Source organism: Podarcis tiliguerta (assembly GCF_965153285.1).
Source record: "Podarcis tiliguerta genome assembly, chromosome: 6".
Taxonomy (NCBI): domain Eukaryota; kingdom Metazoa; phylum Chordata; class Lepidosauria; order Squamata; family Lacertidae; genus Podarcis; species Podarcis tiliguerta.
Genome location: NC_139539.1, coordinates 5605485 through 5732667, shown reverse-complemented (window position 1 = coordinate 5732667; position 127183 = coordinate 5605485). Strand labels below are relative to the sequence as shown.

The window sequence follows — 127183 nt, the reverse complement described above, 5'->3', positions numbered from 1 at the left end:
CTCCTCCCGCCCCCTCGGAGCTCGTGCAAGCGGAGGGAGCCGGGTTAAAAAAAAACACACACGCGCGCACTCACACACACACACATTTCTCTCCGCCGCACGCCATTGGTCCGCTCGCTGTATCAACATTCCGAAATGGAACGGTGCCCGGAGCCGGCTCGAGCGCTGATTGGCCAGCCCGGCGTTGCCAGTTGCAAACCGGGAGGCGGAGACGGGGGAGGCGGCGTTCTAAGCCGGCACGCCTCCTCCGCCTCTTGCAAGCGACTATAAAAAAAGGAAAGGAGGGCTAGTTGGTTGGTTGTTGGTCTATCTGTGCATTTTTTTCCCAACGTGTGTGTGCGTGCAATTTATTTATTTTATTTTTCTGAGCCAGAAAGGGGAGGTCTCGCCTCCGGGAGGGGAAAGCCGGCCTTTCCGCCGCTCGCTCCAGCGGCCATCTTCGACGAGAGGGGGGCGGAGGCGGCCGGGAGACCGAGCGAGAGCCGCCTCTGCTTATTAAGATGACGGTTGCTGCTGCTTGACGTTGCAAAAAAAGAAAGCGCGGAGAGCACGCTTTTAAAATACGGATTTTGTGGGGAGCGGGGTGTTCACCCGCCGCTTCCTCGCGATCCAGCTTCGGCTCGGTTTCTACCGAGGCTGTCAACATGTGTGATAGCTGCACGCAGGTGGCGGTGGTGGGCTGCCACAACTGGAATCCCCGCCGCCCAAATCCCTGCACGCAGAAAAGCAGCAAGTCAGGCCCGGACCCCTCCCCACTGGCGTGCTCTCGTCCTGCGTTCCTAGCTGATTGTTTCGTATTGAGGAGCAACCAAACTGCACTCTGAAGCGAAGGAAACTCAAGCAGAGGAACACAAACTGTTGCTGTAGACCTGAAAGCCACCTTGCATTTAAAGCACTCGGATACAACTTTAAAGAGTCACGGCTTCCCCCCAAAGAATCATGGGAAGTGTAGTTTGTTCAGGGTGCTAAGAGTTGTTAGGAGAACTCCTACTCCAGATGTTTTCAACCTTTTTGGGTCCACGGCTCCCTTGACCAACTACATTCTTTCTGCGACACTTCTGTGGGGCTCAGGAGCCCAGTTATATTCCCCCCCCCCCTTGCCTGCAGAGCTGGAAGCCCCTCACCCTTTTTCGGACACCCTCCCTTGTGGAGGGTTCCCTCAGCCTCCTCCCCTCGACTTGGGGCACCCCTGGCCATCATTCAAGGCACCCCAGGGGCCAGGGCACACAGGTTGAAAGCAATGGCCCTAGTCCCTTCACAGAGTGGATTAACCCTTAATCCCTCTTGAGAGTTGTAGCTCTCCAGAGGAAAAGGGATTGTGACTATATTAAGTGACAACAGGGTCGTCTACTGAAGATCTGGCAGCTGAGGGCCACATTCCCTCGTGGGAAGCTTTCTAGGGCCACATGCCAAGGGCAGGCAGGGCCAGGGGTAAAAGTAAGCTGAGCAAGGGATGTGACTCTTACAAGTTAGATATAGAGATATAGATATTATATATCTCAAGTGGTTTGCATAAAAAAACCCAATGAAAATGCAACAAAATTCAACAACTATTTTTTAATAAAATAAATGGAATGCAGCCCCCTTCCACTGTGGTTCTGCAAAGCCCCACAAATGATTGGTGGTAGATTTTGCTTTTACTTTTAATTCATTAAAGCCAAACATCTAATCAGCTGATACTTTTGTCAATAATTTGAAAATATTTCCTTGTTGTGCATAAGCCACTTAGAAGTTTTTTATGATTAAGCAGTATACAAAGCATTATTATTATTATTATTATTATTATTTTACAAAAATCAAATCCCAAAAGCGTTAAGGAAAGCAAAAGACTCAGACAAATTTGGAGAAATGTGGTATCGTTTTATTAAATTCACTACTAACAAAGAAAGCAAGTTTATTCCACCTCAAAGTTGTGGTGATTTGTGGATAACTGATCTTGGCTTATTCTCTTCATTTCTTATTTGAGTCCGAATGTCTTGTTTCTTTGATTTTCCCTTCTTTGTCACTGATACCCAGATGACATCTTCACCCCATGCTCTTGACCTCGCATTAATTGCATGTAATCTGTTACTGTGCCATTGTTATTGTTTGTTTGTGAAACTTGTTAAAAACTTTTTTAAAAAAGATCGCTGTAAAAAAATAAATAAATCAGATTTCCACCTCTCACCAGAGTCACCACAGACATATCTGAACATGTGCAAGGACCTGTTGCCAAAATATCCCATAATTGCTGGCGAGTGACGGGGGGAGAGGGCGAGAGACAGCTCTTAGGTGCCTTCTCCTCTGGCCTCTGACCACATTCTCATACCTGCACGCTCTTAAATGCAAAAGATCAGGATCTGGCCCTGGTAGCTGTGATAGGAGTTTTATGGTCTTAGATATATGGTAATGTTCATAAGTGTGCCAACCAAACACATACATAGATCAGCACAGGAAGACCGACCTGAAACCATTTTGATTCCTAAACTGAGCAAGTGTTTTCTCTGCAGGTTCGAAGTGGGAGACCTCCCATTGTCTCTTTCCTCCTCTGGGTCCTGTCTTGGGGGCACATTTGGGATGTGAATAGGGTGTGAGCCTGTGACCTGGCCCTGGAACTAAGTATTTATCATTACAAAAGACTGGCCAGGCTACCCAGGCAATCCAATCAAGTAACCTGCCAAACAGGAGATAAACAACCTGTTTTAAGACCACCTTTTCTGTGATGTAGGTATGATGTATCTGAGGGGTGGTCTTCGGTTACACCCCTTCTGTGATGTATGTATGATGTTTCTGGGGGTGGTATTGATCTACAGGGTGGCAATTTCAAAAGTCTTTATAAGGCCTTGCTTGCCATTGTTCTGGGCTCCTCCTCCCTCCTGCGTGTGGTGAGGGGAGCACCCTGTTGCAACAGATCAATAAAGATCAGGCTCACTAGCTGCTTTGCTTCTCAATATTCTCTGGTTGGCCTCTGTTATTCTCTCCTACCAATAGGGAACCTACATAAGGATTCTATATGGGCTCTTGGATACCCCATAAGGGAAAAGGGCAATTTTTGTTTACAACATAGCCCAACATGGGACAAATTGCTGACCTACTTCCCAAGACTGTCGCAATGAAAAAGATCAGGAAACGCTTGGCATGGGTTGCTGCTGTTGTTTTCAACACACACACACACTGCTACACACATGATTCCTAGCAGCACATTCCAGCTAAGAGGCTGGAGGCCACAGTTCCTTCATGATCAAGTGGGTTAATAATTAAGAATCGTTATCTAGGTACTGCCGGTAGTTCCTTGGTGTGGAGACCAAAGTTGGCGGCTTGTCTTGTTTGAGCAACTTGTGCCTTCCCCCTTCGCCCCCAGTGGCATTCGGATTCAAGGCGGGAAACGCTGCTTTCATGTAGATGAAGAGCCCCCATCAATACCTTACCTGGGAGCCATCCAGAATCAACCCACTGGCAGCAACGCAGGTAAACTGAGTGCATCTCGGTTGCCTTCATCTCTGCAGTGGAGTGCCAGAAACCCAGTTTCGGGACTCCAAGCCAAAAGAGTAACACTTGCCAAGGGAACAGCATCTCACTGGCCACTGTAATAACATGATCCCTCACCCAGCAGGTTCTCCTTATGTTCTTAATGGTTTGCTTCATACACAGGGGAGAACTGAGGCTGTAGTCGCCGGACTACAGTTCCGATCACCCACCAACAGTCATCGCCTGGAGGACTTGGCTGCATCCACCAACGCTGCAAACCTATAACCATTATTTACCTTCAGGATACATCCCGCGGCGACCTGGAAGTACCGGAAAGGGTTACTTCTAGGTTTTGCAGCTCGCGCATGCGCAGACGTGCAAAATGATGTCACGTGCATGCGCAGAAGCGGCGAATCGCGACCCGCACACATGCAGACACTAGTTGCGTTCTGCTCATGTTGCGAACGGGGCTCCGGAACGGATCCCGTTCGCAGCCAGAGGTACCACTGTACAACACATGTTGGCTAGGGCTTATGGGAGTTGTAGTCCCAAAATCTGGAGGACGCCCGGTTGGCAAAGGCTGATCTAAGTGAATGCTTAGCCACACTTCCATTTGCCACGTTGCTTTCCCCTGGGGAAACACACCTGTTTTAACACTGAATGGGAACAAACGGCAACTGAGTTTTACGCAGTTTGCCATTTGTTTTGATTTACCGTATTTTTCGCCCCATAGGACGCACTTTTCCCCCTCCAAAAATGAAGGGGAAATGTGTGTGCATCCTATGGGGCGAATGCAGGCTTTTGCTGAAGCCTGGAGAGCGAGAGGCATGGGTGCGCACTGACCCCTCTCGCTCTCCAGGCTTCAGGAAGCTATCCGCAAGCCTTGCAAGCCCGGCGGGAGTTCCCACAGGCTCACAAGGCTTGCAGGCAGCAGCCTGCAGCCCAAAGCACGGGGAGCCCTCCGGAGGGCGCCCTGTGCTTCGGGCGGGTGTCCGCAAGCCTCGCACACCCGGCGGGAGGTCCCGCCGGGCGCGCGAGGCTTGGGGCGGCAGCCCAAAGCACGGGGCGCCCCGTGCTTCGGGCAGGTGTGCGCAAGGCTTGGGGCGGCAGCCGCGGCTGGGGGGGGAATAAATTTTTTTTATTCATTCCCCCCCCCCCAAAATGAGGTGCGTCCTATGGGCTGGTGCGCCCTATAGGACGAAAAATACGGTACCTCTAAGGAGCGGGTTTTCCGGGGGAAAGAGGCGGTACAAAGGTAAAACGGCTTGGGCTCATACCTAGAAAGCCCTGGGCAAGCGGGAGACTGCTTGGGCCCTTGCTTTCTAAGTACAGGACAAGCAGGAATGTGGACGAACCCGTAGATAATCCCTCTACCCTAGGAAGCAAGCATGCTAGAGAAAACAATCTCCCTGACACCCTAGCTTTCTACATGCAGGGAATGTTTAGTACACGGAGGAGCATTCCATCATGTGAAGTCCCATTGGCAATTTAAAGTGGTCCATTCTAGGTAGTTAGTGGTGCATCCCATATTTGGTCATCAAATATGGAATTAAATCCGGGGGGACGGGAATCAGTGGCCATGCTGGTTTAGAATTGGAGTCCAACGATACCTGGAAAACCATAGGCAAGATCTAGCCCAAACTCACCCTTCAGATCAAAAACTGACACTTAAAAAACACACTAAAAAAACTACGTAAATGTACCCGTTTGTTGAACAGCATCACTGCAGGGCACGTGCCCCAACATCTAAATACTGTATGTTCTTTTTGGTCTCTCTGACTTCCTATTATACAAATTCTGCTGAGACCGGAGCTAAAAATGATTGTGTTTAAAGGCAGTACCGGCTTCCTGTTAAAACGCCAGTGAACTGCGTTGGTTCGTGATTCTGCTTCTGGTAAAAAAAGAAAAAGGAAAGGAAATTCTTTTAAAATCAAGAGACTTAGTAGAATATATGTACAAGAACTACAGGTTGCAGCCAGGGGATTTATTGGAATATTTTGTGTTTATTGCTTTAGGCGGAATGCTGCAACCTTCGACAACACTGCCTCCCATAGGATGGATCCTCAGGGATCACGCCAAAAAAGCGGCTCCAACAAGCCACCCAGCACCCTGGTTCCATTTGTGGCAAGCCAAATGATTAACTTCAGAAGAGTCTGGATGCTGGATTAAGCCAGTTGTGCATCCCGCCCAACATCCTGGAAGCGGGTTGGACTAGATTGCCTTTAGGGTTCCCTTCCAACTTTACGATTCTATGATTCTATGATCCAGCTCTCATGGTGGCAAACCAGGTTCCCCAGGTCAAAAGAGCAACAGCAGTGCTCTCCGCAGGCAGGGCACAAAAACCCGTTGCCCTCCCACAAGGCTTGTCTGTCAGCAGCTGGCCTTCAAAGGTAGACTGCCTTTAAACCTGGAGGCTCCATTTTGCTTAGGTGGAAACCCAAGCCCAGGGGACAAATGCAACCTTTCTTTCAGCCCTCCAGTCTTTCCCAAGCCACACCATAATAATAATAATAATAATAATAATAATAATAATAATAATAAAATTTATTATTTGTTCCCCAGCCAGTCTGGGCGGCTTCCACAAAGACCAAAAATACATTAAAATGTCAGACATTAAAAGCTTCCCTTAACAGGGCTGCCTTCAGTTGTCTTCTAAAAGTCTAGTAGTTGTTTGTCTCTTTGACATCTGATGGGAGGGTGTTTCACAGGGCAGGGGCCACTACCAAGAAGGCCCTCTGCCTGGTTCCCTGTAACCTCACTTCTCACAATGAGGGAACCGCCAGAAGGCCCTCGGAGCTGGACCTCAGTGTACGGGCAGAACGATGGGGGTGGAGACGCTCCTTCAGGTATACTGGACTGAGGCCGTTTAGGGCTTTCAAGGTCAGCACCAACACTTTTAATTGTGCTTGGAAACGTACTGGGAGCCAATGTAGGTCTTTCAAGACCGGTGTTATGTGGTCTCGGCGGCCGCTCCCAGTCACCAGTCTAGCTGCCGCATTCCGGATTAGTTGTAGTTTCCGGGTCACCTTCAAAGGTAGCCCCACATAGAGCGCATTGCAGTAGTCCAAGTGAGAGATAACTAGAGCATGCAGCACTCTGGCGAGACAGTCTGTGGGCAGGTAGGGTCTAATCCTGTGTACCAGATGGAGCTGTATGTAGGTTTTATTTTATTTGTTTTTTATCTTCTATTTTGGAAATGCACATCCAGTTTTCCCCCCCTTTAATTTTCTGGGGGGTCCCCAAGAGAGTGGGGCCCTAAGCTATAGTTTGTTTAGCTTATACGTAAATCCGGCACTGTGCAACACATTGCGCCAATCCAACCTAGAGGTTAACAGAGCATGTTGTTTAGTTGTTTAGTTGTGTCCGACTCTTTGTGACCCCCTGGACCAGAGCACACCAGGCACTCCTGTCTTCCACTGCCTCCCGCAGTTTGGTCAAACTCATGTTCATAGCTTCGAGAACACTGTCACACCATCTCGTCCTCTGTCGTCTCCTTCTCCTTGTGCCCTCCATCTTTGCCAACATCAGGGTCTTTTCCAGGGAGTCTTCTCTTCTCATGAGGTGGCCAAAGTATTGGAGCCTCAGCTTCAGGATCTGTCCTTCCAGTGAGCACTCAGGGCTGATTTCCTTCAGAATGGAGAGGTTTGATCTTCTTGCAGTCCATGTGACTCTCAAGAGTCTCCTCCAGCACCAGAATTCAAAAGCATCAATTCTTCGGCGATCAGCCTTCTTCATGGTCCAGCTCTCACTTCCATACATCACTACTGGGAAAACCATAGCTTTAACTATGCGGACCTTTGTTGGCAAGGTGATGTCTCTGCTTTTTAAGATGCTGTCTAGGGTTTGTCATTGCTTTTCTCCCAAGAAGCAGGTGTCTTTTAATTTCGTGACTGCTGTCCCCATCTGCAGTGATCATGGAGCCCAAGAAAGTAAAATCTCTTATGTTGTAATTATGTTGCATAGACAACATAATTTAGCCACCAGTCAAAGCTGATGGAAGGCACTTTGAGAGAGCCAGTGTGGTGTAGTGGTTAAGAGCGGTAGTCTCGTAATCTGGGGAACCGGGTTCGCGTCTCCGCTCCTCCACATGCAGCTGCTGGGTGACCTTGGGCCAGTCATACTTCTTTGAAGTCTCTCAGCCCCACTCACCTCACAGAGTGTTTGTTGTGGGGGAGGAAGGGAAAGGAGAATGTTAGCCGCTTTGAGACTCCTTAAAGGGAGTGAAAGGCGGGATATCAAATCCAAACTCTTCTTCTTCTTCTTCAAGTGACACTAAGGAACCCAGAAGTACAACTCCAGAACGAATTAAGTTCTTAACCTGAGGTACCAGTGTACCCCCAAGCTACGTACCTGCTCCTTCCTAGAAAGTGTAACCTTACCCAGAGCAAGGCACAACCCATTCATCAGGTTGAGGGAACCACCCACTAATCGGGTCTCAGTCTTGCCCAGTCTTGCCTAGATTAAGTTTCAGTTTGTTGGCATTCATCCAATTACCGAGGCAAGACATTGATCTGGCATATCTACCGCCATACCTGCAGATTTAAAGGAGAAGCAGAGTTGCGTGTCATCAGCACATTGCTGACAATGACAACGTAAGAATTAAACAGACTGTCTCACCAGAGTGGTGCATGCTCTAGTTATCTCACGCTTGGACTACTGCAATGCGCTCTACGTGGGGCTACCTTTGAAGGTGACCCGGAAACTGCAATTAATCCAGAATGCGGCAGCTAGACTGGGGACTGGGGGCAGCCGCCGGGACCACATAACACTGGTCTTGAAAGACCTACATTGGCTCCCAGTACGTTTCCAAGCACAATTCAGAGTGTCGGTGCTGACCTTTAAAGCCCTAAACAGCCTCCGTCCAGTATACCTGAAGGAGTGTCTCCACCCCCATCGTTCTGCCCGGACGCTGAGGTCCAGCGCCGAGGGCCTTCTGGCGGTTCCCTCATTGCGAGAAGCAAAGCTACAGGGAACCAGGCAGAGGGCCTTCTTGGTAGTGGCGCCCGCCCTGTGGAATGCCCTCCCACCAGATGTCAAAGAGATAAACAACTACCTGACATTCAGAAGACATCTTAAGGCAGCCCTGTTCAGGGAATTTTTTAATGTGTGACATCTTAGTGTATTTTTGGTTTTTGTGGAAGCCGCCCAGGGTGGCTGGGGAAACCCAGCCAGATGGGCGGGGTACAAATAATAGATGATGATGATGATGACGATGATGATTAACAGAGTCTCTCCTGCCTTTTGCAGCAACCTTGCTGCAAGAGTAGGGATGGGGGACAAACACGATTCAGTTTGCATTTAAAGGCAAACACGTATATTATGCACTTCGTGAAACCATGTGCAATCCAAAGCACAGATATATTTCAAAATTTACACTTATATGGCTTTTGCACAGCGTTTCTCCAGCCAAGTAACGTGCACGAAAAGCACATGCCGAGGTAAAGTGTGCATAAAAGCACATATAATAGCAGGCACAGCATACAAAAACGCATCACATTAGGGGGGATGGGTTTGCGGAAATGTGCTTGCTGCGCACAATTGCATACAAAAATGTGCCTAAGGATAAGTTTGCATGAAGATGGATTTCATAAGGACTGTTTTAAGATTTGCAAATGAGTGTGGAAATGTAGAGAACTGAAGACTGGGGAAATGAGAAACTGAAATGAACAGATTTGCCCATTCCTGTTAAGAGCGCCAGGAGCAGAAAAGGTGGTAAAAACAGTGCCAACTGCAACAAAAAAAATCCCTGTTTTCTGACAACTTTTAAAGGTCCCACAGCGGCAGAACTCCTCCTGTTGCATCTTCTTATCCCCTGTGGCTGCTGGTTCTGGTTTTTGTGCAGTCCAAGTCCCCCCCCCCCCCAACCTCCCGCAGCCTGTACAACTCTTCGTAAAGTTTTGCTCCATTCATTCCCTTTTGCCAGCTGGCTCTGATCAAAAAGCTTTTAATATTACGAAACAAAGACTTGTGGGTGGGAGGGAGAAGAAGAGAAGGGTGAATAGGCTGCAAGGAATCACTAACTGGCTCATCCTGGAAAGAGTTAACAGGACAGTGGTATGTTATTGGCCAGCAAAGCAACCGCCTCTTTGGGATCCTGGCTTATTCCCCCCCATCTCCTTCCACCTCCTCTTCCCCTTTCCCTTAAATTATTATCAGGCTAACAAGTCTGGGCTGTTCTTGAGCCAGCTCAGAGTGTCAACTTGCAGGCTCCCCGCTCTTCCTTTCCTTCCTTTTCCTCCTCCTCTTTCTTTCTTCCAAACCGTGTTTAATCTTTAACTCCAAAAATGCTGATCTGGCCTTTTTTTAAAAAAAAATTAAATAAATAAATTCTTATTTAAAGATCAATTTACATATTATGCAATCACAGCAAATACAGGCATTTTGCAAGAGAGTGCAAAAAATACCAAACCCCTGCATTGGACGTTGCTGGCCGTTGTTCTCCCCCACATTCTGGCCCAGGAGATTTCTACACTCCCCACTCTCGCCCCACCTTTCACCCCAAACCCCAGCCTGAGAAAACCGAGTATGGAAGAGAGAGAGTGTGTGTGTGTGTGTGTGATTGTCCCCTTTCTGCAGGCTTTCCCCCTTTTTTTTCTTTCTATTTTTAAAGTTTTTTTTTAATAAACAGTTTCAACATAACAAATTATCAATCCAAACAATCAAATACATTATCCCCCCCCCCCATTTCCCTCCCTCTCCCTGCCACCAACCAGGACTCTCTCTGATTTCTCTGCACAAAATTGTTCTCTGCATGTTATAAAATTGTACATATCCTTGCCTTATCTATCATGTATTCAACCAATAAATTTGTGGATGTTTATTCAAAACCTGCCAAGGAGTCCCGTTCATTTTGTTGTATTTTTAGGAACTTTGTAAAAAGTTCCCATTCTTCCTTAAAGTCGCAGTTGTCCTTATCAGGCAGTTTGTATGTCAATTTAGCCAATTCCGCATAACTCATCAGTTTTTCTTGCCACTGTTCTTTCGTTGGGATTTCCTCTTTCTTCCATCCTTGTGCTATCAAGACTCTTGCCGCTGTTGTAGCATACATAAATAAGTTCTTTGTTTTCTTTGTCAGGTTTTGTCCTACAATCCCTAACAAAAATGCTTCTGGTTTGTTTTTTTACAAATGTCATTTTAAACATTTTTTTTCAATTCATTATATATCATTTCCCAAAAATTTTTAACTTCTCTACATTCCCACCACATATGATAAAAAGTCCCTTCTTTTTCTTTACATTTCCAACATATGTTTGTCCTGGTTTTGTACACTTTTGCTCTTTGTACTGGTGTGATATACCATCTATACATCATTTTCATATAGTTTTCTTTCAAAAGAGAACAATCTGTAAATTTCAGATCTACTTTCCACAATTTTTCCCAGTCCTCAAATTGTATATTATGTCCTATATTTTGTGCCCATTACTGATTTGACATCCTCGTCTTTTGTTTCCCATTCTAACAGAATACTATATGCTTTCTTCAGCAGCTTCGCTTCTTCTTCTAAAACTTCCTTTTGAAATCTTTCAGCAGGCATTTTAATGGAAACTATTCGATTGGAAGTTCCTGGAGCAAAAACACAGCTACCCTTCAAAATTCACGCTTATCCAACAGAATAACAGGGCTGAAAATGCACACGTAAATGAAAATAAATGTGTTTGGTGGGTGAAATTGCCTGCAGAAATGTCTCCATCAGAATTCTGACAAATTTCCGTGGAAAAATTGCAAGCCGATGGAGAACTGAAATGAAGACTGGGAAAGCAAGAAACAAAGAGAAAATGAAATTGGCAGATTCCCACCCCGCCTCCGTCATTCTGTGTGTCTGGCAGGTCCTGTATTTTTCTCCATTGCAAATCCTTCACAAGCTTCAAAGGCTGGAGCCACACAGCGGCCCTTCATGGCCTCATCTGCGCTCGTCCCACAGTGCTGTCAAGCCACAGTTGTTGGTGTCATCATCATCATCATCATCATTTATTATTTTTACTCCGCCCGTCTGGCTGGGCTTCCCCAGCCACTCTGGGCAGCTTCCAACAAAATATAAAAATACCGTAATACATCAAACATTAAAGGCTTCCCTAAACAGGGCTGCCTTCAGATGTCTTCTAAAAATCTGGTAGTTGTTGTTCTCTTTGACATCTGGTGGGAGGGTGTTCCACAGGGCGGGCGCCACCACCGAGAAGGCCCTCTGCTTGGTTCCCTGTAGCTTTGCTTCTCGCAGTGAGGGAAACGCCAGAAGGCCCTCAGAGCTGGACCTCAGTGTCTGGGCTCAACGATGGGGGTGGAGACGCTCCTTCCGGTATACAGGACTGAAGCTGTTTAGGGCTCTCAAGGTCAGCACCAACACTTTGAATTGTGCTCGGAAACGTACTGGGAGCCAATGTAGGTCTTTCATGCAGGGCCGGCCCTGCTGTTGGGCAGAGGGAGATGGCCAACTCAGGTGGCAGGTACTGGGAGGCAGGCACAGAGTGGCAGGGACGGATCGGAGGACAGAATTTGGCAGGCCGTCCAGCTTGCCTTGCTAGCTGGCCAGACTCCCATCACTTCTGCAGACAGAAGATCCAGTTGCTGCACTGATCCGCTTCTGTACATGGGATTATGGGCCTCTTGTCCCTTGCCTCAGGCAGCAGAATGAATTGGGCAGCCCTGATCTGAATCAAACAGTTATGGTCCACCTAATGGGGAACAATGTGAATCTTGCCTGCAGATTTCCCATGGGTACCTGGTTAGCCCCTGTGAGACAAGATGGGCCACTGGCCTGATCCTGCAGGCTCTTCTTATGTCCTAGGCTCAATACCCAGCTATGGCGTTTGCCCCCCTAGGTGTGTGACATCATACTGGGTTCATAAGGAAAGGGTTAACTAATTGTAAAATGACTAACCAATGGGAACCCAAGGGGCAGAGTTAACTGTGTATAAGGTTTAAGCACAGAGTTTTGAGGGGAGTTAAGAGTTAGAGTAGGGAGGCAGGTGGTGCTGTGGGTTAAACCACAGGGCCTAGGACTTGCTGATCAGAAGGTCGGCGGTTCGAATCCCCGCTACGGGGTGAGCTCCCGGTGCTCGGTCCCTGCTCCTGCCAACCTAGCAGTTCGAAAGCACGTCAAAGTGCAAGTAGATAAATAGGTACAGCTCTGGCGGGAAGGTAAACGGCGTTTCCATGCGCTGGTCTGGTTCGCCAGAAGCGGCTTAGTCATGCTGGCCACATGACCCTGAAGCTGTACGCCAGCTCCCTCGGCCAGTAAAGCGAGATGAGCGTCACAACCCCAGTCGGCCATGACTGGACCTAATAGTCAGGGGTCCCTTTACCTTTACATTAAGAGTTAGGGTGGTTGAGAAGACAGTGTGGAGTTAGACTAGAGAGGGAAGATAAGTCTGTGGGTTGGGCTAGTCTGGTGTGAGAGAGGGAGAGAATTTGTTAAGAGGAGTCAGTCAAACAGTTGAGACAGTCAGAAGGTATTAGGAAGGGATAGACCAGTAAAGAAACTAAAGTTAACATACTGACAGGACTATTATCTGAGAAACCATAAATTTGTCAATGTTTGTAAAACAAACTTGTTTTTTGGGTTCACTTTTAACAACTGACTGGACTCAGTGTTTTACCAGAGAGTAACTGGTTGGTGGCAGCGGGGAAGCAATCACAGCGGTGGCACAGGGATCAATAGACCGTTAAACGTCCAGGGACCCTGTTTGATCGACACACCGTTATCTCCAGGTGGAGGCGTAGACTAATGGTCTGGCTTAGATTAAGGCAGCTGCAGATGTTCCTAAAGCCGCTTCATGTGTCCATCCCATCCTTTAAGCTATTGCATGTTGGCGGTTGGCGATGGCACCCATTCCCCACTATTTCCCAGAAGTATCTGAAATCTCCTTGCCCATGTTCTTGGCTGCCCTGCCCTCCCCACTCCTTGTCTCAGTGCCTCCTGGTCCTCCTCATCCTGGCTCGAGTGATGGGCCGAGATGCCCTCCTCGTTGACCTTTTGTGGTTCACGATGTCAGATGTTATTCAGAGTCACAAGACGAGGGGTTGACTCAAACTCCGTTCCAGCAGCTCTCCGGGACACACAAGCGCGGTTGTTGTTCGGCACAAGACCAATTTGTTCCAGTCACCCGGCTAGCACTTCTCCCGCTCAACTTCCATCCATGCGGTGACTCGGTGGATTACAATGAGGGCATGGAAGAGAAATGTCTTGCTTGGTTCTCCTTGCTGGGTGTCCAGCCAACCTGGTCTCTGCAAGAAGAGCCTAGCTGCTCAGTCGGGCCGATGGACCATCCGCTCCAATGCCCTGTTTTCAAAATGGCCAGCTAGATGCCATCCTGGCCGTTTTTGAACTACAATTCCCATCATCCCTAGCTAGCAGAACCAGTGGTCAGGGATGATGAGAGCTGCGATGCAAAAAGAGCCAAAGACCCACGTTTTGCAAACCAGCAGTGGAGCTAGATCAGGCCACTTGCCCATCTTCAACACCTCCCTTTCCATGGAGGCGCAGATTGCAGCTATAACAAAGGCAGCATTTTTTCATCTCTGCCAAGCTAAGCAGTTGACTCCTTACCTCTCTCGCCCTGACCTAGCCACTGTGATCCACACAACCGTCACCTCCAGACTTGATTATTGTAACTCGCTCTATGTGGGGCTGCCCTTGAGACTGACCCAGAAACGCCAGTGGGTGCAGAATACCACGGCGAGACTCCTTATGGGGTCCTTGCCACAGGATCACATTCACCCAATGCTATACCAGCTGCACTGGCTCCCAGTGGAGTACAGGGTCAGGTTTAAGGTGCTGGTTTTAACCTTTAAAGCCCTATACGGCCTAGGACCCTCGTACCTATGGGACCGCCTCTCCTGGTATGTCCCACGGAGGACCTTACGGTCTTCAAACAAAAACATCTTGGAGGTCCCGGGCCACAGGGAGGTTAGGCTGGCCTCAACCAGAACCAGGGCTTTTTCTGCTGTGGCCCCGATCTGGTGGAACGCTCTGTCACAAGAGACTAGGGCCCTGAGGGACTTGACATCTTTCTGCAGGGCCTGCAAGACGGAGCTGTTCCACCAAGCCTTTGGCCAGGGCACAGCCTGACCTCCTCCTTTGGTAATCCTCACAGAACTCTAGCCCAATGGTTGCCATTAATTTGATTCTGAACTGATTTTAGAATGAATTGATTTTAGAGTGCTGTGTTACTTTTATTGTTGTGAGCCGCTCTGAGCCCGGCTTCAGCTGGGGAGGGTGGGATATAAATAAAATATTATTATTATTATTATTATTATTATTATTATTATTATTATTATCTAGTTCAGCCAGTGGCGGAGCTTCATGCTCTGGCATGGGGGGGGAGGTGTGGAGAGCAGGTGGGGGCAGGGCTGGCACGCGTCCTGGGGGGTGGGGCATGTGTCCTGGGGGTGGGGCGCACCACCTGCGGGGGCGGGGCGCCCAGCACGAGCGGGGGGGCAGCCACGATGGCACCCTGCTGGGATTGCGCTGCCGGGGGCGGTGCGCTCCCCCCGCACTCTTCTTCCTCCGCCAGTGAGTCCGGCGTCCTGTTCTCACAGTGGTTGACCGGGTGCCTGTGGGATACCTGCAAACAGGACCCAAGGACAAGAGAAATTCTCCCTTCCTGTGATTTCCAGATTTCTTGTCCTTCAATTTGCCCAGTCCTCTTTTTTAAACCCGTAGCTGGGTGGCCATTAATGCCTTCATGCAGCTTGCCAGCCTGCAGGAGCTGGCTGCAGGTAAAGACTCTGATGGGGATCTGTCCTCCTCCAAGCCCCTCTCCCAATTAACCTCTGTCTCCAGGACCTGCCCCTGTGGCATCACTAGGTCTCAGATTTGGGCTCTAAAACAGCAGCGAGAATATTGATAGCTCAGAAATGGAAGCAAGAAGAGTTACCTACACTGGAAGAATGGAGAATGAAGATGATGGACTTTGCAGAACTTGATAGACTGACAGGAAGAATTCGAAATCGACGAGACCAGAGATTTATTGAAGAATGGGAAAAGTTTTCAGAATATATGCATAATTTAAGTGAAAAACAAATAACGCTTGTAACCATTAATGAAGCTTTGTAAAAAAGAAAGGTTAGAATTTGAGTGAAACAAGACTTAATTTATAAATAATTAGGTGAGATTTCAGAAATGTGTAAGAAAGTAAGAAGGGAGGAGTACCAGCCAAGTTGAGGGAAGTCAAAAAAAGAGAACGGATGTAAAAAAAACTACGAATTGTATTAATTTGTTTTATCTGTAAATGGAATAAAAATTATATTTTAAAAAAAAATAAAACCTCAGGGTCTAGGATGATCCTCTAATCCAGCCTTTCTCAACCTGTGGGTCCCCAGATGTTGTTGAACTACAACTCCCATCACCCCTAGCTAGCAAGGCCAGAGCTCATGAATGATGGGAGTTGTAGTCCAACAACATCTGGGGACCCACAGGTTGAGAACCGCTGGCCCTGCGGATGTTTCAAAATAGCTTTTCCATGGGAACCAGGAAATGACCTCTCCAGGCAACAAGAGTTTTTTCTCTAACCTTTCTACATCCTCCATCCTCTGCTTCTTGGCTCACCTCTCCTGCCTGGCTGTTGGCTGCCTGCAGACCCTCCTCCCCTCCGCGTGTCAATCACAGGTGACCTGGCTGCATCCTCCAACACGCCCAAGGGCAAGGCAGGCCAGCGCAGATGGCACATGCATTATTTGCTGCCTTCCAGCAGCGGCCGGTGGAACTCAGGAGGACTGGACAAGGCAGCTGCCACCACTATTGCTGTCGCCGCACTTCCAGCATCTGCCACCCAGTGCGCTTTCCTCACTCTGTCTAAAGACAGGGCTGGCTTGGTGGCATTTTGAAGCCCTCCAGGACCCTTCCGTCCATCCATCCATCCATCCATCTCCATCCCACTGGTTTTCATTCCCAAAAAATCCTGCAGCTGTTGAGCCTGCTCATTTCTTAACAGGCTGTTTTGCAAGGGAGGAAAGCCTTTCATTTTGATTTTTTTTAAAAATATTATTTCTGCATATCTCTTGGTTTCCCCCCAGGTGTGCTGGGACTTCCGCTCTTGTTGACCAGTGGCCCTGTTTCAGCTACAAAGGTGTCATCGCTCTAGGGCTGCATTCAGCATTCAAAGAAAAGGTGTGAATCCAGTCTATCGTACCAGGACTGTTATTTTCCCCATATACCTATGTGAAAATATGAAGACCAGAAATATTGCTATTTCTACTGGCAGGCCATGGTTGCCAACTCTTTCCCTGGCAGTGTCACTGTTATGTACTGAAGTTCTCACCCTGGACCAGCAGGGGGATACTGTAGATAGTTTTCACTCAGGTCCACATATGCAAATAAGGAATTGAAAGTGACATTCAGTGATTGGATAGGTACAGAATATTGTTACTGTTGCATTGTACTGGAGCTCTATATAAGCAGGTTGGCTGAACCCTTCAGCTCAGTTCTTTTCTGGGCCTGTGAATAAACAAGAGCTGTTTGAAGAATCGCTGTGTCGTCTGATATGTTCACCCACAACTTAACAGTCACAATGCCTTTAACAGTTGCACAACCAGCAGAAATTCATTCAGTGAAGTTTTTTCCTGGTTCTGGGACAGTTGCATGTGATGAATTGCTGTCTATCAGGTAGTTGTTAAAGACACAGGAGCCCTGCTTACTAAAAAGGTGGCAGCCACCAGGATGTTAGAATATTAGAATAGAATGACATTCTCCATTTCCTTTGGAACAGAGTGAATGGAGACAAAAGCAACACTGTTTTTTCTACCTTCTTTCTTTATTTACTATTTTGCAACTTCACAGGTGCGCCATCATAACCAAAGAGTTCGATGCGAGATAATCGATGCAACTGTTCACGGACCTGCAGGTTAAGTGCAGCTGCCTGAGCAACAGGCCCTTGTAGGACTGTATTTATTGAGTAATCACACCCGTGTTGCTAAATATGAGTCAGCAATATCAAAAGCAACACGATGGCCAGAAACAATTACAATGTGAAAAACTTTATGGAATAATTCAAAACCCCAAAACTAACAAAACTAACACGAAAACTAACAAACTGAGAGCCAGTGTGGTGTAGTGGTTAAGAGCGGTAGACTTGTAATCTGGGGAACTGGGTTCGATTCCCTGCTCCTCCACATGCAGCTGCTGGGTGACCTTGGGCCAGTCACACTTCTCTGAAGTCTCTCAGCCCCACTCGCCTCACAGAGTGTTTGTTGTGGGGGAGGAAGGGAAAGGAGAATGTTAGCCACTTTGAGACTCCTGATGGGGAGTGAAAGGCGGGATATCAAATCCAAACTCTTCTCTTCTTCTTCTTCTTCTGAAGTCTCTGAAAGTTGTTAAATGAATGACGGTGCCAGACTTTACCTGGTGGAGAGCAAGCTGTGAAGCTGTGTATAATCATCAGGGGGTTTGGGCTGGGTGTCCATCAGTATGCAGATGACACCCAGCTCTACCTCTCTTTTAAATCAGAACCAGTGAAGGCAGTGAAGGTCCTGTGCGAGTGTCTGGAGGCGGTTGGAGGATGGATGGCGGCTAACAGATTGAGGTTGAATCCTGAAAAGACAGAAGTACTGTTTTGGGGGGCAGGGAGCAGGCAGGTGTGGGAGATTCCCTGGTCCTGAATGGGGTAACTGTGCCCCTGAAGGATCAGGTGCGCAGCCTGGGGGTCATTCTGGACTCACAGCTGTCCATGGAGGCACAGGTCAATTCTGTGTCCAGGGCAGCTGTCTACCAGCTCCATCTGGTACTCAGGCTGAGACCCTACCTGCCTCACCAGAGTGGCTGTCTCACCAGAGTGGTGCATGCTCTGGTTATCTCCCGCTTGGACTTTTGCAGTGCACTCTATGTGGGGCTACCTTTGAAGGTGATCAGGCAACTGCAATTAATCCAGAATGAGGCAGCTACACTGGTGACTGGGAGTAATTTCTTCACTAACCAATCTTTTTTTTGAATAGATATAATATACATGAGAATGAAAAATACTCTGGAACAGTGCTCATGCGGTTATGTAGTCGTTTATTGACTGAGCATCTTTGACACAGAAGCGCTAGAAACACAGAATGTATATATTTTAACAAACACCCAGAATTTTAAACACTGCTTATTAAAAACAAACATGGCGGCTGAAGGCATCACACTCCTAACCCCACCCCAATAAATCACAGCCGCCAATGAAACGCTGGAAGGATAGGCATAGAGTTTGAGGGTCACAGAACTGAGATTCTGGACCATTCTGCTATAACTCAGTAGGAGGTGATGCTAAGCAAGTTCTCGTTGTCAGCATTGCTCCCCCACCAGCAAAACCCATACACTTTACGGCAGGTGTGGGGAGCCTTGGGCCCACCTAAATGTTACTGAACTACAGTTCCCATCAGCCCCGGCTGTAGTTCAGCAATACATGGAGTGCCAAGTGTTCCACGAACACACTTTTCAGCACCCTGGCACCCCCCAGGTGTTGCTGAACTACAACTCCCATCAGGAGGGTGCCAAGGTAGCACCAGCTTCCTTACAGGATTTCTGTTTGAGGAACACAATATACAGACATGAAGTTCAATGGCCACTTTTTCCTATTTATGGGTTTATTCTAGGCACAACCAATGTTTTCTTGTTGAACCTTGTCTCATTAAAGGTAAAGGTAAAGGTAAAGGTAAAGGTACCCCTACCCATACGGGCCAGTCTTGACAGACTCCAGGGTTGTGCGCTCATCTCACTCTATAGGCTGGGAGCCAGCGCTGTCCGAAGACACTTCCGGGTCACGTGGCCAGCGTGACAAGCTGCATCTGGCGAGCCAGCGCAGCACACGGAAACGCCGTTTACCTTCCCGCTGGTAAGTGGTCCCTATTTATCTACTTGCACCCGGGGGTGCTTTCGAACTGCTAGGTTGGCAGGCGCTGGGACCGAACGACGGGAGCGCACCCCGCCGCGGGGATTCGAACCGCTGACCATGCTATCGGCAAGTCCTAGGCGCTGAGGTTTTACCCACAGCACCACCCGCGTCCCATTAGATAAGTGTTAAAGCATTCCCACGCCTTTTGGACTACATCGATTGGTTTATTCCTTATAGATTGGGTCATTTTTGTGAGTTCCAAGTACTCCCTTAGCTTTAATTCCCATTCTTCTCTAATAGGGATCTGTTCACTTTTGCTTATAACAAAATGGGGACATGAATTGAAATATAGGAGGAAACTGCATTAGATAGATAGAATGAATCGTGGTGAGATAGATGGAAGTCGAAAATAAATAGGATAACAAAAGAGATCTATTCCAAAAGGGAAAGTACTTTGTTTGAGAACTGATGTTTTGGGATAGCATTGTATAGTTAATTTCACTTCATTTTTGTTCCTGATTTTTTCCCTCTTTTTTCCCTTATTGTTTCTGTTCTTTGCTTTGTTTCTTTGTTTTCTGTAGATTTGTTTGTATTTGCACAAAAACTCAATTAAAAAGAAGAAGTTCAATGGCCACTTATATAAATGCTAATTAATAATTGCATTATCATTGCTATTATTAGAGTTAGTATTACGTACAGGAACAGCTCAAGGATAGCAAAAGGTGTTCTCAGGATTCCGATGCCACAGCACCCTCTGGTGGTGGCTAGCCTGAAGTGCTACAGAAGCTTTGTTTCCCAAAGTTTGGACCAGGGCGCAGTCCCCCCTTGCCGCTCATTAAAACGATAGCAGCCGTCTCCAAGCTGATGCCCAGCTGTGCTGGCTGGGGCTGGTGGGAGTCATAGCTCAAAACATCTGGAGGGCGTCAGGCTAGGGAAGATAGAATCAGAGGCTCCCTCCACCTAACATATATGTACAGTGGTACCTCGGGTTAAGTACTTAATTCGTTCCGGAGATCTGTTCTTAACCTGAAACTGTTCTTAACCTGAAGCACCACTTTAGCTAATGGGGCCTCCTGCTGCTGCCGCGCCGCAGGAACACAATTTCTGTTCTCATCCTGAAGCAAAGTTCTAAACCTGAGGTACTATTTCTGGGTTAGCAGAGTCTGTAACCTGAAGTGTATGTCACCTGAAGCGTCTGTAACCCAAGCTACCACTGTACTTCCTTCCCTCGCCCCAGATAATGAGCAGATACAGTGGTGCCTCGCAAGACGAAATTAATTCGTTCCGCGAGTTTTTTCGTTGCGCGAGTTTTTTCGTCTTGCGAAGCACTACTGCATTTAAACACTGACAACGGTGGGGAGGGGCGGGGAGAAGCAGGATAGCTGCCGCAGCCAGTACCTCAGACTCACCTGCGCGTTGTGGCCACCGTGCGACGCGGCTGCTGGAGGGCGGCGGGGCTCAGGAGCGCGACTCCAGGGAGAGAGAGGCCCTGGCGGCAACGGCTCTCTGAGGGGGGTGGGCAGTGGCGCGAGGCACTAACCGTCAGCCGGAAGGTGGGAGGGAGCCGGAGGAGCGGGGAAGCGAGCGTCCGTGCGTGCAGTGACCATCGCCATGACACGAGAGGCAGGGCCGTTTCGTCTAGCGAAGCAAGCCCTTAGGAAAATCCGTCTTGCGAAGCACCTCAGAAAACGAAAAACCCTTTCGTCTTGCGAGTTTTTCGTCTTCCGAGGCATTCGTCTTGCGGGGTACCACTGTACACCCATTGCAATTATGGAATTGCCCACTTAATATTGACATGATCTGGCACCTCGCCTCTCCCATTGCCTGGCTAGTGAGAATCCTGGTATGTCTTCGTTTCCTACTTTAGGATATGTAAGGGGAGGGGATTTTGATTTACAGTGGTACCTCAGGTTACAGATGCTTCAGGTTACAGACGCTTCAGGTTACAGACTCCGCGAACCCAGAAATAGTACCTCGGGTTAAAAACTTTGCTTCAGGATGAGAACAGAAATTGTGCTCCGGCAGTGCGGCAGCAGCAGGAGGCCCCATTAGCTGAAGTGGTGCTTCAGGTTAAGAACAGTTTCAGGTTAAGAATGGACCTCCAGAACGAATTAAGTCCTTAACCCGAGGTACCACTGTAGTTCACATTTAAAGGAGAACCTGCTTAACTTTCTCTCTCCAAGACTCTGTGCGAACTGAAGCACACCCATCCTGAGAAATTCACACTCCTCCGAATTTTGCAATGCCGTTCTACAGCCCAAGAAATGGATGTAAAATTGCAAATACGTAGGTAAAGTGTTGCTGAAAATGTATGGATCAATAAGAAAATAACATACAGAAATGCATTCTATTAGGGGAGATTGCTTTGCAGAAATGAGAGTATTAGGCAAAATTGCACACACATATATTAGAAGAAGTTGGCACTGAAATGCTGATTGATTTGCACAGAGACTTTTTCTTCTTTGTTAAAAAAAAAGCTAACTGATGTTGAACTGTGGAGAACTGAATTTAAGATTTGAATTAAAAATTAAAAACAAAAATTGACAGATCTGCCCACCTCTGCTCAGGAAGGAAGTCTTCCTGGGGCTGGGAGACGACGATGACGAAAACACAGGAGGGAGGTTGGGGGGGGGGGCAGAATGGCAAGAAAACTGAAGACAGCGCCTCAAACGGCAACATTTTGTTGCAGACCACACCTGCTTTTCCAAAATGCATTTGGAAATACAGGTATTGAGCTATCCGGTATTTGCTGCTGCAGCATATGTAATTAATCTGCTGCTGCCCATTTTTTCTTTTAATTATGCCACTTTCTTCATAATTTGGGGGGGGGGTGTTATGGCTTATTGCTAAAATGTTATGACGTAGCTGATGTCAGATTGTTCTCTTTAATTTGCAACTTTTAATGGATAAAATGGTAAGTGGAAGCGCTAATTATTTTCGCTGCCTGGGAATCTCCACTGCGGAACGGAAGCGGATCTAACAGAGCGACTTAATTTGGTTCTCGAAATCCTCTCCTGGAACCCAAACTATTCCCAGTTTGGGAATCATTGCTCTGAACCCACAACAGGACAATAATACACACATGCAAGGACGAGCGGCTGGAAAAAAATGTTTAGGGGGGATTGAAGTAATAGTACACTTAGCAGACACAAGAGATTTAAAGGCGGAATCGGGGGAGGAAAAGCAAGGACCAAAACGCAGGGACCGACAAAAATATACACATAATAAAAAGGGCTCTGGTAGTTTAACAGTTAAAGTACCATTCAAGGTGGCTCTGCTGGAGGACACAGTCAAACACCAGTTCAAGAGTCTATTTCATTCCCATTCATGCCCCTTAAGCTGCCTTTTCATTCATTCAAAACTTCCCTGAATGCTACATGATCTTAAAGCAACACAGCTGTTCCCCAGTGACCTATTCTCCTGGGTGTCCCTGTTGCTTTTAGCCAAGGAGAAAAGGCCTGGAAGGCAGAACGCGGTGGGAAAGTCCTTTGTTGCAACAATGAGTACCTGGATTTGCAAGGGATGGGGAAAGGAGGGGGGATATCCCCCCCCCGCAGAAAACTTAGCAGTGCTTAAAAGAGGGGGGGGGAGGGTGAGGGCTCTGTTCTCTCTTCAAAATTTTACGAACCTCTATTATTCATTTCAGCAATGACAGACAGCATCTTAAAAAGCAGAGACATCACCTTGCCAACAAAGGTCCATATAGTTAAAGCTATGGTTTTCCCAGTAGTGATGTATGGAAGTGAGAGCTGGACCATAAAGAAGGCTGATCGCCGAAGAATGGATGCTTTTGAATTCTGGTGCTGGAGGAGACTCTTGAGAGTCCCATGGACTGCAAGAAGATCAAACCTCTCCATTCTGAAGGAAATCAGCCCTGAGTGCTCACTGGAAGGACAGATCCTGAAGCTGAGGCTCCAATACTTTGGCCACCTCATGAGAAGCAAAGACTCTCTGGAAAAGACCCTGATGTTGGGAAAGATGGAGGGCACAAGGAGAAGGGGACAACAGAGGACGAGATGGTGGGACAGTGTTCTTGAAGGTACCAGCATGAGTCTGACCAAACTGTGGGAGGCAGTGGAAAACAGGAGTGCCTGGCATGCTCTGGTCCAGGGGGTCACGAAGAGTCGGACACAACTTAACAACAACAACAAATTATTCATTTCCCACCCCCCATCCCTTCTGAAAAACAACAACTTTAAATGCTTTGCAGCAATAAGTAGGGAAATGGCAGCTCTCTGGATGTTGGACTCAGCTCTCAGCTCTCATCAATCCATCAGCCCTTTCAATCCATGACAACTCAGATCAGAAGGGGAAGTTCCATTGAGGCTCTCAGAGCTTACTCGTGAGTAAGCAGATGCAGGGTTGCAGCCAGACACGTTGATGCTCTTCATAAAGTTCCTAGTGGAGCGAAGTGATTATCTGCAAAGATTCTCCGAGTGTGAAATGTCACCCAGCACTTGATGTTCAGCTCTGGCAGTCCTTAAGGCTAACGGCTCACCTTCTTCTCCTCCCCTCACCATGATATTTTAAAACTTTTTTAATTGGTCTTTGTCATTCTGCCAGATTAATTGATGCCGGTTGTCATATAAGCCCCCCGCAAACAAATGAGAAGAAATGTTCAACAAATAGTCTAACCTCTGTGCAAGCTTTGTGCAAGCAGATAAAGAGAAATGGTCGATAAAACATGTTGTCTGGATGTGCCCTTTGTCAGTGTCTGGCATGCAGCAACCAGCGTTTTGGGGGCACCTGCCAGTTAACATGCAACAGCAGTTAACATGCAACATGTTAGAACGTGTACAGAACATGTTAGAACGTGTATAGAACGTGTACAGAGGAGGGCAACCAAAATGGTCAAAGGCCTGGAAACAATGCCTTATGAGGATCGGCTAAGGGAGCTGGGCATGTTTAGCCTGGAGAAAAGGAGGTTAAGGGGTGATATGATAGCCATGTTCAAATATATAAAAGGATGTCACATAGAGGAGGGAGAAAGGTTGTTTTCTGCTGCTCCAGAGAAGCGGACACGGAGCAATGGATACAAACTACAAGAAAGAAGATTCCACCTAAACATTAGGAAGAACTTCCTGACAGTAAGAGCTGTTCGACAGTGGAATTTGCTGCCAAGGAGTGTGGTGGAGTCTCCTTCTTTGGAGGTCTTTAAGCAGAGGCTTGACAACCATATGTCAGGAGTGCTCTGATGGTGTTTCCTGCTTGGCAGGGGGTTGGACTCGATGACCCTTGTGGTCTCTTCCAACTCTATGATTCTATGATTCTATGATTCTATGATTCTATGATTCTATGCAATGGAATTTAGTAACGTTTGAACTATGTCCACTTAATTCATTTACATCCGCTTGAATAGATAAACCAAATCAAAGAGTCAGATTTCAAAATGGGCTAACATGTTTTGATTCTGAAACTGAAATGCCAAGTTTTCGATGCTTTCATAGAGGTTTTCTGCTGGGGCGTTCCTGTCCGGCTTTCTTTTCCTCCTCGAATTCTTCCAGTAAGTATCTACAGCCTCGTAAGCTGGCTCTGTGCTTGGCTTCCTGCCGTTGCCCACCCACGATTGACAGCCGACAGACTCATAGCAGGGTTCAATAGCGGGAGGCTGGAACAAGGAGGGCTGGTGCCCTGGCCTGCCATCTGATTCCTGGTGGACAGATGCCAGCAGGGCATTTCCTAGGCTCATCTCCCCTTGGGATGGTCTCTCTCCACTGTGCCCGCCAGAGCCCTCGGTTTTCTTCTTCTTCTTCTTCTCCTTCTCCCTCTCCTTGCGCACCACTGAATACATTTCTTCTACCTACGAGAGAAGCAGACATTAGGGGAGTGTTAATGAAATGGTTTTGGGGGTCGGTTTCGCGCACCTTTGATCCTATGAAAGCCCTCGAGGCAGAACAGCTTTTCTCTTGCCATTCTGCACAAGGGATACCCCAGTGCACTGGCGAATTCAATAGCAGTAGTAGTAATAATAATAATACTACAAAAATGCTGACAGATTTTCACAAGGAATTTCATTAAAAACACACAAATAAATTGCAAACTGGAAAAAGAGACATGGGGCGAATCTACACTGGCCGGTTCTAACGTTAAAAATGTGTTATAAAGATGTGACACTGGAGGGCGCTGCAGAGCAGCGATACGTTGAGAAAGGGAAATTGCATTGGGAGCTTTATTATGTTTTTTTGTAGCCTTTAACAGCGATTTTACAGATCAGTGTAGATCCAGCCATTAACTGACAGATTCACACTTCCCTCTTCCAACCCCAGTACAGTGGTACCTCGGGTTACATACACTTCAGGTTACAGACTCCACTAACCCAGAAATAGTACCTCAGCTTAAGTACTTTGCTTCAGGATGAGAACAGAAATCGTGCTCCGGCGGCACGGCAGCAGCAGGAGGCCCCATTAGCTAAAGTGGTGCTTCAGGTTAAGAACAGTTTCAGGTTAAGAACAGACCTCCAGAACGAATTAAATACTTAACCTGAGGTACCACTATATAAGTTTTTTTTAAATGTATTTTTATTAAAGATTTTCTTGATTTACAAAGGTATGTACAATGTCTCTCTCTCATATATTTTCCCCCATGTAACTTTTTTATTTTATTTTTATAAATCAGTTTCATTTGTTGAGACATTAGGAAGAATAGGGGGAAAGAGGTGGAGGGGGGTGGAAGATGGGTGGGGGTGGGGTCAGATCGTGATGTTTCTATTTTACTTAATATATGTGAGGTTTTGTGTCACCGTCGTTGTGCAGGTTCTCTGCTGTTCACTTGTATTCCTTTGGTGGTGAGAGAGGTTGGGGTTGGCCTAGGGTGTGGTTTTTTGTTTGCGATTGGCTGTGGTTGTCTTTGTTTTCATGTGTGAGGGGGGTGGGTGCAACCCCAGTATAATTAAGAGCAATGAACCCCCATGGGGGGGGGTTTACTTCAATTGCAGAGAAATGGGAAGTCTCATACTGGTGACTGGGAGCGGCCACCGGGACCACATAACACCGGTCCTGAGAGATCTGCATTGGCTCCCAGTATGTTTCCGAGCACAATTCCAAGTCTTGGTGCTGACCTTTAAAGCCCTAAACGGCCTCGGTCCAGTATACCTGAAGGAGCGTCTCCACCCCCATCGTTCTGCCCTAAAACTGAGGTCCAGCTGTGAGGGCCTTCTGGCGGTTCCCTCATTGTGAGAAGTGAGGTTACAGGGAACCAGGCAGAGGCCTTCTTGGTAGTGGCCCCTGCCCTGTGAAACGCCCTCCCTTCAGATGTGAAGGAAATAAGCAGCTATCTTATCTTTAAGAGACATCTGAAGGCAGCCCTGTTTTGGGAAGTTTTTAATATTTAATGTTGTATTGTTTTTAACACTCGATTGGGAGCTGCCCAGAGTGGCTGGGGAAACTCAGCCAGATGGGTGGGGTATAAATAATAAATTATTACACTGGTACCTCGGGTTACAGACGCTTCAGGTTACAGACTCCGCTAACCCAGAAATAGTGCATTCAGGTGAAGAACTTTGCTTCAGGATGAGAACAGAAATCGTGCTCCGGCGGCACAGCGGCAGCAGGAGGCCCCATTAGCTAAAGTGGTGCTTCAGGTTAAGAACAGTTTCAGGTTAAGAACAGACCTCCGGAACGAATTAAGTACTTAACCCGAGGTACCACTGTATTATTATTATTATTATTATTATTATTATTATTATTATTTATACCTGTACTGCTTGAGCAGCGTGAAGTGTCTTTGCTAGGGATCCCTGTTGTGATGCTTCAGAGGCACATGCCTCCATCCCCGCGTGCTGGTTGGCCTTCATCTTCTTCCCTTTCAGAACACAGGCGTACTCGGGTCCTGTTGCTCGGTCCTCTTGCCCTGTAGCATCTTCCTGCTCCTCCTTCGTGACAGGGCTCGGTTCCTCTGTCGCTTCCTCCGACGCAGTCATGGATTCGTACAGCACATCCTCGGCTCGGTTTTGGAAGCTCAGGTTTGAGTAAGTCTGGTCTGGAGATAGCAGGTCCTCTGGGGGGATGCGGGGAAGCCCCCTCTGAGGCAGGATGATGAAGCTGCAGCTGGATATCGTCCCATCGTCTTCGCTCAACGCGTAAGGGATGTTGCCACCGGTTGACCTCAGATCTAGAGGAGGAGGATGCAAGAAGCGTAAGAGGAGGAGACTCCAGAATCAGAATTCAAAATGACCTTAACAGATTGGAGAACTGGGAGCAAGTTAACAAAAGTACAGTGGTGCCTCGCAAGACTCTTCGTCTAGCGGTTTTTTCGTCTTGCGAAGCAAGCCCATTAGCGGATTAGCTATTAGCGGTTTAGCGGCTATTAGCGGCTATTAAAGGCTTAAGGGATTAGCGGATTAGCTGCTAAAAGGCTATTAGCAGCTTAGTGCCTTAGAAAAAGGGGGTGGGGAGCGAAAAAAAACTCAAGACTCGCAAGACATTTTCGTCTTGCGAAGCAAGCCCATAGGGAAATTCGTCCTGCGAAGCGCATCGAAAAACGGAAAACCCTTTCGTCTAGCGGGTTTTCCGTCTTGCGAGGCATTCGTCTTGCGGGGCACCACTGTAGTTTCAATAGGGACAAATGTAAGGTTTTGCACTTAGGCAGGAAGAACCAGATGCACAATTATAGGATGGGGGACACCTGGCTTACTAGCAGTACAGTGGTGCCCCGCAAGACGAATGCCTCGCAAGACGAAAAACTCGCTAGACGAAAGAGTTTTCCATTTTTTGAGTCGTTCTGCAAGACGAATTTCCCTATGGACTTTCGTCTTGCGAGTTCTTGCGAGTTTGTTTCCTTTTTCTTAAAGCCGCTAAGCCTTAATAGCCGTGCTTCGAAAGACGAAAAAACCGCAAGACGAAGAGACTCGCGGAACGGATTAATTTCGTCTTGCGAGGCACCACTGTACATGTGAAAAGGATCAAATTGTCTTGAACAGGTGTCAGCAAACTTTTTCAGCAGGGGGCCGGTCCACAGCCCCTGAGACCTTGTGGGGGGCCGGACTATATTTTGGGGAAAAAATGAACAAATTCCTATGCCCCACAAATAACCCAGAGATGCATTTTAAATAAAAGGACACATTCTACTCATGTAAAAACACGCTGATTCCTGGACGGTCTGCGGGCCGGATTGAGAAGGCGATTGAGCCGGATCTGGCCCCCGGGGCTTAGTTTACCTACCCATGCTCTAATTCAGGCGTCAGCAAACTTTTTCAGCAGGGGGCCAGTCCACTGTCCCTCAGACCCTGTGGGGGGCTGGACTATATTTTTTTTGGGGGGGGGGAATTGAACAAATTCCTATGCCCCACAAATAACCCAGAGATGCATGTTAAATAAAAGGACACATTCTACTCATGTAAAAACACGCTGATTCCTGGACCGTCAGTGGGCTGGATTTAGAAGGTGATCAGGCCGGATCCGGCCCCCGGGCCTTCATTTGCCTACCCATGGTCTTGATGGACCACAAACTTAACGTGAGTCAACAGGGTGATGCAGCAGCAAAAAGGATAATGCTATTCTAGGCTGCATCAACAGAGATATAGTGTCCAGGTCAAGGGAAGTCATAGTCCTACTGTATTCTGCCTTGGTCAGACCCCACCTGGAGTCCTGTATCCAGTTCTGGACATCACAATTTAAGAAGGGTGTTGACAAGCTGGAAGGTGTGCACAGGAAGGCAACCAAGATGACCAAGGGCCTGGAAACCAAGCCTGATGAGGAACAGTTGAGGGAGCTGGGTATGTTTAGCCTGGGAAAGAGGAGACTGAGAGAAGATATGATAGAAGGAAGGTAAAGGGGACCCCTGACCATTAGGTCTAGTCATGGCTGACTCTGGGGTTGCGGCGCTCATCTCGCTTTATTGGCCGAGGGAGCCAGCGTACAGCTTCCGGGTCATGTGGCCAGCATGACTAAGCCACTTCTGGCGAACCAGAGCAGTGCACGGAAACGCTGTTTACCTTCCCGCCGGAGTGGTACCTATTTATCTACTTGCACTTTGAGGTGCTTTCGACCTGCTAGGTTGGCAGGAGCAGGGACTGAGCAACGGGAGCTCACCCCGTCGTAGGGATTCAAACCGCCGACCTTCTGATCGGCAAGTCCTAGGCTCTGTGGTTTAACCCACAGCGCCACCCGCGTCCCTGAAGATATGATAGCCATCTTCAAATATCTTAAGGGCTGTCACATTGAGGAGGGAACAAGCTTTGTTTTCTCCTGCTCTGGAGGGTAGGATTCAAACCAAAAAAGGAGATTCCAACTAAACATTTGGAAGAGCTTTCTGATAGTAAGAGCTGTTCAAGCAGTGGAACAGATTCCCATGAGAGGTGGTGGACTCTCCTTCCCTGGAGGTTTTTAAGCAGAGGTTGGGTGGCCATCTGTCCTTGATGCTGAGATTCCTGCATTGCAGGGGGTTGGACTAGATGACCCTCAGGGACCCTTTCTATTATTCTTTCTCCCTGCCCCTGGGGACCTAAGCTGGGTTTCCCTTTCACCAGCCACGCCCTCCTCCTGCAACCACAAAAGTGCTGAGCCCTTGCAAAGGAGACGCTTTAGGATTTGTATATGCACAGTCAAAATTGTATGTGTTCTGCCTGTTGGTATCAGGCGGTTGTCTCTTCTGTACGCTTTCTGGTGCCTGATAAAAACACTCTTGTTTGCTCAAGCCTACCCAGGTGCTTAGAGTTTTAATGTGATGTGAGTTTTAATCTGTTTCTCATCTATTGTTATTGCAGCTTTTCGAAAGTCTGGAATTTTTATTGTTAGTTTTTCTTAGGAATGATTTTTATTTATTTTATTTTTTAACGGCTTGAGGGTTGTTGTAGTTTTATAATAATAATAATAATAATAATAATAATAATATTTATATTTATATCCCGCCCTCCGCAGCCAGAGCCAGGCTTAGGGCGGCTAACACCAATATAATCACAGTAAAAACATAATAGGGGAAAAAGAGAGGGGGAACAAAAAAACCCAATTTAAAATACACGTTAAAATGCAATTTAAAATGCAGCCTCATTTTAAAGTAGCCGATAAATCAAGACCATAAGGGGAGGGAAACCTAAGGGTCAGACCGAGTCCAAACCAAAGGCCAGGCGGAACAGCTCTGTCTTGCAGGCCCTGCGGAAAGATGTCAAATCCTGCAATCAAGCGGTGCATAAATTTTATGAAACAGATCAACAAATAGCCAAAATAAGCTTGGGAAATGACTCGTATATGATTTGCAATTTGCAGCAGCATATGCAAACGCTCCTTTGCCTCCAGCCTTTATTGCTTTTCAACTTGGAATCCTGAGATTTGAACGGGATACCAGAGTCTTTGGGAAACGTGCGGCACTTACTTTTTGCCTTTGAATTTGTCCTGTTCAGCTGGTGCGAGTTGACGATCGTCAAGAGCTCCGCCTGCAAAACAAGAAGTTGTGTCTGGGCGGTGGGCACAGTGGCCTAGGAAGGGGGGTACAGTGGGTACGGGTTGCACCAGGTGTCATCACTGAGGGGGTGACAAAATGCCAAAAATATGTGTTTCTGAAAAAATAACTCCCGCACCCATCGCATGCCCCTTTTTACGCCACTGCAGAAACACTCTTCCCTTGAGTGATTTCCAGAAACCAGAAGCATTGCAGCCACCAACTTTGCAGGCAGAGCACAGCCTTTATGGCTAGTAGCCTTCGACAGCGCTCTCCTCCATGAATCTGCCTAATCCAGACGCGTAACCAAACAATTAAACCCCTGTGTCGCAAACATTTATCAGTAATATCCAAGGCAACACGATGACCAAGTACAACAATGCAATATCAACATGAACTCTTTATATAGTCTATACGGGACATAGAACAATATGAGAAACCAAATAAACAGAAATCTTATAAACCTCTGAAAGTCACTAAATGTGCACTCTTGATGGATTCTCCTGAAAATATAGACGCAAATAAACATAAGTCTTATAGGTCTCTGAAAGTCTTTGTGGGCTATGCAAGTCTCTGAAAGAAGCAATGGGTCGGATTCTTATCTGGTGAAAACAAGCCGTAAAGCTTTGTTTTATGACGTCCAACACTGCCAAAGTGGTCCAAAAACAGACGTAGTGAACAGTGATTCCGGATATACCCACTGTTTCGTGGAATTCTTCTTCAGCACAGAAGGATACAGAAATGCTTCATAAAAAAGCATTAGGACCATTAGGTCCAGTCGCAGACGACTCTGGGGTTGCGGCGCTCATCTTGCTTTACTGGCCGAGGGAGCCGGCATACTGCTTCTGGGTCATGTGGCCAGCATGACTAAGCCGCTTCTGGCGAAAGCAGAGCAGCACACGGAAATACCGTTTACCTTCCCACCAGAGCGGTACCTATTTATCTACTTGCACTGGCGTGCTTTCGAACTGCTAGGTTGGCGGGAGCAGGGACCGAGCAACGGGAGCTTACCCTGTCGCGGGGATTCGAACTGCCAACCTTCTGATCGGCAAGCCCTAGGCTCTCTGGTTTAGACCACAGCGCCATCCACGTCCCTTGTCTCTGTTATTCCCAATTGCAATTCAATGTATTCCTGTTGTGTTTTATGATTTTCCTGATATTATAAGTGAGCCGGAACTGGTCTGTGACCATAATAATAAAATTCATTTATTCAGCCCTCTCCCCCATGAATCTGCCTAATCCAGAGGCGTAGCTAGGTGAGGTGGGGGGCACTGGACGCCACACCATGGGGCCTGCAGCACACCTGAGCCACGTGTCTCTCCTGGGCAGGCTGTCTGCAAGTTCTGCACTGCTTTTTTGAGCAGCGTGGGGCATTCGTCTGCCCACCGCCTCAGCAGCCCTACAGCTGATGGGGAGGCTGCAGAGAGGCTCCACGCAGCGCACCCTGCCTTGGCTTGCCCCGCCCCATAGGCAGTTGGCCCTGTCCCATGGGCGGCTTGCTCCGCCCCCGGCTGCAGGGCGCATGCACTGCCCCGGGCACCGGAGCGACTAGCTACACCACTGGTTGGGCAGCTGTTCGCATCCCTGGAATTGCAGCAAATGGTGCACACACGCCCAATTGAGTAAATAAATGAAAATAACTAAAAGTCGAAGTGATCAGAATGTTTTCATGCTCGCTGAGGTCACTCGGATGATGTTGTGGCGCATTCTAGCGACGCAACTGGCAAACCAACTGTGCAATAGCATGGCTTCTGCAAACCAACCAATCGCATCAGAGGTTGCTCGGTCCTGCCCCGCCCCCAATTCTGGCTACGTCCATGTGCACAAAGAATGTACTTGTTATCGGGAAACTAAATATAGCAAAGAAAGAGGTCTACTCACCGCTTCCTCCAGCATCACTCCATCTTGTGGAATTACCCTGTTCTTCTCTTTCCTGAATGGCAGAAAAAGAGATGGAACGAATCATTCATGGGGCAGTTTAGCAACACCCTGGTCAGCCGGTGGGAGTACAGAAGGTCCATGTATTTTTGCTGGACTAAATAGTCATCTGATCAGGAGGCCCATTCCACACAATGTAGGAACCAGGCCTTTTCTGTGGTGGCACCGATTCTTTCAAACTCTCTCCATTTAAACACCACCCAGATGCTCTCTCTATCCCCTTTTCGTTACCTGCTAAAAAAAACCTCCCTTTTTTGGCTAGCCTTACAAACTTCTGTCATTTTATTTCTTTTCTTTTTTTTTATTGGCTTAAAAAAAATATTACACAGACAGCAAAACAAAGAAGCCTAAATTAACATTGCCTTCTACTGATAAGAAATAATAATAACTATTACAATAATGAAAATACTAAAAGTACATTTACTTCCCCTTTTAAACTTCTATTCTGGTTACAGTATATTACTATTCTATAAGAATCTATTACAGTGGTGCCTCGCAAGACGAAAAGAATCCGTTCCGGGAATCTCTTCGTCTAGCGGTTTTTTCGTCTTGCGAAGCAACCCGATTAGCGGATTAGCGCTATTAGTGGTTTAGCGGCTATTAGCGGCTATTAAAGGCTTAAGGGATTAGCGGATTAGCTGCTAAAAGGCTATTAGCAGCTTAGTGCCTTAGAAAAAGGGGGTGGGGAGCGAAAAAAAATCGCAGGAACTCGCAAGACATTTTCGTCTTGAGAAGCAAGCCCATAGGAATTTCGTTTTGCGAAGCACCTCCAAAACGGAAAACCCTTTCGTCTAGCGGGTTTTCCGTCTTGCGAGGCATTCGTCTTGCGGGGCACCACTGTATATCCTTTGCTGTCCCATATATTATTTTTTCCCCCAAATTCAACCTAACCCTCCCCTCCTCCCCACTCCTTCCCTTCACCTGTGTGAGATCTTCCCATCATAATATATTTTTTTCTAGTTGCTTTGATAAAATAGAGTAACATGAAAACTGTTAAATTATAATTACCGTATTTTTCGCTCTATAGGGTGCACCGGACCATAGGGCGCACCTAGTTTTTTTTGGGGGGGGGATAAAGGGAGAAAAAATTATTCCCCCCCCAGCCCCAAAGAGCAAAGAAGCCAAGACAGCAAGCAGGATGGATCCTGCTCGCTGTCTTAGCTTCCTTTTTAGCTGCAGGGCTGGGGCGGGGGAAGCCCGAGCTTTCCCCGACCCCAGCCCCCAGAACGGGTCCAGGAGCGGGGTTGATGTTGCGCGCAACCTCGCCTTCGCTCCCAGAGCTTGTTGCTATCTGCAAGCCTTCTGAGCCCGGTGGGAACGCCCGCCGGACTCCGAAGGCTTGCGGATAGCTGCACAAAGCCTGGGGTGCGCAGCGCTTAAAATAATTGTTCAGTGGCACCTTGGAGACCAACTAAGTTTGTTACGAAAGCTTATACCAAGAACAAACTTAGTTTGTCTCTAAAGTGCCACTGGACAATTTATATTTTTTTAATATGCTTCGAGGTTTGTTCATTTTTCAATCAAGAGGCGTGTAAATTGTATGAATGAAATGAATGGGATGTGGTAGAACCAGGGGCCCCAGGAGAAGACATGCCAATTAAGGGTGAGAGCAGCTCAGATGCTTACCTCCTGCAAAGTGTGCAGAGGGCCAAGAGACAGGCGGTTAGGCCAACCAGGGAGATGACAAGGAACGAAGGGAAGAAGCCGCCAGCGCCCGCTTCCTCCAGGGATGGAGCCATCAGTGGATTCCCCTGCGAGACGCACTTGGCATAGGATGCTATGGAGGAGAGGATGCAAAAAGGACCATCAGACTCCTGGGTTGCAGTTTGCCTCATTCATTCATTCTGCCTTAATCAGAATCAGACCATTGCTCCACCTGGCTCAGTACTGCAATAATAACAACAATAATAAATTTTAGTTATACCTCGCCCTCCCTGGCCAGAGGCGGGCTCACGGCGGCTAACACCAATAAAATCAAAGGAAAAACATAATAGGGGGGGAAGAGAAGGAGGAGAAACCAATTTAAAATACAGGTTAAAATGCAATTTAAAATGCAGCCTCATTTTAAAGTAGCCAATAAATCAAGACCATAAGGGCAGGGAAACATAAGGGTCAGACCGAGTCCAAACCAAAGGCCAGGTGAAACAGCTCTGTCTTGCAGGCCCTGCGGAAAGATGTCAAGTCCCGCAGGGCCCTAGTGTCTTATGACAGAGCGTTCCACCAAGTCAGGGCCAGTGCTGAAAAGGCCCTGGCTCTAGTTGAAACCAATCTAAACCTCCTTGAGACTTGGGACCTCCAAAGTGTTGTCATTTGTGGACCTTAAGGTCCTCCGCGGGGCTAGATGGGCCATTGGCCCAGTGGCGTAGCGTGGGTTGTCAGCACCCGGGGCAAGGCAAGTAATTTGCGCCCCCTAACCCGTGGATTTTAGCAGGGGGCAGAGAGCTACGAGTGCGAGTGCCCCCCCAGATGTTGCGCCCGGTGCGGCCGGCCCCCCCTGGACCCCCCACGCTACGCCACTGCATTGGCCTGATCCAGCAAAGCTCTTCTTATGTTTCTGTGCTACAGTGGTACCTCGGGTTACAGACGCTTCAGGTTACAGCCTCTGCTAACCCAGAAATAGTACCTCGGGTTAAGAACTTTGCTTCAGGATGAGAACAGAAATTGCGCAGCGGCAGCGGGAGGCCCCATTAGCTAAAGTGGTGTCTCAGGTTAAGAACAGTTTCACGTTAAGAAAGGACCTCCAGAACGAATTAACTTCTTAACCCCAAGGTACTACTGTATTTTGTTCTCGTGCTTTACCGCCCATAAAGATGGCCCTCACAATCGAATCGTGGAATCCACAGGCAAATTGGATTTTAAGCAAGCTGGTTGAGTGTTGGATCCTCAGCACAGCAATGGAAGCTGAAAGGCTCCTGCTTGTTGGGAATGTAAGAAAGTAAAGAACTTCTGGGAAATGATATATAATGAGATGAAAAAGATGTTGAAATATACATTTTAATAGGCAGGATGTTAAATAGTTTTTGTTATGTACTGAAGTTCTCACCCTGGGCCAGCAGGGGGATACTGTAGAGAGTTCAGGTCCACATATGCAAATAAGGGATTGAAAGTGACATTCAGTGATTGGATAGTTACAGAAAATGGTTACTGTTGCGTTCTAGTGGAGCTCCATATAAGCAGGCTGGCTGAACCCTTCAGTTCAGTTCTGTTCTGGGCCTGTGAATAAACAAGAGCTGTTTGAAGAATCGCTGTGTCGTCTGCTATGTTCACCCACAACTTAACAATTTTTATATGCAACAACAGTGGCAAGAGTGTTGTTAGCCCAGGAATGGAAGCAAGAAGAAATTCCGACAAAAGAAGAATGGCAGATAAAATTAATGGGCTTTGCAGAATTGGATAAAATGACAGGAAGGATTCAAAACATGCGGGACTAGAGGTTTACAGAAGATTGGAAGAAGTATGCGAACTATTTGAAGAGCAATTGTAACCAACAAATTACACTAGGAAGTTCTGTAAAGAGAAAAATATGAAATGTTGCAAAGTAGAAAAAGAAAAGAGATATCAGTTATGAGATTTAAAGGTAATAGGAAAAGTAAGAAATGCATATTAAGAGATTAGATTGGGAAAATTTCAGACAGGATTGATGGAAGTCAAAAAATTGTATAAGATGTAAAAGTGTGTTTAATTACGGTTGAAAATGATATGTTAAAAAGCTAATAAAAATTTATATATATGTAAAAAGAAAGGTTCCTTCTTGCAGGCTCTTAACGAAGCATGCAAAATATCACGGGCCCCTTGCAGGTTGCACTCTGGTTGGCAATGGGTTTCCTGTGCCTCTGAGCCACAGGGCCTGCAAACCCGAAGGAGCTGTCGCTGCATCGCCAAACTGTCAACCACCGCTGAGCTGTGGTCTCTGCTGCTCCCCGTTTTGCAAACAAGGACGACCTGCTATGTTCATGCGCTCAAAGGTCAAACGGCACACAGGAAGCTGAGTGCGACATTCACCGTCAGGCTCTCCCTAACGTGACTCTCTTTGTTTCCAGTACCGTAAGAACAGAGGCGGATTTAGGGCATCGTGGGGGCCAAGGACACACCTTGCCGCTTCCGTCCTAAAGCCTAGTCAAGTCCTGGGCTATACAGCTGCAAATTAAAGGTTTTAAGTGTGTTTTAAGTGCAGTATACAATGTGACACTAGATGGCGATAGTGGGCCTTATGGAAAAGTCAATGTATTTTTTTTAAAAAACCGCTAAAACAGAAGCAGCATTTTCAAAATGGTTTTAATGTGAGTGTAGATTCTACATGTGTGTGTTCCATACACATGTGTGTGTATGGAAGTGAGAGCTGGACCATAAAGAAGGCTGAGCGCCAAAGAATTGATGCTTTTGAATTCTGGTGCTGGAGGAGACTTTTGAGAGTCCCATGGACTGCAAGAAGATCAAACCTCTCCATTCTGAAGGGAATCAGCCCTGAGGGCTCACTGGAAGGACAGATCATGAAGCTGAGGCTCCAAGACTTTGGCCACCTCATGAGAAGAGAAGACTCCCTGGAAAAGACCTGCTTTCCCCCACCGCCAGCCTCAAAGAGCAGACTCTCCTGGCTTCAGCAGAAGCAACACAAAACGTCCGGAGCGCAGGCTTCGGAGGCTTCGCATTGCTATCGCTGTAGCCAAGGAGCCTGCATTCGCCCCATAGGACGTACACACATTTCCCCTTCATTTTTGGAGGGGGAAAAGTGTGTCTTATAGGGCGAAAAATACGGTATTTTCATTGGAGAAATGTTGGAGGAGATGGAGTTATCTGACCCCTGAGCTGTCTGAAGCAAGCCCTCTATAGGGAAGTTTTAAAATGTTTAATGTTTTATTATGTTTTTATATATGTTGGAAGCTTCCCAGAGTGTCTGGGTCAACCCAGTAAGATAGGCAGGGTATAAATATAAAATTCACAACAACAAAATTTCAACAGAAGTAGCTCATAAAGTTCTAGCTATGCTAGAAGTTCTACGACTATGCTAGAAGATCCACTGTCCTGTGATATCGTATATGAGTTTATACTACTGATGAAGCCTAGGACCGCGAAACAAGGCTAATATTCTGGAAATCCTTGTCTTAGACTCTGTGAAAGGATTCTGTGGAACTGCAACAACCTTTCGTACGGATTGTTTGACTCTATGAACAGACAGGTCAAGGTCGATTTGGAGAGGACAGGATCACACTTCAAAACGACCTTGACAGATTAGAGAACTGGGCCAAAACAAACAAGATGAATTTTAACAGGGAGAAATGTAAAGTATTGCACTTGGGCAAAAAAAAAATGAGAGGCACAAATACAAGATGGGTGACACCTGGCTTGAGAGCAGTACATGTGAAAAGGATCTAGGAGTCTTGGTTGACCACAAACTTGACATGAGCCAACAGTGTGACGCGGCAGCTAAAAAAGCCAATGCAATTCTGGGCTGCATCAATAGGAGTATAGCATCTAGATCAAGGGAAGTAATAGTGCCACTGTATTCTGCTCTGGTCAGACCTCACCTGGAGTACTGTGTCCAGTTCTGGGCACCACAGTTCAAGAAGGACACTGACAAACTGGAACGTGTCCAGAGGAGGGCAACCAAAATGGTCAAAGGCCTGGAAACGATGCCTTATGAGGAACGGCTAAGGGAGCTGGGCATGTTTAGCCTGGAGAAGAGGAGGTTAAGGGGTGATATGATAGCCATGTTCAAATATATAAAAGGATGTCACATAGAGGAGGGAGAAAGGTTGTTTTCTGCTGCTCCAGAGAAGCGGACACGGAGCAATGGATCCAAACTACAAGAAAGAAGATTCCACCTAAACATTAGGAAGAACTTCCTGACAGTAAGAGCTGTTTGACAGTGGAATTTGCTGCCAAGGAGTGTGATGGAGTCTCCTTCTTTGGAGGTCTTTAAGCAGAGGCTTGACAACCATATGTCAGGAGTGCTCTGATGGTGTTTCCTCCTTGGCAGGGGGTTGGACTCGATGGCCCTTGTGGTCTCTTCCAACTCTATGATTCTATGATTCTAGGTGGAATAGATTTTTTTCCCTTATGCATAAACTGATTAGTGAATGAACTGATCCACTGGGTCTTCTACATTTTTCGTTGAACTTTATGAGCTACTTCCGTTGAAATCTACAATTCAATACAATGAATAGTATGTATTATTTTTTTCAAACGTACAGCAGGTTATGTCTTATGTGTTTATTGAATACATTTCACGTAACCAGAGGTTTGTTGTTGTTTTTTCCATTCCCAAAAGCAAGAGCTGGCTGGCTGGGCTCCCTCACCCGCTTGCTTGCTTATTCCAAGGCTGCCTCGGTTCCTGGCAACCAGCACCCACTGGCCATCCCCAAAGGCACTATTCGCCTGGGGAGCTTGTACCCAGGGCTGCTGCCACAAACAGCTGTGCAAGCCTTGGGGAGGCAGATATGCGAGAGGGCATCAGAGGAGGGAGAGAAGGAAAGAGGGACAGAGGCCAGTGTTGTCCGTGGCACCCTTGGCCATCATTCAAGGCACCCCAGGGTGCCACAGCACACAGGTAGAAAACCGCTGCCATAACTAACCTGGGCCCTGTTACCTAAAATAAACCCACTCAGTCCTGCCACAACCGGATGCTTATCAGCTTGCGGTGACACAGAGGCAGAATTTTTCAGTGTTTGCCCCAGCGTTACAAAATGCAATCCCTGCTCCATTGGTTTGGGCGTTTTGATGGGTTTTGAAGACTTACTTGCTTACGGAAATTCCCTTGCTCTCTCAACCAGTCTCGTGTTTTAATTGCTGAGTTTTAAAGGGATTGACTTACTGTATGTTCTAATTGCAGATGCTTCTATTTAATGTTTGTGTAACTGGTTTTTACACTTTGAAAACCACCGGGAAGCCTTTTTTTAAACTGAACAACACATATTTTTTTATTTTCTTGACCTTGTTTTTTTGTTGCTGTGAGCAGCTCAGAAAATACTTTTGTAAAAGGAAAGGGAGATGAAGTCAAATGAATTTTAAAAATGTAGTTAGAGGGCTAGCATCGCAGGATGTTGATGCCCCCAAACTGGTGCCTGAAGCAGCTCATGGTCCCAACACAAGCCTCCCATTGACTCATCTCCTCCTAACTAAACGAAGTCACAGTCGCTGCCCCTCATGAAGATGTTGGGGTTGGACTAGATAACTCATTGAATCCCTTCTAACTCTACAATTCTGACATTAAAACAGACTGGATAGCCCAACCTCTCGTCCATAGAGACTAAAGATCAAGAAACATTTATTGATGGGAATTGTGTGATAGCTCAGTCGGTAGAGCACGAGGCTCTTAGAATAATATTAATTTATTATTTATACCCCACCCATCTGGCTGGGTTTCCCCAGCCACTCTGGGAGGCTTCCAACAAAATATTAAAATACAATAGTCTATTAAACATTAAAAGCTTCCCTAAACAGGGCTGCCTTCAGATGTCTCCTAAAAGTCTGGTAGCTGTTTTTCTCTTTGATGTCTGATGGGAGGGCGTTCCACAGGGCGGGTGCCACTACTGAGAAGGCCCTCTGCCTGGTTTCCTGTAACTTGGCTTCTTGCAGTGAGGGAACCGCCAGAAGGCCCTCGGAGCTGGACCTCAGTGTCCGGGCAGAAGGATGGGGGTGGAGACGCTCCTTCAGGTATACTGGACCGAGGCTGTTTAGGGCTTAATCGCAAGGCTGTGAGTTTGAGCACAGCATTGGGTGAAAAATTGCTGCATTTCAGGTTGGGCTAGATGAGCCTTGTGGTCCGTTCCAACTATAATTCTATAGATCTAGGATACCCCTCCTCTTATAAAAAAGCTAGTGGGGCATATGTGATTCTTCCCCTCCTTTCAGTCTCACAGCAGGATTTAAAGCTTCAAAGAGCATACCGTATTTTTCGCTCTATAGGACGCACTTTTTCCCCTTCAAAAATGAAGGGGAAATGTATGTGCGTCCTATGGAGCGAAGACGCCATAGCCCCGCGACCCTCTCCCGGCTGGCGAGGTGACGCGCGGCTATGGCAGGAGCCTCTCCACTGTGCCTTTCCGCTGCTCCCCGACCTGCTCTTTGGGGCTGGTGGTGGGCTTCCCCCCGCCAGCCCAAAGAGCAGGTCGAAAGGAACCTGAAGCCTGGAGAGCGAGAGGGGTCAGTGCACACCGACCCCTCTCGCTCTCCAGGCTTCCAAGGTAGCCGCCTGAATGCACCTTAAACGGCACCTTGTTTTAGAGCGGGAAAACAAGAGGGGGAAAGTTCTCCCCCTCTCTGCGCAGCGCCTCCTGCCGCTTCGCTGAAGGGGCGCTGGGCAGAGAGGGGGAGAATTTTTTTTTCTTGTTCTCCCCCCTCTAAAACAAGGTGCGTCCTATTGTCCGGTGCGTCCTGTGGTGCGAAAAATACGGTAAATTTAGGGCGCTTCTCTCACTCTAAAGCAGCTCTCGCCAATCTGGTGCCCTCCAGATGTTTTCGGATTGCAAATCCTGTCACCCTCAATCACGGGGTTGTCATGGCTGGGACTGGGAAGCACTGAAAGCCCCAAACATCTGGGGGATGCTCTAAAGCATTGCCACCGATGTCGTATACATCAATGGCATTTATATCCCAACAAGGAACGTAAGATGGCAGCATAGCTCCTGCCCTCCTCATTTGCTCCCCACAACAACCCTGAGAGGTAGGCTAGGCTGGGAGGAAGGGACCAGCCCCCCCCCCCAAGGTCACCCACTGAGCTTCATGGCCGAGTGGGAATTTGAACCCTGGTTTCCCAGGTCCTAGACCGGCACTCTGATACACCACACTAGCTCTCCTGAAACAGCTGAGCCTTTCACTCCCTCCGCTGCCAAGTCCAGATTACAAAGCAGAGAGCCACCTCTGAAAATGGAACGTGCTCAATGCATTGCCTGGCCCCTAACTGGATGGGTGCTTGGGGCAGCAGCATTTCAGCACGTTTCCTTGGAAATAAATCCCCTGGGATGCTCATCCCAAGCCAAGCGTGCCCAGGATTGCAGCCTTAAGACAACTTTTAGAGGCGCGGAGAACCGCCACAGTCCAGGTTACTTACTTTAGCAGTGGGGGGGACAGAGGCGGGCAAAGGGCATCTCTGCAATCGGCCCCAGCGATCGGAATCCTTTGATCATTCGGCTTGGCCTCCCCGTCTTCTAGAACAAAAGGTCAGGTCCCAGCTTTCTGGGTGGCTGCAAGCAGCTCGGTTGCGCGGCTGACTTTCCCAGGGTGGGTGGCTGCCTCTGAGCGGAGGCCACATGCGCCCTGTGGCACAGCCTGCTTCCTGCCCGCATCACCCAACTGCACGCTGCTTTTCAAAACCCAAAAAATGAAAAGCAAAAGTACCAGCGGCAGGTAGATGCGACCAGAAGTGTGCTCCACTCCCCACCCCCTTGTGGAACATCTCAGCAGGGCCTCAGTCCCGTGGAGGATAGGTTTTTCAAGGGCCGAGGTAGCTGAATGGAACTTCCATGTGCAGCAGCAGTGTATATCTGAATGTCAGCTGCTGTGAGGGGCGGGGTGTTGTTCATTCCCACCTTGCCTATGTGCTTCCCAGAAGCGGCTGGCCAAAATTATAATAATAATTTATTATTTGTACCCCACCCATCTGGCTGGGTTTCCCCAGCCACTCTGGACGGCTTCCCACAAAGATGAAAAATACATTAAAATGTCACACATTAAAAACTTCCCTAAACAGGGCTGCCTTCAGATATCTTCTAAAAGTCTGGTATAGTGGTACCTCTGGTTACGTACTTAATTCGTTCCGGAGGTCCATTCTTAACCTGAAGCACCACTTTAACTAATGGGGTCTCCTGCTGCCGCTGCGGCATGATTTCTGTTCTCATCCTGAAGCAAAGTTATTAACCCGAGGTAATATTTCTGGGTTAGCGGAGTCTGTAACCTGAAGCGTATGTAACCCGAAGTACCACTGTATTGTTTTTCTCTTTGACATCTGGTGGGAGGGTGTTCCACAGGACGGGTGCCACTACCGAGAAGGCCCTCTGCCTGGTTCCCCGTAACTTGGCTTCTCGCAGTGAGGGAACCGCCAGAAGGGCCTCGGCGCTCAACCTCAGTGTCTGGGCAGAATGATGGGGGTGAAGACGCTCCTTCAGGTATACTGGACCGAGGCCATTTAGGGCTTTAAAGGTCAACACCAGCACTTTGAATTGTGCTCAGAAACGTACTGGGAGCCAATGTAGGTCTTTCAAGGTGTTGTGTGGTCTTGGCGGCCACATATAATATAATATATATAAAAAAGATGCTGTGTTATGTTGACACGTGGTTTGACCCAGCAACTGCGAGTTAAATTAAGAGCTCTGTGCTAGTAACCTCATCCTATTTCAGGCCAGAGGAAGAGCAGATTATTTCCCATGCTTTCTGGGGCCAAAGAGGGGCCCAGTATTATTTGGTGGGAAGGAGAAGGCTCCGATATGAAAACCATTCCCAAGTAATATCAGAGAATCACAAACCACCCTTTAAAACATGTTATCTACCACACATCAATGTAGCCTGAATACTTTATTGTGGATGCAAAATATGAGGTTCCTTTCCAGAAATCAGTTCTTCTTTTGTAAGGAACAGATAACTAACAGACGGACAAAGTAACCTTTAGTTCCCACTTACTAAGGGTGGCAAGCAAGGGCGGTCTAAGGAGTGAATTACGACTGGCACAAAACCTGGGGAATCAGGACTCTTGCTTCCATTCCCCAATTGGGAGCTTCGTCGGGCTAGCCTTCCCCATGAGAACTAGAAACCTGCACAGCATTTAAGAGCAGGAGAAGCTGGTGCTTCCGACCTTCTATGACGCTTCAGGCATAGCATGTGCCCTGTGGTTTACATGGACCCGGAAGTAGAACCTGCTGTCATGTGCATATCTGTACTGCCCAATTCTGAGCACATTTACTTAGAATAAGCACCACTGGATTCAGTGGTTCTTCGTCCTAGATTATTATTATTTTTAAAAAAGCAAAACAAGCACTGCAGCCTTAAACAAGAACACCGGCGTGTTGAAGAACCTGACAAGACCCAGTCACCCTAGCAAAGCAGTAGCTTTTTCAGATTAAGTGAGGATAACATCCCACCCTGTTTTAAACAGAGGGCTGAACATATTGCACCCAGTAGGGTGGGATTTGGCACCTAGCTCAAATACAGCACATTTAATGGGCAGAGATTAGGAGAGACTTCCTTACGTTTGTCTCTATGTCACTATTCCTCCTTTACTTTACCAAAGGTGTCATGGGCTTTGAAGGCACTTGAACTCAGGACCCAAGGGAGAAACGCATAAGAGGAAGGCACGCTTGGCAAATCCACACCGTGATCAACTCCCGCCCGGAAACCTATGTCCCCACAGTGGAAGGATGCGTGGATCCAGAATTGGCCTCCACAGTCACTTATGGACTCATTGTTAAAACCATGTTTATGGAAGACAATCTTACTCGGCTACGAGTGATCGCCAAAGATGGCTTCTTTAGAAATGGGAAATGGAAGGAGAACAAGATGCTTTTCTACAAGAATTCAAGTGTGTGGGGGGAGGGATGTAACAGGAATTTAAACGGAGTGGCTGCTCTTCTTCTGGCCCCCAGTGCTTCTTACAGGGTAGGTTTATCTCTGTTAGATGGCTCAGGCACAGCTGAAGAAAACCAGACCACTTCCTTGCTGGGGAATTATATTTTGCAAACCCAACTGCAAACGAAGATGCACCGTCTATCATACATGCAAAAGCGCACACACTAGAACCTGAGCTACGTAAAAAGTCCCAAGACCCAGAAAGGAAACTCCCAAGACCCAGAAACCAAAGGAGTCAGCATGACAATTGTTCTTTTAACTTAAAATAATCTTTACAAACCTGAAAGGAAACGTGCACAGGAAGCGACACAGATGTCTAAGCCTGCCCCGAAACACAGAACCCACCACTGCTCTTCTCCTCAGCAGAGCATTCTTCCTGAGACCAAACAGTTTTACCCACTTTTTTGATGCTATCTCTCCTGTGGGGCTGCAGGAGTGAGCAAGAATGAGAGCGGCTTTTCTCTGCTCCGCTGTCAGTTCTGACGGAAGGCAAATGCTTCAGAAGGGGGTTGTATGAACACAGAAGAACTCACCACCTGATGGTTGTTGTTCGGGGGGGGGGTAGACGTCACCTGAAAGCCTCTTGCACTCCTTCCTCCACCCCTCCCGTAGGATTTCAAGCTAGATTTGGGAGGGCGGCAATGCTGGCTCAGCGTGTGCCTGGAGGCCGCACGTGACCAGCTCTGCACACCGTTTCAGACTGCAAAGCACGTGGCTGTCCCCATGTTGTTGGGACTCCAACTCCCACCGGCCGCAGCCAGTGGTCAAGGATGATGGGAACTAGAGTCCCAACAACATGGGGATGGCCGCAGAGTTCCCCATCTCCGATTTAAGGAGAACCTACGGGAGGCGGTTCTGCCTTCAACCTTCCTGGCAATGTGATGGGAGAAAGCACCGGGACTATAGGCCAAGAATCCTCAAAGAACTGAACTGCTGCTCGTGTGGGCCAGCGAGAACGGCCAGCCTCCCTCCAAGCTTCTTTTCACATGGCTGTTTAACCCTCCCTGCTCAGGAGTTGCACAGGGAGACAACGCTACCACACTTCTAGCACCCGACTATTGGTGCGGATGCCGCGCACGAGGCTGCAGCAGCTCCTTCCGCCAAGTCAGGAGGACCGCACGGGTGCTAGAGAACCACCTTATCTCTTCCTTCTTCTCGTGGTGCTTTTCTCTGTTGCGAGTTGGGTGGGGAGATCACCCACCACCAAGAAGTTGCCAAGGGAGGCAGAGAGGCGGAGACAGACAAGGAAATGGCCAGGAGAAGGGCAGGAATCTGCTAGCGGCTCCCATGCCTGATTAACGTTCTCTGCAGCTCCAATGTAGGTGCATCACCTTGTAGCTTTTCTCTTTAGAAAGCCAATTATGCATAACAAAAGAGAGGCAGTGATGTGGCCAACACTCATCAGGCCCTGTCAGGGACGATAGGAGTTTGAGCCCAGAGACACCTAGAACACCCCACGCTGGCTACCTTTGCATTCAGGTGTCCATGGCTCTGGGCCACCCAACTCATCCTCAGCACCTGCCTTTCAGGCCTGCGCTGCAGCCAGGACGAAGGAAGAGCAGGACTGGCCTGTCTGCCAGCTCAAGAGATAGCAAGGTCTAACTCCTTGCACACTTGTAGAACAGCATGGCTGCTGCTTCCAGACCAGTGAAAGTGGCCCGGCCTGACGAAGGGCGGGAGAGAAGAGGAAAGGCTAGAACTCAGTCATTTTCTTGTGCGTGTTGGCTTTCTTCTGCTCTCGCTGGAGACTGGCCTCCTGAGCCCGCAGCTCGCTCAGTCTCTTGTGGGCTCCGGCAAGCTTCTCCTCCAGCTGAGCTGCGGCAACCGTGTGCCTGAAAGCCCCAAACCCAGAGAATTAGAAGGATGTCCCGAGAAAAGGAAACATGCACAGGGAGGTGCCTACTCTACCCCCCTCCATCAAACCAACTACTGGGCACCACAATTTAAGGATATTGACAAGCTGGAAGGTGTGCAGAAGAGGGCAACCTCATAGCACTCTAGCCCAATGGTTGCCATTAATTTGATTCTGAACTGATTTTAGAATGAATTGATTTTAGAATGTATTTCAATTAATAGATTGTGATTTTATGTACTGTGTTACTTTTACTGTTGTTAGCCGCTCTGAGCCTGGCTTCGGCTGGGGAGGGCGGGATATAAATTTATTATCATCATCATCAAGGGTCTAGAAGCCAAGCCTTATGAGGAACGGTTGAAGGAGCTGGGTATGTTTAGCCTGGAAAAGAGGGGAGCTATAACAGCCATCTTCAAATATTTCAAGGGCTGTCACATGGAAGATGGAGCTAGCTTGTTTTCTCCTATTCTGGGCGAAGGACTCAAACCCATGGCTTCCAGTTACACAAAAGGAGATTCCGACTCAGCATCAGGAAGAACTTTCTGACAGTAAGAGCTGTTTAAGTAAACAAACCAACCCCTGTGTTGCAAAAGTCAGAAATATCAAAAGCAACACAGTGGCCAGAAACAATAACAATGTGAACAACTTTATGGAATAATTCAAAACATCAAAACTAACAGACTGAAGTCTCTGAAAGTCTCTTAAAGTCCTTAAATGAATCACGGTGCCAGACTTTACCTGGCGGAGAGCAAGCTGTGAAGTCACTGTGACTACATAATCGCATGAGCACTGTTCCAGAGTATTATTCATTATATCTATTTGAAAAAAGATTGGTTAATGAAGAAATTATATATTTTTCTACTTATGAGTGTTGAACTAATTGGCTGATGAAAAATTCAACAAAACAGTAGTTGTTATCCGGAAACACTGTTCAGCAGAGTTCATAGTTGGCCATCAGAATTGGACATTTGCTGATTCAACTTCACGCTTGCTCTTTGCCGGGTAAAGTCTGGCACTGTAATTCATTTAAGGACTTTCAGAGACTTCACTTTGTTAGTTTTGATGTTTTGAATTATTCCATAAAGATGTTCACATTGTTATTGTTTCTGGCAATCTTGTTGCTTTTGATATTGCTGACTCATAGTAAGAGCTGTTTGACTGTGGAACGGTCTCCCTCGGGAAATATGGACTCTCCTGCCTTAGGGGGTTTCTAAGCAGAGGTTGGATGGCCATCTGCCCTGGATGCTTTAGCTGAGATTCCTGCATTGCAGGGGGCTGGACTAGATGGCCCTTGTGGGTCCCTTTTAACTATAGTTCTATGATTCTGTGATGCAAGAGCCTGGTGCTCTTCCTAGTGGCGTAGCGTGGGGGGTGCAGGGGGGGCCGGCTGCACTGGGCGCAACATCTGGGGGGGCGCACTCGCAGCTCTCTGCCCCTACCTGGCTCACTCACTCTCTCTCACTGCAGTGCTGGCTGTGCGAATCCGATCTGAGCCGCCGGGTCGCTGCCCACTGTGGAGGGGAGGGTGCCAGGCGTGCGGTGCGGTGTGGAGAGAGAGCGAGGGACTATCTGGGGGAGGGACAGTGCAGCGGGGGGGGGGGGCAAATTACTTGCCTTGCCCCGGATTAGGGGGCGCAAATTACTTGCCTTGCCCCGGGTGCTGACAACCCACGCTACTGGCTCTTCCGGATGTTTTGGACAACAACTCCCATCAGCCCCAGCCAGCACTACTGAAATGTTTCCAGGTAAGCCTGAAATATTCGGAAGCCAAAACCCACGGCCTCCATTCTAGATCAGATGCCACATGCAGAATCGCAAGGTCTCATTACCTCCCGATGTTGCGTGCCAGGGCTTCCTGGATGCCACGGATGTCCTTCTGGGTTTGGTCGATTTTCTCCACCGTCTGGAAGAGGCGGACGCTCAGAGCCTTCTTGGTGCTCTTGCTGGCGTGGTAGATCTCCTTGCTGCTCCTCTCTAGGGGAGCAAGGCCTGCCTCCTGCTCACTGAGGTCCTGGCCCTGAAGCTTCTCATTCAGGAAGTCAAAGACATTTCGGGAGGGCTTTGGGCCCTGCCGGGGAGGCCGGGCGGCTCGGTTGCCCTTCGCCCTCCGTTTTCTGGGCTTGGCTGGATCAATCTTCCCCTCCCTTTTCTTCTGGAGGATCTCAGCACACTCGTCCAAGGACTTGCCTTTGGGCAGCACAACTGCTAAGACCGGCTCCACTCTGCCTTCCGAATTCTTCCCCAAACCTGAAGCAGGAGGAGAGTCATGGATGGAGGACTTGACCTGGCATGTGTAAGAGACACTCGGATGGATGAAGCAGATGGGCCTGTCCTTGCTGCTGCTTGTCCACCAGGTTTCTCTTACGCACAGCAACCCAGGTCATATGGGTTGCAGTGGTTTTTAGCAAGTCATTAGCTTGCATCAGGCATCCTACTCATTAGCTACTCCTGGTCATTAGCTTGCATCAGGGGTCCCTACCGGGAGTCATTTTGGACTCACAGCTGTCCATGGAGGTGCAGGTTAATTCTGTGTCCAGGGCAGCTGCCTACCAGCTCCATCTGGTACGCAGGTTGAGACCCTCCCTGCCCACAGACTGTCTCACCAGAGTGGTGCACGCTCTAGTTATCTCCCGCTTGGACTACTGCAATGTGCTCTACGTGAGGCTACCTTTGAAGGTGACCCGGAAACTGCAACTAATCCAGAATGCGGCAGCTAGACTGGTGACTGGGAGCAGCTGCTGAGACCACATAACACCGGTCCTGAAAGACCTACACTGGCTCCCAGTACGTTTCCAAGCACAATTCAAAGTGTTGGTGCTGATCTTCAAAGCCCTAAATGGCCTCTGCCCAGTATACTTAAAGGATACATCTAAAGGCAGCCCTGTTTAGGGAATTTTTTAGTGTTTGATGTTTTATCATGCTTTTAGTGTTCTGTTGGGAGCTGCCCAGAGTGGCTGGGGAGGCCTGGCCAGATGGGCAGGGTATAAGTAATAAAATTTATTATTATAATTATTACTACTATTAATATTATACCTTGGTTTAAGAACAGCTTAGTTTATGAACAACTTGGATTAAGAACCCTGCCAACCCAGAAGTAGGTGTTTTGGTTTCTGAACTTTGCCTTGGAAGCAGAACATGTTGAGTGTGTTCCATTTGTAAATTGGTTTAAGAACAGACTTCCAGAACGGTTTAAGTTCATAAACCAAGGTAAAAGGTAAAGGTAAAGGTACCCCTGCCCATACGGGCCAGCCGTGTCCGACTCTAGGGTTGTGCGCCCATCTCACTTAAGAGGCCGGGGGCCAGCGCTGTCCGGAGACACTTCCGGGTCACGTGGCCAGCGTGACATCGCTGCTCTGGCGAGCCAGAGCTGCAGACGGAAACGCCGTTTACCTTCCCGCTAGTAAGCGGTCCCTATTTATCTACTTGCACCCGAGAGTGCTTTCGAACTGCTGGGTTGGCAGGCGCTGGGACCGAACGACAGGAGCGCACCCCGCCGCGGGGATTCGAACCGCCGACCTCTTACCACTGTATTATTATTATTATTATTATTATTGGCACAAGCAGAGAAATTACTTGGATAAGCTGCAGACACAACCACCTTTTGCGCACATGCAAATGCTTACCTTTGCCAAACTCATACCCCATCTGAGCAAGGAGTTTGGAGCCAATGCCACGCGTATGCGCCTCCCAGCTGCCGAAGGAGGAACTGCAAGAGGAGGGCCCTTCCCCATTCTCAGGGGTGCTGGAGTCGATAACTGTGAGGGCATAAGAGGAGGTTTAAGTGGGGGAGGGCAGCAGCACTGGCAAAACCAAGCAGGCTGGGATACCTAATGCAGAATCTTGGAAGCAGGAAGAACAACCGGCTTCTCTCTCAACTTCTGGCTGCCCTGAGGACTAGAGTGTGTTAACTGCCCTAATCATTCCAGCCAGGGTGGTGTAGTAAGGAGGATGGCAGATTAGGACCTGGGAGACCAGGGTTCAAATCTCCACTCAGCCATGAACCTCACTGGGTGACCTTGGGCCAGTCACATCCTCTCAGCCCACCCAACAGGGATGTTTGGGAGAATAAAATGGGGAAGAGGAGAACCATGTATTCCACCTTAAGCTCCTTACATAAATTGCATTTATGATTACATGTATATGGTTTGGATTTCTGGCCACCAGAAGCCGCTGCCAGCTTGCAGAGAGCTTTTACATTACTGCCTGTCACTTACTCTTTAATTTACATGCAGGAGATCCCAGGTTCAATGCCTAGTAAGACTGGGAAAACACTTAACTCTGAAATCCTAGAGAGTCGCTGAGCTAGAGGGTTGAAGACAGCTTCCTTTATTCCCCCTTTTAACAATATTTCCTTCCTCTTGCAAACTTATTTCTATGAGTGCTGGCAGAGCATTTTCGGCCTCTTCATAAAACCACAGTTTCCTGGTATCTTTGGGCACATGCATTTTTAAAGTTCCTCTACGTTTACAGCGCAGATACGGCACTACATTCCAATGGTCATTGAACTCCATTTGCCATTTCTTCACAGCCACAACTCCGGAGGAATCAAATTTCCTGGGGTCCGTTTGCTCCCGCGATTGCCTTGGTTCTTTTTTTTAAAGACTTGCTGTGCGCGGAACAAACCTTTACTGTTTTTGAGGGCGAGGTGACCTTGACTAAAGCGAGCCACTTTGCAGATAAAAACAGCATTTCCATCTCCAGCATTTCAACACAGCCACAAGTAGCGGGCTCAAGATGATGGAGACATCATCTCTCCTTTTCCCGAGAGATTAAAGAGTGCAGTTACACTAAGTGAAAGCAGAAGTTCAGAGCAAAAGGGGAATCTCCCCACTCCCCGAGAAGTCCTATGAGGCTTAAATGCCCACACCTTATACCAGGGGTCAGCAAACTTTTTCAGCAGGGGGCCAGTCTACTGTTCCTCATACCTTGTGGGGGGCTGGACTATATTTTTGGGGGGGAAATGAACGAATTCCTATGCCCCACAAATAACTCAGAGATGCATTTTAAATAAAATTGGGCTGGGTCTGGCCCCCAGGCCTAAGTTTGCCTACCCATGCCTTATACCTTTGGCATATCCGGCCTCATCCACTTCATCGCCTTCTGACTCCGATGAGGATGAGCTCTCCTCGCCACGGAGGGGAGGCATAATGCCGTCTCCCTCCACAACCGCTTCTTTCAGGAGCAGCGAATCAAATTTCACTGTGTAGTAACCGCTGTCAATGTCTGAGGAAGGGAAAGCGAAACGATTAGGCTGCAATTCAGTGCGCCAACTGGGGTACCCAAGTGCAATTAGGAGAAGCCCCCCCCCGTAAAGCTCAAATATCAAGACACGCATCCCTCACAACTCCTCAGGAAGAGGTGTGTGCAAGAAACCATTTCAGATCAATACCTTTTGCTGCAATGTTGGTCTGGGAGTAAACTCCACTGAACTCAGTGGACCTTGCTTCTGGATAGACATGCACAAGATTGAACTGTCCATTGATTTATACATCCACTGTATATATGAACTGGTATGGCATTGTGACTTTGTTTCCCCAGATCCTGATGGGCTATTTTAATATCCTTTACTTTTTAAAAGGTATGATATTAAATGCATCCTTAAAGTATCCTTAACCACTCCCCCCCCCTGCCCCATAGCTGTCAACGTTTCCCTTTTTTAAAGGGAAATTCCCTTATTCCAAATAGGATTCCTCGCAAGAAAAGAGAAAAGTACTTTTGTAGAGCAAGTGCACTGCATACGAAATAGTTCAGGTCCCAGTTCTCCAGTTAAAAAGGACTGTGGGTATAAAGCCCAAAGAAACACATGCTTGTGCCCAAAATCCTGGGAAGCTGTTGCCAATCATAGAAAATAAACTAGCTAGATGGACCAATGAACAAGCTTGGAATATTGCAGCTTAGTTACTACACGTGGCGTAGTAACTGAAACGTTTGCAGGCAGCTAATGTTTGGATTTCTTTGCAAGAGTGCATCATGCAAACTCCTGCATCAGAGGGGCCACTGATTGTTCAGGTATGTCTTAGGGTCCCCTCATGCCAGACAGGTATCTTGCCTACCCCTGCCGCACCCATAAGTCAAGTTAGAAATAGGCATAAACCACCCTCCAACCTCACAGCAAACGTGCAGAGCCAAACAAACTCACCTGTGATTTTAGCAGCATACCAGATCCCATCCTGATGCCTTGCCAGGCAAGCTGAGCCCACAGCAAGGCAGCTGAGGTCAGGCTCCTCAAAGGGGCGCAGCTCCTCCACAGATACAACTTGCCCATGGGAGAATCTGCCGGAGGGTGGGGGGCAACACAAGGACAATGAATCACAAACGCTAGCTGCTGGGAATCACAAACGGGGAGAGGACTGCTGCACTCAGGTGCTGTTTTCTAGCATCCCACTGTGGGAACAGAATGCTAGACTAGTTGGTCAGAGCAAGCAGGGCTCTCCTTATATTCTTATTCAGGACCATCTATGAGAAACATTTGGCCCACCAGATGTTGCTGAACTACAGCTGCCTTCTTCCCTGGCCATTGGCCATTTGTGCTGGGGCTGATCAGAGGGCCAAAGGTTCCTTCCACCTGAACTGCAAGCTTCCAAGCTGCACAAAGGATACTGCGAAACTAAACTGCAGAGATGCTCTAAATTGGACCCCAGCGCCTTCCACAGCCCATTTCTCTAACAGCTGGCCATGCTGGCTGGGGCTCATGGGAGCTGTACTACCAGATATCTAGAACAGGGTTTCCATCTGTTTCTGGACTACATTTCCCATCATTCCTGACCACTGGGCCCTGCCAGCTAGGAATGATGGGAGTTGTAGTCCAAAACCGGAGATCCAAGTTTGGGAAATCCTGGTGCAGAGGGCAGCAGGTTGGAGAAAGCTGCCCAAAATGAAAGTGGGTATGGGGAATGCAAGCTTGGCATAGCACCCAGGTCCTTGGTGGAGGGGAGGAGGAATATTATGAAGACTTCCCTGACCCATTGGGAACCCCGTCCCTACCCCTTACCCAACTCAAGAGGAATCCTAATTACCGGCAATTCTCTTTAAACCGGCACTTGTCATCCAGGAAGAAGGGGCAGGGCTTCAAGGATTTGTGGGTGGGGTAGAGATAGAGCACTCTGACCCCTCGGCTTCCGTCTTCCATAGATTCACTCCCCACAATCATGGCATTATGGTACTCAAGGGTGCCCCAAGAACTGTAGTATGGGGCTTTCACTTTCATCCCACTGGCTTCCTCCTCCTCCTCCTCTTCCTCTTCCTCCTCCTCCTCTCCTTCTTGCTCCACATCTTGAGCGTCTGGGGACTCATCCTCTCCACCCATTTCAGAAATGGCTTCCTTAAAAGCGGCATATTCATCATCTGTGCTCAGTGGCCTGTCTGGCTGGAGAGGATTGGACGAAGATGTGGAGAGCGTCGCTGGGTCCAAAGTTGCACAGAGTTTGCTCTTTTTCACAGAAACCAGGCTGGATTCTGTCAGTTCTATCAGCTGCTTTAAATCCGCCTGCAGCTGGATCAGGTCAGGTTCCTGTGTTGGGTCCGGCACAGCTCCCAAAGCCAGCTCCACTTGCTGCAGCTGGGCGTTATAGGTCTGGATTGCTGCTTCCAAACTCTCCTCATCCATCGCTGCAGAATGAAGAGGTCCCTGCCCTCTTTTGGGCTTCAGCACATCTTCAGCTTGACAGGTAGAAGGAAAACTCGATGCCAGATGCTTGCCCAAAGCAAGATCTTCTCAGCTGTCCAGCAATTCTCTCTTTGTTATCAACCAGGCACACCTCACTGCAGCAAAGGTGGGTTAGTTAAGGCTACAAAGGGTTAGAAATAAGATCACAGTATTAAAAACCAGCCCCTAGAAGTTATTCAATAGATCACTTAAGGCAGGGCAGCCATTATTCCACTCTTTCAATAGGTGCAAACTAGGAGCAAAGTACAGTGGTGCCTCGCAAGACGAAAAGAATCCGTTCCGCGAGTCTCTTCGTCTAGCGGTTTTTTCGTCTTGCGAAGCAACCCTATTAGCGGATTAGCGCTATTAGCGGTTTAGTGGCTATTAGCAGCTATTAAAGGCTTAAGGGATTAGCTGCTAAAAGGCTATTAGCAGCTTAGTGCCTTAGAAAAAGGGGGTGGGGAGCGAAAAAAAATCGCAAGAATCGCAAGACATTTTCGTCTTGCGAAGCAAGCCCATAGAGAAATTCGTCCTGCGAAGCGCATTGAAAAACGGAAAACCCTTTCATCTAGCGGGTTTTCCATCTTGCGAGGCATTCGTATTGCGGGGCACCACTGTACGTATGCCCCACAATTACAGCCTCTGTTCCGAGGAAACAATTCACTGGAGCAGCCAGTGTTGCCACCTTTCTTTTACTGGTTTCGCTCCTTTGCTTCTAACGGCAACCTGACTGTAGAAATGAAGCAAGCAAAGCTTTCCTCATCCCTGCCTTGTGGCCCCTAACGTGGAGCCCATAGTAACCACAGCACTCCCAGCCACCTCTTGACACTCTCCAGGGCCTCCTACTGTCGCCGCCACATTCAATAGGTACTTAAGCAGAGCAAGACACCATTCCCTTGTGTCACATGATCAAAGCAGGCTAAAAGGGGGGGGGGACACCTTCATTTTTTTTGGGGGGGGGGACTTTTCAAACAGGGGAAAAATACATACATATACACACATCCTTTTCCTATTAGGCAAAGATCATAAGATGACCCGGATGGTCGCCAGATTCCGTGGTCACCAGATTCTGTGTACAGATCTGTAGGCGCAGACCATCCCCCAACCCAAACTAGTTAGTTAAGAAAATCCCCAAACTTGGTTCCTTGGGTGATTCTGGGTCATCTCTCTGCAGTAGCTTATCTTAAAGTTTTAAATGCTTATCGCATTTATAAATTTATTGTTGTACATTGTTTTAAATGTTTGTTTTCCTTCTGGGATTGTACCCCCAAGTGTGTTTTATAAGCTGGTCTTCGACTGTTTTATTGTTGTTAGCCGCCCTGAGCCCGGCTTTGGCTCGGGAGGGCGGGATATAAATAATAATAATAATAATAATAATTATTAATAAATTATCTATCTACACACACACACATACACACTTTAATCTTTAAAGTGGGCAAATTCTTTAAAATTGGTTGCTTTGCTTTATTCATTTTTCTTTGCTTTGGGGCGTCGTCCAGGAGAGCAGGATCTAAACCCTCCCCTGAAGTGATTATGTTGTGTATGTTTGTCTTCCTAGACTGAAAACTTTTGGAGACGGAGGCTCCATCCCTGAGCTGGCCCTGCGACAGCCGCTCTCTTCCCTCACCAGGTCCTGCCCCTAATAATAATAATAATAATAATAATAATTTATTTATATCCTGCCCTCCCCAGCCGAAGCTGGGCCCAGAGCAGCTAACAATAAAGGTAACACAGCATTCTAAAATCAATTCAAAATCAAATCAAATTATTATTATTATTATTTTGCTTTACAGGGTTAAAGAAAAATGCTTTACGGGGTTAAAGAAAAAGAAAAATGCTGTAAAAAAGTACAATGATGGAAGTAATCTACACTAGACACAACAATTTAGTAAGAGCAAAAACTTTGAGGTCTTAGAACAAAGGAAGGAAGTCAATATGTGTATATGTAATGACTAGATTAGAATGATGATATGGTTTTATTTGTAGATGTGTGCTTTTTTGTTCTTTTCTTTTTTCTTCTTTGTATGGTATCATTTTGGGTTCAATGTTTGCAATTTTTGTTATAATTTTGCATTGAAATAAAAAAATCAAATCAAACCAAATTAATGGCACTCATTGGGCTAGAGTTCTGTGAGGATTACCAAAGGAAGGGGTCAGGCTGTGCCAAAACCTCTCCGAGAGACCCGGCAACCCCCCCCCCCCCAGGTGGCCTACCTCGCAGGGTTGAGCGCAAGGGGGGCTGGAATGACGAAAGGCGCAACGCTTTGGACGTCCCGCCCGGCTACGTCCCGCCTCGACGGCGGTAGGCCTCGCGCAGATTCCGCCTCCCTGGCCCCGCCAGGCTCCCTCTCAGCCCCCGCGACCCCGGCGACTCCAGGCTCCGGCAACCACACAGATGAGGGAAGATCCAACTCTATGCCCGGAAGCCGGAAGGCGCACCAGAGACGAGCGCCGCCATCTTGGGTCCGCCAGCCTTTCCATTTCCGCTCTGTCCCTGGTGCCCGGCGCGCACGTCGGCCTAAGAGGCGGGGCTTGTGCGTTTATGCGCGTCTTCGCGCGCGATGCACGCTGGGAATTGTAGTGCTGGGCCGGCAGACGACCTCGGAAGCCGCCGCGCCGCGCGGGGGAGAGGAGGACTGCGTTTCCCAGGGCGCCCTGCGCGGGGCGGCCTTTACCACAGCAGGAGGAGGAGGAGGGTTGGTGGTACGAGGAAGGCGAGCAGCAGCCGTTGAAGGCGGCTTGGCTGAGGTAGCTCAGGTAAGTCGTGCGGCCTTCCAGCGACTCACCTGGGCAGGTGAGCCTGCCCCGCCCCGTCGACCGTTACTCTTCGGCGGCCGCGGGTGGAAAGAGGTGCCGGGGCTCACGAGCTGCCTGGAGTTCCTCAAAGGGGGGGCGCGGGGAAGCGCCTTCTGCGCATGCTCGGGTCCATTCAAGAGGGAAACACTTCGCACATGCTCAGAGGCCCCTCCTTGTCGACGTAAGAAGAGCTCTGCAGGATGAGGCCAGTGGCCCGTCTCTCGTTCCAGCCTCCTGTTCTCACGGTGGTCGACCCATAGCTGTCAACTTTCAGATTTGAAAATAAGGGATCAGCAGCCTCGAAGATAAGGAATCAGCAGCCTCACCTGTCCTGGGGAGCCTCGAAAATAAGGGATTAGCAGCCTCACCTGTCCTGGGGACAGCCTACAGGGTATCTAATTATCCAGGATAGCAGCGGGAAACGGCGCTGGAATAAGGGAATTTCCCGCAAAAAAAGGGAAGGTTGACAGCTATGGGTCGGCCAGATGCCCATTATGGGGAACCAGCAAGCAGGATCCAAGCCCAAGAGCCGCCCTCCTGTGGTTTCCACCAACTGGTACTCGGAAGCATGGAGGCAGAGAGCATCATGGCTAGCAGCCTTCAACAACCCCCTCCTCCATGGATTTATCTAATCCTCTTTAAAAGCCGTCCAGTTTGGTAGCCAGCCCTGCCCCCTGTGGCAGTGAGTTCCACAGTTTAACTTTTTTGTCGTTTAGTCGTGTCCGCCTCTTCATGACCCCATGGACCAGAGCACGCCAGGCCCTCCTGTCCTCCACTGCCTCCCACAGTTTGGTCAAACTCATGCTGGTAGCTTCGAGAACACTGTCCAACCATCTCGTCCTCTGTCGTCCCCCTCTCCTTGTGCCCTCCATCTTTCCCAACATCAGGGTCTTTCCCAGGGAGTCTTCTCTTCACATGAGGTGGCCAAAGTCTTGGAGCCTCAGCTTCAGGACCTGTCCTTCCAGTGAGCACTCAGGGCTGATTTCCTTCCGAATGGATAGGTTTGATCTTCTTGCAGTCCATATTTGTTCCACCTGGGACCTTAAGCAGGATGGAGATAGCGTAGCATCAGTTGCAAGTGGTCTGGTAACCTCCTGTTTAGGCAACATAGAGCTCCAGTCTCCTTAGGATCACCTGTTTCACTTCATGTTTCCTGCAGTGTGGCTCAGCTGCCGTACATGCAAAAACAAAATTCTGTTCAGGGATTGTATTATCACGATGACTATAAGTTATCAGTGCTTTAATGCACTGGGGGCACTATTCCTCAGGGAACGATCAATTGTGATGTAAATAAGAGAACAGCCTTGCAGATACCGTATTTTTCGCTCTATAAGACGCACCAGACCACAAGACGCACCTAGTTTTGGGAGGAGGAAAACAAGAAAAAAAAATATTCTGAATCCCAGCAGCCAGAACAGCAAGAAGGATCGCTGCGCAGTGAAAGCAGCGATCCCTCTTGCTGTTCTGGCTTCTGGGATAGCTGCGCAGCCTGCATTCGCTCCATAAGATGCACACACATTTCCCCTTTTTAGGAGGGAAAAACAGAGTCTTATAGAGCAAAAAATACGGTAATTCAGCAGATGTAAGGTAAAGGTACCCCTGCCCGTACGGGCCAGTCTTGACAGACTCTAGGGTTGTGCGCCCATCTCACTCAAGAGGCCGGGGGCCAGCGCTGTCTGGAGACACATCTGGGTCATGTGGCCAGCGTGACAAAGCCGCATCTGGCGAGCCAGCGCAGCACACGGAAACGCCGTTTACCTTCCCGCCAGTAAGCGGTCTCTATTTATCTACTTGCACCCAGGGGTGCTTTCGAACTGCTAGGTTGGCAGGTGCTGGGACCAAACAACGGGAGGGCACCCCACCGCGGAGATTTGAACCAGCGACCTTTCGATCGGCAAGCCCTAGGCGCTGAGGCTTTTACCCACAGTGCTACCCGTGTCAGCAGATGTTACCAGCCTGCAAAAAGATACCTCCTTGCTTGCTCTGACACTTCACAAGCACACTCACTCACATATTGCATGACATTTCTTTTATTTTTTTCCTGTGTCTACCACAGCATTTCTGTGCACTCCGGGTTCCATCACAGCGTTCCTTTGTGCCAGAAGCGGTTTAGTCATGCTGGCGACATAACTGGAAAGCTGTCTGCAGACAAACACTGGCTCCCTCGGCCTGAAAGCGGAGATGAGCGCTGCTCCCCATAGTCAAATTTGACTAATCTTAACAGTCCAGGGGTCCTTTACCTTTTACCTTTACCTTGAAGCTAGTGCTTCAAGGCTGTGATAGAAAGTGGACAACTTGCACTTTATAGAAATGTTTTAAATGCAACTTGTGCGTTCCAAGTTTGTAGTCAGCACCTGTAATTAAACTCAGTGACTGCTCACTCATGTACTTCAGTGACTCACTACTTCAGTGACTGCTCAGTCATGTACTTGTATTTATGAAATGAACTCACACCTAAAATAATGAATGATTTAATGGCTTTCCCTGTGGTGTAGTGGTTAAGAGCAGCGGACTCGTAATCTGGTGAACCGGGTTCGATTCCCCACTCCTCCACATGCAGCTGCTGGGTGACCTTGGGCCAGTCACACTTCTCTGAAGTCTCTCAGCCCCACTCACCTCACAGAGTGTTTGTTGTTGGGGAGGAAGGGAAAAGGAGATTGTTAGCCGCTTTGAGACTCCTTCGGGTAGTGATAAAGCGGGATATCAAATCCAAACTCTTCTTCATCTTTTGTGTATGTAATTAAATACAAATTCTTGCAAAGCAAATCTAGGAATGCATGTACTCTTTTAACTAGATGCTAAACATAGTAACATGTAAGAAAGAGACCGCAGGCTTATCTGCCTTGGTTCAGAAGGCTGATGTTATCTTTTTCAAATAGGCTATATATGTTCATGGGGAAACCGCACCACCTGCTGCTGGTTCTTTTTCCATTGTGTTTTTATTTTCTAGCCGACGCTGGTTTTGAAACATCCTCCTACCTACACCACAAGAACGTTGGTGTTGTACTCAGATGAGGCTTACTGTAGCTGAGGGTTAAAATGGCCGGGTAGTTGCAAGCGTGACGTTGGTGCGCTCCCTGCAGGACTGGTTGCCTTCCTTCCAGCAGGCAGGTAGCAGCTGACTTGACTGCAGTCTGCATGATTGGCCCCTGCTCACATCAGTGAACATATTTCCCCAAGGACAGTCGTGTTGGGCGGCATGCATAGGGCCTCAAGTCACATCCTCCTGAGATGGGTCAGGAACATAATGTGCTTGTAGGGGGAGGACACATTTCTAGCAATCTAATATTTGATATTTTTACTTGTAGGGTCAGGATGTATACACTGCTATCTGGCCTTTACAAGTATATGTTCCGAAGGGATGAATACTGCATCTTGATCCTCGGACTGGACAATGCTGGTAAAACGGTGTGTTCCAATGCTTGTTTGGTGGAGGAGGAAAGAGAAACCCTCTCCTCTTCCTCACTACCTTGTCTGGTTTCATGTATCATGTAGTCATTTCCAAGGTGCTAGGTAAGATGAGTTAATCCCGAATTCTAATTTTAGGAGAATAAATCCTTCAGGCAAACAGCACACAATTAGCATCATTAGGTCAGCTGTCCAACCCCAACCCCCAGCTCTTCATTGGTTTGAGTTTCTAGTAATTTTCTTGCATAATAATATTTTTGTTGCAAGCAGATATAAAATTAAGGGTCTCAATCGTCTTGGGTTTTGCTGGGTAAAAGTTTGCTCAGAATTCCTGTAGCAAAGGAATCCAGTGTTCCAAGAAGGCAAGAAAGATCTACTGAACACTGTGCAGTGGAAGGCAGGAAAAAATTTCTTGAACTTGGGTTAAGTCTGTTATGCCTGATTTTGGGTGATTGCCCCCCATCCACCCACTGCATTCCCATCCAGCATGGCCCATGATGTTTTGTAGGTTTCACTAACCCACTGAAGACGGGTTTTTGGGGGGAGGGTACAGGGGGAAATGAAAGATCCATTGCATGAACTTGCTTTCTGCTCATACAGTGTTGGAGTAAAAAAAAGGTGTCTAAGGACTGCCAAACTCTGGCCTGGTTTGAAGTGGAAATGGCTTCGTGCAAGCTCTGGGAGAGGAAGTTGTGGCTGCCTTGTTCCTTGGTCGTTCTGCTGTGCGCTGAGCTCAGTCATGGGTTGGCTTAGCATGGCATCTGAATCTGGGCTTGTGGTTTACAGACAAACTGTAAGACAAACCATGGCTTAGCTCGGTGAAGCAGCAGAACGATGGTTAGGGTGGGATGTGAGACTGCACACCTCTGTCTTACTAATGCTTTATTCTATCCCCGTGTTCTCAGTTATGCATCCCTGCCACTCTTTTCCCGGTTTACATGTTAAACCTCCATAATATTCCATAAAAAGGAAATTCTGATTTCAGTGGCAATTACGTAAGATTGCTAATTTGGTCACAGAATTTTTCGTTGTTGGCTAGCAGCAGCTAGATTTGATTGATTGATTGATTGATTGAAGAGCTATAAATCTTGGAGTTCCAGTTTTACAACAAAGTTTTCCTGTGTCCCAGAAAGCACTTAGTTTAATGACCTGTTTTCCTTCTCCCTCCCCTGCTTCCATTTTTTTCCAGACCTTCCTTGAACAGACTAAAACAAGATTTAACAGGAACTACAAAGGAATGAGTTTATCCAAAATCACAACTACTGTGGGCTTGAACAGTAAGTGAATCTAGTTTGGTCAAGTGAAAATAAGGTTTAAATAAGAGTTTACCTTGACTGGGTGGGGAACTATTTAGAAAAGTTTAAAAAGGGAGTTTGAGCAACTGCTTGAAGCATCCAAGGCCATGATATATGCATTCTGAAGATAACAGTGCTTCTCATACGATTGCCAGGGGGAAAAGAACACACCTGTCCATTCACAGAGTTTTCTCTCTAGCCTATCCGATTTAATTAATGACTCTGCACTTTAACAATTTTTTTTTTCATTGTGGGCACTGTCAACTCTCCCTCATTGCTTGCGCCCTATTCCTGCTTGAGGTTTCAAATGTTTTTCATTGGCTTTGGAGCAGTGCTTTTCAAAACCTCTCTTCCTAAGGAAATAAATCAAACTTCTATCTCCCATTGAGGGGCCTTTGCATCTTGTGGAGGATTCTGGGTAGTTTTCTAGTGGTAGCTCTTGACAAACATCACCTCTGGGGGACTTTTGGGTTTTTCTTTGTACAACAAAGAGGCCCATGTTGGGTTATTGTCTGTCTTCTAGTTGGCACTATAGATGTGGGCAAAGCCAGGCTAATGTTCTGGGATCTTGGAGGACAAGAGGAGCTTCAATCTCTCTGGGATAAGGTAGGGATGACGGCTGTGTGTTCAGAAATGCCTTGCCATCTTAATAATGGTCCCTTTGAAATTTGTAGCAAGAGAGCTCCCCAGTTAATTGCGCTTCCCAGTCAGTGTGAGCAGCATACAAGGAGTTGGATCCGGACGGAGTTCATCGAACTTGATCCTCACCGAAACCCAATAGGACAAGTTAATCATGACTTGACTTTTGAATTAATGGGGAATGAAGATCCACAAAGTCCAGATTCAACCCAAAGTGTATTGAGACCATTAGACAAGACGTATGCAAGGATATAGACTATGCAAATGAAATGTCTTCTCTGTGCAATCCCACCAATTTCTTTATAATAGTGTGGGTTTCTGGGAGTTGAGGACTCTTTCATCATAGTATTCATGTGAGCTTCAACAGTACAGCTTTGCCAGTGTTGCCTAGTGGTTAGGGTGTTGGACGAGCACTGGGGAAGCCTGGGTTCATATCTTCACTGAGCCATGGGCTAGTCACGACCTGTCAGTCTAACCTACCTGACAGAGTTACTTGTGAGGATATCCCACACTGAGTTCAGGAAGGGAAAAGGCTGGATATAAATGAAGTAACTGTGTAATTGTAGCATGGAATCAGAGCCTAGTTCTGTTAAGAGGTTTGCAAGAACAATAAATAGCTTTTATCCAGGCTATCAAGTATTGAAAATGTAGTGTTGCTTTTTTTTCTAATAAAAGTAAAGTTTTACTGTCCCCATGGTTTTGTTTTAATGACCCAGGAGAGCTTTATGTTTTTGCTCTGAAAGCAGTCAATAGCCTTGTTGATGTCCATTGGTATGTATGTATGTATGCATGTACTTATTTATATTTTTGTTTAACAAACTGTATAGATAGACTGTTTAATCCTGGGAATTTAACATCTGCTTGTTATGTGCATTTATTTTTCTTTATGTGAGCCATTTATAGCTACATACTTCGTTGCACTCTTTTGGCATATGACTCTGGGGCGTTAGTGCGCACCTTTGGCTTCTGCTTGTAGCGCAGAGCGTTCTGAAAGGACTGTGTGCTTGCTAATTTGCAGGGAGTTAATTGTGCAGGCAACTGTCAAGCACCTGGGCAGGATTGGGGATTAGTTTCTTCTGACCCTGCTGTCCCGTGAAAGAGGTGAGGAGAACAACTTGGTTTAGCTCCTATGTTGTGTTTTCAGTATTATGCAGAGTCCCACGGCGTCATCTACATTATCGACTCCACCGATGAAGAAAGGCTTTCGGAATCAAAACGAGCTTTCGGTGAGTGTGCGGGGAGTTTTCCTGGAATTCGTCTGTGTAGGGTGGGAGGGGCTTAAAACCGCTTGAAACAAGCGGAGTGTATTCCTGTGACTTCGCCAACCGCAAAGCAAAAGTCGAAGCCCCCAATTAAGTCCAGAGATGTCCTAGCAAAGATATGCGTTCTCCCTCTCCTTGCAGCAGAACGTCATTTTAAAGGTCAGTGCAGCTAGCTGGTTACATGGTTGGCCTTTTCAACGTAGCTTTCCAAATAATACGCCATCATTTATTTATTTAAGAAATCTGTATATATTGCCATTCATCAAAAGGTCACCGGCTCTTTACAATACACATAATAAATTACAAATAAACACAGGCTGTAATATTTGTACAATACGAAAACCTAAAGCAGTAATATAAATAAAATTCAGAGGGTGGAATTCAGCTAGCAAGCTCCACCACCCCACACAAAGACTTCTGTGTTGCAATAGGGCTTTCTCCCTCGCACATGCTTCCCAAAATTGGCTCTTGGGGTGGGAAAATACCTAGAGCAGCATGTGGGGGAAGGAGAAGGCAGATTGTTCCGTGAGGCAAACAGAAATACTTGTGCTGTGATGGATAGTCTGCTTGGCACTACATTGACTTCTTCTCAGCAGCAATCAACCCGACAATAAATTCCACAACTTAACCCCTGTGAAAAAAGACAGTCTAATAACTTCAGTTATTATCTACTCATTTCTGATGAGTTATTATCTATCTAGTTATTATCTAGTTATTATCTACTCATTTATGATAAAACGGAATACTTATTTAACAGCAGTTTTATGAAAAATAGCGGGGGGGGCGGGGAGAGAATCTGCAGCAGGATACCTAAAGAGCCGAAACAGTGTGCAAACTCCCAGAGTTGCTAGTTTTCCTGGAACCCCTCGTTTAACTTTTTTACTCCAGATGTTCCCCTCGGCTGTGCATAGGCTACAGTTTAGTTGTGGACAATTGGATCAAAAGCGTGATATGAATGTGTAGGGGAATATCTAGGTTCCCTTACTGGAGGCCAATAATAGCAAGGCAATGAATCAATAAGCATTTGTTTGCACGTTCAAGGTGGGCAACCCCAATGCAGAAGTCACTGCGAAGGGTTCAAATGTAATGCAAGTATAGATATAGCAGTGTAAAATAATCAAACCCACTCTTTAAGAACACAGTCTTAAAGCATCATTTCAGGAACACTAACCAATTAGCAGCTTGTACCTTTTTATATAGGGATGCAGGTGGCGCTGTGGGTTAAACCACTGAGCCTAGGGCTTGCCGATCGGAAGGTTGGTGGTTCGAATCCCCGCGATGGGGTGACCTCCCATTGCTCGGTCCCTGCAACCGGCCACCTAGCAGCTCGAAAGCATGTCAAAGTGCAAGTAGATAAATAGGTACTGCTCTGGCGGGAAGGTAAGCGGTGTTTTCGTGCGCTGCTCTGGTTCACCCGAAGCGGCTTAGTCATGCTGGCCACATGACTCGGAAGCGGTACGTCGCCTCCCTCAGCTAATAAAGCGAGATGAGCGCCGCAACCCCAAAGTCGGCCACGACTGGACCTAATGGTCAGGGGTCCCTTTACCTTTACCTTACCTTTTTATATGCACATTTACTTCCCTTTGTTGCTACCCTATTTTACAGAATCAGCCATTTTCATTGAAGCTTCTAAAGCATGATTTGTTGCATTCTCCTATCTTCTGAAGTCTGCAAATGTTTTCTTATCTGTAACATAGCTTGATTGCTCCCTTTCAACCTTGTCAAATATGGCCTTGTTTTCGTTCCACCTAGCAGTTTCTCTTCAATACAGTTTAACTAAACGATTTAACTATTTCAGTCCCTACAAATGTCCTCTTGCCACTGAGTCCTCAGTGCAAAAGTGTTTTCATTCTGACACACACAGGATCTCTGTTAATGGCCTGTTCCAGAGAGGAGCTTGTAGTCCTTTTATTCCTCCCTGGTCTTCTTTTACTCCCATACTTCGCTGAGCTAAGCCAAGGTTCGGCTTAACTTGCATCCAAATGTATGTTTGTGGTTAAGCAATCCTCTTTGACTACAAGCTGTGGCTAAGCATATAACCCAGTTCTCTTCTCCCTTTCATCTTCCTCACAGAGAAGATGGTAACTAGTGAAGTCCTGGAAGGTGTTCCATTGTTGGTTCTGGCGAACAAGCAAGACGTGGAGGTGAGATCATTATTTGTTCCCAGTTAGTGGTGTCTTAAGATTTCTAATTAGTATTTCAGGACTACTTTTTTGTTGCCCTCTAAAGTAGCTAGCAAAGTTGAGCACAGCTAAAATATAAAAGCAACAATAAGGGGGAAGAGAATGGCATAAGAATTTAGCAGCCAAAAATCTATAAAATGGAACAGAAACTAGGTGCTGCTTTCCATAAGGATACATACGTCTTTTCACTGATACATAATCGGTAATCTCAGGCTGTCCCTCGCTGGCTGCTTCTGTGACTTTCTAGTTACCAGACATAGTTGCTGTGAGCTACACATTTCAGTAACCTCAAGGAAATGCAACCTGAACATTCTTTGTTCTTCCCTGTGCATTCTGTATAAACTGTGGCTGTTGGATGTTTGTAGTGGTCTTATGTCAGGTGACCTCAAACCAGGAGAGGTGGTCTGTGGTGCAAAAAGCAACAACGATGTATTTTCTTGGAGGGGAGCTATCCTGCTCTGTCTTGCTCTTCCCGTTGCCTCCAGAAAGTAGGGCCAAATACAGCTTTTTCTGTCTCCTTCCATGGGAAAGAGTTGGTGTGCTGGGATTGTGTGTTTGCCTGACAAGTGTGTTTTTGGTGACATAGGTATCAGTTTAAAAGGTAAAGGGACCCCTGACCATTAGGTCCAGTCGTGGCCGACTCTGGGGTTGCGGCGCTCATCTTGCTTTATTGGCCAAGGGAGCTGGCATACAGCTTCCAGGTCATGTGGCCAGCATGACCAAGCTGCTTCTGGCGAACCAGAGCAGCACACGGAAACGCCGTTTCCCTTCCCGCCAGAGCAGTACCTATTCATCTACTTGCACTTTGACGTGCTTTTGAACTGCTAGGTTGGCAGGAGCAGGGACCGAGCAACGGGAGCTCACCCCGTTGCAGGGATTCGAACCGCCGACCTTCTGATTGGCAAGTCCTAGGCTCTGTGGTTTAACCCACAGTGCCACCCGCGTCTCCTAGGTATCAGTTTACTGCCCCATAACACAGGAAGCCCTCCAGTGGTGAGCATAGAAGCAGGTGTATTCAGAGCAAAGTCTCTGGGAGGGAGAAACTGCTGCCCTCCAGTGTTTCTGGATCCCTGACCCTGAAGCTCAAATCTATCCCAAAGCTGATCTTTCTTCAGTTTTGGCTGTCGTGAACGAATATGCAAGAAAAGAAGCATTGCATGTTAGGGATAAAATATGTCATACTCTCTGATGCCCTGGCTGTGGTATCCAGTGTACTAGGAATTCTGATGTATCCTGTCTTCCCTCCCTGTGGCTGTGCTGGTTGGGACTGATGGGAGTTGTAGTTCACAATATCTGGAAGGCACGTGGTTGGGGGAAGACTGGCACTGTAGCTTTCATTAATCCCAACAGCTGCAGTGCCCGCACTCTGTCCTCTAGGGGGAGCCAGTCACTCATTGAAAACTGGATATAGACCCTACTGTACTGTACTGTTAAGCTCTGCACCTTGAATGTCCTCTCTGACTCTGTGAACATGCACACACATAATTTGTGCCGGCAGATGCGCACACTAATCCGGCCGAGACTCTCACTTCATGCATTTGACGGTTTGCAGTCCACAAGAGCTTACGCCAAATAAACACGTCACCCAATTTAATGTGGCAACTAAAGGTCTTCAGAGTTCCGCTGCAGAAACCTTTATGCATACAGAAGTAAAATGTGCGCATCAAAATCTCCAGGATGAAATGCATGTATCATCAAAACAAGGAACAGCAGTCTCCTTATTCACCATAGCTCAAAGATTCTCAGCAGCTTGGGGAGACAGAGCAAACCTTTTTTGGAATTTCCTCTCAGAGGGGTGGTGGTGATTACTGACATACATACAAAGGAAATGCTACGTTTCTGGCACCATTTTTTCCTGGCATTCCGCTTTCCAAATGCCTTTCGTCTAAAGGTTGAAGCTTGACTCAGTGGCAGTACTAGGTGGGTGCTGCCCAAAGAAGGTGCTTTGTGCAGTCTGGAATGTGGAAGCGAAAATTAAACGAAGAACTGGGTCGTGCTTATGAATTCTTTCGTGCTTGCGTCAGATGTTCCACTCCGGTTTACATTACGCACGCTTCTGTAAAGCATTGGCGAAAGTGTTGCAACGAGTGCCTGCGAGGGATGAATTCCGGCATCTGTGGAATGTGCCAGACTAGTGTGTGCCCTCACACCACAAACAGACTTGCACAGAGGACTTTAGAGCGATCTCTGTTTCCCGTGGGGTGCCAGCAAATTACAGTGGTGCCTCGCAAGACGAAAAGAATCCGTTCTGCGGGTCTTTTCGTCTTGCGGTTTTTTCGTCTTGCGAAGCAAGCCCATTGACGGATTAGCGCTATTAGCGCTATTGACAATTTAAGGGCTAAAAACGGCTTTTTAAGGCTTGGGGGATTAGCGGTTTTGCTGCTAAAATGCTTTTAGCAGCTTAGCGCTTCAGGAAAAGGGGTTTTGGAGCGGAAAAAAAAAAAATTCAAAATTTTTCGTCTTGCGAAGCAAGCCCATAGGGAAATTCGTCTTGCGAAGCGCCTCTGCAGACGGAAAACCCTTTCGTCTTGCGGGTTTTCCATCTTGCGAGGCATTCGTCTTGTGGGGCACCACTGTATTAAGCCTGGTAGGGGACCAAGGGTGGGCTTTAGCACATGGGTGCACAACTAAAGGAAATTCAACCGCATCCCTCCAAGCTTAAAAGTCTGCCGTTGCTGGGACCTGCTCTATACCCGGAGCAAAAATGAGGTGGTGAAGTGGACAGGGTGCTATTTCTCCCATGTGAAGAGTGCCTCGCCCCCTTGCAATGACTGCTTCATCTGGAAAAAAAAACCTTAGCAAAGCAGGGAGAAAGAAGGCTTATTTTGGTTTTCACTAGAGGAACATTTGAAACCAAAAACTATCCATCACAATCTATTGAACTCGATTCTGGGCTGCGCAGGTAGACCCAGGCTTGATTACACCTGAAAACACTTGGGCAAAGTTTCTCTTACTTCGGGGAGGTTCAGTTTGGAAAAACTCCTTTTGTCTCTAGCCATTCTGTTTGCTGGAACTGTTTCAGTCGCCAACTGTCCTTTTGGGCTGCGGCAGCTGCCCTCTCATCAGATCATCTAATGTCCAAATGCAGCAGCAGTGCCTGGCTGCAGCAGATCTTGTGCCAAAGTTTTATACGTGATTCCAGGATTCCAGTTGGCTGGTCAGATGCTTCATGAAGTTGAGAGCAGCGCTGTGTAGCTTTCCTTGGGTCGCATCCAGCAAAGCCGTCCCATTGGCATGAGGCCTTCTGCCTGTGCAATGGGATTGTTTTCTACCTGTGCCACCCCCCCCCCCCCGCTCAAAAGGATCTGCTCCAGAGAGTTGGGGAATCTCTATGTCAGACTCTAACCTGTCTTTTCTTTTTTTAAAAAAAATAATATTTATTCCAATTTTCAAAAATACAAGAAAAATTAAGAAAGACAGTATACAATAAAATAAAAAGAGAAAAATAAAAGTTAACAATACGTAAAAAAGACCACCCCTCCACCCCACCAATGGGACGCGGGTGGCGCTGTGGGTTAAAGCCTCAGCGCCTAGGGCTTGCCGATCAAGAGGTCGGCGGTTCGAATCCCCGCGGCGGGGTGCGCTCCCGTTGTTCGGTCCCAGCGCCTGCCAACCTAGCAGTTCGAAAGCACTCTCGGGTGCAAGTAGATAAATAGGGACCGCTTACTGGCGGGAAGGTAAACGGCGTTTCCGTGTGCAACTCTGGCTCGCCAGAGCAGCGATGTCACGCTGGCCACGTGACCCGGAAGTGTCTTCGGACAGCGCTGGCCCTCGGCCTCTTTGAGTGAGATGGGCGCACAACCCTAGAGTCTGTCAAGACTGGCCCGTACGGGCAGGGGTACCTTTACCTTTACCTTACCACCCCACCAACAAGAGAAAAAAGACAAAAAACAAAAACATTAAAAAAAGAAAACACTCCCATTTTTCTAGATTCCTTCCTTTGATAACTTATTTCCTCGACTTCCTCCCACCTCCCTTTTTGTATTCCAATTTATTAATTAGATCAGCAATTTCTTCCCATCTTTCACTGCTTACTCGCTTAATTATCATTAATGCATTTAAACCTTATTCTCCTATCAACATCTAGAAAGTTATCCAAATTCCAATCTAATAAACAGAGAAAAGAGAAAAACCTTAACGTATACCCTTAAATCCTTAAATCTTAAACCTTATATCTTGTACCCTTAAATCCTAACATCTCAAATCTTTGTCATATTGCCTCTGAAGTCCAATAAGTCTAACCTGTCTTTTCCAGGCTTTATTATCTGTACAAACTATTTTACAGTGCAGAGCGTTGCAAGTCCATGTCTGCTCAGTCGCTAGCAGAATCTGGGAGCGGGCGGTCCTTATACCTTCCCCAGCATAACAGTCTTTTGACCCCCATCCTTCTCCTCCCCTCTCTGCGTGCAAACCTACTGCACAAAGTGGGCATTGGCAAAGGGGAACTTGCCTCCCCTCCACTTTGCTCAGGCTCGGTGTTGAGGCTCTCCCTAGCATCTTCTGATCCTTGCATCCCTTCCCCACTGGCTTCCCTCCTCGCCAGAGGAAGAGCTGCTTCGCAAGATCTTCGGAGGCTCCCTGTAACACAACTTCTCTTCTGCCTCCTGCCTCTGAGCTGATGGCAGTTCCCTGACACTCTAGAACAGACTGAGGGCAGCTTATAGAGGAGAAGTCCTTGAACTAATGTGACATCTTGGTTGGATGCAGTCCCTATAAAAAATAACAATGGTGCCCATTGCTAGCAGAGGCAAGAATTCTAGCTGCTTGCTCTCCTTGCCCAGGAGGCCTTTTCTTGCTGCTTCTGCTGCAGGGATCTCCACACAGGAACACATTTGCCAGGGACCAAGGTTAGCAGCCCATGACTCCCACCTTGTTCGCTATAGGAACTAAGGTGGGATTTCTTCCCCAACCAGGCGACGTCCTGATGTTGTTGTTTTTTTATAAGAATATTTATTAGAGGTTTTATAGTTACAGGAAAAAAGTATGAGAGAAAAAAAACAATAAAAAATTAACAAACAATACATCAAAAATAGAGAGAAAAAACAATACATCAAGACAACAAGACAAAACAAAAACATTTAAAAACACATCCAATTTCCATATCTTTATCTTTCATTTACTTGTTTCCTCGACTTCCTCACACCTCCCTTTTTTGTATTCTAGTTCAAATTAGCTAATTCAGCAAATCCTTTCCCTCTTTCTCAATTTTTTGTTCTATAATTTATCTTAACACAATCTAACTTTAAATTTTCCACTTTAACCCATTAACAATCAGTTTTTGCTTAAATCTTTATAACATTTCTGCTAAAACCATATAACTTCATTCCAGTATTCTTCTAACTTTCATTAATTTTGCAGTATTTCTGTAAATATACTTTAATTTTTTTCCAATCTTCTTCCATCGACTCTTCTCCCTGGTCTCGGATTCTGCCAGTCATTTCCGCCATTTCCATGACGTCCTGATGTTTTGGACTACAACTCTCACCAGCCCCAGTGAATTGTCCAAAAAACCAAGAGTATGCGAAGCTGAGGAAGACTGGGCGAAATAGTGTTTTGGGTTTTTTACATATTGAGGTTGATGTTAACTGAAGAATGCTGCATCCTTAACAAAGCAACTTTTCTTAAACAAAAAAGAGCCAGTTGTATTTTTTAAAGAGACGTCTTCCTTTATTTCTGTTTTTTTCCTTTCTTCTTGTTTTGGAAAGAAATTAAGAAAAATCTACTGTAGCCCTGACAGTGCTTTTCCAGGATGGGAGCCAAAAACAACAAAAGAACGAGGAATAAACAAACGAAATCATAAACTGTGTTCATCTAGAAGAAATTCTCAGTGAGCAATAAGTTGGTTTTATTAGGATCAAACAAAATAGTGCTGAGTAATAGTGAGCAACTTCCTCTGAATTCTTCTTCCTATTGGTGTTTTGCTGGGGGAGGGAGAAGAAAAAATAAAAAGATCGTCCCTGTTCTTGGATGATGTGGCACTTAATTTCCAACTGCTAGGTAGTGCTTTGATTGACTTCTTTTACAAACACAGCATCATCCAAAATTTATCTCTGACTTTGCTTATACAAAAACTGCAGTGTTACGGTATTTTTTACTTCTGTTGCTGGCCTCAAAAGGAGAACCCAGGTGCTTCACTTAAGGCTGGAGACAGATCTGGCTAACAACTGAGGTTTATATTATTATTTTAATTGGGGGGAGGTTATCCTACCCTTCACTAAAAGAAAGCAGGACAGGTCCCAGCAAACATATTAATAAAATTAATCCCAACACATCCAGATGAGAGTCAGATTAAAGCGTAGCCATGCATTTCTCCATCTTTCACAAACTTAACTCTTGAAAGCAAACTGATCTTCAGAAGCCCTGGGCAGGAAGCTTCAGCAATAGCTTATTCTAGCACCAACATGGAGTTCTGTCTTCAGCATTATCCATATATCACTAGGCCATAAGGACCTCCCTGGCAGATCTCAATTTGTGAGCAGGACAGCATCCTCCCTTCAGATAATTTGGTCCCAAGTCTTTAGGGCCATATAGAGAAAACATTGATCCGGGCTCAGTAATGAGTTGGCAAACAGTGCAGATCTTTGAAGGGTGGTCTTCAAAAATTGGTGTCAGCCATTCATTCATTCATCTCGGGATCCTTGGTGTAGCCTGGTATCAACAGCATTTAGAGACTATTTCGATTAGACTGCATGTTCTCTCCATCTTGAGACCTAGTATTAATGCAAGCTATTAATGTTAATTAATTAATGCAAGTATTAATGACTTCGACATCCAGCATGTAACACAGTTGCCTAATGTTATTCATCACAGTTTCCCCGTTTCACAATAATGATTAATTAGCTCAGGCATCAAACCTGCTGAATGCGTCAAATTTAAAATACAGTGGTGCCCCGCAAGACGAATGCCTCGCAAGACGGAAAACCCGCAAGACGAAAGGGTTTTCCGTCTGCAGAGGCGCTTCGCAAGACGAATTTCCCTATGAGCTTGCTTCGCAAGATGAAAATTGACGAAAAATTTTGAGGGGTTTTTCCGCTCCAAAACCCCTTTTTCTGAATTGCTAAGCTGCTAAAAGCATTTTAGCAGCAAAACCGCTAATCCCCCAAGGCTTAAAAAGCCGTTTTTAGCCCTTAAAGTTCCAATAGCGCTAATAGCGCTAATCCGTCAATTGGGCTTGCTTCGCAAGACAAAAAAACCGCAAGACGAAAAGACTCACGGAACGGATTCTTTTTGTCTTGCGAGGCACCACTGTACTTGACCGGTATTTGACTTTTCAGTTGAGCAGATTGTTTTTTACTGGTCAGATGCCCAATTTCTCATTCCCTCGTGACTCCCAGGCCACTCCATCCCTATCCATTTATAGCTGACAACCTTCGACTTGCCATTACTTGGGAGTTTGCTGAGGCTCCACCTCTCTTGTCTTGCAAAGGAGGTTGGGGGGGGGTGCCAGGGCCACTGAAAGCCATAGCTTAGTGGTGCAGTATCTGTGTTGCATTATCATCATCACCATCCTGCCTTTTCCCCAACAAGATTCAAGGCATCTTACAGCTAAGATAGACACAGCTAAAAACTTACAAAAAGGCAATAATTTTTTAAAAAAGAATTAAACATAAGTCCAATTATAATATAGACATTTTTATTATTTATTTTATTTTATTACATAGAAAAGATCACATACAAAATGTCCCCGGTTCAAATCCATGGCATATCCTGGCAGGGCTGAGAGAGGCTCTCTCTAAATCCCTTTTCAGTGTAGACATTTTGGGGCTAGATGAGCCCATAGTCTGCCTCTGCAAAAGGCAGCTCCCTCTGTTCCTAGGGCCCCAGACCCCCTGCTCCGTCTCAGTGTCTTTTGATGTCAGGAGCTGGAGTGAGGCGTGGGCCAGCAATAAAACAATAAAAGCGCCTGATGTCAGTGAAGTTAAATCTTTATTCCAGGAAACAAAAGAGCGCAGGCCAGGTGAGCACAGCAACCCTTCCCAGTAGGTCTTTCCCGAATGAGGCAGTTGCGAGGAATGAAGGTCTGTGTCTTCCCACTGCTCCCTAAGACTCCCCCCCATCCCCAAGCAATCTCAGCTCTTTCATCCAATCCCTCATTGCTCTGCCCTCTTCATTCTGCTACTTGTTCTGGGAGACCGGGGAGAGAGGAGCTGGTCGCAGCAGGAGGGGGAGATTCCCTGGATTCTTCAGCATCCTATCTCGTCTCTGTCTCCTGGCCTTCCTCCTCTCCTGCCTCTGGGTCTAGACCAGGGGTCAGCAAACTTTTCCAGCAGGGGGCCGGTCCACTGTCCATCAGACCTGGGGGGGGGGGACTGGACTATATTTTGGAGGGGGGGAAATGAACGAATTCCTATGCTCCACAAATAACCCAGAGGTGCATTTTGAATAAAAGCACACATTCTGCTCATGTAAAAATACGCTGATTCCCAGACCGTCTGCAGGCTGGATTTAAAAGGCGATTGGGCCGGATCCAGCCCCCGGGCCTTAGTTTGCCTACCAATGGTCTAGAGCAGTGGTTCTCAACCTGTGGGTCCCCAGATGTTGTTGAATTACAAATCCCATCACCCTTAGCTAGCAAGACCAGAGCTCAGGGATGATGGGAGTTGTAGTCCAACAACATCTGGGGACCCACAGGTTGAGAATTGCTGGTCTAGAGGCTACCCTCTGGCACAGCTGCCTCCTGTTCCCTAAACCCTATTACCTTTTCAGCTTCCGACACTTCCTCCTCCCAGTCTGCTCCCTCTTCTCCCTTTGACCGCTTGATGTCGTCCCACCACCACCAATCCCCTGGCTCTGAGCCTTCTTCCCTTGGGGGTTCCCCAGCTGCGGCCTCCCACCAGTCCCCTTCGTCCAGCCGGTCCATAACAATTGACCAGCCTACTCCTCTGTAACAGTTGCTTTGAGGAGTGCCAGGACCTCCTCTGAAGACAATTCCTCCAGGCAGTTAAGGATGCTGCAAATGATGTGCTAATCTCCTTTGGAAGGTTCCGCCTGCTATCTTGGTTCAAAATGGTGTCTCATCGGAGCAAAACAGAGACCCAGACCTGCTCCTCGATCTCAGGGTCCGTATCGTGCAAAGTTTGCTGACAATATATGAAGAGTTGTCTGAATGTATAGAGAACAGAGGGACAAACAATTTTCCGAGCTTAAGAGATTTAGTGCTGTTGAGTCCAGAAACCCTCAGGCACACAGCTGTGTTAATGGATCTCCCTGGGAAAGGTTTCCTAAGGATTGTGCAATATCTAATATGCAGCATGCTGGTTCTTTTACAGGGACACCTTTGTGCTCTTGTGTACTTATTGTTATAACGTCATGGTGCTCCACTAGCTAAGTGGGGCCGGTTCCCATCCCTTTGTCCTTAGATGACCTGGAGGCTTTTACGGGAAGGATTGTTTTAGACTTGAGTTCCAAGCATTCTGTGTCAACCCCCCCCCCCCCAAGCACACAAACACTTCAAAGATGGTGTCTGCAATACCACACACAGACTTAAGAGACGGACGCAGGAGCCTATCCGGCCTCCTTTGGCATTCAGAGTTCTGGTTCTCAGGAAATCTGTCTGACTCCACCATCTCCGCACCTTTTTAATGGAAAACAACATTGCTCCATAAAATCTGGCAGTGGCCGTGGCCTTGGAAGGTTTTAAAAAGGAATTGGATTGATTCGTAGAGAAAGAGAAGCACACCAGTGGCTGCTACTCATGATGGCAGCGTTATGTAGTGGTTAGAGTGTGGGACTAGGACCTGGGAGACTAGGATTCAAATCCCCACTCAACCGTGAAGCTCACTGAGTGATCAGCCAATGTATTTCATCCTGAGCTACCTCACAGGGTTGCGGTGAGGATAAAATAGGGAGGGAGAGAAGTATGCAGGTGGGGCAAAAATGCAGTTAATTAACGAATTCTGTGGATTCAGAAGCAGCATGAGTAAAGCTGTACTGTAGCTCATAGCAGTTTATGCCACAATAAATGGATTGGCTCCTAGCTGATCTTGGTGCATTACATTGTTTTGTTAATTACCGTATTTTTGCTCTATAAGACTCACTTTTTCCCTCCTAAAAAGTAAGGGGAAATGTGTGTGCGTCTTATGGAGTGAATGCAGGCTGCGCAGCTATCCCAGAAGCCAGAACAGCAAGAGGCATTGCTGCTTTCACTGTGCAGCGATCCCTCTTGCTGTTCTGGCTTCTGAGATTCAGAATATTTTTTTTCTTTTTTCCCTCCTCCAAAAACTAGGTGCGTCTTATGGTCTGGTGCGTCTTATAGAGCAAAAAATACGGTATAGCATTTAGTTCAACATTTACTACTAGCTCTGGGCACATGACATTTCCCTTTCCCCTTTGCAGCGAGGGCTGTTTGTGCTGCACTGAATTACCTCTGGAGCCAGCCCCAAACCCCAGCTCTGGGCCCTCTCCACCCAAGCTGCCTCACCGAGTTGCAGCGAGATGGCTTAGGCTAGACCGAGAGTGTGTATATAAGGGAATGGCAAAAGTGCTTTGCATTGTCCATGAGCAATCAAAATCTCAGGGAAATATCTCACCAAGACCCATCTGCTGGGTTTTTCTCTTGGTTCCTGAGCCTCTTCCAAACACTGCTTTCTTCCACGAATGCATGACGCCTGCTATCTTCGTTATGTTTATTACGTCGTCCTAATTGAATACCCAGGGGACTTAGCCATCTCTGTCCTAAGGCAGTTCACTGCAGGTCCTTCAGTACAAATCCCTCTCAGTAATTATTGCTTCATGGATCTCTTCCTGCTGTTTTGGAACTCTGGAATTTTCCCCAATGATGACATTGAACTTAAACACAAATGACTTAACTTAAATGGCCAAGCAGTAACGCAACTTTGCGCAGATGTGGACGATTCCTCCTCTTTATAATCCCAGCAATCTGAAAACAACTGAGGAAGTTTCTTTTAAAACATCCTACTCGTATTTCCTTATCTATTGCTCAACTCTGGTACTATATGTAAATCCCTGTTTGTCTCCCAGCAGCTGCGGTTTAAGTTTGGGCTGGAACAATTCAGACACATTTTTTAAAAGTAAACAAAAGATAACATGATGCTTTTAATTACTAGTTTTTATCCCTTACCTGTTTTGAGTCTTAGGTGTTCCGTTTATCCGCATGTTTTATCTTGTGCTGGTCTGTGACCAAAATAAAGTTTGACACTGATACCTGTAGTATCTCTGGCAACTTAACTACAGCCATCAAGAGCCTGCCCAAATAAAACACTGTGAGAATTGCTGTAAGGATGGCAGAAGTAACGTCTGCGCAGCATTTTGAAAACTTAACTTGGCATTTGCACGCATAGCTTAAAATCATCAGTTTCATTTGGATACTTGTTTGAACATATGGACTGTGTCTGTTAAACTATACATTGAACTCGGGGTCAGTGGAACATTTTTATTGTTAAAGTCAACTGACATTGTTTCATTTTCCCCCCGTCTTATTTGCCTAAATAAAAGGTGCATTAAAAATAAAAAGTTGGCGCACACATTTGCAATGTGCACTGACAGGGTTCTGGGCTATTAGGAAACATGAAAAAGCAGAGTTCCCGGTTGCCACATGTGCATTTGTTTACAGATGTCCTTGTTTCTGCAGAGGATAGCCTTAATGACTAAAAGGGGCTTAGCATTACATTGCTTCCTAAATATGAGCAGACTCACGCTTTGGCTAGGCTTCTGAGTAAAGTAGAGTTGCACAATTCTCTCTGCGGCTTGTGTCTGGCAGTGAGTCTGGCCTAGATGATTTTCAGGTCCTTAGAGTTTGGCTCAGCGCATAAGCTGATCCAATATATCTTGCCCTGGCTTCCAAGTCCAGGGAGACTCGCTGTAGGTGAGCGAAGGAGGTGCTTTGTAAAAGGACACACCTCTGACAGTTACTCCCTCGTTTACTCCTGCAGAGCTGCCTGTCCATCCCTGACATCAAAACGGCTTTCAGCGACTGCATTAACAAAATCGGGAAGAGAGACTGCCTGACCCAAGCCTGCTCTGCTCTGACAGGGTAAGTGGAAAAGGGCAGCCCATCAGTGCTCTGGTGCGAAGCAGCAACAAAAGAGGGTGCATGTGGATGCCGTCATAGGCTGGAGAAGTACGAAGACAGAATTCTTCCACTCTATCATGGTATAGAGAGGAAATACCAGCCCTGGCCTGTGGTTGCACCGTCTACCCTTGAGGTCGAGGGGGAGGCCTGCTGCCAGATTGCCTTCTGACCGCACCAAAAGAGGTGGCTTACATGGGAGGCTGCCTCCTTGAGGCTGATGAGGCATAGCGGCTGAAGCTTCATCCAATCTCAGCCACAAAATTCGCTAGCTGGCCCTTAAGATCGCTGAGCGGCCTATGTGAGCTGGCAAGGAGTGGCAGTGCTGAGCTACAACAACAGTCGGGAGGCAAACCCTGGCAAAGAACAAAGGAGTGATTAAACCAGGCTTATGAACAAGCTGGCAAAAGTGGGAAGCCCACAGAAATACCGACTAGCCTGCATTTGTGTGCCGGCTGCAGAGAAGGGGAAGCCAGCACTGACGCACCATCGGGGTGCCTTTGGCAAAGGGACAAAGGGTTCTGTCAGATGCCTGGCGGTGGTTGCTCGTGAGTAAGCAGGCAGGGCTCTGACCTGTCTCCGACAGGTTTTATTGGTGCAAACCATTTACAGTTCAGAACCACAAAGTTCATGTCCATCTTAGTCACTTGCAGAATCCGGGAGTGGCCCCTTCCAGTTTCCCCCCCAACATAAGAACTTATACACCCCAAATCTCCACCTCCCCTCCTTCCATTTCACCCCTCTGCACAGGCTGGACAATGGAAACGGCTTGTGTGCCTTCTGGCCAGCCAGGCTAGGAGAGGCGCTTGGGCTCTCAGCAGCATCCTCAAGCCCTCTCCTCGCTTGGCTGGCCCCTTCCCTCCACTGGAGATGTGGCTTTCCTCACTGCTGGACGATGAGCTGCTCCTCAGAAGCGCCGGAGGCTCTCTGTATCCCGCTGCCTCCCTTCCCTGTTCTGATGGCAGTCCCCTGACAGGTTCCATCTCCTTCGCCACCAGCCTGCTGCGTTTCTGTCCTAGTTGCGGAATATGAAACCTCCCTTCCTCCAGGGCTCACAATGGAAACCTAGAGGGCTGGCAGGGAAGGAAGAGGGAAACCTAGGCTTCCCTCACCTATTCCTGCCCTCACCTGCACTGACTTCCTGGCCACCTATGGCTACCCAGCAAGGTGACCTCGAATAAAAATGACCCAGCCTGTGTTATGCAACCTTTTAAGTTGCATGACCTGGAGCATCAAGAGCCCCTGTCTGATGCTATCCTATTATTATTATTATTATTATTATTATTATTATTATTATTATTAGAATTTATATAGCATGTTTGTTCTCAAAATGCACCCTTCTGCAGCATAGATGTAGACAGCAGGAGATGGGTAAGGGAAGGGGCTATGGGAAGACCTCAGACCCATGATTCCCAAATTGGAAGGTACCTGGGGGCGTGTTCCTCTAGGGGAGTGCTGGAAGTGTAAATGACAACCAGACTTTGAAAAGCTGGTATCAAGTTTACCAGTTTTTTTAAATGAATAAAACTAAATAATTTTAATTGGATTTTGAATAAATGTGCAATGAGTTGTTACTGTACTGAATTTTAAAGTGTTGTCATCTTCTTTAGTGGGTCATGCAAACTGCTGTTCCAAATAATGCTTTTTAATGGCATTCTGTAGAAGCCGCCCAGAGTGGCTGGGGAAACCCAGCCAGATGGGTGGGGTACAAATAATAAATTATTATTATATAATGGGGGGGGGGCATGAGTTTATGGAACCAAGGGGGTGGTAGCGTCAAAAGGTTTAGCCTCACTGCCCTAGAGGGTGATGGGAAGGATGTCTGAAGGCAGAAGGAACACTGCAAAGATGGGGATGATAAAGGGTCTTTTTTTGTGTGTCCTCAGGAAAGGGGTGAACGAAGGGATCGAATGGATGGTGAAGTGCGTGGTGAGGAATATCCATCGCCCCCCCAGGCAGAAGGACATCACGTAAAGGACCACTGAGGAACTGAGCACCGGACACCTTTGTCCCGCACAAACTTACGGCTCTTTCTCTATCTTTCTCCCTCCCTCCCCTCTCTCTCCCACCCCCACCCCCCAAGAGATCTGGCCTGGGCTCAAGGCATGAATGTCCTCTTTTGGTCTCCCACAAGAGAAGTCAGACCGAAGTCTTTACCCTGTGCTCTCTCCTGAGCTCTTAAGGGGTGTGGCCATCATCAGCTGTGCTTGTGCACCTGTGCGCTGTAAGAGTGAAAGGCCTTGAGCTCCTTCTGTGTCGCTTTTAACCTGTGGAATTGACTGAAGGTCCTTGCGATGGCTAATCGGATGGAAATTGGTGTTTGGATTCGATTGGGGGGGAGGGCAGGGACTAATATCCCTATTTCCTGTTGGAAGTTGCCTTCCAAAATCCAGAATTGCATTGACGGCAGAGGCCCAAGGGGGTTTCTAAGTGGGGATTGGCGTGGGAGATGACGGTTCCTTTGTAACAAAGAGAACATGCCACAAACCCCACGGTGGGACTGAGGCATCGCTGGGGCTAACGGGGAGTTGTGGTCCACAATATCTGAAGGGCACCAGCTTGGCTGAAACTGCTGTATAGGATCAAAATTGATTTTTATTTTTTATTTTTTGGTCTTATATTTCCAGTTGGTTTTGCTGATTTGATCTGCAGCATTGCAGAAGCCAAAAGCCAAAGCCTGCCCTGTGATGTTGTGCTCCCACAGTGGTCTTTGCTAGAGGGAAGCTGCATTCGGAAAACGCTTTGTCTCTTGTCTCAGTCAGATGAAGAAAATTGTGGTTCTTCTGTATCTGGCTGGCACTGAGATGCTCTGTGCATTTCCCCGGGGGTCCAAGGAGACCATACAGGGATTGTTGTTTCAATAAAAGTTTCATATTCCTCTGTACAACTTTGCAGAATTCATGGCTACCTCTCTCTGGCAGAGCTGTTCAAATATCCCTTCTGATGAATGAAAGTTGCTCGCCCCAGCCTTTGCAGCTTCCGACTCCTGCTTTACCTAGAGTATTCATTCATTTGTGATGCAAATGGTCTCTGAAACGCCCTCTCTCTAGGGCAGCTTTTGCCAAGCTGGCTCGGCCTGATGGAAGCTTTAGTGCAGGGGTCGACAACCTAAGGCCCATGGGCCACAAGCGGGCCAGGGGGGTCATTTAACCAGCCCATGAGCTGTCCCTGAACTGAGACGCCCACTTGGCGAGTCCCCGCACGCTGTGCTAAACCAGCACGGTGCGGGGACTCACTTTCGTGGCGTTGGAAATCACGTCTGCGCAGACACCGGAAATCACATCTGTGCAGACGCAGATGCCGGAAATCGCGTCTGCACAGACGCAGACACCAGAAATCACGGGGGCACGCGATCCAGCCCATGGAGGGATCTCCGCTTGAGTGAACCGGCCCTGCCCAGGCAAGGTAAACCTTGCCGAAGCCTGTTTAGTGTGAAGCATCTGGGTGGTGCTAGCTTCACATAGGCTGACCCAGGGGCATGTTGGGATACTGCCAGGGAGCGAAAGTCCATCATGACTCCACGTCGTCTCCGGACGTCCATCGATCTCCCACAGACACGCAGTATCACCAATTAGCGACACGAGCTCCAGAAATAGCTTCTGACATTCCCGAGCCGATGCACGCTCTATCAGCAGATAATGCACAGCGAAAGATGCAGTCAGGAGAGCATTATTTACAAGTTTATTTAGCGTTGATCAGAACAAAGAAAAACATGACTGCCTGCTTCAGTGTTCCGGCACAGAGAGCGAAACGAAAACAAAGACACAACAGAAACATCCTGTGAAACAGGAAATACGCAGGCTGTGACACAAACATCCTGCTCCCTTTTAAGGTGGAAACGGAAATATCCTAACAGACTGATGCCAGCGTTGTCATAATTTTGGTGTCAGGTGGAACCTGTCCATTTATCCGGGCTTTTTGAGCGGGCAGGGAAGATTAGAAATTCCATTATGTCTGCAAATGGGGAGCTGTGATTGTAGCTCTGACTGTTCCCGCCGCCCGCCCGCCCGCCCACCCAAATGCTGTACCTGCTTTCATAAATTGTGGTTTTACTCTGCTGCAACCCACCCTGAGAGCATCCGATGATGCAGTGAGAGGGGGCCTAGAAACTACCTTATGCGTTTAAATGGTCTTTATCCTGCTCTTCCGCCAAAAAGAAACGGCTCCCAGGGCAGCTTAATGCAGATCAATACAAACAAGCCAAGTCCTTGCCTTCAGGCTTATAATAATAATTATTATTTTTCAAAAAACACGGCACACAAGGAAAATGGGTTGGGGAGGAGGAGGATAGAAGCAAACTCAGGTTGAACATCCTGGTTGCCAGCTCTTTAATGACCAGCTGGGGTGGATGAGTTCAAGGAGAGGTGCAGCCAAGAAGTTGGTGGTCTCTGCTGCAACAGAGTGCTTGCTTTGTTTGGTTTTTCCCCTGCTGTAACCTGATGTGAGAGCTGACAGCAGAAAGAGCTTTGTTTTCAGCAGAGCTGGTGATGTTACTGAGCTGGAAAGCTGCTGTCGGTGACCTTTCTGACCTAAAGCCTCTGCTTCTCCTGTTTTGTCAGCTGTGGGTTACCTTTTCCAGGTGACTCAACAAGCATCTGCCATAATTCTATTTGCTCAGATCCAAATTACTGATTTGGATACGGTATGATTCATATTTTTATAAATATTCCTCTCATGAAATGTTGAAACCTGTTCAGACTCTCCGCCTTACTATTTTTGAACCCTACTCTGAAGCGGATGTGCTGTTCCAAATATTTTTTTCCAGTAATTTGTACACGCATTCATGCTTACAACACAAAGAGCTTTTCTTGCCAGGCTTGGTTCTGCCGAGAGCCTCGTTTTTGTAGTATCGCAAGAAGCCCAAATTGAGTGACCTCCAGCTGGATTGCGAGAAGAGGGTGGGCCGCAAGGAGTTTGTTTTTTTTCTTCATCAATATTTCTCTCGAAACTGGCTGAGTAAGGTTTACCAGCAACGCTACACACCCTTCTTTATCTAATGAAAATTATGCATAGTTGAAAAGCAGAATTTTTTTGCGCCTGCCAAGTTTTGACTTTTTAAAGACCTTTGGAATTTATTTTTAGTAATGGAAGAGGTTGGTGGAGAGAACAAGAAAGTCATTGGTGAGATCAGGGCCCAGGAGAGGAATAGCTCTTGGCGATGGAAAGCGTTCTATATTTTTCCAAGAGAAGACGATGCAGGAATGTAATGTAAAAGTGCTGTCTAAAATGTATAAAATATTACTGGAATGGGAGACAAAGGATGAGCAAGTAAAATCCTTAGTGATACATTGAGCAAAAGATATTGGTCATAATATAGACATGGAGGCATGGGAGCGATTATGTGTAATATAAAATTTACAGCATGTTATCGTCTAAGAGAAAATTATATGAAAATGATATATCGTTGGTATCTAACACTGAATAAATAGGCAAAAATGTATAAATCTAAATCAAATACGTGCTGGAAATGTAAAGAGAAAGAAGGTTCTTTTTATCATATGTGGTGGTCTTGTAATAAGGTTAAAGCCTATTGGGAAATGATATATAATGAAATGAAAAGGATGTTTAAAATAACCTTTGTAAAAAAAACAAGAAGCTTTTCTTTTGGGAATTATAGGGACAGAACTACCTAAACTGTATAGATATTTATTCATATATGCATATATGCGACTACAGTGGCAAGAATGCTATTCGCCCAAAAAAGTCCCAGCAAAGGAAGAATGGATGCAGAAACTTATGGAATATGCAAAAATGGTGAAGCTTACTGGAAGAATAAGAAATCAGGATAACAATTTTTAAAATAAAAGAATAGAAATGGTTTGTTGAATATTGACAGATAAATTGTAAACAGATAAGAACATTGGCAGGATTATTGTAATAATTTGCAGTTTCATAAGAGTATATATTTAAAGTAGATAATTAAATGAGCAAATTAAATGAATTTGGATATGCAGAAGATATTAAAAAATAAATTTGAGCTGCAGAAGAGGGGGAAGGAAGTCAAGTTTTGAAATGTCAAAACGATGGTAAAATTTGTGAAATGTATAAACTTGAAAAGTATAAATAAAAAAATTAAAGAGAGAAGATTTTGCAGGGAGGACATGAGCCAGTTGGCCAGTAGCAGCTGATTGCAGCCAGTCAAGTGAGCATGTGGGTCTATTCGCCCCTCTAAATTACTAGAAGCCTGCAAGGCTCTCTGTGTGGCAGAAGGGAAATATATTTCCAGGCAATCTAGGCGCTTCCTTTCAAACATGCAAGGCCCTTTCCTAGATCCTTATGATTTATCACAGGGCATACCTTTGGCCCTCTAGATATTGCTGAACCACAACTCCCATTATCCCCAGCAGAGTGTTTGAAGACTGGGACATTCGCAGGGAAACCAAAATACTTGTTTACAAAGCCGTTGTACTACCAACCTTACTGTATGCTTGTGAAACATGGACCACTTATAAACGCCATCTCCAACTTCTCAAAAGATTCCACCAATGGTGTCTGAAAAATCTTACACATCACTTGGAAAGACAGGAGAACCAATATCAGTGCACTGGAAGAAGCAAAGATCACCAGTGTTGAAGCAATGATTCTTCAACATCAACTTCGTTGGACTGGTCATGTTGTGCGGATGCCTGATGATTGTCTCCCAAAGCAACTACTCTATTCTGAACTTTCAAATGGAAAGCGTAATGCTGGTGGTCAACAAAAGAGGTTTAAAGACTGTCTCAAGGCAAATCTTTAAAAATGTAGTATAAACACTGACAACTGGGAAACACTGACCTGTGAACTCTCCAGTTGGAGAATGTTGTTGTTTAGTTGTTTAGTCGTGTCCGACTCTTCGTGACCCCATGGACCACAGCACGCCAGGCACTTCTGTCTTCCACGGCCTCCCGCAGTTTGGTCAAAAACTCTTGGAGAATAGCCTTTACCAGTTGGAGAATAGCCTTTACCAGTTGGAGAATAGCCTTTACCAGTTGGAGAATAGCCTTTACCAAAGGTGTCATGGGCTTTGAAGACACTCGAACTCAGGACGCAAGGGAGAAATGTGCTAAGAGGAAGGCACGCTTGGCAAATCCACACCGTGATCAACTCCCACCTGGAAACCGATGTCCCCGCTGTGGAAGGACATGTGGGTCCAGAATTGGCCTCTGCAGTCACTTACGGACTCATTGTTAAAACCATGTTTAAGGAAGACAATCTTACTCGGCTAGGAGTGATCGTCAAAGAAGAAGATTGGAGTTGAAGTTCAGCAACAATCCCACCTCTGCTATATCCGAAGGGGCTGTGCACCTCTGGCAATGTTAACAGGCGTCACAACAGTTTTATGCACAATGCCTGAAGCACAGTATTTGGACTTCCAAAAAAGGCTTTTGACAGAGTTGCTCTTTAACTCCCAAATAAACCTTGCAGTCATGGAAAAGGTGGCCTTTTAATGAAATTGACAATTGGCAAAAGAACAGGAAGCAGAGAGTAGGAATAAATGGAGCGTTCTTGCCATGGAAGGTTTACAAAGAAGTGTCAAAAAGGAGAACTGAACCACCCCGAGACCTCCAGGTACAGGGCGGTATATAAATTCTATTATTATTATTATTATTATTATTATTAATTATTATTTGTACCCCGCCCTCTGAGTGGCTTCCAGATGAAAAATACATAAAAATGTCACACATTAAAAACTTCCCTGAAGGCTGCCTTCAGATGTCTTCTAAATGTCAGGTAGTTTTTTATCTCTGACCTCTGATGGGAGGGTGTTCCACAGGGTGGGTGCCACTACTGAGAAGGCCCTCTGCCTGGTTCCCTGTAACTTGGCTTCTTGCAATGAGGGAACTGCCAGAAGGCCCTCTGCGCTGGACCTCAGCATCCGGTATACCTGAAGTGAGGTATACCTGAAGGGAGGCCCTTTTGGGATTTAAAGGTCAGCACCAACACTTTGAATTGTGTTTGGAAATGTACTGGGAGCCAATGTAGGTCTTTCAAGACCGGTGTTATGTGGTTTCGGCGGCTGCCCCCAGTCACCAGTCTAGCTGCCACATTCTGGATTAGTTGTAGTTTCTGGGTCACCTTCAAAGGTAGCCCCACTTAGAGCACATTGCAGTAGTCCAAGCAGAAGATACCTAGAGCATGCACCACTCTGGTGAGACAGTCCGCAGGTAGGGAAGGTCTCAGCCTGCATACCAGATGGAGCTGGTAGACAGCTGCCCTGGATACAGAATTGATCTGCGCCTCCATGGACAGCTGTGAGTCCAAAATGACTCCCAGGCTGCGCACCTGGTCCTTCAGGGGCACAGTTACCCCATTCAGGATCAGGGAGTCCTCCACACCAGCCTGCCCCCTGTCCCCCAAGAACAGTACTTCTGTCTTGTCAGGATTCAGCCTCAATCCATTAGTCGCCATCCATCCTCCAACCCCCTCCAGGCACTCACACAAGACCTTCACTGGTTCTGATTTGAAAGAGAGGTAGAGCTGAGTATCATACGCATATTGATGGGCACCCAGTCCAAACCCCCTGATGATATCTCCCAGCGGCTTCATGTAGATGTTAAAAAGCATGGGGGAGAGGATGGAACCCTGAGGCACCCCACAAGTGAGGGTCCAGGGTTCTGAACACTCATCCCCCCCATCACCACTTTTTGAACACAGCCCAGGAGGAAGGAGCGGAACCACTGTATAACAGTGCCCCCAGCTCCCAGCCCCTCTAGACGGTCCAGAAGGATGTTATGGTTGATTGTATCAAAGGCCACTGAGAGATCCAGCAGAACTAGGAAACCTCTCACCTTTGTCCCTAGCCCGCTGGAGATCATCGACCAGTGCGACCAAGGCAGTTTCAGTCCCATGATGAGGCCTGAATCCCAATTGGAAGGGATCCAAATGGTCCGCATCCTCCATAATTCCATAACTATGTGAGTATTTGTCACTCAAAGTGGGGCAGAGGTTTTAAGTTCTTCCAGGATTCAGTTCTGGAATGCATGAAGCAGTGTCGCAAAGGAAATGTGTGTAAGCTGATTCACGGCTGAGCACAATCAACCTTGTACACAGAAATGATTAAAATGCAAGAGGAAGTAGAAACTTGTTAAACCCCATTCTGGGGTTTAAAAAGATAATGGTTTAATCACTTGTGTTAGTCATCACATTCATAGCTGTGAAGAGGGATGGGCCGGGAGACAGCAACTGCCCTGAGGCCATCAAACTTTAAGGAACGGAAATGAATTGGCGCTCAAGCCTGCTTTTGATCCAGCTCACTCGCATCTTGTGCTTTTCTTTCTTTTTTTGAAATCGTTTTTATTTGGTTTTACAAATGTAAATTTATAACAATACCAAATGCACATCCCTATATAGAGATTTCTCTGACTCAAGACTTCCCACCATCCCTTCCATGGGTCTTACTGTCAATATTTTCATCTGCATCTTACTTCCTAATCTATGTTTCGTATCTGTACATATTGCCCAAAGTGTTTGTTACATTACAAGCGACATTAAAATCCTGCAAATGTTTTCATCTGCTTACAGTGGTCTCTTAAATAAATTGTCATTTTCCCCCATTCTTTCTTAAAGTTTTTGTCTTCTTGGTTCCTGAGCTTTCTGGTCAGTTCTGCCATTTCAGCATAGTCCAACAGCTTAATTTGCCATTCTTCTCTGATAGGGACTCTTTCTTCTTTCCACCTTTGGGCTAGTAGCATCCGTGTTGTCGCGTACATGAAAAGTATTTTGTACTCCTAATAAAATTCCTAATAAAAAAGCTTCTGGTTTTTTAAAAAAAAACTTATTTTAAACATTTTTTTCAATTCATTATATATCATTTCCCAGTAGGCTTTTATTACCTTACATGACCACCACATATGATAGAAGGTATCTTATTTTTCTTTACATTTCCAGCAATCATTTGTACTTGCTTTATACATCTTTGCTAACTTACTGGGAGTCAAATACCGCCAGAACATCATTTTCATATAGCTTTATTTCACCGTACAACATGCCAAGAATTTCAAGTCTGTTTTCCATAACCTTTCCCATTCTGAAAGTTGAATGTTATGCCCCAAATCCCTTGCCCAGTGTATCATTACCGATTTAACCTGTTCATCTTTGGTATACTATTCCATGAGGAATTTCTACATTTTTGACAGTAATTTTTTTTACTAAAACCTTTCTTTTGGTCTGTCTTGAAACTGAAGGCATCTTGCGATTACAGTCATATCTCGTTACGTCAGTCTCCGGTTGTGTTTTTTCAGGATACGAACACATCCTGCGCCATTGGCGCAGAAGCACTCTGCGCATGTTATGCATGTGCTGAAGCGGTGCTCTAGTTGTGGACTTTTCGGGGTGCGAACGACACCCTGGAACGGTAACTAGAGGTACCACTGTATTTAACTTTCATGGTCACAGCTTTGCATGGGTTGGTAGAATAAATATATAAATGGAGACCAGTGGAAAGCCACTCTGCATTTATTTATTTCCACCCACTCACCGGCACAAAGCTGCGATGGTGGGCTTCCCTGACTTTTGGAAGGTGGTACGAGGGCTCTGCGGGCATTACAGACCCTCCTGCCTCTTTGCCAAAGCCAGGCAAGCAGCCCTCCACATTGCAGGTTTGGGACGGGGGCGGGGAGCTGTTCCTGACCTTATCCAGCTGTTCCTTTAAAAATAAATAAATCCACCACAACTTCCCATTCTCATGGCTATTCTTGGATTGAACTGTCTTAACGTTCCAAAGTCACACCTAACCACGCATTACGGATCACTAATTGCAAGTTGCCCCTTGTTTCTTTGTTCTACCAAGCTATAAAATGTTTTAGTTACTCAATGAAGTCTTTAAACAAAAATAAAACTAACCATAACAATGGACTGATAACCCACTGTGTCCCTACAGAACGCTGATGGCAGTGAAACCGAAAGAGGTGGTGGTGGGGAAACTAGACTTCATCCAGATTGTGCAAGTTTTATCAGCTAAAATCTATGACTAACAGCACCTGAAGCACAGAACATTGAACATTAGAGTTGGCATATGACACCACCATAATGGGTTTAATAACAGGTGGAGATGAATCAGCGTATAGAAGGGAGGTCCAAAAAATATCTCCATGGACCCCTGGAACCCAAGGCCCTCCTGTAAAATGTGAGTTACCTGGAATCAACTCTGGCTGTGAGAAGCAAGAAACGGGGAAGGAGAGAGCTGGATCGCCGCCACCCAGAGATCTTTTGAGCCTCCAGGAAAAGGGTGGAGTTGCTGGAGAAGGTAAGCAGACGTTGGCACAAAGCACGCACCGCAGGCGCCTGGGGTGAAGGAAGGGTGCGTTGCTGGAAGGGGGCAAATGAATCACCTGCTGATCTGTGAGCAAGCGGAATAAGTGGATGGGAGGTGTGGGAGGGAAATGAATGAGCCCCCAACATGCCTGGAAAGCATCCCGGTGTGCTTCTAATCCCCTGCTTGCATCATTAACATAGCTGTCAAGCGTCCCTTATTTGGCGGGACAGTCCCTTATCCCAGCGGCATGTCCCGCTGCTGTCCCTTATTGATGATGTCCCTTAAATAAGCTACTGAAGGTAATGGGGCCCTTTCTATGTCCAGCTGTCCTTTGTCAATAACAAATTGTTGCTGAATATGTGCTATATGGTAATTTATGGACCTAATAGGTATCTAAAGCCATTTGCACGCAACAAAATATGTATTTTATCAAAGTCATTGTTGATCCCTTATTTTGGCTGCTGATCCCTTATTTTCGAGGCTGCTGGCCCCTTATTTTCAAATCTGTAAGTTGACAGCTATGATCATTAATTTGGGGAGACAGCTGATCATCTCCTTTGGCTGCCTGCCTGGCTGATCATAAGCAGTCCTGAGCCTCGAATCAGATCTACATACACCCACTAGGAGATGGGAGACTTTCACTTTCTTCAGGTGGCCTGCCCAAGTCCTGATAAACAGGTGGAACATGTGCGTACTTTCCATCCCACGCTGTCGGTCCTGAATTCAAGGAAACTGAGCAGGGTTTGTTTACACTGCTAAGGCGCTTTTCGTTTCATTTTCTAGTCCACAAATAGGTCTTTGTAGGTGTGGATCAGAGCAATATGTATCTTAAGAAATTCCCCTCCTGGCTCACACCACGGATCTGATTTCACCCAGACCAGTCATGTGCCAATGAGTTGCTCACCATGAATTCCTCGCGGCGGCACTGCCCCTCAAGATAGTTATTTACCTAATAGCTCCTGTTATGAGTGTACAAAATCTCCTTTTAAAGCCATAAAAAATTTCATACTCTACAAGATTTCTCTGATGAAAATCTGGTCATTGTTAATAATAGAAAGAAAGAAAGAAAGAAAGAAAGAAAGAAAGAAAGAAAGAAAGAAAGAAAGAAAGAAAGAAAGAAAGTAAGTGTTTGGTCTATTAGTGAATTCTTACTTGGGTAGATTAGCTCATTGCTACATGGAACACATGGTTTGTATACAGGAGATTTGGTATTGTGTGGTGAGTTCCCACCTCCCCCCATAGAAATAAAGACACAGGACACAAGAATTCGAGTTAATGGGTCAAATTAGGCCACAACTTTATTGATTACAGGAATTGAGCGGTATTGGCTTAGGCATTGGTCCTACAACTAACCGGCCTGGCCGGTGAGGGTTAACCACCAGTGGGAGGAGTCCTGCTGAGGCACGTCAACCGGGACCTCCCCCGGGGTCACCGCGTGGGGGTGTGCCGTGGGCCCACACCTCCGTAGGCTGTGGGTCAGCTGCGGCGCAGGAAAGAGGGAGGTCCTCGGCCGCGCCAGACCTAAGTAGGCGAGGCCACGCCCCTGCGCCCGCTAATTGGCTGGCACAGGGTATGACGCGGCCGAGGATTCCCTGCTATCGCGTGGGGTTGGAGCCAGCCCCCGTGAGTGTGGGGAGGGGCGTGAAGCCCGCAACCCCACCTCCTCCCTAGCTCGGAAGTGGATTTCTCAATCCATTTCCTGCCGTGGAAGCCAAATAGAGTAGACCAACCATCCGAAGCCATGGATGGATGTCCTCATGACTCAGTTGATAATTAATAGTGATCTGATGAATCAAGCCAGTAATTCATTGAAATGCAAGGCAGGTTGCAAGAAAGGGCACCTTTTATTTTACTATTATTTTATTATTATCATTATTATTTATTTAATTTATACACCGCCCTATACCTGGAGGTCTCAGGGCAGTTCACAGAACAAAATCAAACTATAAAACCACAAAATACATCATCAAAATGAAAACAACTACCCAATAACACCCCCCCCCCCAAAAAAACCCCACACTTTAAAAGGGCATAGGATTTTACTAGGTTTATATTTCCCGAAGGCACAAAAGGAAGCATTACATTCCTTCCTTCTAGTTAACTGAGTCATCTCAGGAACTTCCACTCTCCTGTTTAATATATTATCCAGGCGGACCTATTTAACTAGGAGGGGAAAGCTTTCTAACAGTGAAACTGCTATACAAAAGCAAGGAAGTTGTTTCTGTTTGGGCGGGAGACTCTCAGGGTTTGCAGAAGTGTGTAGCTGTTCCTTTAAAAATAAATAAATCCACCACAACTTCCCATTCTCATGGCTATTCTTGGATTGAACCGTCTTACGTTCCAAAGTCACATCTAACCATGCTTTATGGAGCAATAATGGCAAGTTGCCCCTTGTTTCTTTGTTCTACCATGCTATAAAATGTTTTAGTTACTCAATGAAGTAGAACAGAAATAAGATTAACCATAACAATGGACTGATAACCCCCTGTGTCCCTACAGAATGCTGATGGCAGTGAAACCGAAAGAGGTGGTGGTGGGGAAACTAGACTTCATCCAGATTGTGAAAGTTTTATCAGGTAAAATCTATGACTCACAGCACCTGAAGCACAGAACATTGAACATTAGAGTTGGCAGATGACACCACCATAATGGGTTTCATAACAGGTGGAGATGAATCAGCGTATAGAGGGGAGGTCCAAAAAATATCTCCATGGTGCCTAGGGAACAACTTGCACCTTAATATCAGCAAGACAAAGGAGATGGTGTTGGACTTTCGGAGGAAGAGAGGAGAACTAGCCCTGCTGTACATCGGAGAGGGCTGTGTGGAGAGCGTCTCTTCCTTTAAATTCCTAGGAGTTTATCTCAGTGAAGACCTTACTTGGAAAATCAATACAACCCAGGTGGTTAAGAAAGCCCAGCAGAGACTCCATCTCCTCAGAGTATTGCGGAAGAACGATGTCAATCAACATTTGATGATTTCCCTCTACCGGTCCACAATAGAAAGTGTCCTTTCATACTGCATCAGTGTGGTACGCTGGTTTGACATCAACTGATAGGAAGTGCCTACAGAGGGTGGTGAATACAGCACAAGATATTATGGGCTGTCCCGTGAATCCGCTGGATGAAATAGCGGAAGAACGTTGCCTCAGGAGAGTGAGGAAAATTCTCAGGGATGATTCACACCTGGCCAGCACTTTCTTGATCTCCTGCCCTCGGGCAGAAGATATAGAAGCATGATTAGTCGCACCAACAGGGTAAAGAACAGCTTCTATCCGTGAGCTGTTAGGCTGCTGAATGAAAAGATAACAACAGGGCAACTGACTTTTGGGTTTGGTGGGTGTGGTTCAGTAAACGAGGGGAATTAAGACTAAGAGAGCTAAGTGGGGGGTCCTCATGTAATCTCACTGTATACAAGTTGTACAAGTGACAATAAAGTATTTCAATCTGAAGCACAGAACAATGAACACTAGTGTATCAGTTGAAAACAACCCCCTGAGGCTGCCGTACCTTGCTGTCTGAGTCTTTGAGGGCATGGGGCAGTGCTTTATTTTTCTTTTAAAAATGTTTAGGGGTACTCTCATTTTCCTACTCCTATTGAAATACTGCCCTTCAAGGAGGCCAAACTTAGATTCACAAAATGTTTAGGGGTATGCGTACGTGTGTGTTGCAAGCTTGTGGCTTGCATATTCCTGGAAATGAATTGTTTCAGTGCCAGGTGTCTTCGTATCTTATCTCAAAACACGTAGGAGTAAATTCACCTGGGGCTTGGCAGGGCTCGCTTCTGTGTAAAATATGCGTTATATCATCTGGTGCCGTTGCTCACCAGGTGATATCTGATGCGCCCATTATGATAAGTATCTGTCTAGCAAGCTCCGCTCCGCTTACAGTTACAGAAAATGAAACTGTACATAAAGCTTGCTTTTATATAGCTGTTTTTTACTACGTCAGCTTCAGTCAGCTGAGCCATTGATGGATGAGACTGGTGGGAGTTGTAGTTTAAAGAGGTGGAGGGCGCCAGGTAGGGGAACGTTGGTCTAAGGCGGACCCCATATAGAAGCAAGTTTTTGGGACAGCTTCCTTTTTTGTTGCTACAGAAAGGATGTTAGGAAGAGTAAGCCGCAAACTATTCTGGAATACCTGATTTATTTCTCTGAAAGTTTTGTACACTGTGTCCCATTACAAAGTGACCACAGAGAGGTTTCGATGTCTCATCAACAATCTGTTTAAATAAGAAGAAGCAAATTTCATGTTTCATGTAGTTTATAAATGTTTGGGCCATAGGTCATTCACATATAAGATAAGTATGGTACAGAACCCAACAGTTAAAAATACTCCATAAAATCACACTGCTGCCTAGTCTTTAAAATACTACGTAAATCACATGATGGTGGTAATTTTATTAATTATACCCTGCCCATCTGGCTGGATTTCCCCTTCCACATATATAGAACTTACATATTGAAAAGGTAAGATTTAATACAGATAAAAAACATCAATTATTCATAGATATTGTTGTTGTTTAGTGGTTTAGTCGTGTCCGACTCTTCGTGACCCCCTGGACCAGAGCACGCCAGGCACTTCTGTCTTCCACTGCCTCCCGCAGTTTGGTCAAACTCATGCTGGTAGCTTCACGAACACTATCCAACCATCTCGTCCTCCATCGTCCCCTTCTCCTTGTGCCCTCCATCTTTCCCAACACCAGGGTCTTTTCCAGGGAGTCTTCTCTTCTCATGAGGTGGCCAAAGTCTTAGAGCCTCAGCATCAGGATCTGTCCTTCCAGTGAGCACTCAGGGCTGATTTCCTTCAGAATGGATAGGTTGGATCTTCTTGCAGTCCATGGGACTGTCAAGAGTCTCCTCCAGCACCAGAATTCAAAAGCATCAATTCTTCGTCGATCAGACTTCTTTACGGTCCAGCTCTCACTTCCATACATCACTACTGGGAAAACCATAGCTTTTACTATACGGACCTTTGTTGGCAAGGTGATGTCTCTACTTTTTAAGTATTCAAAGATACTATGGTTAAATAAGTTGTTGACTGCTATCTGCTTAATAACTCTTGCCTGGATTTTCTTTGTTGCTAGTGAGAAAGAGAGAATTTGACCAGTAAAAAACAAACACAGAGATGAGTCTTCTTCTTCGTATACCACCATAGAAACCAGCCTGTTTACTTCCATGGGATCTATACTGCAAACTCAAAGTAGGATAAGGCAAGCTCTTCAGATCTTGCAAATAAGTCATTGTGTGATTCAGAGCAAACTCGAAGAGAACAGGGTCCAAATGATGATTGCCTGCTTCCTAGAGCAAATAATTAGACTAAGATGAAGAGATGGGCCCTGAGGATGGGGAAATGTCCTCTCTCTGATCTTTCCTAAACAGCCTCAACCCAATATATCTGAAGGAGCATCTCCATCACCATCGTTCTGCCCGGACACAGAGGTCCAGCTCCGAGGGCCTTCTGGCGGTTCCCTCCCTGTGAGAAGCCAAGTTACAGGGAACCAGGCAGAGGGCCTTTTTGGTAGTGGCACCTGCCCTGTGGAATGCCCTCCCTCCAGATGTCAAGGAAATAAACAACTATCTGACTTTTAGAAGACATCTGAAGGCAGCCCTGTTCATTGCTTTATTGTATTTTTAATATTTTGTTGGAAGCCACCCACAGTGGCTGGGGAAACCTAGCCAGATGGGAGGGCTAAAAATACAATTATTATTATTATTATTTTCCTGCCCCTGTTGCCTGAGTTGATGATACATCATGAGTGGTTTCTGAGGAGCTTCTGTGGGGTCCGGCTGGCGTGACTAAAAGCTCAGTCATAGCATAGGCAGCTCATTGTTCCCTGGAAGGTACCCTGGAGAGGTCTGCGTTGTGCTAACCATTGGAGGGGGCAGGGAAAGGATGGATGGATTATATTTCTGTGCCGGCCTAAGACATTTTGGTACCTGAGGTGAACCACGGCCTCCCCACCTGTTTAGTGAGATTGAGGTGATGATGCGGGGGGGGGGGGGGAGTACAGAACCAGACTTCTAAATGCAATTCCAATACAGACCGCTCTGTAGTCCCCACACAGAAGCTCAGAAAATTCAAGTTGTGGTGCTTTGTGCCCCCTGGAACTCTCAAGAAGTCACACACTTCCAACATTCCTGTTTCAGTGCTAAGGATCATTGTTTGAGCTCTGCGTTGCCCCCATTCCGCCTGCCCAATGAACACAGCAACGCATTGAAATCTATCAGGTTCAAATCCCAGTTTCACCATAAACCTCGCATGACCATCTTGAGACAATTACAAGATTGTTGTGAGGAGAAAAACGTGCGAGGGAAGGGATCATGTACAACACCTTCAGCAGCTACAGTAAATGGAAATAAAATTTTAGCTGTAGGCTGCCTTGAGTTCCTGTCAGGGAAAATGGTGGGATATCATTCATTCACTCATTCATTCAATCAATCAGAGAAAACGGTGGGATATCATTCATTCAGGGAAAACGGTGGGATATCATTCATTCATTCATTCATTCAGAGAAAACGGTGGGATATCATTCATTCAGGGAAAACGATGGGATATAATTCATTCATTCAGGGAAAAAGGTGGGATATCATTCATTCATTCATTCATTTAGGGAAAACGGTGGGATATCATTCATTCATTCATTCATTCATTCATTCATTTGATTTCTATTCATTCAAAGCACTTTGGCCCTCCTTACTTTCAGCTCCCCAAAACTCCAAACTTTGTAACTTGCCTCATAAGGGTGTTGTTCTGACTGCCTTGATCCATTTGGTTGCCCTTTTCTGAACCTTTCCCAGCTCTGTGGTATCCTGTTCAAGGTGATGTGACCAGAAGTGTGGTTGTGTGAGAGATGTGCACAAAGGCATTGTGACACACTGACCCTTTCATTTTCACCGTTGGCAGCCTCCCTGCCCCCAGGAGCCACACACTGGGTCAACATCTTCAGGGAGTCATCAACCACAACCTCAAGTTCCCTCAGGAGTCCATGATTGCTGTGAGAGCCATGATGCTTTCTAAATCCAACGTCAGCAGTTCAAATGTAGACTCGGGGTCATGCCCTAGACCTGACGTTCTCGACCAGGCAGAGAGATGATGGGGAAATTCTTGAGAATTCATTCGTCATGGGTGGATCAGTTTATGCCCTTTGTGAGTAGACGGATTCTGAATGGCTCTGAGGGGGTTTCCATTCCACATGACTGGTGCTCCTGCTGAAACCCTGTGGAGCACTGAGTTTGACCCAGACACTGGACTCTATCACTTCCAACATCCTCCCACTGATTCCAGCTCTGCCAGACCATTCATACACCAGGGAGCTGGGGTTTATGGCACCGCAATAGGGAAACAAAGGCAGATGTGGGCTACATCTGACTGAATGCAAGTCAGGTCCCCCTCTAGGGCCCACCATGGGGTGGTAATGGTGGGGAAGCTCAGTTCCAGACATTCTTATTTCATTGTGGTTTCTGATCTAGAAACAAAATAGCATTGGTCACCTCGATGGGTGACTTGTACAAGAGTGATGCAGCTTAAAGCCTTTACAAATGTTTCAGGACCCCGGAGAGCTCCGAGTGAAGCAAGGCCTGGAGACCAAATGAGGTCTCTTATTCTCAGTCCAGACTTTCCTTCCTAGGGCCCACCCTCTCTCCAGAGATGGTTAAAGGACTGGTCATCTGGCTCAAAACCCAGCTCCTCATCTCTCCAATTCAATCTGATTCATTGCCTGGACAAACGATCCAGTGTCGAGGAGCGTTCACCCCGAGATGAGTTGTGGGCTCTAGGGATGCCTTTTCAAAACTGTCTTGGTGGGCAGGATCTGGCTAGACCCAGGGGTGGCCTTCCGTAATCTTCACTCCTGATCCAGGTCAGAGCTCAAACTGCTGCCCAGGAGAGGAGGAAGGAGGAGGAGGAGGAGGAGAGTAGTTTGGATTTGATATCCCACTTTATCGCTACCCGAAGGAGTCTCAAAGTGGCTAACATTCTCCTTTCCCTTCCTCCCCCACAACAAACACTCTGTGAGGTGAGTGGGGCTGAGAGACTTCAAAGAAGTGTAACTAGTCCAAGGTCACTCAGCAGCCGCATGTGGAGGAGTGGAGACACGAACCCGGTTCACCAGATTACGAGTCTACCGCTCTTAACCACTACACCACACTGGAATCAAGACATGCAAAGTCATGGGTAGCCAATGTGATGCCCTCCAGATGTTGATGGTTAAACTTGATGACCCTTGGGGCCCCATTCCAACTCTACAATTCTATGAATCCTCATTATCCCTGACCATTGAGAACACTGCCTGGGTCTGAAGGAGGCAGAAGGCTTCTGAACCCTGGTTGCTGGAGACCTCAAGAGAGAAGGATGCTGTTGTGCTTCGATTCTGCTTGTTGGCTTCTTTTAGGTCTATTGGGGACCACTGTGAGAACAGGATGTTCTAAATGGATGACTAAATGGGAATGACTAAACAGGATGACTAAATGGGAGCCTTTGGGCTGATGCTGCAGGTTTCTCCTTATGTTCTTATTATGGGCTGCCTAGGAACATAAGAAGCTGCCTTATATTGATCCAGCTGAACAAAATAACACAACACAGTGGCCAGTAACAATGGCACTAAACTACAGTATCATATGAGCACTGACCCAGAGCGTATTTTCTACATTATTTATATTTACTTACATGTAAGATTTCCTTGTTAAGAAATAGAACTGCATCCTTCTCATATTAATTCTTACAAGTCTGGCTGATGAAGAATTGATCAAGATCGGCTGATGAAGCATTGAACGAAACAGATTGGTTATTCGGAAACTCTGTTCCGACGATATTTGGTGACAGATTATGTATATATATCGAACTTTTGAATTATTCTACCACAACTGGTGAAGAAGATTTAGAGACTTTGGTTGTAATTTCTGATGATTTGTATTAGTCTATAAATAGTGTTTAGTGCCATTGTTATTGGCCACCGTGTTGTGTTATTTTGTTCAGCTTGTCTATATTGCAACACAGGGGTCTGTTTACGGATTATATTGAGCCAGAACATTGATCAGTTTAGTGCAGGATTGTCTACACTGACTAGCAAATGCTCCTGAGGGTTTCAGCCCTCACCTAAGTATTAGATCTTCATCCAAGATGTCATTCTAGACATCCTCATCTTCTGAGGTAAGGCAACTGGGGAGAGGTCCTTTTCCACTTGTGGAACCCCTTATGTGAAATGCTCTGCCCCAAGAGAAGCCCACCTCTCTCACTGCTACATTTTATGCACAAAAGCAAAAACCTTATTTAATGTCCTGATTTTGATTATTTTTAAAAAGAGCACATCTGGTTTTCCTTCTTGGCTGCAAACTTAATATTTTTTCCTCCTGCTATTTTACTCATCTGCCTTGACATGTGCTGACTCATCTCCCCTCCCGTTCCTATTTTATGCTGTTTTGGGATTCATCATAACAAATCTCAATTTATGTTTGCATTTATAAATTTATATATTTTTAAGAAGAAAAATGTGTTCACGGCTTCAGAAACATTTGAAGTCCAAATGACTGCCAGGAATCCTTTAAATAGCTTTAGTAAATTACCGTAGTCATTCTCCTTGGTCAAGTGCTGTCAGGAATGGGTGTCCAGGGCAGGTCAGCAATAAATCACATGGAGTAAGTGAAGTTGACTCTTTATTAGAAGAAACAAGGTCTGCTCTGGAGTGCCAGGTCTAGTGAGTGCAGCAACTCTTCTTGGTAGATCTTGCCCCTATGAGGCAATTGTGGAGGCTGAAGGAGGTCCCTACTTCCTACAGCTGCCTAAGTTGCTGTCATGGTCTGGTTCACAGGCGATTGAAGTCCCGGCAGGGGACATCAGGACCGGGGGCAATATGGTGGGGTAAGAGCAGGAACGGGGGTCCAGAAGCCAGGAGTCAGGAAGCCGAGGGTCAGGAAGCCAGAAGTCACGGAGTCAGGGGTCCGAAGATCAGGAAGCAAGGAGACAAGAAGTCAAGGGTCTGAGGATCAAGAAGCAGGGAGTCAAGAAGACAAGGTTCAAGGATCAGGAAGCAAGAAGCCAAACGCAGCAAGGCAGGAAGCGTGTTGTGGTGGCAAAGAGCCGACAGGAAATGCTGACCTTATATCCCTTCCAAGCTCTTGCCACCAGGTGCTGTGGGTTACCAATCAACCTCACCTGTGAGGCTGTGCCTTGCCTCTTCAGAAAAAACTTAGTCCTGCAAAGTCCTATTGGTCACAGGGCCTGGCTCCTGCGCGCACACCTGACAGTTGCCTCCTCTCCCAGGTCCTTTCTGTGGGAATGTTATGGGAGGCAGGAGGGGATATATTGTTTAATGATATCCTTCCTAACTTGCATTAGCAAGTTCTACGTCTTAGCAGAGTTTAAACATTCCCCTTTAAACGCACAGCGGTTTGCTTGTTCTTCTGAAGCTATCTATATAAGATTCCTGGTAAGATCCCTTCTTCTTCTCCTAAAAAGAATATACACGACAATCTTACTAAAGTGAAGACAGAAGTAGTTTACTCACATTCATTCAGTTCACAGTTAGATCCCTGAAGGCAGACTTAGGTTACAAAAGTATATATACATGTGGAACTATCCCATAAGGGAGTTAGTCCCAAGTGACTGCAGACAGGCAGTCACTTCTGCTCACACATAATGGAGAAGAAAGGAGCAAAAGAAGATGGTGTGCTCCTCTTCCCCAGATTAGGCCACACCCCCCTCTAGTCACATGCAGAGGAAGTTTCTCCCAGCTCCGGAGGAAACAGGAAGTTTTCTCCTGGCTGGTACAAAGCATCTCCTTGCATGTCCATTCTAGGAATATTGTTCTTGACTGCTATGTGTTTCACATCCCACACTTTCCAAGCAATCTGAGACTCTGCGGCCACACCTGCCTTTGCTCCTCCCTCTTCATACCTCTGTGAGACCAGGGGTAGGGGAGCTTGTCACAGCAGGATGGGGAGACACCCTGGCTTCTTCACCAGTTTGACTCATCTCAGCTTCTTGGCCTCCCTCCTCTCCTGCTTCAGATTCTGGTTCTGGTTCTGGTCTTCTCTCTGCCACAGACTCTCCCTGCTCACTAAACCCTGTTGCCTCTTCTGCTTCTGACACTGCCTCCTCCCAGTCTGCTCCCTCTTCTCCCTCTGACCACTCATCGTCGCCCCACCGCCAAACCCCTGGCTCTGAGCCTTCGCCCCTTGGGGGTTCCCCGGCTGCTTCCTTCCACCATTCCTCTGAGTCCAGCCAGTCCAGGAGACCTGCTGAGATTCTCCTTTTGATAGCCTGTCTCTTACTGGCACTGCCTGTTTGTGGAAACCTTCACAATTTCCTGCATCACAAATACTAGTTGTGTCACCACAATGAAGTACTTCAAATCGCATCAAGTGTTTTAAATAAAAAACAACTTCCTTAACTGCATAACAGTTTCCTGCCTCATTTTTGAGTAGTTTCAAAACCACAAAGCATGCATCCCAGTTATATTAACTGAGCACTCATTGTTCCACTTTCTGTAGAATGTGCAGCTCTTGTCTTAGCAAAAACGAATTTTCTCAGAGTTGCAGCAATAAAAGTCAGGAAGAGGTGAACATCTAGCGGGAAATGTAAATGGAGGCAAATTGTTGTGGCGTCCCAGAAAAACTTCCTGTTATAATAAACTCAGCCAATGAAGAGTACCAAGTTAGGGATCAAGATGGTATCCAACTAAATCATTGCATCAGCGCAAAGATTTCTGCTCCCCACACCCCACACCTCCTGCTGCATACCCCTAAATCTGCTCTGGGGTTTCTTCTAAACCTCCAGAGTATATTTGCAAAAGGCGGTGCCCAGAACTAGACACTCCAGGTGGGAGCTGGCCAAGGCAGAATAAAACAGTACCTTTACTTCCCTTGATCTGGACACTAGATTTCTGTTGCTGCAGCCAAGAATTGCATTCGCTTCTTTTTTAATTTCCTGCTGCCGCCACATCATGCTAAGCTTGTGGTCTACTAAGACCCCTAGATCCTTTTCATGTGTACTGCAGAACCTTAAATATCCATCACTATCCTTCTTAACACTAGGGACACGGGTGGCGCTGTGGTCTAAACCACTGAGCCTCTTGGGCTTGCCGATCAGAAGGTCGGAGGTTCGAATCCCCACGACAAGGTGAACTCCCATTACTCGGTCCCAGCTCCTGCCAACCTAGCAGTTCAAAAGCACGCCAAAAAGTGCAAGTAGATAAATAGGTACCACTCCGGAGGGAAGGCAAATGGCATTTCTGTGCACTGCTCTGGTTTCAGTATTCTGTTGCACAAGCGCCACAATCCCAAAGTCATCTGTGACTGGACTTAACTGTCAGGAGTCCTTTACCTTTACCTTTATCCTTCTTAAACTGTGGTGCCTAGCTGTGGTTTGTTTTGTTGTGGTGAACATATTGCTGAAGCAGAGTGCCTGGGGCAACCCAGTCAGATGGGTGGCATACAAATAATAATAATAATAATAATAATAATAATAATAATAATTGTTGTTGTTGTTGTTGTTGTTGTTGTTGTTTAGTCGTGTCCGCCTCTTCGTGGCCCCCTGGACCAGAGCACGCCAGGCTCTCCTGTCTTCCACTGCCTCCCGCAGTTTGGTCAAACTCATGCCGGTCGCTTCGAGAACACTGTCTAACCATCTCGTCCTCCGTCATCCCCTTCTCCTTGTGCCCTCCATCTTCCCCAACATCAGGGTCTTTTCCAGGGAGTCTTCTCTTCTCATGAGGTGGCCAAAGTATTGGAGCCTCAGCTTCAGGATCTGTGAACACTCAGGGCTGATTTCCTTAAGAATGGAGAGGTTTGATCTTCTTGCAGTCCACAGGACTCTCAAGAGTCTCCTCCAGCACCATAATTCAAAAGCATCAATTCTTCGGCAATCAGCCTTCTTTATGGTCCAATAATAATAATTACCAGGTATAATACTACTACTACTACTAATAATAATAATAATAATAGCTGGTTCCCTGCACCGTTCGCACAAGATGCCCTGCCGTCCCAATCACTTCAGGTGAGACTATTGAACCCAAGCCAATCTGAGACTGTCTTGATCTGTCTCGACCCAAACCAGATCCTATCCAAATTTGCCTGATTCACTTTGGGATTTGAGCTTTGGCCAAATCCAGTGCACAGTCCTGCCACGTACCCAAAATGCCTCCACCTTGTCAGGGTTTAGTTTCGGTTTCATGCATCCCCTCACTGGTCCAAGAGGGCTTTGACCATCCCTGTTTAGCTGAATACAATACTGACAGACCTTCCAAGTCTCCCTGCTTTCCAGGGGCATTCTGGGATTTACAGAAGCCATCCCAGTTTCAGATTTTTGACCTTGCAATGTCCTGCTTTTCCTTAGGATGTCCCTCTTTTCATCGGATAAATGTTGGAGGGTATGGAGTTGTGCAACCCTCGAGCCTAGGAGATAAGTAACCATGCAACCTTTAGAAGACATCTGAAGGCAGCCCTGTATAGGGAAGTTTTTGAATGTTAAATGTTTTATTTTACAGATATATATGTTTTTATATACGTTGGAAGCTGCCCAGTGTGGCTGTGGCAACCCAGTCAAATGGACGGGGTATAAATAGCAACAGCAATGGAATAAGGTAAAGGTACCCCTGCCCATACGGGCCAGTCTTGACAGACTCTAGGGTTGTGCGCCCATCTCACTCAAAGAGGCCAAGGGCCAGCGCTGTCCGAAGACACTTCCGGGTCACGTGGCCAGTGTGACATTGCTGCTCTGGCGAGCCAGAGCCGCACACGGAAACGCCGTTTACCTTCCCGCTAGTAAGCGGTCCCTATTTATCTACTTGCACCCAGGGGTGCTTTCGAACTGCTAGGTTGGCAGGCGCTGGGACCGAACAGCGGGAGCGCACCCGGCCGCGGGGATTCGAACTGCCGACCTTTCGATCGGCAAGCCCTAGGCACTGAGGCTTTTTCCCCCAGCGCCACCCGTGTCCCCTAGCAATGGAATAGGATATCCCTATTTTCATCAGAGAAATGTTGGAGGGTAGTGGAATTAAATACTGTGTGCCTGTGTGGGCTTTTATATGTCATGTGACTGACAGGCCTCTATCACATGCCCTGTTCTCTCAGGGAAAAGGGATGGGTGGATTATTCACACAATGTGTCCCATGTCATTCATGAGTGTGACCTGTCTCCAAATCACTGCTAAGCCCCATCGAACTCATCAGTTCTTAAGCGCTAATCTTGAGCAACCTACTAGTCAACTCGCGATGAACGTTTTTGCTGAGCCACATCTAACCGTTTCCAGCATGAAAGTCATATTCCTCAAAGGGAGGAAGTAGATGGTTTCGATAAAGAAATGAAGGAAACCAGAATGCAAATGAATGTCAGTTAAAGGTGGCAACCAAAGCCCCATTAGATCATAGAATCATAGAATCCTAGAGTTGGAAGAGACCACAAGGGCCATCGAGTCCAACCCCCTGCCAAGCAGGAAACACCATCAGAGCACTCCTGACATATGGTTGTCAAGCCTCTGCTTAAAGACCTCCAAAGAAGGAGACTCCACCACACTCCTTGGCAGCAAATTCCACTGTCAAACAGCTCTTACTGTCAGGAAGTTCTTCCTAATGTTTAGGTGGAATCTTCTTTCTTTCTTTCTGATGCTGGCAAGCGACTCAGCCCTCCAAATCTAGGTCAACTTCTTAGGTCTAATGTTCTTCCAGAAGCTGCAGTTAGTGCAGGAGTGAGACCTTAGCATAAACACCTGCGCAGAAGCAGAAGCAGCAGCAGCACAAGTCATTAAAAGAGAGACAACTTAGAATAACAACTGCAACTTCCTGCCTATTGAAATCAGGCAGGCGTCTTCACTGTACTCTTTGGCTTCTGCTGCAGTTTTGAACTGATTGTTGATTTTTATTTTTTAAATGTTATTACATAGCTGCTTTTAAACTATTTTGGGGTTTTGGGGTTGGTGTATATACATTGCCAGAGGTGCACAGCCCCTTCTGCTATATCAGAGGTGGGGTTGTTGCTGAACTGCAACTCCCATCTTCTTCTTTGACGATCACTCCTAGCCGAGTAAGATTGTCTTCCTTAAACACGGTTTTAACAATGAGTCCGTAAGTGACTGCGGAGGCCAATTCTGGATCCACACATCCTTCCACAGCGGGGACATTGGTTCCCAGGTGGGAGTTGATCACGGTGAGGGTTTGCCAAGCGTGCCTTCCTCTTAGCACGTTTCTCCCTTGCATCCTGAGTTCGAGTGTCTTCAAAGCCAATGACACCTCTGGTAAAGGCTGTTCTCCAACTGGAACACTTACAGTCCAGTGTTTCCCAGTTGTTGGTGTTTGTACTACATTTTTTAAGATTTGCCTTGAAACAAACCTCTTTTGTTGACCACCAGCATTACGCTTTCCATTTTATGTGAACCGTCCTGGGACCTTCGGGTAAAGGGTGTTCCAGCTTGTCAATATCCTTCTTAAATTTTGGCGGCCTGATGTCTGGTGGCTAATGGATTGAGGCTGAATCCTGACAAGACAGAAGTACTGTTCTTGGGGGACAGGAGGTAGGCAGGTGTGGAGGACTCCCTGGTCCTGAATGGGTAACTGTGCCCCTGAAGGACCAGGTGCGCAGCCTGGGAGTCATTTTGGACTCACAGCTGTCCATGGAGGCACAGGTCAATTCTGTGTCCAGGGCAGCTGTTTACCAGCTCCATCTGGCACACAGGCTGAGACCCTCCCTGCCCGCAGACTGTTTTGCCAGAGTGGTGCATGCTCTGGTTATCTCCCGCTTGGATTACTGCAATGCGCTCTACGTGGGGCTATCTTTGAAGGTGACCCAGAAACTACAACTAATCCAGAATGCAGCAGCCAGATTGGTGACTGGGGGCGGCCGCTGACACCACATAACACCGGTCTTGAAAAGTACGTTTCCGAGCACAATTCAAAGTGTTGGTGCTGACCTTTAAAGCCCTAAACGGCCTCAGCCCAGTAGACCTGAAGGAGCATCTCCACCCCAATCATTCAGCCCAGACACTGAGATCCAGCGCCGAGCACCTTCTGGCGGTTCCCTCACTGTGAGAAGCAAAGTTACAGGGAACCAGGCAGAGGGCCTTCTCGGTGGTGGCACCCACCCTGTGGAACGCCCTCCCTTCAGATGTCAAAGAGATAAACAACTATCTGACTTTTAGAAGACATCTGAAGGCAGCCCTGTTCAGGGAAGTTTTTAATGTATGACATTTTAGTGTATTTTTGGTCTTTGTTGGAAGCCGCCCAGAGTGGCTGGGGAAACCCAGCCAGATGGGCGGGGTACAAATAATAAATTATTATTATTATTGTTATTGAAACGGAAAACTGGCAGCTAAGGGCCATTCCACGCATGAGCCTGGCTAGTACGTGACAACAATTTGTTTGATAACAATTGGGGGGGTGGGGGTGGAGATAAACCAGATTGGACATATTCGCTTCTATTTTTTCTTTTGGAAAGCGAATGCACACTTACATTCCACAGCTGGCTAATTTCTGTACAGCGAAGTCCTGAAGCAAGCCCTCGTACAGAGCTTGTGGAATCCCCACCATCCAATGTGAAAAGTTCATTGCCGTCATCTCCGGGCAGGGATACGGTAGAATTCTTTCCAAGTGAGAGAGATGTTTTGTGGCAACGCATCCCCGTAACCGATATTTTGCTTTCCAATTTAAGCCCGCTTGTTTGCTCGCTGATGGTAGTGAGAGGCCTTAATGTCTGAGTGGTCTAGTCATGCACTCAGTGCAACTGGGGATCATCTCGTCATGCGCCTGCTTGCGCCTGCCAACTCTAGCTTCCAAGTGATTCAGCATAACTGCCCAGAGTGCTTCAGTCTGAGGTTGAAATGTATACAAAGGCAGTTCGGATGGAGATGTGTGAAGCCTTGAAAGCAAGATCCCAAAGCATGTGTTTCTGCGGGCGCATTGCCTGGAAACCCAGCCAGCAAACGACGTAGCAATTTTGATACCAAAATGCTGGCAGAACAATGCATATGGAAATAATCACATAAAACCACACCCTCCATGCAAATAATCAGTCCCTTCAGTGAGCAGAGCCTACTCTCTGCAACTTCCTGCTCATGCAGGTTCTTCGCTGAATTGTTTTTGATTTTAAAAAAATTGTTCTGGTAAATCGACCCTGACAAATAATTTTAACAAACATGCAGTTTTATTATGCGTATTTGTTCATAAAGTGCTGGCTTGATTTATGCCTTGACAAATTTGCACACATTTAATGTTTGATATTGTTGGTACTTTGAATGGATATGTTATATTGTTATATGTGAACTGCTTAGAAGCTTTTGCTGATTGAGCAGTATATTTCTGAGCAGTACATTTTAACTTTGAACTGATCCAGAAATGCTACAACTGGATTTAATATTATCAATAATTTTTCAAAAACCCATAAGTTTGCAATGCTTGAAAGATTAAGTCTAAAAATGCAAAACACCTTTAATAACAGGCTCCAATTAACGGAACAGCAGCATGTGTATATTTAGCAGGAGAATGCATAAAGAGGAGACTTTGCAAAGAAAACAAATCTTGCACACGCAGACTTTGTGTTTGGACTGTGCTCTGGGGCAAGTTCACCCGAAGGCACATTCCAGCTGCAATACCCACATAGTCTACTTGCTTTGGAATAAAACCCTCCTAGTTGTACCAGTGGATGACTTTTCTTAGCACAAATACCAGCTTCAAAGGAAGGATTTCCCCCAAGATATGCAGTAGGTAAGGAACAAATCCCCTCTCCATGCCTGGTCTGATCTCCTTCACAATCAATCCCCACCTTCTCCGTACGTTGTTTGCACGTAAACAAACCTGCCAGTTAGATGCAAAGACATTTAATAGCCTTCAGGTGTAGTTTGACCTTCGGAGACATCATCTCTCAGCCAAAGGTGCTGGTGCAGCAAGGCTTCTGGTGCCAATGGTGCATAAGCCCTGGCGAACTCAGAAATCCATGGTGAATTTTCAAAGAGGTGGAGTCAGGAAAGTGTGTGTGCATGTGTGTGTGTGTACCTCTACTGTGCATGCAGAAAGTCTACAATACCCCCAGGTAAAGCTTGGGAAGCCACTGCCCATCCTGCCACTTCACCACCCGAGGCACCAGCAGGAAGTCAAAAACACTGTGGTAGGCGGCTGTCAATCTCTAGGATTTTTTTTTGCAAAGTTTTGCAAAGGGACAACTGCCAATGCTTGCTCCAGATTTGCTATTCTGTTTTTGCCCACAGGTTTGTGAATTACAACCCTTCTTGTCTTGCACTCCTTTTTGCATGGACATAGCTGTCAAGCATCCCTTATTCGAAGGGACAGTCCCTTACTCCAGTGCCATGTCCCGCTGATGTCCCTTATTGATGGATGTCCCTTAAATGTCCCTTAAATGATGTCCCTTAAATTTCAAAGGAAGCAGCTCCTCTCCCTCCCTCCCTGCCGGCCAGGGAGGAGGGAGGCTCCAACTGTGTTGCTTGGCTGTGTTGCTCACCCAATAAGAAGTCTAAGAACGACTGGGGGGTGGAGCTTGCATGCTTTGTGCCGATCAAATCAGCCGCGTTGCCTGGGGACTCGCCTTTGCTCAGCGCTTCCCAGCGGAGAGGTGACGGTGGTTTTCCTTGAGGCTTCGTTTGGCTGCTGGCTGGGCTTTCTGCCTTTGGCTCAGAGGGGCTCAGAAGTTGAACATACCTGTGCTGAGTGCTCGGATCAGAATCAGATGCATACGTCATCGACGGCCCACTCAGCCTTGCCGGCGAAAAGGTCTGTCTGGAGCGGGGGCACATGGTGGGGGGAAAGGAAAGGAGATCTCGTGGGAGGGGGGGCTTTTGAATTTGTTTTGGAGGCTCCTTCGATTGACTTATGGGGGAAAAGAAAGAAGCTGGTTGACTAAAATGGTGGGTGACTGGCGATCTCGTGGCGGGGGGGAGGCTGTGTGTGTGTGGCTAGTTAATGCAAGCTGAGGGGGGTTTTGAATGCTGGACGCCATTTTGTTGCACGTGCTGCTGCAAACTTTGCAGTGCAAAGCCAGGCCGGGGAGCCATCTTAAGTTGAGGCTGCAAAGGCCTTGTGGTGCATGTGATTCAGATTCTATTCAGTTGAACCTCTGGTTACAAAGTTGGTTGGACAGTGTTCTCGAAGCTACTAGCATGAGTTTGACCAGGCTGCAGGAGGACAGGAAGACTGGAGTGCCTGGAACAGGTGAGGCTACAGGTCCCTTATTTTGGCTGCTGATCCCTTATTTTCAAGGCTGCTGGTCCCTTATTTTCAAATCTGTAAGTTGACAGCTATGCACAGTAAAATTTTATTTTGCTTTTTTTAATCCACAGGATGTCATTTTATTTTTCTTGGTCTTTTCTAACAATTCCTATGCTTGCTTGCAATGCTGCTGCAAAAGAGAAGACGCACGTCTGCTTTCCTGCTGCAATTTCTGTCCAGCAAAGAAAACACAAGGACTTCGAAACTCTATCCCATCTGAGGGAGGAATCTGGGGCAGTACAAGCTCTGGGACCAGCAAGAACGCCAATCTTTTAACTCACCGAGACTTTTAACAATCTGAGATTCCAGTCTATCTGGAATCTCCTGCACCACTCAAAAGGAGGAAATGCACACAATTCATTTTGTGTCCTGTGGTTTATAAACAATGGAGATTGCCTTTGTGTGGCTGCCCTGTTATGCTGGGATACGACAGGAGTCCACTATCTGCATTTTCCAGAAACCACAGGAGGTATTTTTGCTCCAATGGGCTTTCCCAGCTGGTGAAATGGGTCATTGTGATGAATGTCCACTTCTTAGGATTTTAGTTTTGTTTTAAATGTATTAGCCCTTTTATGTTTTGAATTGTCTCTGTCATACATTGCGTTGGGACCTTTATCTAGGAGGAATTAATAAATCAATAATACTGTAATTATTATCCAAGACAGCAAACTTTACTCTCAAGGGAAGTTCCTCTTTCCTTCTCTTAACTTGCCTTTCCAGCCCATGTGCTAAGAAAACCTTAGAATTTCCTCAACCAGACAGGCATTCTTGCAGTAAATTCCAAACAATGCCACGTGGAAATCACCGCTCTACTTTTGCAAAGCGCTTGGCTCAATATGCTACTTTTTCCGGTCACGTTTAATCCAGAAACGACGACTGAGGCTCTGCAATGGAGCAGAGCAGAAAAGCAAGAATTGCACCACATGAGGGATGGGATAAAAATGCCCACAACTTTTATTGGTTACAGCTAACAGATTGGTGTGACACAAGGCAAGCATTCAGATCCGAGAGCCACTACCTGGGGCAGGCTGGACCTGGAAGCACCAACCCAGGACCATTTAAGGGGGTCCTTACCTCCACGAACCATTCATGCATTCATCACGTTTATATACCAAGGAGCTCAAGGTGGCGTACATGGTTCTCGCCTTCCCTTCTTATATTCACAACAACCCTGTGAAGTAGGTTAGGCGGAGAGAGAGGGACTGGCCGAAGGTCACTCAGTGAGCTTAATGGCAGAGTGGAGATTCGAACCCAGGTCTTAGTCCGGCACTCTAACCGCTAGGCTGAAGGAAGGTGAGGACAGGTGACCTCACCTAGGCCCGAAGTCACCCCCCACCAAAGCAGGCTCAAAGCTTCTCAAAGCTTCTCAAAATCATTTTCTCAGCAGCTAAGCATCAGAAACATTCCACTCTGCTGTAACAAAGGTAGAGAACAGTCCATTGTTTCTCAGGCCTTTCTCATGCCTTCTGGCCTTGCTAAAGAACCACATTGCAACTTGCTTTCTGTCCGGGAACCATGCCAAAGCACAAGAATGAAACAACTGGAACACACTGAAACCCCTTCACCCCCTTTCCTGCCAAGAGTCCACAATAGTCCCAAGACAGCTTTCTGTACATGCTCAGGGGAACACATTATGGGGCGGGACTCCTGAGGGAGGAGAAAGGAGGAGGGAACTGGAAAGGGGTATATATGCTTGTGCACATGATTGTGAACTCGTGCATGCTTTTTGTGACTTATCACACTTGCTCCTTCTACCAGTTCATGGATGGTAGAAATAAAACCTTTTTCTCTGAAACTATTCCTTGAGTGTCTGTTGACTCCCACTTCCCTTTCCCAGGCGCAATATTTTTCCCACCCGAGGGCAAAGCCTCATAAGGCTACAAGGCCACACTGGCTGTCAATCTGGACCCAGGCCTCCAGAGCCTTTTCGACCAGTTGAAATGAAATTACAATGGATTAAAAAAAAAATTAAAATTATGGTGTTAAGAATATTAAAAAGAGGATCTGCTGGATCAGTGACCCGTCTAGTCCAACATTCTACTCTCACAGTGCCACCACCCCGGATCCACAAGTAGGATTTGAACACAAGAACCCTCCCCCCGCCTGTGGTTTCTAGCAAATGGAATAAAGCTTTGAAAAATGATGCTGGATTTTAAAATATGTTGGATCTACTCTCATCCCGAGGTCATGTTGAACTTCCTGAGAATTTCAGCTGTTGTTTGAAGAACCACCTTCCAGCACTTTGGGCTCTTGCCCCGGGTGGGAGCAATTCCTGGGCCCCATGCCAGGGTAACGCTTTCAACTAATTTTGACTGGTGAAAGTTTGTCTGCATAGACTGTTTCTTGTTTCTCCCTTCCAGAATGGGACATGCTGTTGATATATCTGGCAATATTAGGCTTATATATTTTAGAAACTTAAATGCACGCACTGGCCTTCCAAACGGATTTAGCCTCTTGATAATCCTGTCTGGTCACCAACCTCTTGTTTGTTCGGGCAGTATAAAAACGCTAACAACTAAGAAAACCAGAGTTATGAATGGCAAGATAAATTAAAATATAAAAAAACAATATGCAAGTGTAACCAATCAGCATAAACCATCTCTTCCCCTGGAACAAATCGGCTGCAGTGATAGGATTGTGGAAAGGATAAATCAGTTATTATTGATATATTTATGCTCGTTTTGCGTGTTCTGTTTGGGTGGCAGGGGAGAATAAGTAGCACATTTTTTTAAAAAAAACCCCTAATACTGAGTTAAATGCTGTTAAAAAACCCAATTCCTTGGAAGTTCAGGACACCCAGGGCGCACAATTTCATCAGGGAATACATTACAGGAATACATCAGGGAATACATTTTCCCTGCCTGAGGGAAAATCAGACTCGTTAAAAATTGTGTCCATTAATTTTTGCTTCTTTTCAAAGAGAGGAATTTTTTTTAATACACAAAGCCCAAGGGAAGGCAATGTCCTCTTAGATAAAGTCCCAGTCGCAGACGAAAATGGTACTGGTTATTTTTCTCAGAGGTGCTTATGCATATCCTTTTTATAACTTGACCCCAAGTCCAATCTCATGAGCTCAAGAAATGCTTTTGGATCTTCTTTTGTATATTCTGCAATTTCATGTGATCCAGGGCTTTCCAGAGCTTCTGCACCACGACCTGTTTCCCCAGAGTGTCCTTGAGCTGGATGAGGAAGGCATGGAGTTCCACCTGGAGCACTAATGGGTTCTTCTCATCACAACCGGCGGCAGGTGCACTTCCGTTGATTCTGTGAAGCAGTCTCTCCAGCCGTCTATGCGACCCGACTTGGTAAGGCACAAAGTCTATTATGGCGTCTTGACAATCACTCCCGATTCCTGGAGAAGGCAGGGTGGGGAACGAAACAGGTCTCGGTATTAGGTGGTGTGAATAAGGCCTCTAGTGCCAGGCTCATATTACAGTGGGTGGGTGGTGCTGTGGTCTAAACCACAGAACCTAGGGCTTGCCGATCTGAAGGTCGGCGGTTCGAATCCCCACGACGGGGTGAGCTCCCATTGCTCTGTCCCTGCTCCTGCCAACCTAGCAGTAGAAAAGCACGTCAAAGTGCAAGTAGATAAATAGGTACCGCTCTGGCGGGAAGGTAAATGGCGTTTCCCTGCGCTGCTCTGGTTCGCCAGAAGCGGCTTAGTCCTGCTGGCCACATGACCCGGAAGCTGTACACTGGCTCCCTCGGCCAATAAAGCGAGATGAGCGCCGCAACCCCAGAGTCGGCCACGACTGGACCTAATGGTCAGGGGTCCCTTTACCTTTTACTCTTCAGTAGACTTCTACATGTTGTTTTTAGGCACCTGATAAGCCATGCCTCAATCCAAAAAGGGATTTGTGGAGTAGGTTACAAGGGCAGAAAATAGAATCCACTGGCAACTCAACAGACCAGCATTAGAGTGATGTTTTTGAAATTCCCAGGCTCTCTGATCCAGCTTTAAAGTGTTGCGTATGAAACTTGCCTTGACTACTGCAATGCATAGCTGTCAACTTTCAGATTTGAGAATAAGGGATCAGCAGCCTCAAAAATAAGGGATCAGCAGCCTCACCTGTCCCGGGGACAGTCTATGGGATATCTAACAATCCAGGGAAGCAGCGGGAAATGGCGCTGGAATAAAGGAATTTCCCGCAAAAAAGGGAAGGTTGACAGCTATGCTGCAATGTGCTCTATGTGCATGACTCAGAAACGGGGCTGCCACACACCATATGTTACAACAGTCATGGAGTATTCTGGGAACTGCAGTTTGTTAAGGGTGCTGACTTCACAGAGCTACAGTTCTCAGCACACTTAGCAAACTACGGTTCCCAGGATTCTCAGTGATTATTTAAGTGGAATAAGAGTGCTCTAAAAGCATGGGGTGGATGGACCATAAGCCGGCAACAGTGGGAGTTCTGGAAAGGGCACAAAAGAACTCCTAAATTATAGGGCCCAGGATTTTGCTGAAGGTAAGTCACAAGTGCTTGATGCCCATTTGAAATGGGCAGGGGGGGGGTACGTGTGCCCCCATGCAGCTTCTCACCTAGTAATTCATCTGCTTTGTCCTTGGTGCTGTTGGCTTTGCTCATCTTGCAAGGGGTGCAGAAGGTGTCATGGAACTGGTTCCCAGGGACGTTGACCGCCAGGCCTTGCTTAGAACAGTCCCGGTGGGGTTGGCAAACCTCAGTGCTGGAAACAGAGTCGGAAAAGGTCCCCTGAGGACACGGGATACATGTAGTGTCCTCCTGCGGGTTGCCTGTAAGATACAGCCATGGCAAAAGAAGAAGAAGCTGTGAGCAAACACTGCATGCGAATTCCAAATGGAGCTGGGCATTGTCTAAGAACAGCGGCTCCCAAATGTTCCCACCCCCCATGTAGCACTTAAAAAATTGCTGGGGGTCTTGTAGTACCACTTGGTACTGGGGTTCTCTAAGGGTGTGGCAGGAGAGGATGGCAAGTGTATTTGGGAAGATTCAAGGACAATCAAACATTTAAACATTTCAGTGTAGTATAGCATAGTATCAGAGTATATATATATATATTATTTGCAGAATATGACCACTGCAGATGGTGGCAGGCGGTCACGAAATTAAAAGACGCCTGCTTCTTGGGAGGAAAGCGATGACAAACCTAGACAGCATCTTAAAAAGCAGAGACATCACCTTGCCAACAAAGGTCCGTACAGTTAAAGCTATGGTTTTCCCAGTAGTGATGTATGGAAGTGAGAGCTGGACCATAAAGAAGGCTGATCACCGAAGAATTGATGCTTTAGAATTATGGTGCTGGAGGAGACTCTTGAGAGTCCCGTGGACTGCAAGAAGATCAAACCTATCCATTCTGAAGGAAATCAGCCCTGAGTGCTCACTGGAAGGATAGATCATGAAGCTGAGGCTCCAAGACTTTGGCCACCTCATGAGAAGAGAAGACTCCCTGGAAAAGACCCTGATGTTGGGAAAGATGGAGGGCACAAGGAGAAGGAGACAACGGAGGACGAGATGGTTGGACAGTGTTCTCGAAGCTACCAGCATGAGTTTGACCAAAGGCCGTGGAAGACAGGAGTGCCTGGCGTGCTCTGGTCCAGGGGGTCACGAAGAGTCGGACACGACTAAACGACTAAACAACAACAACATGGATAGGTATCTTTCCTGCGATCATATTATAAAGTAGCTGTGTTTTGTGTTATAAACCAAGCACTGCTCATTGTTGGTTCTTTTTGTTTTCCAATGTATTTCTCATCAATAAAAATTTCAGGGTGGAGTGAACAATTTTTTATTCTGAAAGTGTGGCCAAGAGAAAAAAAAGTTTGAGAAGCAGCAACTTAATGATTTTGTAGCGATTGTAATGCGCTGTGCTAGATTTTTAATTGCATGCTTTTCGTTGCTGTTTTTCTCTCTTTTATATTGCAGTTCAAACTGTAATACAGTGAAATGCAATATATATAAGAGATGCAATGAAAAGTACAGTTAGAAGCAATATGAATCTTTAATGTGTGGAATGCACAGTTCCATCTTAAACCACAAATACGCTACAGAACTCCCTGGTCTAATACATATACTGCAATGGCTTGGCTAGGTCTGTTCTTAATCTGTGGTTGCATATTTTCACGAGTTTAATACTCTGCTACTGGGGCTCTCTGTGTGCAAGCCCCACATTTTGAATCCAGGCACCTAGCCATTTCTTTGTGTTGTTCACCCACACACGTGGGTCCACAAGGTTTCATTTCCTCCCACCATCTCTACACATGCGTAAAGCTAAGGTGAAGCCGTGTAACTTATAATCAGGTGGACCTCACTTTTGTGTGTTCCCCAGGGGCTGCAGTTGTTCCCACCAAAACAAAAGTGGTCTTAAACTTCACAACTGGAGGGGTTAGAATCATAGAATCATAGAATCATAGTTGGAAGAGACCACAAGGGCCATCGAGTCCAACCACCTGCCAAGCAAGAACCACCATCAGACCACTGGTTGTCAAGCCTCTGCTTAAAGACCTCCAAAGAAGGAGATTCCACCACACTCCTTGGCAGCAAATTCCACTGTCGAACAGCTCTTACTGTCAGGAAGTTCTTCCTAATGTTTAGGTGGAATCTTCTTTCTTGTAGTTTGGATCCATTGCTCCGGGTTAATTGAAGAAAATCCACTACGCTAGCCTGATTCAGTAAAAGGCAGAATTCTAAGTCAGGTGTAGGTTCCCCCAAAGTATGTGAATAATATAACTTGTTCAAAGTCCAAAATCCAGTTTATGACAGAACATATAGAAAAGAATCTCAGCAAAACACCTCTGAACCACAAAACTTCTCTGAACTGAGTCCACCCATTGAGCACACCCAGTGCAAGGCAGAGACAAAGGCCTCATCCAGACTTGACTTGATACCATCTCCCATTGGGCAGAACAGAGGACTTGAGCCATGTGGTCTATGACCAGAACTGTACTCCAGAAAACATAGGTGTTTGCTAGAGGCACTGGCGAGGGGAAGGCAAATGAATAAGGGCTGCCAGACTGATGTTGCACTGCAGGGAGAATTTCTGGCCGGTATGCTTGCTTCTGCGCCTCCATAAATAATAAATAATAAATAACAAATATTTATTATTTATACCCCACCCATCTGGATGGGCTTTCCCAGACACTCTGGGCAGCTTCCAACAAAATATTAAAATACAGTAATGCATCAAACATTAAAAGCTTCCCTAAACAGGTGGCACACACCTGGTTTCAAACCCATGCAAAGCCCTGATGGCAACTGTCTATTTTGCAGAGCCTTGCTAGAATTCCCCACTGTTCATGGAGTACAGAGTGTCACATTTTATCAGTCATAATTCCCCCTGCAAAGCCATTTCAGTGAGAACCAAGGACGAGGGGAGACAAGCTGTCCATGAAAGCTGAGCCCAGCCCCTGCGTTTATGAAAGCCAGGCTGTCTTTCCAAGATATGCAACTTTCGCCTTCACTGAAATAAGAAAGAAAAGAGAAAGTGGAACAGCGCTGGTCTCTGCCAAGTCACTTGGTGATCCAGGGACAGACATGACCTCAGACACCACTTAGATCATGGCCAGGGGCACTTGCTGTTAGGAATGCAGAGAGTTCCGCCTGGGATGGGAACCTGGGAACGCAGCCTCAGCCCTGCAAAACCAAAAGCAGCTGGAAGAGGGGACTTTGGGCACACTCACATTTCTCCCTCCCTACAGAGTAATCGCAGCACATGTAAGAAAATAAGAATAGCTTGCTGGATCAGGCCAATGGCCCATCTAGTCCAGCATCTTGTTCTCAACCACATGCCCCTTATGGGAAGTCTAAAGCAGGATCTGACCACAAGAGCCCTCTCGCCTCCTGCAGCTTCCGGCCACTGCCCAACTCTCTCCCATCCTGTTTCAAAAGCCAAGAATAGAGTGTGCTCTTTATGCTAGGAGGGGAATCCCAGCATCGCCCTACAATTCAGCAGGCACCACGGCTCAAAACGAGCCTCGTTAGAGGGTGACAGGACGGGCTGCGCCAACCAGGTTGGCAAAGGTGGTTCTACAGCTGCACCCTGAAGGAAAAGGCAACGCCAACAAGTTGTTGTTCCTCCGGAAGAGATGCAGGTTTAAGAATGTTATAACATCAAACTGCAAAACTAAGCTGGAAACCAAGCTTTATATATATGTAAATATGATTTATTTACACATATTAAAATTGGAAGCTTTGAATGGAGAGAGATTTCACAGCAGTCACGTCTCAGAAGAAGCCTGTTCTTCACAGCAGCCTAGTTGGATTCCCAGACATCTGGGTGCCACAATACAGTGGTACCTCGGGTTAAGATCTTAATTCGTTCTGGAGGTCCGTTCTTAACCTGAAACTGTTCTTAACCTGAGGTACCACTTTAGCTAATGGGGCCTCCCACTGCCGCCGCCACGCAATTTCTGTTCTCATCCTGAAGCAAAGTTCTTAACCCGAGGTACTATTTCTGGGTTAGCGGAGTCTGTAACCTGAAGCGTCTGTAACCTGAAGCATCTGTAACCCGAGGCACTACCATATATGAAAGGTATTGACAAGCTGGAATATGTGCAGAGGCAGGTGACCAGGATGATCAAGGGTCTAGAAACCAGGCCTTATGAGGAACAGTTGAAGGAGCTGGGTATGTTTAGCCTGGAAAAGAGCAGACTGAGAGGAGATACGGTAGTCTGAAGAGGGATGTCAGATGTCTGTCACATGGAAGAGGGAGCAAGCTTGTTTTCCGCTGATCTGGAGGGTAGGACTCTAACCAATGGACTCAAATGACAAGAAAGGAGATTCCGACTAAGCATCAGGAAGAACTTTCTGATGAGAAGGGCTCTGCTGACAGCGGAATGGACTCACTCAGAAGGTGGTGGACTTTCCCTGAGTAGAGGTTGGGTGGCCATCTGTCAGGGATGCTTTAGCTGAGTTTCCTGCATTGCAAGGGGTTGGACTAGATCAGGCATAGGCAAACTCGGCCCTCAAGATGTTTTTGGACTACAACTCCCATCATCCCTAGCTAACAGGACCAGCGGTCAGGGATGATGGGAATCGTAGTCCCAAAACATCTGGAGGGCCGAGTTTGCCTATGCCTGGACTAGATGATCCTGGTGAGCCCCTTCCAACTCTACAATTCTGTGATTCTAACCTCTGTGATTTACCAGGGACAGCCAGCCCAAACCGAGGGCTGTCCCCAGTAGAGCGGTGCCTGTTGGGATCAAGAGTGAGGGTGCCGCTTGCAATACGTACCAAGCTGAGCAACTCCGGTTCCCAAGGGGCAGCTGGAGTGCTTTATGCAGAAATCCAAATCCGAGTGGTAGCCCGCCTTGCACTGGCACGCCCGGTTGTGTGTGCCATTGCACGGCCGCACCTCTTCTTCCAGGCTGTTGCAGAAGACGTTGCAGTACAGGCACTTCTTGAGGTAGTTCCAGTATTGCGTGTAGTGGAGAGCGGGGCACGGCTGGCAAACGGTGTCCTTATCATTGGTGCACTCTTCAGCCACGTACGTCCCCGGCGGGCACTGCTTGCACACAAACACCTCATTGGTCCGGCGATCTCGCCTGCTGTAGGTGGGGTAGCTGCCGGAACACGGGGGCCCCAAGAGCAGGATGTAGAGCACCACCCACTAGAAGGCAAAGGGAGAGAGAGCAAGTGAGCTGGATGCAGCAACCGGGTTCCTTTCCCAGTAACTGTCCTTGGCAAAGGTTTCTGCCATTGGGTGAGATTTCTAACATTTTGCTAGTATCCTCGTGGTCAGGTCTGCTTGAGGAGTTTTCTCCCAAGTAAAGTGGTGCCTCGCAAGACGAAATTAATTCGTTCTGCGAGTTTTTTCGTCTTGTGAATTTTTTCGTCTTGCGAAGCACCGCTGTGTATTGACGGTTTCCCATAGGAATGCATTGGCAGTTTTTTAAAAAAGGCGCAAGACGTTTCGTCTTGCGAAGCAAGCCCATAGGGAAATCCGTCTTGTGAAGCAACTCAGAAAATGAAAAACTCTTTCGTCTTGTGAGTTTTTCATCTTCCGAGGCATTGGTCTTGCGAGGTACCACTGTATCTGGTTGGCCACTGTGAGAATGGGATGCAGGATTAGATGGGCCACTGGCCTGACCCACCAGTCTCTTCTGAAAAAAGGTAAAGGTAAAGGACCCCTGACAGTTAAGTCCAGTCGCGAACGACTCTGGGGTTGCGGCGCTCATCTCGCTTTGTAAGCCGAGGGAGCCGACGTTTGTCCGCAGACAGTTTTTCCAGGTCATGTAACCAGCATGACTAAGCCGCTTCTGGCGAACCAGAGCAGCGCACGGAAACGCCGTTTACCTTCCCACCGGAGCGGTACCTATTTATCTACTTGCACTTTGACGTGCTTTCGAACTGCTAGGTTGGCAGGAGCAGGGACCGAGCAACAGGAGCTCACCCCGTCATGGGGATTCGAACCACCGACCTTCTGATCGGCAAGCCCTAGGCTCAGTGGTTTAGACCACAGTGCCACCCACACTTCTTAGGTTCCTGTAAAGGGAAGCTTTTAATGTTTAACAGACTTGTTGTTGTTTAGTCGTTCAGTCGTGTCCAACTCTTCGTGACCCCATGGACCAGAGCACGCCAGGCACTCCTGTCTTCCCAGGCACTCCTGTCTTCGTTTAACAGACTACTAACAGACTACAAAATATTAAAATACAGTTTAACAGACTACTGTATTTTAATATTTTGTTGGAAGCCGCCCAGAGTGGCTAGGAAAACCCAGCCAGATGGGTGGGATATTATTATTATTATTATTATTATTATTATTATTATTATTATTAGCATAAGAAGGCCAGTCCACCACCCTCTTTTCCACATGCCTCTGGGAAGCCCACAAGTGTGGCATGAGCACAAAAGTCTTCTTCTACTGTTCATCCCCACCTCTGTGACCAAAAAGCCAATGCAGGCTCCAAGTCCTCCTTCCCCTGCAGAGACAACAGCCCTGAGACTACGAACAGGCTGCCTTTCCCTAAAGCAATGTGTGCAACCCTCACTTAGGATATTGAGTCACCTGCCCTCTGCCACCTCCTGTGTTCCTTGTTTCTCTTTAACATATGCGAACTCTGCTTGACTTGGCAACATCCCAGTTCAACTGCTTCCAAGAAGTCCATACAACGAGTAGGAAGACAGCCCTCCTTCCTTGCACTTCGCAACCCCCTGCACCCTCCCCAGCAGTCTGCTTCTGAACATTAGCTGTCATGGCTAATAGGCCTTGATGCCCCTACCCTTGGCCAAGCCATAGAGTCATGAGAGAGAGAGAGACTTCTTCCATTCTCTCTGCACCAGGGTTTCCCAAACTTGGGTCTCTGGCTGTTGTTGGACTACAACTCCCATCATCCCTAGCTAGCAGGACCAGTGGTCAGGGATGATGGGAGTTGTAGTCCAACAACAGCTGCAGACCCACGTTTGGCAAACCCTGCTCTACACCAAGGGTAGCCAATGTGGTGCCTTCCAGGTGACTACAACTCCCATGTTGGACCCTCCAACTCTACCCTGTTCAAGCGTATTTATGCTTGCAAACCTAGACCTCTGAAAGCAAAAGGGAGCCAGGAACTCTACCTCCGAGAGCGTCCTGAAAGGGTTCCGCTTGCTGTAGAGTTCCATACTACTTCCGAGGGTCTTGACAGTCCTGCTCGCTCTCTTGGAATCAAGTGGGGTCTGCTGCAGCACGGACTCAGCTTACGGAAAGCACCCTTCTCTTGTGTTTGCAGACGATGTAGTTCTGGGAAAGAAAAAGTGAAAGGAAACAAAGTGTAAAGAGACCGTAAAGAACACAATGTGCAGGCATGCGGAGGGACAGAATGTTCTGTTCTTTGGAGAGTAGAATGAACCTTCTTAATTTGTCCAATATTGGCTGTTTCCCTTTTGGGGGAGGAGGAATATACAGGACAGGGGGCTAGTTTTCAGAGCTGCCCTGACCCTTCCTCAAAACCACAGACAGGTGTCAGGATTAGACAAGTGGAGGATCATGTGAAGAGATGGTATCCATGTCTTGTGTTGAGCTGATTGAGTACCTGGACGGTTGTGTGGTCTGGGAGGGTGAGCTGAGCCCCTGGGAATGTTAAAGGTAAAGGTAAAGGTACCCCTGCCCGTACGGGCCAGTCGTGTCCGACTCTAGGGTTGTGCGCTCATCTCACTTAAGAGGCTGGGAGCCAGCGCTGTTCACAGACACTTCCTGGTCACGTGGCCAGTGTGACGAAGCTGCTCTGGCGAGCCTCACCAGCACAGCACATGGAAACGCCGTTTACCTTCCCGCTATAAAGCGGTACCTATTTATCTACTTGCACTTAAGGGTGCTTTTGAACTGCTAGGTGGGCAGGAGCTGGGACTGAAAGACGGGAGCTCACCCCATCGCAGGGATTCTAACCACCAACCATACGATCGGCAAGTCCTAGGCACTGAGGTTTTACCCACAGCGCCACCCGCGTCCCCTGGGAATGTTACTCCCTCATTTAAGGAAATTGAAGCCTGACTATCTTAGAGTCCTTAACTCAGGCCTAGCAGCATCCCATCCATCCATCCATCCATCCACAATGTAATTAGTGTCAGGGCTGGATTAACCATTAAGCAAAATAAGCGCATGCTTAGGGCATCCGGGGAAGGAGGGGGCACCACGTAAATTGCTCAGTTGAGCATTCATTTTCTCAGTTGAAGTATGTTAAAAATCCCAACAGAACAATGATGCAACAAGGCAAGCTGGGTTCCTCACCTCGACTAAGCATAGAAGCAGATGCGTTACGTAAGGTTAGTTTTGAGGATCTGATCAAAGGCTTTGCAATTAGAAAAAAGTAGAAGAATGCAGAAGGTACATAAAGAATGGAGAATATTTAAAGACTATCTGGAAAATTACTGTAACCAAAAAAATCTCCTGGCAGACCTTGAATGGTTCTTGCAAAACTAAGGTGATAAATAATAAAGTACTCTTGACAAGAACTGGGAAAGCAAAAATGATAATAAGGTGCTGCATGTAGAATAACAAAATGAGAAATAGGACAACGAGAATAATCAGAATCTAATTTTATTTATTTTAATCTTTTTTCCTTCTTCTTCTTTTCTGGTATGAGAATAAGGGTCTAAGATAGCATCTACCTCATGCTCCCAGCATCTCCCTCTTCTTTTCTCCTATGTCCTATCCCTCTTGTTCCACTTTAGCCTTATTTATTTTTTATTTTTTACATTGAAGGCACATGAACCAGCTTTTGCTGGAAAAGCAGGGTAGTCCAGGCTCATGAGCATCTGGCAAGGATAAGATAGCCCTTTTTTATTTTCACATTCTGTACTCCCAATACTCTTAAACTGTTGATTTATGCTGTTAGTCAGTTTATATCCCACTGGGTCCTAGGATCCTCTCCATGTTCTTATTCCAAATAAAAGTTTGTTGCTTTAAAAGCACTGGCATAAGTTCTTGAGAAGGAGGTCCAATTTCGAAGTCCAGTGCCCAGACTTTTGGCCACTAAGTAGGCTGGGGAACAAGTTTTTATCATTTTGTGCTAGCTGATGAAGCTGTCAGGAGTTCAGCCTACACTCGAGTAGGACCCTGGTAGAGACACATGCCCAACTAGCATGTTCCCTCCCTCCCTTGATCGTTCGGGAGCTTCAAAAGCTTTCTTCTGCCTGAACATCACAGCGACCGATGCCAACCGACACTGGCACACTTAGGGATCCGCAGAGTTTGCGCATCATGCGTGACAGACCTCAGCAACTCAGCATTTTGGCTAATCTACTTTATTTACATATAAACACACATGGAGCACGGCAGCATGGCTCCCTCTCTCTCTAGCATCAGACAGCAAAGAGAAAAAGAACGAAGGACAATAGTCCCACTTCACGGAACACAGTAACGCAAACATCCTGTCTCTGACACTTCCCACTCTGTGGAGTCAAAACAAACACCATCATGTGACAGACAAAAAACCCATGACTGCAATCATAGATCAGGAATTCTAACAGAAGCCTCAGGCATAGAGACCCTTGCTTAGAGATGCACAAATCTCTGAGATTTCCCAGAGAGCTTGCCTTTTGTTCCCAGTATCTGGTAAGAGCAATGGGAGGTGGCACTACTACCGGGAGGGTCTTTAATTGGACCAGACACCCTTATCCTGACAACAGCTGTAGTCCCACTTGCACTATTTGCTAAATAGATGAACTCATGCACACAGAAGCTGTCGAGACAACTGTTTATCTGCTATTTCTGACAACACATTTGAGCATTTCAGGATTATGGCATGGCTGGGTTTTTTGGGGGACTTTCAAGCAACCATCAACTAAGGTAAAGGTAAAGGTAAAGGTACCCCTGCCCGTATGGGCCAGTCTTGACAGACTCTAGAGTTGTGCGCTCATCTCACTCTATAGGCCGGGAGCCAGCGCTGTCCGCAGACACTTCCGGGTCATGTGGCCAGCGTGACAAGCTGCATTTGGCGAGCCAGCGCAGCACACGGAACGCCATTTACCTTCCCGCTGGTAAGCGGTCCTTATTTATTTACTTGCACCCGGGGGTGCTTTCGAACTGCTAGATTGGCAGGCGCTGGGACCGAACGACGGGCATGCACCCTGCTGCGGGGATTCGAACCACCGACCATGCGATCGGCAAGTCCTAGGCGCTGAGGTTACCCACAGCGCCATCCGCATCCCTTAAGCATCAACTAGTTCCACACAATCCAAACCATCTATGGTGTGAATCTGTCCACGGCCAGTTCAATTCATTTCCCTCTGAACTCCCTAGTCTACATCCCCCTGCCGCAAGAAGCGTGTAACTTCTTGCTACCTATGGATCACACCACCTGGCCTTGGATCATAGCCAAATGTCTTATCTTAGAATGAGGTTTCTTTGAAGACAGGTGCATTAAGTAGAAGACGCACAAAGAGACTGGAGCTGACATACGACTCGTACACAATGCTAAATAGGAACCAGCCATCTATCTATCAAGGGACCCAAACCAATGGCTTCAAATGACAAGAAATGAGGTTCCAATTAAACTTCAGGAAGAACATTCTGACAGTAAGAGCAGTTCAACACCCTCAATGATGTCTACACGGACTGGCAGTGGCTGTCCAGGCTCTTTGCCAGGCAGTCTTCCCATGTCCTAATGGGACACGGGTGGCGCTGTGGGTAAAAGCCTCAGCGCCTAGGGCTTGCCGATCGAAAGGTCGGCGGTTCGAATCCCCGCGGCGGGGTGCGCTCCTGTCGTTCGGTCCCAGCGCCTGCCAACCTAGCAGTTCGAAAGCACTCCCGGGTGCAAGTAGATAAATAGGGACCGCTTACTAGCGGGAAGGTAAACGGCGTTCCGTGTGCGGCTCTGGGTCGCCAGAGCAGCAATGTCACGGTGGCCACGTGACCCGGAAGTGTCTCCGGACAGTGCTGGCCCTTGGCCTCTTGAGTGAGATGGGCGCACAACCCTAGAGTCTGGCAAGACTAGCCCGTACGGGCAGGGGTACCTTTACCTTTACCTTCCCATGTCCTACCTAGAGATCCCAAGGATCTGGCATGATCTGCCCCTGAGCCACAGCCCTTTTCCAAACACATGTTAAGCCAAGCAAGAAATAAGATGAAAAGTGTGTGTTATGCTTATGTGAAACAAGACACAGACCTCATATCCTAAGAGTGCAATGATCTGGGAAGCATCCAGCCACACAAATCAATTAAGAATAAATCTTTACCCAATAAAAGTTTATTACTTAAATAAACTCTGTGTGAATCCCAGACATCTCTGCTAGGACCAAAAGAATTAACCACAGTAGCCCAACTGGAGTCATCTCAGACACGTTCCAGATGTTTTGGGTTATGACTCCCAACAGCCCCAGCCAGCACAGGGTTAGTAAGAGATATAAAACCAGAGCAGGGTTGCATAATGTGGAAGGCTGGCTTAAGAGAATGAAGAAAACCTCACTCCTTTTGAGCAAAAAGAATATAGTCGCCGCAATGGAATACCAAGGCACCTTTTGCAGTGGATTATTATTATTAATAAAATTATTAATATACCACTTTATATTTTAAAGGGGGGAAATCTCAAAGCAGTTTACAACACTTTAACACATAAAATAAAACAATCCAGAAGAAAACAATTTCAAGCTTCAAGGAAAATATTTCAGATCCTTTCTCTAAGTGACATTTTGCTTTCTCCACATTTATTTCCCCACACTTAATTTATAGAGCTGCCCCACAGCAGAAGTGCTTAGGAAGCCAGTGTGGTGTAGTGGTTAGAGTGTGAGGCCAGGGCCTGGGAGATCAGGGTTCAAATCTGCACTCAGTTATGAAGCTCACTGTGGGTCATTGTAAGGATTAACTGCAGAGTGGTAGGGGGTGAACCATGTACTCTTTGGAGAAAAAGCTGAGATGTGAATGCAGTAAATAAGCTCTTCTCCTTATCTGCTTAAGAAAGCTGGAGGGCCCAACCAGACAGAGATGTCAGTCGGCAATCTGGCATCAAGACATGAAATATACTCAGAGTCGCAAAGTGATTTCATGCTCTTTATTCAGCTCATAGTGGTGAGGAGGAATGAATGAAAGTCCCCTCAAAGTATCTGTTTTATATACATTATTTACACAATGGGCTTCACATGATTAGCTAATTCTGGAATTCTACTGTAAGCCAATCAGGTTGTGGATTCACTTATATCTGGAGCATGATTGGGTGGTTCCTGCCAACCAATCATACTGCTGCATTGTTCTAGGAGCAATCAGACTGCTGCATTCTGAATCCTATTGTTCTAGGACCAATAAGACTGCTGCAATTTGGATCCTATTGTTCTAGGACCAATCAGACTGCTGCAGTTTGGATCCTATTCAACTCAGCACATAACAAGACATCTCCACATGGTTGCAAAATGTTCCTGGGGAATTTCTAACACTGCTATGCATGCAAACACTGCTTTTCTCCCTAGCTTATATACTTCCCAATTTAAATGTATAAAGTTACATTTTTAATTTGGGTGGGTAGCTTAGACAGAAAGGCATTTATATCCGTAAGACAGGATTCTTTCGAAAAAGAGACTTGATGAAGTGGTCAAATCAGCCAATTTGGGCGGATCCACAGCACGCATTGAACACAAATTTGAAGCACTTCTCTCAAAGGATCCTGGGAACTGTAACCTCCCATCACAGAACTACAATGCTAGCAGCCTTAACTACAGTTCCCAGAATTCTTTGGGGGAAACCATGTGTTGAATGCGCTTTAGAATGTATGTGGATTTGCAGTATTATAGCACTTTAAATAAACCCTATAATATAGTGGAAGAATTCTGCTCCACAAAGAACAGTCTCTTTTGTACACCTGATGAACATTTAATGACAGCCCCATATGCACATCTGTACACACAAACACACATGCTCACACCTGACAAAAACTTCATGTCCTTATGACAGCATCACATGTACATCAGCACAGACGCATGCATGTCTCATACCTCCCACCATAGACACACATGCACCAGTTGCACATGAACACAGGAAATTGTCATCTCTGCCAAGAAAACAGCACTGACGACCCCCAAGTTCCCTCGGAATGCACATCAGCGCAGGCACCGTGCCGAAGTGGCCAATAATAATAATAATTTTATTATTTATGCCCTGCTCATCTGGCTGGGTTTCCCCAGCCACTCTGGGTGGCTTCCAGCACATCTAAAAACATAACAAAACGTCAAACATTAAAAACCTCCTGATACAGGGCTGCCTTCAGATGTCTTCTAAAGGTTGTGTCGTTCTTTATCACCTTGACATCTGATGGGAGGGCGCCACCGCAGAGAAGACCTGGTGATGATGATGATGATAACCAACTATGTTTATACCGGCACCTACTGAGAAGATCCTTTAAAAAGCAATTGTACCAAAATGTGGAAATAATAAATATTCAGGGGCGGCGCCGAACTTTGCCCTCGCTCGGGGCGCCGTCTGCCCCAGCATCATGTCCATACCTGTATCTGCACACATACCTCGCACCAGACACGGACCAACATGCAACCGGCGCGACCACGCGAACCCTCAGGAAACGGTCATCTCCGCAAGGAAAGCAGCGCAGATGACCCTACCTGAGCCACGAATCATCAGCACGCCTTCCCTCGGAAGGCGCATCTCCGCGCGCACCCGGCTTTCTATTCGCGGCAACGCCAGAATCGCTTCGCCACGGCGCGTAAAGGCGCACGCCGAGGCGCACGCGGGCTGGCGGACCCCGCCGAGCTTCGCGCGCCTCTTCCGCCGCCGGAGCCGACTCAGCCGGCGCCGCGCTCCGCCCCTGCCTGCCCTTTACCTCGGCTCGCTGCGGTTTCGTTGGTGGGCTCGCCTTGGCGCGGCCTTGGCTCCCCGCCGCTTATATGGTGACTCCCCGCCGCTTCTTTCCAGGTGGCTCCACCCCAAGGGAAATCCCAAAACGCGTTTCCAAATTTGAGCGCTTCCTGGAAAAGCGATGAAGACAAATGGGGGGTGATTGGGTTCATAGCTACCAACTTTTCCTTTTCCTTGCGAGGAATCCTATTCGGAATAAGGGGATTTCCCCTTAAAAAAAAAAAAAAAAAAAAAAGGAAACATTTACAGCTATGATTCAGTTCGAAGATTCGAAGCGCAGCGACCTGCTCGAAACAGCGGCAATTGGGTGATCGATCGCCCTAGGGGCAGGTGACGACCCTCGTCCCTAGAGGGTCGTGTGTGTTCAGGTCCCATTCTGCGGTTTCTTCAGCCGTGGATCTGGATGGCTCTGCTGCCACTCTCTGTCCGCAAAATTCATCTGGATGGAGCTCATTCTCCCTTCCCTAAATCGCCGGTTCTCTGCTCCCCGCCTCGATTCTGGCATGTGTGCAGGCATTTTTGAACTTGTGTTCAGGAACCTTAAAAATAATAAATCCCAGGGAGGCAGCAAGTGCTAACGTAAGGTTGTGGCTGGGAGCATCTAGCTTGCATTGAGAAGTTCCTGGGTTCTATTGCCAGCGCCTCCAGGTGGAGCGGAGAATGTCACCTGGCTGAAACCCTGCAGTGATGCTGTCAATCAGTGTAGGCAGTACTGACCTGGACGGACCAACGGGGTTGATTTCATGAGGCTAGGTTCTTAAGTGCTACTAACCTCAGTTATGATTCATGGAAGGTGAGGGGGGGGAGCGGGTAGGAAGATATCAATTTCCTTTTAATAAGAAGAAATACTGAAGCCTTTTGCAAAGGTGATTTTTACCAAAGGCAGGGATTCCCAAACTGGTCTATGGACCACCGTTGCTTTGTTTAAGTGCTCCTCAGTGTATCTGTGGATACTTGATTGAAGACAAGAGGTGACGCATCTGTCACATTAAATATCAATGTTGCATTTAAACTGCATTTAAATTGCAGCTTTTATTTCTTACATTGTGTTTTTATTGTGTTTCCAATTTGAATTCTGTTGAATGCAAAAAAATACAACGTAAGAAATTTCTAAAAGCAATAAAAATGCAATTAACAACCATGCATCATCTAGCACAGCAGTTTATGATTGCTACGACAGGCACAAAAACTATTAAGTGATCTGCCAAAACCCTCAGCAATTTTCAGATGGTCTGTGAAAGTCGTGGAATCACTGTATGTACCGTGATGACAATTTCTGAA

At 46.9% G+C, this 127183-nt stretch overlaps 4 protein-coding genes and 3 long non-coding RNA genes across 13 annotated transcripts; 2 read left to right on the top strand and 5 right to left on the bottom strand.

Annotated features, from left to right (window-relative positions):
• Positions 1-18416: 18416 nt before the first annotated feature.
• Positions 18417-19529, bottom strand: LOC310679467. The gene is made up of 2 exons (XR_014512282.1): positions 19401-19529; positions 18417-19021 (listed from the first exon to the last, which is right to left on the bottom strand). It is a non-coding gene; the product is annotated as an uncharacterized lncRNA (long non-coding RNA).
• Positions 19530-24545: 5016 nt separating this feature from the next.
• On the bottom strand, positions 24546-42327 carry LOC310680652 (uncharacterized protein). The gene is made up of 6 exons (XM_083447604.1): positions 41605-42327; positions 34182-34332; positions 32499-32550; positions 30552-30612; positions 26938-27353; positions 24546-25044 (listed from the first exon to the last, which is right to left on the bottom strand). Exons 2-6 carry the CDS (start codon positions 34292-34294, stop codon positions 24622-24624), a joined length of 1065 nt encoding a protein of 354 aa, XP_083303730.1. The 5' UTR covers positions 34295-34332; positions 41605-42327; the 3' UTR covers positions 24546-24621.
• Positions 42328-43047: 720 nt separating this feature from the next.
• Positions 43048-56093, bottom strand: ZGPAT (zinc finger CCCH-type and G-patch domain containing). 2 transcript variants are annotated; one of them, XM_083447472.1, is made up of 7 exons: positions 55823-56093; positions 52980-53750; positions 52103-52236; positions 51028-51186; positions 49587-49718; positions 47793-48210; positions 43048-45943 (listed from the first exon to the last, which is right to left on the bottom strand). In XM_083447472.1, the coding sequence occupies exons 2-7, from the start codon at positions 53567-53569 to the stop codon at positions 45805-45807; spliced, it is 1572 nt and encodes a 523-aa protein (XP_083303598.1). In that variant the 5' UTR covers positions 53570-53750; positions 55823-56093; the 3' UTR covers positions 43048-45804. The 2 variants fall into 2 exon arrangements, with proteins under 2 accessions (XP_083303598.1, XP_083303599.1); XM_083447473.1 differs by having other exon boundaries at positions 52980-53724; positions 55823-56067.
• Positions 56094-56161: 68 nt separating this feature from the next.
• ARFRP1 (ARF related protein 1) lies at positions 56162-80106 on the top strand. 2 transcript variants are annotated; one of them, XM_083447705.1, is made up of 8 exons: positions 56162-56365; positions 59713-59812; positions 61002-61089; positions 61631-61713; positions 62891-62972; positions 65082-65152; positions 77083-77183; positions 79106-80106. In XM_083447705.1, exons 2-8 carry the CDS (start codon positions 59720-59722, stop codon positions 79191-79193), a joined length of 606 nt encoding a protein of 201 aa, XP_083303831.1. In that variant the 5' UTR covers positions 56162-56365; positions 59713-59719; the 3' UTR covers positions 79194-80106. The 2 variants fall into 2 exon arrangements, with proteins under 2 accessions (XP_083303831.1, XP_083303832.1); XM_083447706.1 differs by lacking the exon at positions 56162-56365 and adding an exon at positions 56572-56649.
• Positions 80107-80247: 141 nt separating this feature from the next.
• On the bottom strand, positions 80248-84769 carry LOC310680747. Its single transcript, XR_014512903.1, has 3 exons — positions 84164-84769; positions 81074-84121; positions 80248-80630 (listed from the first exon to the last, which is right to left on the bottom strand). It is a non-coding gene; the product is annotated as an uncharacterized lncRNA (long non-coding RNA).
• Positions 84770-97950: 13181 nt separating this feature from the next.
• LOC310680781 lies at positions 97951-99846 on the top strand. Its single transcript, XR_014512939.1, has 2 exons — positions 97951-98355; positions 98394-99846. It is a non-coding gene; the product is annotated as an uncharacterized lncRNA (long non-coding RNA).
• An 8738-nt stretch (positions 99847-108584) lies between these two features.
• TNFRSF6B (TNF receptor superfamily member 6b) lies at positions 108585-126001 on the bottom strand. Of its 5 annotated transcripts, none has more exons than XM_083447615.1 (6): positions 125868-126001; positions 119185-119347; positions 116863-117238; positions 112170-112406; positions 109535-111005; positions 108585-108936 (listed from the first exon to the last, which is right to left on the bottom strand). In XM_083447615.1, exons 2-5 carry the CDS (start codon positions 119227-119229, stop codon positions 110719-110721), a joined length of 945 nt encoding a protein of 314 aa, XP_083303741.1. In that variant the 5' UTR covers positions 119230-119347; positions 125868-126001; the 3' UTR covers positions 108585-108936; positions 109535-110718. The 5 variants fall into 5 exon arrangements, with proteins under 5 accessions (XP_083303741.1, XP_083303743.1, XP_083303744.1 ...); XM_083447617.1 differs by having other exon boundaries at positions 112194-112406; XM_083447618.1 differs by having other exon boundaries at positions 112194-112406; positions 125650-125898.
• Between the last annotated feature and the right edge of the window lie 1182 nt (positions 126002-127183).

Bases quoted from the DNA above. Each gene is read 5' to 3' on its own strand.
- ARFRP1 (XM_083447705.1), top strand. From the start codon at position 59,720: ATGTATACACTGCTATCTGGCCTTTACAAGTATATGTTCCGAAGGGAT. The intron at 65,153-77,082 runs GTGAGATCATTA...TTACTCCTGCAG, and splicing joins CGAACAAGCAAGACGTGGAG to AGCTGCCTGTCCATCCCTGA. The intron at 77,184-79,105 runs GTAAGTGGAAAA...GTGTGTCCTCAG, and splicing joins GCCTGCTCTGCTCTGACAGG to GAAAGGGGTGAACGAAGGGA.
- ZGPAT (XM_083447472.1), bottom strand. From the start codon at position 53,569: ATGGATGAGGAGAGTTTGGAAGCAGCAATCCAGACCTATAACGCCCAG. The intron at 52,237-52,979 runs GTAATTAGGATT...ACCCTCCGGCAG, and splicing joins CGGTTTAAAGAGAATTGCCG to ATTCTCCCATGGGCAAGTTG. The intron at 45,944-47,792 runs GTAATGAGACCT...TGGGGCTTTCAG, and splicing joins CTGGCACGCAACATCGGGAG to GCACACGGTTGCCGCAGCTC.
- LOC310680652 (XM_083447604.1), bottom strand. From the start codon at position 34,294: ATGGCTCCATCCCTGGAGGAAGCGGGCGCTGGCGGCTTCTTCCCTTCG. The intron at 30,613-32,498 runs GTGAGTAGACCT...CTTGTTTTGCAG, and splicing joins GAGTGATGCTGGAGGAAGCG to GCGGAGCTCTTGACGATCGT. The intron at 25,045-26,937 runs GTATAAATAATA...CTTCTCTCGTAG, and splicing joins ACGCTGCTCAAGCAGTACAG to GTAGAAGAAATGTATTCAGT.
- TNFRSF6B (XM_083447615.1), bottom strand. From the start codon at position 119,229: ATGGAACTCTACAGCAAGCGGAACCCTTTCAGGACGCTCTCGGAG. The intron at 117,239-119,184 runs GTAGAGTTCCTG...TTTGCCTTCTAG, and splicing joins CTTTCAGGACGCTCTCGGAG to TGGGTGGTGCTCTACATCCT. The intron at 112,407-116,862 runs GTACGTATTGCA...TGTATCTTACAG, and splicing joins AACCGGAGTTGCTCAGCTTG to GCAACCCGCAGGAGGACACT.